Raw genomic sequence first — 117,127 nt, 5'->3', positions numbered from 1 at the left:
ATCAATATCCAATTCAGTATCCTAAGAGATATTTATTTGTTATGGGAACTATGAGGACTTTGTGACCCCGACAGATTTATCGTGCACCAGTCACCATTTAATAGTTGGGGATTTTTCGAGCAGCGGGATTCGAACTCCCGTTTTCACGAACACGAGCCCAACGTTCTACCAAGCAGGCTATCTCGGCCCGGATGTAACGTAGAAAATACGGTTCAGCCTTATTCTTAACTCTTTTTTCTTAGAATTTGGAAATTTTAATGGACATTCTATAAGCTACTCTTCTCCGTACTGGTATTTCCAATAAGGATGGTGATTTCAATGAAGGATAAACAAATTCCTGGAAACTCATCAAGAAAAGTTTCAGTTAGAAAGTCATCACTAGCTTTTTATGGCTTATCTTTCGCGGCGAAACAGAGAAAATAAATAAATTTTTCTATTGGGTGTACAAATTAGTTCGGTCCGTTTTTTTTGTGATAAAAAATGCATTTATTGCAGAATAAAATGAATGAACAGATTATTCAAAGTATTGTCCATTGCTGGCTACTACTTTTTCCCACCCTTTAGGCAATTTCCGAATTGCATCTCGAAAAAATGTCTCGTCTTTTGAGGCGATCCAAGTTGGGAGCTAATTTTCGATTTCTAAGAAAGAAGTGAACTGGTGATCAGCCAAATCATGCTGCATCGGTCGGAGCAACCAGTAATCAGAAGGAGCAATGTCCAGCGAATACAGCGGATGTGGTAAAATGTCCCACTTGAGCGTTTTCAAATAATTTTGTACGACTTTTGCGACAACAGGCTGACCGTTATTAGGCAGAAGAATAACTTTTTCATGTCTTTGCTCGTATTCTGGCCGTTTTTCTCGTAATGCACGGCTCAAACGAATCAATTGTAGCCTACACCGATCGCCCGTAATGGAATCCCCAGGTTGTAGCAGGTCATAGTATACAAAACTATTCACCACTCTTCATTCACCATTATTGTTGAAACGTCGAAACCATTCCCTACATGATTTATCAGTTGGAGCATTTTCACCATAAACTTCTACAAGAATTCTATGCTCTTCAGCTGCAATTTTCTTCCAATTAAAGCAGAAACATAAAACCTCCCGCAAATGGTGCTTCGTTACTACTAAGCTTGACACACTCATCAAAGTAAAAAACAGGGTTTTTGTATGAAACTCAAAGCGATATAAACTGAATAATATTGACCTCTCTGAAACCACCGAAACCAGCTGTCACTATGAAACATTCATAACAGCAGAGCCATCTCTTAAAAACGAACCGAACTAATTTGTACTCCCAATATTATTTCTATTAAATATTAATCCTATTCAATATTTTTAAAAAAAGAGACACGGTTGCCAAATTTTCAAAATAAATAAATAAATAATTTGGTAGCTTTATTTTTTTTTTGGCTCTACTTTTATTCCTGGTTGTTTTGTTATTACAAAGCTAGATAATTCTTATCGCACACGCGTTGTTTCAGCTTTTTAAGTCCTAATTTTGAATGCGTTATAAAAATTGGAATAAAGCTTATCCAGTACAAGATAATATAAGTTGCATTACTTATGCTCTTTTATATTTACTAAAATATTATTTTTTTAAGATCTAGTTTTCTTTTAAAAAATTTGGGAAAATCAAAGAAGTTTAGACGTTTTTAATTTCGCCGAAATTTTCAGGATATCATGTTTATATTTACATTACTTTATATTTCTATATATCTTATAAATAGTTTATATAAGTGAAATTATTAACATATCTTTTACCAGGAGCTAAATTATTATTTCTTTTCAAATCCATGGTAGAAATATTAGACTCAAAGAGCAAGTTCCTTAATGCACAAAATTGAAAAAGAGTTATGGAAGCAAAAACGAAAGGGAAAATGATAGTAGTAGAAAATGCTTAAGAAAAAGTAATAGAAAATATTAATATATACAAATAGGAAGGAATTTAATACTTATGTGCCTTGTATCCACTTTGTTAATTTACTCCTTTTTTGTGGTAATGAAATGGAATAACAGACTTGAAATATTAGGCATAAAGTTCAATTACATATTTATGCCAACTTGCTCCGCTATTAGGGAAAATGTTTTCTAATGATAGCAAAATTGTTGTACGATTATTGATTTATCTTATTTTTTAAGTATATTCCCCAACCAAGACTTATAAATAATCCAAACATGCATATCAACCTTGAGTTTTTTCCAGCTAAATTGTGGTAAAGCGTTAAAAGTGTTATTGATTTAAAAAAAAATATCTGCAAGATTAAGCTATTCTCTACTTAATTTTCTTCGTTTGCCTACCTGAAATTTTTGTAGGAAGCGGAACAGGTGGCATCCTGCAAAATTGTTGTACTATTATTAATTTATAATATTTTTAAGTGCATTTCTCAACCAAGACTTATAAGTAACCCAAACATGCATATCAACTGCCAGTTTTTTTAGCTAAATTGTGGTAAAGAGTTGAAAGTGTGAATGAATTTTTTTTTAAAAAATATCTGCAAGATAATCCAAACATGCATATCAACAGCCAGTTTTTTTAGCTAAATTGTGGTAAAGAGTTAAAAGTGTTAATGATTTTTGGAAAAAAAATATCTGCAAGATTTAAGCTTTGATTCTCTACTTAATTGCAGGAAACAGAGCAATTAGCATCCATGTATTTGGATTAATAAATTAGAGCTTTCGATCCAATATGAACTTACGTTTAAAAGTCAACAGGATCTAGATTTTTTATTAGTTTATCATTCAAGCAGATTTCATAAGAAAAAATAAATTTAAATTAGGTGTAAAAAATAAATTATTGTTTATAAAGGGAAATTTATGATTATTTTTAAAAAAATATATAATTGCAACAATGAAATCATAAACATACAAAATCCCCATTTTTAAAATGAAAAAATCGAAACCTCAATCAAGTATACAGTAATGAAAAGATAAAAACAAAGATCAGTTTAGTTTTAAAATGTTTTTATTAGTCAATAAATAATATCTATATCTCACATTTTATAACAAACAATGCTTACGAAATATACATCAAGCATTAAAATGTACAGAAACAACAAATCTAAAATTTATTGTTGAAAATATAACAAATTATAAAGTAAATTTTTATTTTGTACAATGTTCCTTATTATATAACATAATTAAAAGCGAAAAATGTAGTCAAAATAATGAATTTCTATCATAACAATTAATACAATGTTTCATTCAATTAAAAATCAAGGAATTGAATAGGAAATAGCATTTTTGTACTTTATTGTATCATACATGTATATGAAGAGTGAATAAACGCGGTAATTCTAATAATACGCGACGCATTGCTACATTTTTTTAAGCTTTTACCGAGTTGGGCTTGATGAGGTGTTAAGAAGCTCTATCTCATGTATAAAAAGCATTAAAATGCAATTTTAAAATTTTGTTTTAAAATGCTAAAATTGCTTGCTATTTATGTGTACATGAGACCCTAAAATATAATTTTATTTAGAATTGTAGAGGTTAAGAAGTAAAACCAATTAAGTTTTATAGGTTATCAAACCAATAAATCGATATACAAAGAACAGCTATTAATTTTCAAGACTGATATAATATCTTCTGAAAATTTTATGCGAATTATGTTGAGTAATCACCAGCTGATGCATTGTATAGCGCGGCTTTGAGGAGAACTCCTCCAGACTAAATGTCTGGGGATGTCTGCTGCTATGGTAACAAGCGAGAACACATTTCTAATGGGGGTGCAAAGGACGAATGAAGGTGTTAATTAGTTTACTCACACTGACCTATGCCAAGATCAAGACAAAACTATTCACCTTACACCCCTATTCGAAGCGACTTTTTCTCGTAGCCATGGTACCCGCCACGACGCGAGACTGATGTCTGGAGGAGTTCTCCTGAAAGCCGTACTATACTTCTGCACTCCGCAGTTTCAAATACAACTTTTAAAGTTTTCTACCGGAATGATCATTGATTATGACATTATTAATTTATAATAATATCTTTGAACCTTGTTCGTGGAGACGCAGCGTCTCAGGTGATAGAGCGTTCGTCTCCCGATGAGGTTTCCAGGTTCGAATCCCAGTGATGGCTGGTCGATTCAAATTCTGCTCCCGGCTCCCACTGACCATAGTGCTGACGTAAAAATATCCTCAAAGGTGGTCGGAGAGCTGCGGTGGTCAAGGGATAGGGCATTCACCTCCCAATGAGGTAACCAATGTTCGAATCCCAGCTGTGGCTGATTGATACGAATTCTGCTTTCATCTAAGTACTTTCAAGTTTATGGCATGATAATCACAATAGGTCGATGGAAACTGTTTTCTAAATTTTTAATAGTTTGTTCGGTAACTTTTCGTAAAGCATTGGCTATTGTTGAAATAATTCAGAGTTGTATGGAAACGATACACAATTATCGATTATCAGACTAATAAAATACAATTGGGTTTTTCTTAAATTTGACAAATATAAAATCTCGTTTGACAATTTATCATAGGTAAATTACTTTTTAACCCATTTATGTCCAGGACCCAAATTATTATCGATTTCGATATCAATATGAAAAATCATGAAATCAGTATGAAAATTACCAAAAATGATTTTGTTACAAATTGAAAAAAATTGAAGGGGGTGCACAATGAAAAGTTTACTCCCCTCCAAACTAATATGAGATTAAATATAGTTATATTTAGTGAAAAATTTGCTGATTACAAGATAATTACTAAATAAAAAAATTTCGTGAGAAAAAAAATATAAAATTACTCTTCGGCAGACGAAAAAAATTATAATGCATGCAAAATATAGCCATTTTGCACAATGCTGCCATTGCTAAGATTTAAAAGAAAAATAATACTTAAAACTAAATTTACGCAGAAATCATGCCAAAAAATATAATTTTAGTGATCTTATAATACAATTTTAGAACCGTCCCTTAAAAGGGACTGTGGGCAATAATGGGTTAATTTGGTTTTCTAACTACCCTAAAAATATATAATTCATTATTCTGTACAGGGAGATTTCGAACAAAAATTAATAAATCTAAATCAGATTTATCAATTTATATCCTTCATACTTCTAAAGTTTTAGTTTTAATTCAAAATTAAGGTGGAGGGAAATAATGATTAGTTTTGCTTTTAATATGTTTATAGAAAGCATAGCATTTTGCCCGATGTTAATGAAATTGCTTATACATGCATATGGTTTTCATTTAAAAAGATGAGTTTATTAATTAACCTTTGAGAAAAAATGTGACTGTAAAATTAAAAGTATTTTTTTTTAATTTTCTGTGTAACAACAAAGTAATTTTTTTATTCTATAAACGGTACTAATATTTTATACAGAAAATTAAAATTTTGTTATTGACTTCGGTGTTAACACTTATGATAACAATTTATAAATATTCAAAGTAAAAATAAGTAATGATATAGTAATGATTAATGAGTAATGATAACAATTAATGGATAACTTTAATTACAAAATTAGGGTTATTATGGCAAAATTTCATTTTAAGTATATGACAAAAGTAATGTTCTTTCTTTTTTTTCTTAATAAAAAACGACTTTCAGAAAAAGATTCGAGGAATGTCATAACGAACATTTTTAAAACAAAATGTTTTTCGACAAAACCAGCATTGTTCAGAGGAAATTGTTCCGACATCTATAACGTCATAAGCGTTTTGCTTGTTTTCGAAAATATCTCAAGACTTCGAGTACATTTTGCGTCTGTTAGAAATAACATGAGACGCATTGCTTGTTTAAAAACTTCACTTCGTGCTTATTTTTTGAAGCAAATGAAGTTTTTAAACAAGTAATATCTCTCCGCTTTAGTTTCTTGGGATCATTTATATGAGATGTGACGTAGTTTCCTTTTTAATGAAATATTATCTATCTGATAGATTTGAAAATGACAAAAATAGCTTTGAAATTGATCTAAATCATTCCGTAAGCGTGGTTTTCACTACATCAATGAAGGAAAATTAAAGGAGAATAACTTTGGCACTACATTTAATTTTTTTTTCACGAATTACTTTAGAATATTACATTAAACATTTACAGTTTATATATATATATATGGCATTTATAGAAAAAGATGAAGCACTATACTTGGGCGGAGCAACACTTTTTTTTAATCCATACCTTTGTTTGAAATAGGAACAATCAGGATGGATGTAAATATATAGTTTTTTCTATGTACAAATTATCTACACAATGGATGAGGATAAGGTGCTATGCATTCGAGCTCATATTCGCGACAAAAGGCGTGAAAAAATCGCTTTATTAAAAATAAAAACCACGATGGGATGTTGAAATGCAGAGAATTGGCTCACTTTGGCGATCATCGAAGCGACTATCGAATTTTGTCTGGATACATCTGAACCAGTTTCAGTCGTAATTCATCATGTATGAAACAAATTTAGGGTAAATTAACAGAACAAGTTGATATTTTCCTTGCATACGTTATGCAAAACGGGAAAGAATTTTTTTTGAAAAAAAAGTTGAGAAGCAATGACAGAACTGGAAATAGATTAAATTACCTACATTTCAAAATTGGCTCGCTTATACATTGTTTGAAATTTCTCGGAAAAAACGGTTAAATAGCAATTCGTTTAATTGCTATTTCACCGTATGCGAATGAAACAGTCGAATAACCATAAATAAGATGGTATTCTAACTGCTATCTACTGTGAGAAAAACAGTTTAATAACTGCTTTAACTTAATACGGTTAAACAACCATAATTTTATCGTACCAACTAGGCTCATCTAATGAAGTCACTTAATTCCTTGCAGATGGGTACATTATATAGCCGAGAGGGCTAATCTATCAATCTCATGATCATCAGGGTTCGAGTCCAAGAACATTGACAATAGAATATTTCCACAATTCCCTTCGACACCTGAAAAGTTGCCAACATTCTACTCTCCCCAATTTGTTACCCCGTGCTATTAAAATACGACGCTCTAATTCATGCTTAGAGGGCAGCATCATTAAGCTGCTAAACTATCTGCTAGGTCCAGTGTAAATTTCTTTACGGTATTGAAACCATGCTATTTGTAAATGATTAAAAAACCGTACAGTTTTATATCCATGCTTTTTTTTTTAAACCTTACAAGCTGTAAACGTTTTCAAAACCGTAAAGGCAAGAAATGTTCCTTACGGTTTATTGAATGGACAGACTGCTGCCGGTTAATTTATTGTAATTTTAGATTAAAAATTCTAACAGTGTAAAAGAAGCCAGCTGTAAAAAAACGAAAATAGCTTTTATTAAGTGCTAATACTTGTGAAGTTAAGTATTAGTAAAAAATATTTGTATAACTCCGTATGCAAACAAAAAATTTCTAGATTTTTTTAAATATCTAAGCAAAAGAGTTCAGCTGATACATGTACTTAATAGCCAATTTGGGCAATCCACATAATCTTTATTCTAATTATTGTTTTTCTTTTTTTAGTTGGACGTTCCGTAAATTTTACATTAATCAATACAACTATGGGAAAAGTGCTATTTGGAAAAAAATTTAGTACACAGTAAAAAATTCCGGTAAAAAGTTTCGGCACTTCACAGTAATTTTCACAGTAATTTCCATTTTTATCGAAACATGGTACGGAACAAAAAAACTGATATACCGTAATTTTTATGATAATAATTACAGCAAAAACATTAAATCACTCAAACTAAATAAATATTAAAGTAAAAATTACGGTACAATATTTTACGGTGAAAATGGATTTTGCAATAAAAAGGATTTTATATATGATGCATCTAAAGTGCCGGTATTTTATACAGTAATTTGATCAGGAATTTTTGATTGCGAATAGTTTTTACTCTTAATAAATGCATGTACCACCGGTTTTTATTGATTTATTTTTAAAAAAAACTCCGTCTTAAAGCAAAAACAATATGTATTAACGAGTTAGTTAGTTAACGCTATTTGGGAGGATAAACTATATGCGAAATAGTCTGAACTTTCGGTCGAAGCGCAAGGGAATGTCATTTTTTTTAAACAATTATTTTCAACTATTTCAGGTATTAGCTAATAATCAAGGGTTATAAGAAGAAACTGGTCTTAACTCATAAGACAAAATGTGGAAATGGCACAAGATGCACAACATGGGTGCACAAACGACAACACATTTCAGATGTATTGTTAAATCCATCCAGACAATATGAATTTCACAATATTCACCGACGTCAGACTCTTACCACCAAAATGATTCAAATGGACCCGGACATTAATACACTGATACATATCACAGATCGAAAACAAAATATTTATCTCTGGATACATCTGTATCAGTCGAGAGTGCTATCGAAACATTTTTGTACAGGTTATTTGAATGTCCAATGCTACTTGCAGATGTGAAGCTCCTCTGTAATTGTGGATGGCGGAAGGCCGCATCATTGCCTAAAACGACGCAGCTTAGTGATTTGGGTAAATAAAGAAAATTTCGGCCCAGTGTCTTCTCTCCCGTGTAGACAACGTGTGTGTTTAGCCTGCCACGTTTCCGTATCTCGTTGAACTGTCTGTGTCTCTTGTGGTCTGCTTTAAGCATTCTGGCTGCCATAACAATGAGCATAATCAGAATAAAACCACCGGCAATGGGTACTGCAATCACTGCCGCTTTGAACCACATTTGTTGGTGCATGGAGGTGCCGTTGTTCTTATTGTTGCCGCCATGCCTGTAGAAGTAATCTTCATTCGACAGAAAACCTGCAAACATAAAAAAATATATCATAAGACTTCTTCAAAGGAAAAAAAGCAACGATTATGCTAAACTAGTGGATTTCAGTTTTTTCGGCTTTGGAACACTAAAAGAATCCATTGTAGAGCGTCAGATTTTCCTAGTTGTTGTAATTTATTAATCGAGAGAATACCACACTTATTTAATATTTGCTTCAAGTTGAGCCATTTTGGTTGAAAGAAGCTGCCAGCATTCCTTAACAGGATACGCAGATCAAAATCAACTAAGAAGCGTTTGGGGGGCACGCCGGAAAGTTGTAGATTTCTCATCCGTCGAACGTTTCTGGGGTATACTACGAGGAGGTGGGTCTGTATCGTAAACCGAATTCGAAATAACGATCTATAAAAAATATTTATCCTGGAACTATACAAAATGTTTATTGTATTTTCGCAATTACTAAATTTGAAAAGTCTTTTGGAGCAATTGAACGTAATTTTATCTTTTAACTCCTTTTATTGATAATTTACTGCCATTTTCCGGCAACTGGATAGCTCTAAACTTTTAGAATTAAGTAAATAAATAAAAACAAATTATTTCTCAAATTTTTTTCTTTAGTTTAGCTGTTCCCAATTATTTCTACGGAACCCTAAGGGATGGAACTTCATTTAACGAAACCCTGACTTTTAAAAAACGTTCATTAGCAGATGGAGATATGATTAAAAAAGAAACATTTAATGTGAATGAAATTTTTTCATTCTTTCATCGGTGCATCTTAAAATTAGGCTTTATGTTAGGTAGTTGAATTCGCAAGTCTGCAGCGGCTACGTTCTTGCCGTATAAGTAGTTTTTGACGTATAGGTTCTAGCCTAGTAGTTTTTGACGTATAGGTTGGAATTGAATGAAATAAGATGAATTATTGTTTTTGAAAAAGAACTATTATAAACTGCGACAAGTGTTACCAATGAAAAACAATTCTTTATTCTTGAATTTGGTTACTTTATTTTAAATTTCTAAATTTAATGAGAAATATTGATGCAATCGTGTCTGAATGCATCTTCCTCTAGCACTTTATTCAATGCATTTTTAGAGGAAAAAAACATTATTTGAAATTTGCTATTTATCTTTTATAGTAATTTTGTATAAATATCCTTTAAAAATATAAAAATATATTTAATCTTAAATAAATTATGGATTATTGGTTGGCTACAAAACTATTGCGAGTTTCAAAAACCATTACTTTTTTTTGAAGTATTTACTTTTGGAATTTCCATTTAGCCATAGAATTTCGCGGAGCAGCATTTGGCAGCTGCTGTTCCAGTTAACGCTAAAATAAATAAATTTCATCGAATTACATACTTCAAATATACATAATCAAAAATGCTCAAGCAATGAAGAATTTTGTGAATAAAAAAAAATATTAATCGAAATCGAGAACTCTTTCAACTAAGTTTCCAAAATATAAAAAAAAAGTTATTATACGAATAAAATCTATCTGAATTTGTACGAGTGCTTTTATTAGATGGTGATTTTTATACTAGGGAGAGTTGCTGATCTTTACAGCGGGCGAATCTTCCCGGTTACTTTAGCTGGTTTGTTTTTCGAAGTCAGTTTTTCGAAGACTCACCTTCACATGATATAACGCTTTCTTACGAATTATTGCTGTTTTCATAACTGCTGTGAGTTTGCAACAGCGGGGTGCCGGCAGAATGCAGGGGTGCCGGCAGAATAATATAAAAGGGGGTGCAACCCTCTAACAAACTACCCCCCCCCCAAAAAAAAAAAAATTAAAATATCCTGTTATTGCATTTTGTTTTGTTATTACATATATTTTCCTCTGTTGATTTTTTTCAAGATGCATTTCTTCATTGTTAACAAGATATTTTAAAAAAAAGTACGAATTTCTTGTACTTACAAATTTTGCCACGAGAAACTGTACTGATGAGTCATGGCTACTGACTTTGAAACACAACTAACTATTAACAGTAGTTTCGTATACTAACGTGTTTGTGCACGCTTAACATTGGTATTTATTGTGTTTTGAAGTTTTATAGTTCTGAGAAGTCAGTTTGTGCTATACACCTTATTTAAACTAAATAATTAATAGAAAATATTATATTATTTATATTTTATTAAATAAAATTTAAAAACATAGCTTAGATATCTGCCAAATTTGTGCATGCTCAGTGTGCATAAGAAAAGAATCAAAATTGACTCAGAATTCATTGAAAAAGTTATTAACAGATTTGGACAGCAAACAAGGCGATTACAATTCTTGTTTGATTAAAAAAATTTTTAATTGTTATGTATCAATAATTGCTGAATTATTTGTTTTTGAATAAAAACATTTTTAATAAAAATTTTTTATAACAAAATTGTTTTTCTGTATCTCTTTAATTGTTTTAAAAAAAGCCAGGGGGTGCAAATGCATCCTCTTACACCCCGATGCCGGAGGCCTTGTACCTATAGCCAGCACACTCTTGGTCAATTCTGAAAATATGCCAATAGGACAATTTAATTAAAAGCCACAGATATATGATAATGAACAGTGTTTGCGCTCTATTTTTTTAATATCATACCAATAAAGTTATACCAATGTTATAATATCCTGGGCTAAAAAAAAATTGAGAATCATTTATTAATTTTAACAATTTTCATTTAGAACTTAAAATTATTCAGAATTAATAACATTAATATCTTATGAAACGCAATAGATTTGAATCCATACATTACAAACGTTAATAGCTGGAGATCTCAGGGGTGAAAGTCGATAATTCACACTTCATAAAAATTTCGCTTTCCTACTGTAATTAATTTAACACCTAGCTAGGTATATCTTTATCGAATCTGTTCCAGTAATGTTTACCAATGTTCAAACAACAAATTGATAGTTTTTCAATTTGAAATATGTAAAAGTTAATATATTTTATGAAAATGCTGCTTATACCTAAAACACAAAAATATCACTTTTACACCTGAGGTCTGTAATTATAAAATAAATATATTATTAGCAGTTAAATAATTAAATTGAAAGTATTATCAGAGGATAAACAAAAGAAAATGTATTATCATTTCGTACCAGTCATATAACTGTGGTTCAATCGATAAACTGATTCTTGTTTATCATTAGAATTTCTGAAGTAATTGCACATATCTTCTTTACAGCAAAAACGAATTGGGTACGTTATGCTGTCCAAATCTTCTGAAGGCTCTTTGCATTCTAGTGGCTCCATCTCTTGATCTGAATTAGAATTTAATTCCAGACAGGCATGTCTGGATTGCCAAATTTCATTATTGTATCCAAAATGATCCGATATACAGACACCCACAGATGATTTACACATGTATCCAGACGTCACACATGCAGGTAGATTGCAATAACACCGAACATCAGCTGTGGAAGAAAAAATTTCAAATTTTAATTGCAAATAACATTTTGATAAATTTGTCATACAAAGCGCAAAACGATTAAACAAAAAATCACAAATATTGAAAAATAGGTAGTTACTTTGCTTAAATTTAAAGTTAAAACCTTGAATTTTAAAATAACTTTAATTTATTTTGTCAATTACACTTAGCAGATTTCAAATAAATGAGGCATTTCAATGATATAGGTTTAGTTTCTTTTCAAAATTAACAGATGGCAGCACCACAAGAATTTAAAGCTTTTGAAAGTAGTGAGCTGCTGTTGCATTGGTAAACGTCAGTCAGACCGGCGTCCTCGGCATCAAACGGCGCCTAGTCCTCCTTATCCGGAGCAAGGGATGTTGATGCTCTATTTATACACACTCTGGCATTTCGCCATCGACTTTAACAACGGATAATAACAACAGACGGCGACAGGGCGGACGGGTACTTAAAAAGAAGAAGTCGTGATGTCCAATCGCTCTTTTGTTTGGGAGGAATCATCCTACATTGAAATATATTTTTTCCCCTCTTTCCATCTTTTTCATCTTGAGCTTCCTCCACGAATCTGTTTACAAGGAACGGAAAAATGTTTCTTTGGCGACAATTAGGTGCCGGGAAGTCGCCAAGTATCTCTGCCACAGTTGATGGAAAGAGGAGGGGTGTCGTTTTATTGCGTTCATTAGAGCGGGGGTCGAGAAAGTTATCGAAATCTATTGTGGATAGGGATTGGCGGGATAAAGGCTTACCACCAATTTGATCTGCCTCCCAATTCCCCCTTCCTTTCAAAATGTCGAGGAAAATAAAAGAAATGGGACAAACTGATGTCAAATGCATAAAAGCTTTTTCTAGATATATTTATTTTTCCTCATAAGATAAGGAGTACACATATTTTTTTTCGTCTTTCATGTATTTATTAATTTTTTAAAGTAATTTGATAAACAAAATTCAAGTCTTTCAGGTTAGCCGAAGCAAGTAAATTCAACTACTTTTTCTTTAATTTTATTTTATCATTATTACTTTATTTATAACGGCGTTGATCAGCGAACCAAATTTGGAGTTAACGACTATTTATGTTCAATTTCGCTGCTTTATAATTTTGAACAAAATTATAGTGCTATATAAGGAAGATTTTAAATTTTAAGGCCAGAATACGAAGGAACTTCTTAAACAAGCATTCTTGGTGGAACAAATCAGTATTTGTGGTAAGGAACGTAACAAAAGCCCTCCACGGTTAGCCTGACGGCAAAAAGATCCTTATCCATGATCCGCCTGAGGATGTTTTTACGTCAACACTCTTGCCGCCAGAATTCGTATCGACTAACTATAACTACGATTCAAACCTAAGTCACCTCACTGGGAAGCGAGCGTTCTAGCCCTTAACCCATCGTTATTATTATTTGCGGATGCCCATTTTTTTCTTTTTTGTATTCTAAAAAAAGGGTAGAATTTACTTACAACAAGTTTCCAAAATGAGTTCGGAACTTAAATTTACATTTAATTTTAAATATGTAGTGTCTTGTTAAAAAAGGATTGAAACTCTTTTTTTTTTTAAATTTCTATCTTTTAATATCTATTAACTCTTTTTTTCGTAAGATTTTTGGAAGTTTCAAAACTACAAGTATTGATTAAAATATGAGTCAATGAATGAAATAAATCTAATCATTATAATAATTAAAGCGCTTTGCCTCAAAAATTTCAAAATTACTTCCAATTTCGGAATAAATTGATCTCAGAAAAACACTGTTAAGAGTGGTAAAATTAAGATATTTGTAAATGCTCAATATTTTGTGAGAATATTCGGAAAAACATTAAAAATTGATAGAAAATAATAATAGGTACAGTATTAGGTTTTTATTAAAAATTATTAGGAGATAAATTTTGCTATCTGGTATATTAAATTTCTGACAAACTGTACAATATCTGCGATTAATATTTCTGATTGGTTTGTGCATTTATAGAGTTTTGATAAAATACCTTTCTTTTTGAGTAATTTACTCTAAAAGAAAGATTTTTTTTAATTTGCTCTAAAAGTAAAGATTTAATTTACTCTGAAGTAAAAAAAAAACTTAAGCGTCATTCGAATCGTTCTTGTATTACTCTGAACAATAATAAAAATAAATAAATGAATTTAAAAAAAATCTAAAAACGGACAAATATACAGTACTAAATTACCCATCTAAAATTATTATCTACATAATTTCATGGCTTCATGTTTTTAAGAAAAATCCATGGAAATTATAAAAATTATCTTGTTATATAATGAATTCTTATTATTAATTATATTAATTACTAGCCGCCTAAGGCGGCCAGCTGTCCGCCACGCTGAAGGTTTTCACAAATAAAGTTTTTTAAAACATAGCAGGAAATCTGAAGATTAGTGGACAATTAAAGTGTTCCTGTCCAGCAATTTTGTCTTCATATCCAGTTCTGCTGCAGATGTGTTATAGCTCTTGAGGATGTTTGAAATTATATAGCTACAACGCTTAAGAAAAAAAAAAAAAAACTAAAATGCTAAATACATGAAAAGAACACGAAACCAAATATTTTTTACGGTATCAATTTCTATTTCTATATAATTTTTTATGGTATCAAATTCTATTTCTATATCTGTTACGTCAAGCACTCAGGTATTATAATTTGATCTAGTTGTGCTTGTATAATTTTGATCTAGTTGCGCTTTCTACGTCATTTTGTTAACATTGTTTGGTTTGTTATTTAACATCGTTTGGTTTGTTATTTCTAAGTTAACTTTCAAAAAATTGGCTGGCATCATCATTTTTATTCTTTAAGTTGTTTATTTTTTCTTTTGGAATTCGTTCCTTTTTAGCGAAATGTTTTTCAACCTAATCGAATTCTTTGCCGACTGTTCTCTGTATATATAAAGAAAATAAAGTAAATATTTTTAAAGTGTTGTGAAAAGAATTTTTAGTTGTACAAAGTACTACAATATCGCTATAAAAATTATCGTCTTCGCTTAAGAAAAAAAAATAGAGCGTGGAAAGAAGAAGAAAAACTTATTATAACAATTGGGTATAATATGAAAAAAACACAACTACTTCGATTTAGTAGGAACAACATATGACGCAATGCTAGACGAATGGAATTTAGTTGTTGTTTATTTAGTTATTGTTATTAGTAGTTGTTGTTATTTGTTTTAGTTGTTGTTGTTTATTTAGTTGTATTTAGTTTCAATAACTTTTCTTTATAATGCAATAAAATCTGGCGAGCAGCTATTTAAACGATCGAACACTTCGTTTGTTTATTTGTGGCTTGAAGTTAGGCTCGCAGAAAATGCCGTTCATGGGTTAAATTTAGTAGGAACAACACAACCTGTGACGTAGGCTATATTATACCCAATTATGAACAGCGACAAATATATCAAAGCGAAGCGTTCTATTTACGTATCGAATATGTTGCCACATTTTTAATACAAAAGTTAAACTTTTCTCCACTTTAATAAATGTAAACTAATGCGAACTTTACAATTAAATTATTAATTCCTTCGTATATTATTGGTTTAAGTTGTCGAAAATTAATATTTCAATTGTGAGGTTCGCATTAGCATACATTTATAAGAGTGGGGAAAAGTATATGCATTTTTTAATAGTTTTTTGAATATGGCTCTTTGAAGACGAAAAAGCAGACGAAAAGCATAGACTTACAAAATGACTGATAACTAAATAACTAATCAAAATTTTTGAAAAAGAAAAAAAATACTTCTTCATTATGTCAAAACACAATTATGGGCCGAGTTTCGTGCCCGGGCGAGGCTTCTGGGGCGATATATTGTGATTACAGACACACACACACACACAGCCGCGTTTATTATTATGTATAGATTATTCTTATTATTAATTAATTATATAATGATCATTTCATTTTTGAACTTTTTTTAAAAGGTACAGGGCTATCAAATGGTAATCTATCGTAAGAAGTTAGCTAAAAACAAGAGATATTGAGATAACAAAACCAAATAATTTACTTAAATTCCAAGATGATATACAAATACAAGAATTCAGTTTTTATTTTTTTTAAAGAATTCTCACGTTTCCTATGAACATTTTAGGAAAAAGATGCGCAAATCAATATATATATAGCAAAAGAACGCTATCTGAAGTGATACAGATGGATTTGGGCTTATTTTTTTTCGAAAAAGTAATGGTCCGAAACGACCTAAGTATATTATCTCATTTTTGTCAATTATTGATCTGCTAAGATTTCAAAATATATACACACTGCATATTAAGAAAAAAATATAAATTCAAATTCCAAATTCTACAACGTCTTAGATCATGAAATTTCGTGGGAATAATAGATGAGACAGACAATATAAAAGACAACTGACTTCTAAAATAGGAGACAATTGTTAACTCGATTTTTTAGTTTGGGAATTATCATAGTGCTAAAAGTCATGTTTTAAAAACTTTTGAACTTTCAATCTAAGAAACTTTTGAGTTTTGAATAGAAAGATACAGGTTTGAAAAAAAAAACTAGATATCTAAATTTCGAACGGTAAAAAAATTGCATTTGCCATTTCAAAACTCTTGATTATTACCGATTCCAGATTTAAAGCGCATCTACAGATAAACTCCCTGCAAACAGAATTTTTTTTTTTTTGGAACAAAATCTAACCTTTTCATTCCTGTTGTTGTTGAAATAAAAATTTGGATTGGGGAATGTAAACGTAAAAAGTTTTATCGGAAGCCGATAATACAAATCTGAAAACAGAGATCTTCCCCAAGGACCTTTTCTATAACAACATGGATGCCCTAACAACTTCAATGGATTGAATACAGACACCGAAAGTTGCTCTGCTTTAACCATTTCTTTTTTGATTTTTCCTTCTTATTTCGGTTATTGTTATGATTGGTATGAATTTTGTTAAACTCAAACAATTCTATTCTTACCGAAGGAAAAAAACAACAACTTTTAATTGTATGTCTGACTTCTTTTATTTTAGATCTCTAACTCAATCTTGAAGCTTCGTTAGTTGAAGCTCACTATAATCTAAATTTTTTTTTCTGTAAGTCTTAAGGTATATGAAAAGCCAGTTTCAGATAGTTATTGAAAAGAAATTTTATTCCACTAAGTTTTTCAAGGGGAAGAATATGATGGAAACAAAGTTATGAACGTTTGTTCGAGAAGTTTTATTTATTGTTTTTTTGATTGCTATTGGAAGAAAACTAAAAGAAATAATTTAAGGCTAATAGGAGAATAAAATCGATAGACTCCAGTAAACGAAAATAATATTTGAAAGTATTGATCAAATTCAAAGATAAGAAAGCATTCTTTTTAATATATTTATTGAATATTAATATTATATTGTTTTTTTTATTTCAATATATATTTTATTTAAAACTTATTCCCGAAATTAATTAGGCAGCCTTGGAGTCAATAATAGCTTATAGGTTCTTTACACTTATCTTAAATTACTTGTCCTATTTTTCTTTTAAGTGCATAGCTTTGAATTTTGCTTTTTAGTGCATAACTTATTTTTTCTTAATTTCATGTAGTTCCAATTTATAGAAATTAATATAGCATCGCTGGCGTTATTTGATTTTCAGTACAAAACTTATTCAAAAAACCGTTATAACATTCCAAAAACCATCGATTTTAAATTATTATATTTTACAGAGTCACTTTTTTAAAGCATAACCATCAGCAAAAAAAAACACGTTGTTTTGTATAACTTTAGAGTTACTAATTTGGTGATGTAGTTTGCTTATGCCACGACATTCACGTTAATCAGTGAGTTTATCTGACGAAACGAATGAACATTATTTAAGAATGTGCAAAAAACTTTTCTTTTGTGAACGAAGGCTATAAGCTAGCTGATGTTTTCATTATAATATTTTTTTAAATAAAGGAATGGTCAGCATTTCAATTCATATCAATGGTAAATTCGGGGACAATGAAAAAATTCAATTTTTCATGTGTCTCTCAAGAATGACCAAACTGAAATTGTTGAATAATATTTAGGATCGGGGTCTAAAATTACCCCTTTTGCCCACTGTCCAAGTTTCAGAACCCTAGCATTAACGGTTTTGGAGTTCTAAAAGAGACAGACAATATCCTTTATTTTATTATTATAGATATTTATTTCTATTTGTTTATGTTATGTTCTGTTAATGCTTGAATAATCGACAGAAAATATTTTTTAATATTTTATTTAAATTTATAAGTATGTTATAAGTATTCAAGATAAATAATTTTTAAAATTTCAAGATTTTAATTTATGAAGAATTGTCATTGTTAGAAATTTTAATATGTGTCGAAACATCAAATCGTTGAAATGGGTTTCAATTTTATATGGGTTGAAATTGAACAATATTATTAAAATTGTTAACGTGATTACAAGATACTAAGGTTTAAGTTTAACTGAAAACTAATTCAATATCAATATATTATTAATGTACAAGGTTTAATTCTTTTTCTGATTATGTATTAGAAGAACGAAGGAAACAAAACATAAAAATAAGCCTATTATTTCCAGTCGCTTGGCTTATTTGATATTTCACAATGACAACACTGTAAAAAATAGATACTCTATTTCATTGCTTAAATTTCTTCATTATTGACAAAACTGCTTCCTGGTATAAGAACCGAGCAAAATTTGCGTCAAAGTTACGAAAAACCTATCGCTGCTTTTTCGAAGAAACGAATTTCATCAAAATTAAAGAAATATTTCGTCATTCTATTTATTTCCACGCCATTAAAAAATTGTTTCGTAGTGCTTAATATAACTAACTTTTCAAATAATCACTTTATCTTGGAGACGTGGCTTAATATTGCCCCACCAACATAAGAAGGATAGATAGAATAAAAAGACAAATTACACCTATGAGCGAAGTGGAATTCGAACCCGGTATCTTCCTAGTAAGAAGCTATATCCTTGACCACCAAACAGGCCGATCGGCTTATTTAGTCACTTTATTTTCGATCGTCTAGTCTTCATCATATTTTTCCATTCTAATTAACAGTCTCCCACAATGCACAACGATGAGTTTTCGAGTTGAGGAAACATTTTCGTTATATATTTGAAAGTTTGCGTTTTGTCACAAATCACGTGATTTCGTGACTAGGTGATTCCCAAAATTGACGAAATACAGATCAAAAACTACTGAATCGTCAAAAGTGAGAGTTTTATTTCTGAGAGTGAACAAAACACAAATTTCCAAAGAAAATTTGTAGAAAAACAATGACTCATTATGTAGCACAAACAGGTCCCTCAGTGGACTGATCGTTAAGACACGGTTCCCAGTAGAACACCGAAGTCAAGCATCACTGTCTGCGGTCAGTGTGCGGGTGGGTGGCCACTTGGATCAGTCTACGAAGGGATCGAGGGTGTGCGGTATTGATTCTCGCTAAACTGTTCTACCGTAAAGTGCTCGACTTCGCGCGCAGGTCGTCGGGCTACCGAAGAGGGGGTGCCATCCCCTCCGCAGAGGATCAAAATTGTGATGGCATGTCTTCGGATCATCCTCAGGGACGTTTCCCAGACCGTCGCCTATAGTCCATTGTGCAGCTCTAGTGCGACGTAAATAAAAACTACAACTACAACACGAACAGAACAATATTTTTCTACTTAGGTATACCTTTTCAGTTAAAAATTCTCCAATGTAAACTTCGTAACATTTTTTGCATGATATTTTTTTTTTTTAGTATTCAGAAATTTTTGTTTTATTATTATTATTATTATTAAGTTTTGCGTCTGTCAATAAGTTTACTTCAGAAAGTGGTCAAAACTTTTCGTGTAATGGGGTTTTGTTTTCGAATAAATACCCATCATTCGTAAGCAAAAAAGTTAAATAGGAATACACGATGCGTGAGAAAATAAATCAAGCAAATTTATGTTTTATGATTATGAACGCATCTTTCAAAACAGGGAAATTCAAATTTTTCCTTTTCCGTTCGTGAATGATATGTTCTTTTCTCAAGCCATTATCGCGGATCATAAATATTAAACTCAATCAACCAAACTATAGGGATGATAGCCCTGAAACTGCACCGTAAATTAATATGCCCCATTATGAAAGGCAAGCATCTGCTAAAATTCTAGATTTTCGAGGAAGGTTTGTTCTCGATTTCATTACACGGGAATGAGGTGAAAGCGGGCTCGCTGAATATTCATAGCTGAGATTTGGTGAAAGTTATTACTTTATTTCTACGGTAGGTTGGTTAAAATGTTTTGAAGGGACTTCACTAATTAAGTGATAGATCTTTGTTGAAAGGTTGGGTAAGAAGATGATTAAATATCAAGGTAGTGAAAGACAATATCAAACAATGAATTAAAAGGGACATTTGTGTAGAATTTCCACATTGTTTTTACCTTATGAAAAAGAATGAGAAAATAAAACAAAAAATTATTAAAACCTCAACTTTCTTCATTTTAGGTCTGAATAGTACAAAAATTTCTCCGTTTAGTTTACTTTAAAAGTTTTTTTTTTTTAAATTTATGTATTATTATTATTTTTAGTTTTGTATCTTTCAGTTTGTTTTCAGAAAGAGGTAAATATAATGAATTAATTAAATTAATTATAAATTAATTAATAATGAATTAATTAATAATGAATTAAATATTAATTAATTTTTATCTGTAAATAAATTTTGTTTGCATGACTTAGATGGCGATTTTGACTTACATTGTCAGCAGAAACAGGATTCAGTTGAAATTTTATCTCCCTAGTTCAGGGAATGGAATTTCAGTTCTTAAGTCACTAGCCAGACTAAAATTTTTGCTCGCCATTATTTACACAAAAAATGTCATAAATTTTCAGCATGTTAACTGGTTTAATGACCAAGAGACCAAATCCATAAGGAAAGAAATCAGAAAGTGAAAAAAAGAAATATATTTATTGAAATAATAATATTATTAACTTAAAAAATAGGGTAGGCTTCGGTATAAATCTTGTTCGAAAGGGTGTCATAAAGTATGTGAAGATTGTATCCCGATTATGGAAACTCTTCTCTGGGAAAAATATGGTAGTTTGGTTGGGAAAAACAATATTTTGCAAAGCTTACTCGCCAACTCAAAACTCTAAAGTTTCGGTTTCCAATGGTAAGCTGGTGAGCATGAATTTTGCACCCTGCTCTTGCTATTTGGAAAACGACAGAAATTTCAATCGATGGTGGATAGATAAAGTATAATATGGCAAGATTAGAAGCTATTAGAAAACGATTGAAACTTGATTGTCATACAGCGAAATTTGAAAAGTAAAAATTTGAGTATACCAGCAAGTTGGAAATTGTCAATATTCTGGTTGACCCTAAGGCAATAATAATATGGGTGGTAAACTAATCGAAACTTGCATTGTCAGCAGAGACGGAGCTCCAGTTTGAGAGACGTCAAAACTTCGCTTGCAAGATTTCACCTTTACAGATTCGAAAGCGAGTTGACAAACTTTGAAGTAAAAAAAAATGATTATGAGGTTACTACTGTAATTGCAGAGCATATTTCTGTTTAAAAATTAGATGACGTAATTAATACAAATTTATCATGATAATCACGTTAAATTTGTGAAAATTTTATCACGTTAAAGACATGGATTTTTTTGTAACGGGTTTTTTATGTTATTAAGGAATATTTATAAAATATATTTCCTGAATTTCTGAGTTAAACTTAAATTTCTTGGGGGAAAAAATATTTAATATTGTTTTTTTAATTCTTTGAATACATATGCATAAAGTGTTATTTACCCCCTTTTTTGTCCAATTATGCACGGCACTCATTTTGTTATTTTTAATTTATTAATATTACGTTAAAATATTTCAATTATTACTGTTTATTTTATTAAACATTTATTACATAATTTCTCAATCACTTCGATAAAAATCCCCTCCTAGAGATGAACAAGCTTCTCATATTCGTATTTTTTTCTGTTCAATTATTAAATAAAATTGTTGTCGCAAAAAAAATTATTTTTTATTTAGCCTGTGATTGAAATTTGAAAAAAAAGCCTGATATAATAAAAGAAGCAAACATTTATTTAAAAGATATTTTTAAACAATGATCAACTCTCATTCTATTAAAAATATAGTATTTAACTCTTATATGAATAATCTCAAAAAACTGAAGAGATAAGATATTACTAGATATTACTGCTATATATAAGCGTTATGATTAACAAAAGGGCAAATCTTGAAAGTGGATGACCATTTGAGAGCTTTAAACATGACTTGTTTCCAATTTGAATATTTTCGAATAGAATCAAGTTTTAAATCAAGTAACATACATGAACTATTCCAAAAATTATAAGCTTTTTAAAAAGGTCTCAAAGCATAAAGAATCTCAAAGCATAATAAACTTTTTAATCAAGTAAAGTTTGACTTCGTATTGTCACGAACTCATTATAAATTATTTAAATTTATTAATTTTATTAAAGATAAGTTTATTTTTTCGATAAAAGATCAACATTTCAAATAATAAGTAACATTCATTTAAGTAACACTTAAATATATTAGTTTAGAAATAATATAAAATAATTTACAAAAATATCACCCATTGTTTTCGGAACTCTGAAAAATTAATAACCTGTTGTATTATTATTTAAGAAGTCAATAGCATTAACTAAAACTTGATGAAAATAGAATTTTTTGTTTTAATCAAGTTTTTCAAAACTCTAACAAAAACTGAAATTGTTTGAATCTAAATCATGTATGAAATGTGTTGCAATGATCAAATATTAAAAACTTACTTTCATTTAAATTATTGTTTCTATTTTTATAAAAGTGAAATGCCACGAAAATGTAAATTATAAATTACGTTTCACTATATTATATTATAAATATATATATCACATTATAAACATAACTTTTATATTACTTTCAAATTATGTGATATTATAAATATATCACTTAATTTAAAAGTAATATAAAAGTTAAGATTAGTTTTATCTCAATTGTATTAGTAAATTGCAATGGACTATAATACAAATACTTTGCATAGTATTACAAAACTAGGTGCAATATGTTTCATAAAATGGTCCCCAAGAATTAAAATTAGAAGACATACTGATTTATTACTGGCTTATGCAAGTGAATTTAAAACATATTTCATTTTGTAGGTAAGTTAGTAGGTATGTTTTGTAAAATGGTTCTGAAAAAATTAAAGTTTATAGACATTGAATATGTTTGCAAACTTATACTGTTATATTTACAGTGTTTTATAAACTAATTCATAAAAATATTATAAAAAGTAGCTCCAGGTGAATCGAGAATGCTTGAAACTTTTGACTTTAAGATTCGTGTTAGTGTAGTTCTTTGCTCAGAATTTTAAGAATAAAAATGTACCAGAACTCGCGATCAAATGAACTGTCAAGGTGTATTTCACCACATGCATACATGAATTTTTAAAGCAAATGTTGCATCTTTCTCGCTGCATATCTCAAATTCTGTAGATTTTCACACCAGTCGAAATTTGGATATGAATGCTGAATGAAGTGGCAAGTACGACATTCAGTTTTCTTTTGCTCGTTGAACATAAGTATTGATATTAAAAGTATGTTAATTTAAAATTAACATACATTTACAGCAATTTAAAATTTATCTCAAATTTGTGTATGCATTTTTAAAGGAAAATTAGCATCTCTTACGCAGTTTCTCAATTTATGAAATAAGGAAATTAGCTTAACGTAAAAATTCTGACTATATCCAAACATTAAAGTAATTTTTCGAGAGCTTCTTTTCCATCGGTAGACATACATTTAATTTAAATTTTTTTATTAATTTTCTTCTCTTGTCATTATTTTTATTTTTTTCCATATTTTCTCAATATTTTAGCTTATTTTATGAGTTCTATATACTTTCAGCTTATGCGCAGTTAATAAAACTTATTAATTTTCTTCGTTTTTCTTGTGCTATATATATATATATATATATATATATATATATATATATATATATATATATATATATATATATATATATATATATATATATATATATATATATATATATATATATATATATATATATATATATATATATATTAGTAATGATTCTTTATATAACCATTAAAATAATATCTCACAACACACGTCATCATTATCTTATCTCATTATCTCTTACATCTCATAATATTTAATAAGAGTGTAAAGAGTTGTTAGTATACAAAACTAAGCTGTTTGAAGGATTTTATATTGAAAGTTTTATATTGCATGTTTTTGTGCATTCACATGCAATATGCGCAATATTTTCAAAATCAGCAACCAAATGAATCTTGTAACTGATTCTCTTCTGACGTTTAGAAACCCGAGGTTTTTAAAAGTACATATATATATATATATATATATATATATATATATATATATATATATATATATATATATATATATATATATATATATATATATATATATATATATATATATATATATATATATATATATATATATATATATATATATATATATATATATATATATATATATATATATGTTACGCTTTGAAAGCCTAAACATTGTAAGTTCGTAGTGTGGCCGGTGCTTCTTGAAAAGATACAGGAAAATGCAGGAATCATAATATAATTTTATTAAAGGGCCAGAGCCCCAGAATGACAACATTACATGCTGGTGGATAGGAATAGAATAGCACATTTGACCTTGGAAAGAGGGTTTTTATATCTTTCTGGACAATATATTTAAATGTTAATGGGTCTCAGTAGCGTGGGACTGATCAATTTCCCAAGCTGCTAAAGCCACATCATCACATTTTTTGAGATAATTAGATCAATATTATTACTTTCTTGTGGGAAAGGTTTTTAAACGTTTGCGCGTTGGATAAATACTCTATTTAAGAATTATATTTAATATATAATTGTTTTAACATTACATAATATTCCCCCCCTCTGAAGAAAGGTCTGATCAATATGCTAGCCTATTGGTCAGAACTTCCCCCTTCACGCGATTTCAAATTAAAATTTATTATTTTTGGTATATTGTCCAATATTATACATTTATAAGTAGAGTATTACAACATAAATACATTTATATAAAAGTAACTAAATATTTCTGCATAACTTTGAATAACAATAATTAATATCTTTATAATAATTAAAAATGATTATGTACATTTTTCCTTTTCCTGTTGAAAAGAATAAAAAATATCAAAACAACTTTAGAATATCTAAAACAAAATATACCATGACATATCTAAAATAAAAATAAATCAAACCAAAATTTCACCTTGTGAAAAGTTCTTTTCTTGAAATAAACTAGATCCATTGTTCAGGCCTAAATTTATTAAGTTATTCACCCATTTAAGAAGAAAAAAAAAAGTTTATGTTCTTAATCATCATTGTTTCATTTTCGAAACAATTATTATTCATGAAGTCATTAAAATTCACTTATCATTTACATGGTTTTTACTTATGATCCCATTAATGATTATGTGTTTTCACAAATATTGTGTAGAATTATTCACAACATATGACATACACTTGAAGAAATCAATACAAATAAAATAATACAAATAATATAAGTAATCTAATTTAAAATGTTTACTTTTCCACATGATAATTAAATTCTTCGAGAGCATAAAAATTTACATACAAAGTGCACAATAAATCTTTGTTGAAAATGATATGCTTTATTCCAAAATAATAAAAATATAAGCGTTATCCATTGATAACAATTGATAGTCTAAGTTGGGTAAAATATTCCAAACTAGACGGAAAAAAAATAGGGTTTAAGTTTGTTTACTCATACTTGATACTTAATTGAGGAGAAAACACCAGTAAAGAAACATTCTATGTGAGGAGTCCCACGGTTCAAAAAACCATTTCTATATATTTCATTTGCAAAATAAAATTTAGGAAATTTACCTAAATTTTCCGAAGTAACTCTCAACCATCATGTAATAAAAAAATTCAGACACAGATGCATTAAAAAAAATAACGGGACTCCAAAAATAGGGGCAGAAAATAAAAATGAAAAACATATGAAAATACGAGCATTGAAAAGCTATTGTGAATTTTTTACATACAATTGAAACTGTTGACTTGGATAAAATTTCCTTAATTTGCTTACATGTACTATTTCTGATTCTTTCTTAGTGAGAAAATTAGGTTTATTAATTTCAAATGACACCTCAGATAATTTCTTTAAAATTTTGTATGGACCAGAATATGGTGAACTTAATTTCCTTGTGTTAGGATAATGGAATTCTTCGTAAATTACTAAATCATTAACTTTAAAATTAGGTTCCAAAAAATGAGTGTCATAACGAATTTTGGTTTTCTTAAAAAATTCTTGGGTATTTTGAACAGCTATTTTTCTTGCTTCATCAACTGGAGGATAAATATTTTGATTTGCAAGAGACTCACAAGGTAATTTTCCATAATTTAAATAAGCAGGAGGAAATTGAGTTACAGAAGGAGGGGTGTCTATAAAGGCGCATGTTATTACTTTTGTAATGTTTCCTATTTTAACACTTACCTTTTGGAGGTTTCCTTTGATATTTCCTTGAAATTGCGAAATTAAAATCCTAGTAGAGTTCAAATGTTTTTTTGATTGTCCTATAAAATGTTTCGGAATTATAGTGATGTTGGATCCTGTGTCCAATATAGTTAGTAAATTCTTATTGTTCACTCGCGATGTCACACATAAATAGTCATTTGATGGTCAGCTGTTGTTATTGCTGGGCTGCGGAGGCTGGGAATCATGCTGAGGTACTCCATAGCGAAGAGAATTCACAAACCTTGGCTGCTGCATTCTGTACTGATTTTGGGGAATCCACTGCCTTGGCTGCTCCATTCTGTACCGCTGCTGGGGTATCCACTGCCTTGGTTGCTCATAGTATCTTGGACTATCATTCCAATTGTGTCGTTGGGGAGTAGGTCTATTGATGGCACTCTTTTCATTTTTTTCTAACTTTGAACACAACTTAATTAGTTCTTCAACAGTAGAAGGAGATGCTATACTCAGAAAATTACGAAATTTTTCTGGTACGTCAGCTTTGATGGATTCTAGCAACAGCTCCTCGTCTATGCTTAGATCCTTCGACGCTCTCCACTTCTCTGTAGCATATTCAGAAAATGTCTTTTTTGGAGATGGCCTCATAGATAGAAAAAGTTCATACTTATCTTCTCTAGAAAGAGAAAATTTTTCTTGTAGTTTTTCCTCGAGTTCGGTCCATTTTTCAATTTCTATGCATTCATTAATGTAGAAGGTAAATAAGTCTCTTTTCAGGTATTCAGATATGTTATTTATTTTCCAGTTTTCTTCCAAATGTAGGATTTCACATTTTTTATTGAAATACTTGATCCAGTTGGGGAAATTATTTTTATCCTCACACGGAGAAATATTAACGCGTGCTGGAGCATCCACCTGTTTTTCTTCTGAATCAGACATTATTCTTTTAATTTTTCTGTTTCTTAATTCCAAAGTCATCAAAATAAAGTTCTAATCGGTGATTAAAGCGAGAAGAAGACAAAACAAAGAGAGAAATAACAGTCCTCGTTCTTCTTAACCACACCCACGCATTCGAATTTCTAATCCAAGGTTACGAATCATTTAAGAAGCGAAAGTCGATTATCAAAAGATGTATTCCATTATTAAATTAAATAGCATTTTCAGTTTTCAATAATAATTTTTTGCGACAGGAAACTATCACTGCCGACTTATCTGTTACGCTTTGAAAGCCTAAACATTGTAAGTTCGTAGTGTGGCCGGTGCTTCTTGAAAAGATACAGGAAAATGCAGGAATCATAATATAATTTTATTAAAGGGCCAGAGCCCCAGAATGACAACATTACATGCTGGTGGATAGGAATAGAATAGCACATTTGACCTTGGAAAGAGGGTTTTTATATCTTTCTGGACAATATATTTAAATGTTAATGGGTCTCAGTAGCGTGGGACTGATCAATTTCCCAAGCTGCTAAAGCCACATCATCACATTTTTTGAGATAATTAGATCAATATTATTACTTTCTTGTGGGAAAGGTTTTTAAACGTTTGCGCGTTGGATAAATACTCTATTTAAGAATTATATTTAATATATAATTGTTTTAACATTACATATATATATATATATATATATATATATATATATATATATATATATATATATATATATATATATATATATATATATAAGCAAAATTCAAAATCCCTAGAAAATAGATCTCTAAAGTAAAAATTTCACTCTTAGAATTATCTCACACATTTTCAAGAATAATATACAAATTACAAGAAACCGCTAGATGACGAAAATATTACGTCACAATGACGAGAGTGTTAAAGATGGATATATAAGGAATGAAGGCAAAGAAGTAAGATTGTTCACTAGCTTTCTGTGAGCCGCTCAGGGCCATAAACGACTAGTCATGACACAGAGGACGCATGTGAATGATTTTTTATGTGGTCAAATTATCGGCCGCTTGGAATGAGTTTTCTCAGATGGAAGTATCCACAGAATTCGTAATTGTCTTAAGTTCATCTCTAGGCTTTGGCCTCAATTTGTGTTTATAGATGACAATACCCGTTATCACCGAGCAAATATCGTAAATGAATGCCTTCAATCTGAAGATATCACACATATGGTATGGCCTGCATTCTCACCCGACTTGAATCCGATGTGTAGAATTGCAGTCCGACAACATGCGTACCGAAACTTCATATCGAATTGCTTACCCAAGATCAGCTCCATAACTTGATACTGAGCATAACTCGGCGTTGTATAGACTGTATTTTATCACATTGGACACATACAATGTAATAACCATCATACAAACCAAGAAATATCTAGTTTTTGTAAAGGAGAAATTTTTTATAATTGCTTCTGGAGCAAAATTCGTAGCTTTTATGACGGCAATCATACATGCACCATCTTTACTTTCTGTTCCTTATCTTTTGTTTAATAAATGGGCTTTATAAATAAGTCGCGTTTATTTCCGGACCCTTTAATTGCTGGATTATTTTTATTCTTAATTTAAGGAAATGAGTGCATTATACTTATTTAATTTGACTTTATTTGTATATTTACTTTGATTATATTTATTTACTTTCATTATATATTGTGATATTACATTTATTCGATTCTTGTTTGGTCTTACTTGGAATTTCATTTTTATATTTCTGTTAGTACAACAGTGCCCTCTCCTGAGGTACGCTTTAATTAGTTAGCTAAAATCTAATAACTCCTGCTTACCAGTCATGGCTGCAAGTTTGTTAATGGAGCTTTCTATGGTGCGAGCTGTTTGTAAATACGTAAATATATTATTAATTAAAAATTTCATAGCCATTACTACATTTGTCGTTAATGTACCTTTGATAACCAGCGACCTAAGGATAAACAAAACACTTCTCTTATGTTATTTTTTTTAAAGTTCTGCAACAAAAATTAACTTTATTTAGAAATTCTCACCCTATCTAAACTTTAAAGTAGTTTACTGACAGTTTTTTTTTATTGCAAATTTGTTAACTTTTGAAATTCAAAATCGGTGTCGGAACATTGTCTATTAATATATTATATTTATTTACTTTGACTATATTTACGTTAATAATTTTCATTTGCTTTGAATAGATTAATTAATGTATTTCTTAAATTTGATTATATTTATTTGCTTCTTTGTTGTTCAAATTTTCTAATTTCTGAAACAAAAAAAATTTTCATAATTTAAAAATATTAACTCCATCCAAGCTTTAAAATAAATTATCAGGATCATTTTTTATTATATGTTGTTCACTTTATTGCAAAATGTCTTTTTAATTTAAAATGAATTTAACATTAATTTAATTAACTTTAATTTAAAATTAATGTCGGGATACTGCCTATAAACATATGTTATATTTTTTTATACTTTGACTTCATTGATGCATTTATTTTGATAATACTCAGTAATTTTGAAATTATTGATATATTTAGTTTGATTACATATATTTGCTTTTCTTATGCTCAGTTTCTTTAATTTCCAAAACATAAAAATTTGCCGAATTTGAAATTTTTTCCCTTATTTACATTTTAAAATAATTTATAGAGAGCTTTCTTTACGTTGGTTGTTAATTTTTAATATTCAAAATCGGCGCATAGTATTGTTTATTAATATTATATTATTATATTATATTATAGTTATTTATTGCTTATTAATACTTGTTTACCTGACTGAAATATTTAACTATTAATATGGCAGTAAATGTGTTGTACAGGTTATTTTCTTAACCTGAAAGACATTTTTTTAAAAATATAATTGCTTTAAATATAAAATGTTATAACGCGCCAGTCAAAATTGCAGAGTTCTCAAAAGTAGCCGAAACGATAGCTAGCTGTTCAAAAATGATTAGTACAATAAAAGCACTTGATTGAGATTCATATTTTCAAATGTAACTTAATGTAAAGTTTAAAATATTTTCTGGTAAATTGAACTTTAAATGAACCATTGTTATTTAAAAAAGAACTATACGCAATCTTAGATGTCTTTATGTAAACAACTAAGCAATAAAATAGGATCACGATCGTTTTTTTTTAAACACGCATAAAAACGGGAAAAAAGGAGGATAATGATTTACAGTAACACAAAAAGAAAGTTCCAGCTTTTTCAAATTCTTCCCTTAATCTTCTGTTTGAGTTCTCAAAATGCAATAAAACTCTGACAGAGAAAAGTTTTTTCGGAAACAGCACACAAGATTCGAACAGCAATAGTTGGACCATCTTCTAAGTCTACTTTAGGACAGATTACAATTGATAAAAAGAAAAAGGAAAGAAGTGGCATTCTTGTTCTGCTATGTTTGAGAAAGAAGTGTACTTTGAGAAGTTACGAAATCCCCAAACTGAATTTGGCGATGTTTGGCAAACACGCCAAGAGGAGATCTATGTCAGCATGCGGCTCTAATGTGTCACTTTGTAAAGAACAATACTCAGAGAAAAGAATTTTATTACTTTGGGTTTACTTAGAGACGATAATAGAAAAAATTTAATTATTACAGAAAACAAGGTATTATTAAATAAGAATGTAATAGGAAATTACGATAGCGGTCGTAATTATAAAAGAGAATGAGAATTTGATATTGAACTTTTTTATACAAAATAAAATAAAAAAACGGAATCATACGGATCAATCATGGTCAAAGATACAGTGCTTTTAAAACTTACACACAATAGAAGAGATCAAAATGGTCCTACTTTTAGAATTGAACCGATAGAAAAATAAATAAATAGCAAATAAAAATCCAAATCCCACCTGGGGAATGACCTTTAGTCAATACAGCATCTGAAGAGCAGATTTGCTGGCTACATTTTCAGGGGCATCATATTAGGTGGGCAACGTTGCTCCCACTGTAAAATACAGATAGTACAGAGAATGAAAGAGCATCCATGCCTTGCCCGGGATTCGAAACCAGAATCTTTCGAAATCTGATCGAAAGGTCAGTTCCCTGACCCCTACACAGCTCGGTCGGAAAAATAAATGAACGTAAATAAATTTTATTTTTCATCTAAGCATCTTGTTATTAAAATTCTCCGAAAAAAAAAGTGGCTAATATTCAAATTCGGAGTAATTTTAAATTTTTAACGCACTTTTAAAAAAGGAATCCAAGTTATTTTAAATTAACATAAATAAACAAAAACGAAATCTAAATTGAAAACGGATTCTACTCCTATTTTAAATTAATTTTTTAAACACGGTCACTATTTGCCAACTTGCTGTTCATGTCTAAGGCAACGCAATTTATTTTGCCATTTTAAAAGTATCTTTAAAGGAAGATCAGTGAAATTAATTTTGTGATTTCTTCATTTTGTCCTGTTTTTTAGTAGTTAATATTGATTTATTTTAATTCCATTTTAGACAGTTTTCTATCATGAATTTGTACGTATAATGTATTGCTATAAAACAACTTTTAACGCAATAATAGAGTTTCAAATGTATTGCTATATGATTTATTTTTGATAAATTGAAACAAATTGAAATTGAATCTTCATAAATTGAAACAAAATATGAAATAAATGCTCTTAAAATGTGCGATTTAAACCAAAAAAACTCAATTCTGTTTTTATTATGATATTTATTAAACAAAGGGTAACTTGAGCTTTCATTAATTTTAATAATATACTTTAATTTTATTCAAAAAAAAGATTAAATGTACAAAGTAAATGCATATTTCACACAAATTGATTCTTCTTTATAGAATTGATTCCCTTTCAAAACAGACCCTAATTACTTTTTATAAAAAGTTTTTACCAAATCAGTTTAGATAGAAATCAAACTCATTAATTTTTTTTCGTGACTTAAATAAAAGGTAAGAATTTAAATCACGACACGTGAGATAACAAAACTAGAAGAAATCGATCTCATTCAAAGAAACGCTTTAATGAAGAAAGTAGAAATAAATAACAAGTTAGACAAAAACCTCTAACCTTCACTTCAGACTTTTTAAAAGTAAAGAATAATAATTATTTTCGCATTGGTCAAGGAATACAGGAAAAACATAGAAAAAAATAAGCTAAATTTTTTTTGAGGAGGGGAAAACATTTTTTGCCAGTTTGCATATCTGAAAAATTACGTGTACAATGCGTCCCATATGTAGCCTGAAGATCAAAATTGCGATGGCATGTCTTCGATGGTCAAAATTGCGAAGATCAAAATTGTGATGGCATGTCTCCGAATTATCCTCAGGGATGTTTCCCAGGCCGTCGACGTAAATAAAGTAACTACCTACCTGCTTCAATTAGGGGAAATGCTAAACTTTCTTAATTTATAAAACCAAGTAGTTCTTGCTTCAATTAGGGGATAGGACATGCTAAACTTTCTTAATTTATAAAACCAAGTAGTTCTTATGTCAATTAGGGGATAGGACATGCTAAACTTTCTTAATTTATAAAACCAAGTAGTTCTTGCTTCAATTAGGGGATAGGACATGCTAAACTTTCTTAATTTATAAAACCAAGTAGTTCTTGCTTCAATTAGGGGATAGGACATGCTAAACTTTCTTAATTTATAAAACCAAGTAGTTCTTGCTTCAATTAGGGGATAGGACATGCTAAACTTTCTTAATTTATAAAACCAAGTAGTTCTTGCTTCAATTAGGGGCTAGGACATGCTAAACTTTCTTAATTTATAAAACCAAGTAGTTCTTGCTTCAATTAGGGGATAGGGCATGCTAAACTTTCTTAATTTATAAAACCAAGTAGTTCTTGCTTCAATTAGGGGATAGGACATGCTAAACTTTCTTAATTTATAAAACCAAGTAGTTCTTGCTTCAATTAGGGGATAGGACATGCTAAACTTTCTTAATTTATAAAACCAAGTAGTTCTTGCTTCAATTAGGGGATAGGACATGCTAAACTTTCTTAATTTATAAAACCAAGTAGTTCTTGCTTCAATTAGGGGATAGGACATGCTAAACTTTCTTAATTTATAAAACCAAGTAGTTCTTGCTTCAATTAGGGGATAGGACATGCTAAACTTTCTTAATTTATAAAACCAAGTAGTTCTTGCTTCAATTAGGGGATAGGATATGTTAAACTTTCTTAATTTATAAAACCAAGTAGTTCTTTGCTTCAACTAGGAGATATATTAAACTTTCTTAATTTATACAACCAAGGTGTTCTTGCTTCAATTAGGGGATATGCTAAACTTTATTATTTTATTAAACCAAGCAGTTTTAGTTTTAAGTAGAGGATGTGCTAAACTTTCTTATTTCATAATACCAAACTGTCTTAGCTTCAATTAGGGATTATTTGAAAATTTTTTGAAAGCAAACTGCTCTAATTTAAATGCGAGAATACCGAACATTTTCCTATTTCTTAAGCTCTAAAAGACAGAAGGATAAAAGAAATAAGGGTGTTTGCTTTCATATAAATACTAGAAGGTCAAAGTCTCATCTGAAATGCCATTTATCAAGCTATGAGAAAACGATTCATTTAAGTGCGGGAAACGAAAGAAGAAAACACTCTCGGATATTTTCTTTTTCGTTCTTTCTTAAGAAAGAGTATCTTAAAAAGCATGTTATCGAAGATGCAATGGCTATTTTTTATCATATAATACACGAATAAATTTATATAAAAATCTAATTTGTAAATAGAGTCATAATTTAGAATTCTATTTCAAACATTAAAAGACCAAATTGTTTTGCATCGTTTTTTATCTTAGTAAGTCATATAAAAAAGTTTCATGCGTAAAATTTTTTGTATAATTTTAGTATCTTAAAAATTGAGTCATTTAAAAAATTTTCTCGCATATCTAAATTTTTCCCCTACTAAAAAATAATATCTACTTAAGAAGTTTGTCACAAAAAATATTTTATAAAATATAATTCTAAGACTTTTTTTTAAAACTAGGTTTAAAACATCATAAGTATTATTTTTATAAAACCATATAACTTTTTTTAATCTCTATATTTATAAATCCTTGAATTATACTTTGTTTATTTAGAAATTATAGTTCCTGAACATGATTTCTTCATTTTTTTGTGGAAAATAATAATAATGAAAAGCATTTTAATGCGTAAAAACGTACGACTATCAAATAAAGTAAAGATTCAAGCGTTAACATAAGCAATGATATTAAAGCTCCTTGAGGCATTTTACTTATTTATCATACCTCATATATACAGGCATTTTAAAATTTCGAAACAGGTAATAAAATTAGTGAAAATTGAGATTAATATATAATGCTTTATTACACATTTATTTAATTAATATTTCAGTGTGCGATTTCGTTCGAATAAATGAGCGTTCTGGTATAATCGAATGATCACATGGAACACAAAGCAAGTAAAAATATATTTTCATTTCTTACTATTATAAACAATATGCTGAAAATATTAAGAGGAAGCAATAGCTTGTTTGATTAGCCTAATCCATTAATGCTGAAATCATAAATTTTCAATAACATTTTCAAAATAATATTAAATGTAAAACATTTTCATGCAAAATGTCAAAAAATATCGAAATATTAAGTTACGTAATATTTCAAATTGAAAAAAAAGGGATTTTCATAATTGTATTGGCCAAAATATTTACTGAGTACAAATTGTATTTTAATTGAATAAATTATATTAACTACTGTTATTTCAATTAATTTCTTTCAAACTCATTTCAAAAATTTTTTGTACTTTCATCTGCAATTATTTCTCTTCTTTTGGTGTTTTATTTTTAAATTATAACACTTGTTTATAACACCGAAGAGTTTTAACTTTTTTTTAAAACTATTTTAAAAGTAAAAAACTTTTGAGTGAAAAGTTTTTAACTTTTTATACATGACTGTAATATTACCTAATCAGTAGCTAGTGAGTATAATAACCCGTTGTCCAGAATATTACTTTATTTGTAATATTCTGGATTAAAAAATAATTATCTTAATAAATATAGAATAAATACTTAATGGTTTTAAATAATTTATTTTAAAACCGTGTGCTTATCAATAAAAGACGAACAACAAATTAATAGTAATTGACTGTTGATTTTTTTTCAACTGATATATCTTAAATTACTTTTAATGAGTAAAACATATAAAAGCCATTTACGTAAAATCAACATTTATTTTGAAAAAAAAAAAAAGAAAAAAAAGCCTGTTTATTTGAAATGTTAATGCATGCAAAGTATAAAAATAATAAGTTTTTTTATGATACCAAAATATGAATGAAAAAATAAATTTTTAAAAGCCGATGCATTTTTATTACGAAACATTTTTTTTAAAAATGCATAAAACATTGTTAAAAACATAAAATAGTTGTATGCTATCATATTTCCTACTTTGTTTTGTTACAGTTAAGTTTTAGCAATTAAAAACGTTTAAATTTTGATTTGAATAAAAGTAATAAAAATTACTCTAAAAGTTAAGAACAACTTTTCTTTCTGTGAAATTGATAATATCAATGTGATTTCGTTCCACGGTTCTGTGTGTAATAGAATAATTTATGTTCGGAAAAAACAAAATTAAAAGGAAAAAGAAATTAATAAATAAAATTGCACACATGTACAGAATAAATAACAAATGAGTTACATTACTTCTATTTCAATAAGAATTTTTTAACGGAATAGCGAGATTAAATTCGTAGTAAAAACTTTTAATATTTTTTCTGGAAAAGTAAGATTGAATTTGATATTTGAGCTTTCTAATTACAAGTACATCAAACAACAAAATCTTTTAGAAATATTAGATTCGACTCGAAATTTTTTAGATAGCACTAAAAAGTATGGTTTTAATGAAAGGAAAATCTAAATGCTTTTTTGAAATGTAACTAAAATAATATGTTTCAAATTATTTTGAAGAAAGTAATAAGATGGAGAAACTATATCTTAAATTTTTTTAAAAGCAATTTCGCTTTTATATTTTTGGCAATTTCAGTTTTTGTAAAACCTAGAATATCAGAGTAAATTTATTTATTGTTATTCGATCAATAAGTAAAGTTGATATGTAATAAGGGATTAATAAATAATAATTCGTATGTTTGTGTTCAAGTTTGTTTACTCTATTCCTTACGTTGCTTTGAGAAGCACGATTTTCACATATACGTGACTTAATTTTTATCTTTTGTTATTTTTCCACGCATGATTCAAATTTTTGTTATATTTGTAATTTTTCCACACAATTATTCCACAATTTTTTATTTTGACACACGCTTAATTTTTTCTTCATTTTTTTTGTCATTTTAAAATACATTATTCAGAATAATTTATTTTATATTTTTGTTACTTTGAGATGCACGATTTCGGTATACAAAATACTAAATTTTCATTTTTTTGTTACTTTTAAATGCGTGTATCGGAATTAGTTATTCAATATTTTTGTTATTTTGACAGTCATGTGAATTTTCGTTTTTGTGATTTCAATGAATGCATGTGAATCTGAATCAATACCTGCTTTTATCTTCTTATAATTTTAATTTCACTGCTTCCATAACTGGCAAATATTCCACAATATTTAAAAGGATTCAACCCGAGGGCGAACGCTATAATTCATATGTCTCAATTAAGTATCCGAATCATGCATCATTTGTTATAAAACCATTCTTATTTTGTGTCCAACTGCTTCGGGGCCTATAATCAACTTCAATTCCAGAGAAATATACTAAGTCCATTTGAAGAAAGTTCTAGATTGGAAACGAAAAAACATTCGGAGTGTTGATGCGGGTAAGCAAAGTTTTTGATTCCGAAGTCACATGGTTGAAAAATAAAATGCCAAACTAAGCACTCGAGAAATCAAAGTGTGATTAAAGCAGAAGTGTAGAAGGACTGTAAAATAAAGTAGATTGTTTGTGAAAAGGATAAATTCTTATTTGCCCTGGGGCAGAAAACGGCAAAGATCAGGCAATTCTATCTAAGCTCTTATAAGATTGCTTTAAATGAGAATATTCAAATTTGTTTCAGTTGCTTTCCAAGAAGATAGTATTTCCGCATGGATAATTTTGTTGAGGAATTTTCATGGAATGCAGTTTTCTCAGTGATATGCTCCGCATTATATTAGGGTCTTTCTTTTTAAAAGAAATTGCCGTTATTGATTTACGATAAAAGAAAAGAAATCCCCAAAAAATTTGCATTTTAATGAATAACAAATATGAATTAGAATCTAAAACCGATTGATTTTTTAGTGAAGTTTTTAGATTTGTAACAACTTTTATATCTGAACCTCTCGAATTTTAAAGTACATTTCCTTCCTTTAAATTTCCGACAAATAATTAACCTTAAATTATCAACTTGCATAAACCCTGCATTTTCATTATTGATTTACTAAAATAAAAAGAAAAAGAATCAATTGCATTTTAATGAATAATAAATTTGTGTTAGAATTTAAAACCGATAGATTTCTGAAAGAAGTTTCCAGATATTTAGCAAAGTTCATATCTGTACTTCTCTAATTTTAAAGTACTAAAAGCAAACGCTATACGTGTAATATTTCCCGCTTCCAAATTTCCGGCAGATTATTTACCCTGAATTAACAAACTGTGAAGTGAATAAAGTTAATAAAATCGTGAATGTAATATTACTGGGATAAAATATATATATATATTTCTGTAAAAATAAAAAAAACGGCAAATATTTGCAATTTATTTTTCTGCGCGATACAATTTATGCAATTTTGAAAACAGGCTTAGAGCTGTAAATATCACATTTTATAAATAAATAAAATAATTAAGTTTCATTGTTTCTAAAATTATTGACAAAAACCTAAAAACAATTTTTAGGAAATTTTACAAAATAATTTTAAACCTAAAAATAATTTTTAAAAACATGTTTGTTTGTTTTTAAGTATTTTTTTCATTCCCTCTATTTTATTTAGAAAGAACTCTTTTAGACAGTAAATAGCTACATTTAAACAACATACAACAAATCGAAAAACGTTAACAACAAATTCAAGAAAAGGTCCCTTGTTTACCACCGAAATCTTTTTTTCCCCACCCTGTTTCAAAACTCATTGCTAGTCATAAGAAGAGAAAAAATGGAAAAATAAATTTTCTTAACTAGCTCCACCTAAAGAAAAAAGAGAAAACACATTCTGAAATAAGAAAAGTGGATAGAGGCAGCCGAAGAAGGAACGATTTCTTCGCAGGGGTTGCGTGAACTCAAGCTTGACCCCCGACCAGGGGGTCATGGAGCTGTCTTTAGTGGATAAAATAAATAACTTCCGCGCACCTCCCATTTGATGCGTGTGGCTGTTCTCGCCATTTTACCAAAAAAAATTTTTTTCCATCTTTTTTTCTTAAAAAAATAAATAAACGTTGGGATGTTTCTTGTTCCAAAGTTGTGGGGCATCATCATGGTCGAGGTCGCAGAAATTCAATCTCTTAAAAGAAATTTAAGCTTTGTCAACTGCTCGGTGGTTCTATCGCCTGAGGTTGAATTTGTGTGGGCTGCGACAGGAGCATCACACTCCAAGTTAACAACTAGCTGCAGGAGTTTTGGAATTTCGAATTTAATCTCCTGCCGGGACGTTCATTTCAAAAAGAAATTTTTTCACTTTGTGTGGACTGAATTGACCAAGACCAGAGGGATAAAAATTTATATTTTCTTCAAACTTTAAAAAAAAAAAAGATGTTTGGTACAAACTAAAATTTAAAACCTGATTTCTTAAATTTCGGCAAATAGGGTGTATGTGACTTTGTATATAGTTTGTATCGTCTTATTACTAAACGCCTTGCACGCGAAGAAAAATAAGTAAAATAAAAGCAGATTTTTCATTTGGCAAATGCGGGAAAAGTTTTAGAGCAATTTCATTGACAGCACAGTAACACATACCTATTTTAAGAAATAAAACATACTAAATATAGAAATGTGATTATTGCACGATACCCAGATATAAGTCTGAATATCGTACACACCAAAATAATTGGACCGCCTTGATGCGGACTAAATTTCTCATTTAATTTTATAAAAATTATTTGTGTATTAATAACAGAAGAAAATGATACATATTTATCTCGCTATTAGTTGAACAATGTTTACTAATTAATATAATTTCTAAAATTGTCGTTATCATATGGTTTTTTGAACAGTTATATAACATATAGTATCGAACGAGTCACAATAGCATTGATATAAAATAAAAAATAGAGCAAAAAAAAAAGAGAAGAAAAGTTTTACTATAAAAAGATATAGGGAAATGAAAGCAATACGAAATGTTAATTTAAAAAAAAAAATTAGAAAATTTCCAAGCTTTTACTAAAATTTTGCATCAAAGACTAATTAAAATATGACGTTTAGTAAACTTATAGAAGAAAAGTTTAAACTTGATTATAACTTTTAGAATCATGAATTACGTTAACCTAGCAATACTCGAAATTATTATAAATTTTATCAGAATAGCTTGGAAGATTAGAACGAAATCTCTTATAAATGTTATCGATTGAAAATTTGTGTAAAGAATCAAGCTTCGCATTTTTTTTTCTTAAAAAATAGCAACAATGCAATGAATAAACATTTATTTTCATTATTAATAACAAAGTTTCTTACTTTCTAATTTATAATGTGTTAGCAAAAAGATACATTTATTTATCAATGTGACCATATTTCATTAAATTATCTTGAAAGAAAGAAGCAAAATAAATAAATGAAAATCTAATAAAATGAAAATGAAATGAAAATTTTAATAAAATATATCGCTTTTATCTCTTTAAAGGTAACCAAGTAAGTGCATTCACAGAAAAAAATAAGAAATAAAATTATTAATCTATTGCTACACAATTTACTTATGATACCGTGTTATTTGTAATAAGAATTTCATTAACTTAGACATATATAAGCTTTTGAATTCATCAAACAGATCAAGATAATTTTAAAGATAAAAAGAGCAGTTTTCTTACAGTGATATTTTTATTTTCAAAATTAAAATTATAATTTCTTTGTTTACAAAAATCTCAGAAATTTTCTCTATGACTATCGTTTACATTATCGATTTCTTTATTTCTGTTATAAAAATAAGATTGGCATATTATTAAATTCCACTTGTAAATCATTCCCTGTTTTATTAGAAAATATTCATTAATTCATATCGAAAAATACGTTGATCGAAAGTTTTCTCCAATTATCTCTGCGGCAGAGAATTCTTAGCCGCCGCTAGATTCTCAACCTTTTTATTTGTTTTCTACTCTAACCAAAAGATTCAGCCATCGATTATCCTTTATCGACTAATGAAACTCAATATGCATAAGTATGCCAAATTTTTGAGCCAAGCAAGATATGTGCACAAATGGGAAGTAATGTTTACTTCTGTAATTAGCCGCTGACTTTTCATTTGCGCTTTCGATAGATTCTTCGAAAAAGTTTCGTGATGAGTAGTATTTGGTAGACAAAAAAATTATTCTAATTAGAGCAGCATCTACGTTGATTATGACAGCTTCAAAAATAAATTAAAACAAGGTAATAAATCAAAGCATCGTAATTCATGTTTAGAAATGTATTAAAGAATTTATTCACTGTTTAGGGATTGTTTAAAAAGAACTGGATTCTTAATTTCGATTACTCTGTTCCATTCAATTATTTAACCAAATGATATCTGGTTTCGTTATTATAACAGACACTTCCTGAAACAAAGGTGATTTTTTGAATCATATTATATAGTTAATTAATTTTTTTTAATTAATAAATTTATTTTGATGATTAATTAATTTATATTTATAATTAATTAATTTAGAGAATCACTAAGTTGAATTTTTTGGTTAATGCTGTATTTTCAGTTAATTTATATCGACAGTTTTTTAGCAGTCCTTTCTTATGTATGTATTAGACTATCGTTCAAAAAACAATGTCTTTATAAGAAACTACAAAAAAAAAACAAAAAAAAAAAAAAAAAACTTTTATTAGAGTGTTGGAAATAAAACTTGACAGTTTTCAGATTTTCTTAAAATTTTTTTCAAACTTTTCAAGCAATAGAATTAAGCAGTCAGTAATTTTGCAATAATAACTTTATACTGCAAATTAGAAGGTTTTTAAAATTTATTAAAAGATAATTTACTTTATTGCTTAAACTGACGATAAGTGATGTTGAAAAGGAAAACTACTTTTTTCATTTAAACTACAAAAAACTTTAAGAAACAAGCAACGTTAGCTATCTATTTCTCATTTTAATAGATCAGAAGACTTAAATTTTCAGCCAGTAACCAGTAGCCGATTGACTCTTATAACTTATTAGCGACTTTTTCCCAAAACCTAATGAGTCTCTTTAATACCCACTTTTTGCAAACTTTTCTTTGTTTCGATTAAAGTATATTTTTGAAAGAAGTTTATATTAGAAACAATATACGACTATAAAAAGGTAATTCAACAATAAAAATAATATAAATTTGTAACAAAATTTAGTTAAACATCTGGATTTAAAGAACTTTATTTAAAAAAATATTTGGGAGGCGAAATACATTGCATGTATAGATTACAACTTTGAATTATGTGAATTGTTAAAAAAACTCTATTCACATGAATTTTTCTATTGCAAATTTATGGATTCTGAAAGATCAAAACTTGGAATGGAGGCATTGGACAGTTTAATGAAAATTCCGTTTTCCAGAGTATTTCTGTGTTGATGTATATTTAATATTAAACAATAAAAAATAAAAAAACGATGGAAACTGTAATAAGTTGTTTATTTAATTTTAGTCACCTTTGTTAACTCGCCTCGTGGCGAGTGGTTATTTTCTACTTTCTTACAGTCTACATTCTAAGGAGGCGACCTTGCATTTTACACGTTTCACTAATTATTTCAAGTAGAGTGAATAGTCATAATCAGTTTAGTTGCAAAAATTAAATACCGATGTTTAAAAACATTTTTATCACGATAATAGTAAGAGTTAAATGAATCAAAAAGGAAAAAAAGCACCCGAAAAAAAACCTAGTTAGAAAAAGCAAGGAAAAAAGGCTCTGGAAAAAAAAATTGCTTTAACAATTATCTAAATTTAATGACCGAATTGATTAGTCCCGTTGAACACGATTTTAATAAAATTAAATATTTATTCTAATGCAATTAGATGCTTTTTAAAAAAAATAATTAATTTATACAGTTTCATTTAAAGTCTTTTAACTTAAGATTTTTAACTGCATGTAATACAATTATAAATTTAATAGTATTATTATAAGTATTAATTTACAACAGTCTTTCCAGATAAGTAAACTTCAAACTGGTTCAATTATTTAACTAAATGATATTTGGTTCCACTTCTGATAAGTAAAATATTTTTACAAAATTGTGAAGTGTTTCAATTTAATACGATTTTTAAAAAAATCATAATTGCGAAAGCATTCTTTGTATATAATTATGTACAAGTACAATAAGTGTATAAAAATTTTAGATCTGCTAAAGAGTTCGAATCATATTGTTAAATATTATGAAGTACAAATATTTTCTTTAGATGAACTCTAAAGTAATCTTTGTCAGTTAATTTTTTAAAAAAAATGTATCTAATTTCGCTGGAATAAATATCTAATTTCGTTAGAATAAATATAATTGCATTGAATTTGAGCTGAATGATCTGAATCGAATAAGAAGCTTAATTCATATTATTTTCGTGCTTTTGTCTGAGTTTTTCTTCCAGTGCTTATTCTTTCCTGGTGTTTCTTCTGTTGTTCATTTTTAGTAAACCAAGTTACATTCAAAATGAAAGCTTATGTAATAATTTTCATATTTTAAAGCGTCAAGACTAATATTTGAAAGTAAACAAAAAAAGTTTTTACAAAATGTTTGTCAAACCTAAAAAAACTTATCATTTATTGCTTATCATTGACATATTCAATTTCCTTTTTATCAAAGTTATTGTGGGTAACATTTGGCTTGCAGATCATGAGATTAACATGTCTGTTTTGAAATGTTTGACCTTTTGAAGCTGTTGAAATGGTTGAGCAGAAGCCAAAATATAGTTATACGAATTCCGCACCCGGCTCGCAACGACCACAGTGCTGACGTAAAATATCCTCCGTGGTAGGCGGATCATGGGTTAGAGTCCCCAAGCCGTCAAGCTGAGGGTGGGAGGTTATCGTGGTTTTCCTCTCTATGTAACGCAAATGCGGGTTAGTTCCACCAAAAAAGTCCTCCACGAAGGCGAATTTCTTCCCAAACTTTGAGCAAGAGTTTCCCTGTTTTCTGGAATGGGTTCAAAATTACAAGTCTACCGAGTTGAATATACCGAGTTGAATTATATACAATAAAATGAAATATTTTTCTTATTTTTAAATGCTTAATTTACAATTCTATTATATATTCTACTCAAGCTATCAATTTTATTTAGATATTATGTATATTCCTTAATCTTTATTTCTATATTTTTAAAAAAAATTTTGTTTAAGTTTTTGTGCACTTTGTACGGTACAATATAACTTTATCATGTCTTTGCTGGAGAATACACTACTTATGCATCTAGTTATTCTAATTCAGCTCATTTAACCCTAAATAACCTTAGATACATTAACTTCATTTAACCTTAGATACATAAATTAATAGTTTTAAAAGTAATAGTGTGAGTCAAGGTAAAAACATTCTATCGAGATTGTTATAGGTAAAAAGGATACTAGGCTTACACTAGATTGTTAGAAGTAACCCAAAACAAATCCTTCATCCAAGTTGAACACTTATTAGCATTCTAAATGTCTTCGAAAAAACGCAAGGATGGAATAAAACCGAAAAGAATCAAGGGTCAGCTTATATCCTTCAAATTCTCCATGGAAACATATACATCTTCATTCCTAGTCCATAAATCCTATTGTTATATACCACAAGTGTACATACAAGCCTCTCTTTAAGCTTGTGGGTATTTGTCAAACGGACGTCTATAGTACAGCTGTAAGCTTTTGTCAAAATGGTCACGGCTGCTTTGTGTAGAGTTTGAAGAACTTTCAACCAAAGAAAAGAGCCACACTACATCTTTAACATAAAAAAATAAGAAATAAAAAAAAACCCTCCTTGCGGAAGATTTGGGGGAGGGGGTGTCACGGTCTGGGAAAAAGCGAAGGTGAATTTTTACAAGGGATGAATTATGCAGAGAGGGGCACGAAGATTCTCAAGGACACGGATTTTGAGATGTGGGTTGAACGGCTCTCTAAATGTGTAGAACTTGTATTGCGAGGGATTTCCATTGAGTAGTTAGAATATATAGGTTGCAACTCTTTTAACTACAATTTTATTGTTACTCAGTTTATCAGTTAAATTCTAACATTTTTATTTTAGATAAATAAATAAATAAAACAGTTTTTTGATTAAAGTTTTATTTATAGACGAATGCTTTTCTAAATAAAGTATTTCTTTATCATTTTAGTAGGGGATGAATGTTCTTTTCTACATAGGACATTTGTTGTTTTATTTAGAGAAATTTGCTTAAAGAAGCACTTTGCTTACGAGTCCTTTGCTTAAAGAAATTAATTTTTAATTATTGTTTAATTTAGAGAAGAGTGGTCCTTTCAAAATGAATTTTTTTTTAATTTTAAACAAAATTATTTGCTTAGCTAGCAAAACAGCTACTGTAAAAATATTTTTATAATAACGTAATTTGGCTTATTCGACATTGTTTTTATAGGTGAAAGACTAACAAGAAAAATTCCAGATTTTTCTTTAAAAAGATAACCAAAACTCAATAAGACAATCTATCTAAAAACAAATTGGAATATTTAAAATTATTAAGACAGTTTTAATTAGGACAGCAAAAAGGTATTAATAAAATTAATTTTATAAAAATAAGATACAAAAAAAAAAGAAATTACTCATATGTAAATATTTAAGAAGTCGTTTTGCTGCTATAAATAAATTGAAATGTAAACAAATTGTAGAATTTCTACAAATTCAAAAATACTTCAACAAAAAAAGAAAATGTGTGTGTAAAATCAGGCGTGAAAAAGTGAAGCTTTTTTTTTCGTACCATCCATTCATTTCCATTTGAGTAAGTTTTTATTTATTAATTATTATTATTTTTCTTAATTTGCACATTTTAACTATACGACTCTTTTTCCAAGCAGTTGTTGGTTCTTTTAAGCATATAACATAATGATCTTCCAAACAACAAAATTTTAAATACATTTGAAAAAAAAAAGTATTCTAACTTTATTCTATGATCATGTTTAGTAAACAATAAACAACCTTAGAAAGTTAGAAATACATTTTGTCAGTGGTGTCTGATTCTAGATAGCGAGGCTAGAACTATATTTGCTAAAATAATCATGTAAAAAAAAAAAAAAACAGTTTTAAAATACGCTTTATAAAATTTAATCAAATTAAGTATCATTCCCTTTTTTATGAAGTTGGATTTAGTTTATTTTTGTTTTCATTCATATGACAATTCAAATGCTTAATGAGAATTCTTGTAGAGTCAATATAAGTATCTTAAGACCGGGTGAAATGAATTAAGATAATTAATTTACAATGGAGGTAAAATTTAGTTTATTTGTAACAGTCTAAAGCAGATATTCGTCTTAATTTGCATCGTCATTGACCAAATGATGGCATTTTTCGATAATTAATAATTTAGTGCACTTTCATGAAAAAGTTTCGTCATTTGATCAATGATGAATTACTGTTGAATGAAGAATTTCGCAAATGAATGTGTTCAGATGAAAGAGCTTAATTATGCTTACATTAAAGTGCATTTTCAAAAAAAGTTATATAGTATCTATTAAACTTCGATTTAAGTATTTTATGTATCATGTATTATGTTACCGTTTCATATAATGTTTTTATTAATTATTTTTATGTATTTTATACATGAGGTATTATATTTTCGTTTTATAGTATATTAACTCATTTTATAGTATATTACTATTTTATATGATAAATTATGCTATCGTTTCATTTATAATATTAATTCATTTTATTTCATATTAAATGTATAATATTACCGTTTCGTGAATAAGGCATTAATTCATTTTCAGGTATACATTTTATTTAAATAAAAAGGCAATAATTACTGAATTAGAGGGTTCGAGGTCATAGCATAAGACAAAGAAAATAACCCCTTTTTTCTTAATTTCACTGCATTTTTGACCGGACACTATAACAGGTTTTGGTCACGAAATAATCAGTCCTCTTCTGTGAGGCATATAGTATAGGCAAAAGAATATAAAATTGGTGACTTTTTAATTTGTATTTGTGAATTACAACAATTTGTGAATCTGGACCTATGTTGTCCAGATTCACAAATTGTTGATACAAGTGCATGAATTTAAACTCTAAAATGAATTAGAAGGGAGTATAATAGTAGACATCACATTCCTACAGCAATAACTTGTAATTTTTTGCTCAAATATATCTTGACTTTTAAAATTAAACTTAGCCCTCTCAGAAATAAATTTCTCCCTTTTGAAGATTCAGCAATCCCTGAGTTATATTTCCTTAATTTTGAGAATCATTTCGTCGCAAAATCACATGATTTGTGGCAAAACGCGAACTATAAATGACGAAAATGTTTCTTCAACCCGAGCATTGTTGAAATTGTTAACTAGAATGACGAATCTGAAACGGAGAATAGAAGATCAAAAATTAAGTGACAGGAAAAGCCTAACTGCTGAATGGTGGTCACGGAGTTGGCCTTGCGCGTGGATGATCACGGGTTCGAATCCGCTTCGAGCATGGGTGCAATTTTCTCTCTGTTCTGTTTTTCTTGTGCTGTTTGGGCGACATTGATCCATCTATTTGTTGTCGACGATAAAGTGATTATTTGAAGAGTAAGGTACTTAAAGCGCTAATAAGTTTCTTTCTTTCTTTCTTTCCTTTATTTTTTATTTATTTTTTTTTTTTTTTGAAAAAAAAAACGACGAAATATTTTTTTAATTTTGACAAAATTTATTTCATTGAAGAAGTTACGACAGTTATTTCGTCTCTTTAACGAAATTTTTACTTGGAGCACATACCGGGAAACGGTTTCGTCAAAAACAAAGAAAGTTTCGTGAAATTAGAGTGTATAATTTTTTTACAGTTGGCGATTAGAAAAAATGTAAAAGTCAAAACTATAACTAAAATCGCAATTTATTTCTTTTAACATTGTATTGTTATACTTTTCAAATAGTCCACTAACGAACTACTATAAGGAAAAAATATTCATAATGAATTCCCTCGAAATCCCAATCAATTATTAACATTGTTTAGACATTAATTCACTAATTGTATCAAGTCAGTTTGTTTTGATGAAGCGTGGAAGAGCTTCTGGTTTACAAATGATATCTGCCAACGGTTTCTGGATTCAACCGTTGCTTATGCACAAATCAGCTTAATCCAGAGAGAAACCCTTCAAAATCCCCTTAAGTCACTCAGTACAAGCTATAGCAACCAAATTGGATCAGCAAAGTGATTAGAGTCCTATTGAACAATTCTCCTTCCTCAGTTCACTTTCAGATAGTTCCAACGGAGACTTATTGGAAGATTCCTCCTGCTGCACATGTTGACTTAGTTGGAGGGAAATTTGCAAGTTTGGTCTACGAAAGCAAACTTATTTGATTAGATTATAGAGAAAACCTATAGAGAACTATACTTTGAGCATAAGTCAATAATATTGAGGGGATTTATTTATTCTCAGGCATGGCGGAGGAATAAATTATAACATGTATAAAACAACTGTAAATCAGTGATTAAATAAATAATTTGCTGATTCTTAAGGTATTAAACAGTTGATAAAGTAAGTAAATTAATCTTTCACTTTTTCCGGATATGAATTGAGATAAAAAATAAAACTAAAATAACTAATAAACATGAATAAATTTACATTAGTCAAAATATAGAAATAAAAAATTCGGAAATAAATGTATATCATAATGCATAAGTTATTATTAAAAAATAAAGAATTATAGTTAAAAAAATAAGTAAAGTAAATTTTTACCACTTTCGAGTGTGAATTAAGACAAAAAATAAGTAAAATAACTCATAAACATAAATAAATTTAAATTAGTGAAAATATTGAAACAAGAAAATAGGAAATAAATGTATAACATATTAAAAAAGTTATTATAATTGTATGTATAATGAAAAAATTCAAAGGTATTAATAATTTAGACTACTAAAAAAATTATGGAAACTTTTGGAAAAAGGGAATATTTTTTAAAAATATTTGTTTCATAAAAACAATTTTGTCTCTAAAGTCATACTTTTTTCCTTGAAATTTTTGTAATATTTATTTAAATTATTTAGTGTTAAAAATTTGAATATTTTTATGAGTTTCACATAATGGTTAGAGTTATTAAGATTAATTTTACTGTATCTTATCTTACCCTTCCCGTTCAGCATCCACTTCATGTTAAAAATTTGTATTGTATTAATCTCTCAATTTCAATAAATTTAAATACAATAACTCAATTTATCATACAATAATCTTGCATTATAAAATACCACAAATATGTGAAAACACATTTTGATTTGAAAAAAACTTAGCTCAAAATAGCACGACGTTATTTTCTTCAAAATATTCACGTGGTTTAAGTACCACCGTTAAAGATTGGTTTAATTACATAGTTGTAAAATCAATATAAGGCACTGAATGCTTTCGAGTAATAGCAGAGATTAAAGATTCTCGGAACTTTGAAACGCATTATCCTAAATTTCTAGGATTATGCAGATTTACTACACAGGTTAATCTATTACTGGATTAACCTGGTACATAGCCACTTTAATTTAAACAAATTTAAAAATAGGCGAGAAAATCTAGTGAAAGTTAAATTTATATCAATAAGTAAAATATTATTGTTTATACAATTAGGCAAATTTTTAATTATCTACTGTTTAATTTTTGGTGTTTATTGGAGAACAAAATGTTATACTATAAAATAATGTTACACTATAAAAAAATTTTGGTAAAGAGAGTATCGGCACTCTGTTCACTTGGGGTGCGGGCGGAAACTTTTTACCATGAAATCCAATTTTAAGAGAACATGTAACCGAACAAAAAATCTGATATACCGTAATTTTTACAATAATTATTTCATTAGAGTGATTCAGTGATTTTACGGTCATTATTATTGCAAAAATGACGCTATAATATTTAATGGTAAAAATTGATTTTACGGATGATAATGCTTCCTAATACTTTATAGTGTAATTTGATCCAGAATTGTTTACAGTGTTGTCCAGCGTTAGTAAACAAAGGAGGGCGGGGGAGTTAGATTCGAAATATTGAAGTCCATTTCCTCTTACTTTTCAAATAAACAGCAATTCTACCACTTAAGAGTGTCGTATTTGTAGAATTAACCACACAAGGCTCATTTAAAAAAATTCGAACCGTTCTAGTAATTTTAGTGAAAATAAATCTTGGTTTCATGTACACTTACCCCGATTTTTAGTAATTTTCATAAATTAAAAAAACTTTTTAAAAATTAAAAGCTACGTGTTATGAACGTAACACAATATATTACGCCCGTAATAACAAGAGTTTTTAAAAAAAATTAAAATTTCGAGCAGTTTTTACAAATTAAGCTAAGTTTAAATGACTTCAAGACTTATTTTCACATGAATTGTTAGAACTGTTGGAATTTTCTTTTAACTGAGTTACATGCTTTTAAAGTTTAAAAATACAACATTCGTAAATGGTGGAATGTCCCTAAACTGAAAAATTTAAAACTTAAGTGTTTTCATGAAAAAAATTACGTATAGTTTTAAAAAATTTAAGCAAATTCACAAATTAATGTTAATTTTCTAAATTAAAAAATAACATTAAATAAAATATCATCTGAATTTTTTCTAACGTTAAAAATTATTTTTTACATTGCTGCCTTAAAAATAGATTTATTTAAACGATTGAAAACTATCAAAATTCTAAATGGGAGTAACATGACATAAAAATAAACAAGCATTTAAATGTCTTTGTGAAGTTACAAATTAGTGTACCAACATAACAAGTACCAGATCTTTCGAAATTGACTGTTAAATTTTGAAAATCATTAAAAAACGAAATGGAATGTGATAAAAATGTTTGGCTTGCGGCATTATGGTTAGGAAGATAGAAAATTTTAACCCATTGACTTTCACAGTTAGTTAAACTTTCTGCCAATAAGTGGCACTGCAGAAAAAGAATAACTACGTATCGAAGTCATTAAAATTTGTTCAAAATGATAACTGGAAAATATTTTAAAAATAATTTTAAAAAAAATATAAAAAATTTAGAACAGCATCTGAACTGTATTCATCTGAACTAATTTCACACCGAAAGAAAAATTAGAAAATTAAGAAAGTATAATCGACGAAGAGTCATTATACCTTCATTTAAAACGAAAAAAAATTTTTGATAATTTTATTATTAATAAGATAATAATAGATAATTTAGCAATGCCGTAATCTTTATTTAAAATTTTTAAAAATACTCCCTATTAAGCAGACAAAAATATCAAATTCACAGAAAAAATTTAAAGAGCGGGTATTTTTTGTAAAAACTAAAGGACAAGACCTATGTTTTTCAAGTCTTGCGCATAATTATATTTGTTTCAAATCGATTACACAGATGATGAAAGCTGTTTAAGTTTTACACATAAACGGCGACATCTTTCTTAACGATCTTTTCTTTTTACATACTCTACATTTAATGCATCTGCTTTTGCTTGCATGAAAAATAAACCAATTTACTTTTGTGAAAAAAATACTGCAACTTTCAGACATCTGTTTTTAGCATTATTTTAACGCACTGACAACAATACATATTTTACGTATTATCTATTACATCATTTTAGTGATGCTTGGGAGGTTTATAAAGATGTGGAAAATTTGTTTACAGTAAATCCACAAAACAGACAACAGCTGTTGATGTCTCAAAAGAACAGGGGGATCAGTGAGGAGGAGGAGGGTTGAGATGGAACGGGCATTATCTCCCTAAAATCAGCTGAGTTTGGCATTTAAAGAATAAGCCTTCATTCTTTCCAATAAAGAAAAGGGTCTTTGAACCATAACCGTAGCTATTGTCAAATCCAAGGAATCAAAGATCTCAGAGATTTTGGAATATTTTTTTTGCAGTTCATCTTATGTTGCTTATGGAGCAAAAATTTAAAAGTAATCGATTTTAGAAAAACCGGTGTCTTTGCTGGATACGTCAAATTATTTAAAATGTTTTTAAACAGTTTATAAATAAGAAAACTCAGCAAGAATCAAATTGATTTTTAAAATCTCTTCCAATGAATAATTTTTTTAGTTAATTTTGTAAAAGAAAACACAATAAATATAATTTATGTGATTTAAATGAATTTACCCTGGAATTTTAAAGCCAGTTTTATTAAGAATTAGAAAAGGTTGGATGCTTGACGTTTTTTATTTTGCTAAAATTTTAAGAAAATGTTCTTTATGTGAAACTATTATACTATTCAGAAGAGGCAAAACTTTCTTTTGCCAAAATTGAATAATGACATTGACACCTATTTTATGTTTTAATACATCTATAGTAACTATTAGAGGAGTTTTGGAGCAAATGTCAAGGGTCATTCAAAATAATGTTTCTTTCTTAGATACGACAGTCAAAATCTACTAGCTGCAACATAGGTACATATTTCAGTAAACTAATGGGCTGGGAAGGGGAAAAAAACGAGAAATGTGTGTTGCACAGTAAGTGCGGCATTACAAATTTATCTTTAAGTTGTGAAAATTTAAAATTTAACATAATTTTAATGGTTATAAGCTGCTGTTTCCAAATGTGGAAAAGTATGAAATTTGCCGGAAAAGAAACCTTAAATATAACAGAAACAAAATAAATTCCCAGATCTATGGTAAAAATTCAATTTTATACTATAAGGTTCTAAGCTTTAAAATACATTACTGAGAAGAAATTATGGTAAATTTGGATTTTTTTTATAAAATGTAGTTCAGGCATACTCTGGATTTTGGATAACTGATCCTCGCCTTCGCGTTGAAGATAGCTTTTGACGCCATCTTGAATTAACTTATGGAGAGGAGGTCAAAGAGGTGGTCTAAGTCAAAATTACTTGCTTCAATCTATAGAAATGAAACATCGTTTCCGATGTATCGAATAAAACTAAATCCAAGACGGTAGGTTACAGGAGTTTTGATGTATTAGACCTGTGTACTTAGACCTATTTACAAGCCTGACAAGCGATATATTGGATTCTTTAGGTGGGCAGAAGAATCGACGCGAGCTTTTCAAATGAAAAAAAAAAAAGTTTTCGGGAAAGTCTGAAAGCTCGAATAGACCCCGGTCTTTAAAAAGGGTTGGGATCTCATTTCAATCGGCTTGGTAGCAAGGGTGAGTAGTCTATAAACAACCTATCATGAGCAATGAAACTTACGTTTTCTTAAATCTTACCACTGACTTATAAGAATAATAGCTGGCCTATTGCTTGTCCCACTTAGTCATAACACTTTTTTCGTCAGAAAGTTTTTGGAGAGACTACGTAAGAAACAACAAAAATATCAATATTCCAAATGTGTAAAAGATGAAACCTCTACTTCCAACTGCAACGTCTGCCTACTTGAAGTACCAGAAATCACCTTAACTAATTATTTCACATGCATATTAGCTCCAGGACATTTCACTGAATAGTGGGGTTTCTTGAACTCGAGTTTAAGGTACATGAACATTTACTCTACAGTTTTGCTGCTGTAAATAATTCCCCCCTTTCATAAATGAAAATCAATGTTGCAAAATCTAGTAAAAAAATTATCTGATTAATGTGACAAAATAAAAAATTTAAATTCCAAGCGTTAAATATAATAATATTACGTATTCATGGAAACTTCTATCATAATTGAATACGAAAATAAAATATTCTAAAAAATCAACAGTATAAAAAAAATATTAGGAGCAGCCTTTTATTTCCAAGTTTGTCATCTGATTAAGAAATGGTGACATTTTCTCGCCGAACTTTTGACGCTAAAACCCACTAATCTCTGAGTTACGAAAAAGACATCACTGAACATTTTTTCTCTTTTCCCCCTTAATAATAAGCTCTGAAAACCTAACCAGTTTCTTTAGTAAGTGAATATTTTCTACTTTACCTCAGTTTAAATAGCATATTTTCTTGTAGAAAATATTTAACCTTATTCACGCATCATGCTTTTCTCTCCGTAGCGAATCAGTGGTTTTAGAAAGAGATATTTTATCGGTTAATTAAATAAGCAGAATACTCAGTGGAATAGCGAAGCATTAATTGCCAAGAAAGTACTTAATTTTATGGTTTTTCTAAATTATAAAAGACTAGTTAAGTTAGATACTAAAGATAGTGAACAGAAGGTATTCTCTACTTAAATTCCTTTAAATGGTCTCTTTCCTTATGACTTCAGACATGACTTGGGCTATTAATTTCAATTGATTGTTGAATTTTTCAGAAAAAAACAGATTAATTAATACATTTTATTCAATTTTCGATAATCTTTCCCTTTAATGTTCGTATGAAATAGAAGCCAATAATTTATTTTTCCGAGAGAAAAATCGTTTAATACTTTGACGAATACTAAAATAAAGTGTTTACGTAAAAAAATTTAAAGCATAATAAATAATTTGCATTATAAATTACGAGAACAGTCACAAATTACGATGAAAGGGTTGGAAAGGGGAAAAAATTTTATTATTGCAAAATGCGATATTGTAATAAATATTTAATTTGTTACGATTACAAACATAATTTTACTGTTGTTGTCTAAAAGCATCGAAACTAGTTTTCGATACTTTTGGAAGCTTGTACTTTCGTCTTAATATAAGAAGGGAAATGGCTACAAGCATTTGCTGTATGTTTTATTTACTGTAGAATCATTACATCATTTGCACAGGGAAAACAAACTATTTTCGTGAAAAAAGAGATTAACTTATTAATCTAATTTACAGGATGGTATGGAATGCGATTCTGCTGAAAGCCAAGGTCCACCCGGGTTAGATGATATTTTAAATTAAGGACGAAGTTACAGTTTTTGATTAAGTCACGATTATCTAGAGTTAAAGGTATTGAACTGGGATTTGGAAGACCGAGGGTTCGATCCCCAGCTGCGACTCGAGGCCCACCTAGCTTCAGATAGATACCAGCTTGTCTAGAAAGTAAAAGCCGCCTGAGCGCAATGCTGACTACACTGCGACATTTATGCCGCTGTTCACGAAATTGTAAAGCCTTGTAGAGTATCTACCACTACAAAATTACAATTCACTAGTATATAGGACATGTTAACTCGATTCTATGATGAGGTACCTTTTCACAGAGGAAGGTTGACATTGTCGATAGCTACTATTCCCACATTGATGACCCGGACGTGATGTGAACATGCCTTCCTTGGCAGAAACGCCCACTTCGATATGAGCACGCCTACCTAGACACGAACGCCTACTTCGATGGATGGACCGCATTGAACAGTTGACTTGCTACTTGTGACTGCGACATTATCCACCTCCTCGCACTGTTGCTACTCAGTCTCGTCACGATCACGCACAGCGTCTGCTTGCATACACTGGACTGCTAAAGGCAACACAGGAGTGACTACGACCGTGAACTTAATACAGCTCTCACATTCAGCATGCAAAAGTACTGTGATCTTAATACAGCTCTCCCGGCTTCGCACAAAAACAGCAGTGACTCAACTAGTGGCATCCATGTATCGAATTCTATCACCGTTATAATTCTGGTGGGGGAGTACTGTAGAGTATCTACCACTACAAAATTACAATTCACTAGTATATAAAACATGCTAACTTGATTCTATTGACATTGTCGATAGCTACTATCCCCACTCTCTGGTTGGCAACGGGCTACTGTGGGAATGCTTTTTTTTAAAGTTTTTTGTTTTAAAGATGAAGCCATATATTTCATAGACTTTTTCACAATGCTTAATTTATTTCCGTATGGGATTCCTTTTAAAGTGCTTAAAAATATTCATCTGAGTAACAAATGCTCCCCATAAAACCGAAATATTCACCCCAACTCTAAAAGTGGATACTAAAGCGAAGAGCGAAAAGCGATTGATTTTGTGGTTAATTTATTTCGTGAGGAGTCCCGGAGTCATTATTCATTAGGAGTGAATATGGCACAAATATTCGCCGGAGAAAAGGATTACGGGAGTGATTGAGTGGAGAGAATTCCAGGAAAAGGGAAAATATGGAACAAATCGGATAGGGAAATGACAAAAAGATATGCTCTACACAAAGAGTCTCTTGAAATCTGATAGAATCGTCGAAATACGAGGCCGGTGTGATTTCACAAATAAAGACTGTGTTTGCGAAGGGAGCTGTTTGCAATTAAAATTAGTTAATGACTACAGCTAAAACTAGAGATACTTTGTTTTTTTAATGTTTTACAATAAAATGTCAACTCACACAGCAGTTTATTTATTTAAGCAAGATAAAAATTGACGCAAATTGCTAATGATGGACAAAATCATTACCTATAAGCTTCATAATTTGTAAATAGTTTTCAAAATATCCAATAATTATTTACAGCTACTTTAAAAAAACCTTAACAGCAATGTTTAATAAGAAGTTTTTACCAACAATTTTAAAATAATTTTATTATCAAAAACGTAAGTTTTTACAAAAGATTTTGCCTAAAAAGATTGAAACTAATCTTTTCATAGATGTGCGACCTTATATACGCACAATACAAACAAGAGCATTATTAAGAATTTATAATTCAAATATTTTTTTTGGTTGCAAAATAATGAATCAATTAAATTTCTAATATTCTAATTAAATATATTACCAGGGGTCTGTCCAGACATTTGGTGAAAGGTCCGTTTTTCGTGAAATTGTGAAACAATTACTCACATTCTTTCAACCAGGGTCCGCTTTTATGAATTTGTGCAAATAGGGTCAGTTATTGCAAAAAATAATTTTTTTTTCAAGGATTTTTTAAATTGTAAAGACATACAAGATTACGCTCAATACTGTAAAATTATAATTAAAAAAATTAAATTTTAAAAAATAAACAACAATTGCTGCTTCTAAATTAGAGATGCAACATACAAATATTTGGTATTTAGCCTATACTGCTGAACGCAGAATATTAATTTCGGACGAATAATGGAAGAATCGTCTGCCGAAGTCAAAACTTAATTCGTTTGCATCCATCTTTCTTGTTTTCTGCCCTTGAAAGGGTTTATTCGATTAACAAAATAATAATGAAGATAAGCAAATTTGTGAAGGGTTCGATTAAAAGAAAAATCATTTTGTGAAGGGTCCGTTTTTAAGTTAAAATATTTTGTGAAGGGTCCGTTTTTATGAAAATATATTTTGTGAAGGGTTCGTTAACGGACCCAAATTTCTTCTAAACAGACCCCTGATTACCCAAATATAACATTTTTTGTTAGAAAAAGATGAAGGAATAAGAAATCAAGAAACTATCTCCAATTTATTTGCTTTCGATGAATTTTTTTCTGAACATCGTTTTTCTTCAACTTTCTGAAGTTTTATGGACTAAATTGAGAACATTTCGGGAATCAGAAACAACGAAATAGAGTATTAAGGCGATTCCAAGTACAGTGTAAAAAATTTCCGGATCAAATTACGGTAAAAAGTACTGGCACTCTTTGTGACGGTACTTTTTATCATAAAATCCATTTTTATTGATCTTTACAGCTCATTTTTACATGTTAAGAAACAAAAAAAACTGATGTATCGTAATTTTTACTGTAAAATCACTGAATAATTCTTATTAAATAAAAATTACTGAAAAAGTACAGTACACTATTTTAAGGTAAGAATGGATTTTATGCATAATGCTCCCAAAGTACTGGTACTTTATACCATAATTTTATTCAGAATTAATTTACGATGTTGGAGGGGGGGAGGGCAATGTGTATGCAGGTTTTCTTAAGCACATGCAGTAATCATTATAGGAGAAATTTGGGGGCTCTGATGGACCATTCACAAAATTTTTTATTGTTAAAACAAACCCTTCCAAAATACTTCATCGTAAAAATGGGTCGCTCACAAACTATTTTATCCGAAAATTGGAACTTTGTAATATTTTGTTTTCTATTATAGAAATGAAATACATTCTTATGTAACACAGAATTGATAAAGCTTAAAATTCATAATTTCAAGACTACAACTCCCTATAAGACATGGTTTCTGTGAGTTCTTTCCTCAAAAACAGGACTTTACTTTCTCATATATACCAAATTAGAACCTTAAAAAGAACCCGATTCTAATTTTAGATTCATAAAATTTCCAGTACATCTTTAGCAAATTTACAAGAGCAAGAGATACCACAAAAAATCTAAACAAATGATTTATTTTTAAGATTTTTCCTAAATCAGGACCCAGTTTTCATAAATTCACTAAAATATGTGTAGATTTACCACAACTTAAGAAAATTTAGAATAACACCAAATTTTATTGGAATTTTTATGTATTTTACTTTTGGCACTGTGTCAATCCAAGCATAGACACATTTTATTTACAATTTTTTTGGACAAATATAAAAATGATTATATTACGTGTGGCACAAAAAGGTGGAATTGTCCACTAACTTTCAGAAACATTGCAAAGTGATGTTAAAAAACTTATTGTCGCATATATTTCAGCTACTGAAATTAAACTTTATACGACTTAAAAAGTTTTTACATTTAATTAAGGTGCTTTTTCATACGCAAATCTTTAAAAATATTTTTATTAACATTTTAAATTCGTATAATACGAAATATACAGCTCGTAAATTTCTATAACATTTTTAATAATCGTGATCCATTACGAAGTGTTATTTTAATTATTAACACCTTGTTATTTGTATCCCGGTTTAATTACTTTTTATGACCGTTTTAAAATACGCACTGGAAAAAAAATGTAAAGCTCAAAAATATGTAAAAAAGTTTTCTATATTAATTGAAAAGAGATTTAATTCTTCGCTGTACAAAAAGTTGAAAAAATTCTTTTATGACTTTTTAAACCTATTTAAAATTGAATCTGAATCGGAACATTTTTTCTTTCTTTCGCGAAATCCTCTTTTGATAAAATGTTTTCATTTCTAATTAGTTTTACAATAATTTTTATTTTCATCAAAAAGTTGTGAAAACTTAGTTCAAGTTCTTTAAATGAATTCTTCTTAAAAAGTATAATTGTTTTCTAAGAAAATGAAACACTTTTTAATATTTCCATTATAAAACTAGTTCACAATGTTAAATGCAATCAAAATATGCAAAGGTGACGTTGCATTTTCAAAAAAAATAAAATAGATTTTTTTAATCTTTTTAGTAAAATTTTCTTTTTTTTCCTAACTTTTCCTATTTAAGTTTTAATGGCTTTACCATTTTATAATTTAGTTATTTTATATGATATTTTTGTTTAGTTGGTACTGAGTTTATTGAAATCTCTTGGGAAACAATCGGTAATTCTAAAACAGCAGATTAATGACATTTACGTTTCATGTCATTGCTTTACGCTGAGGCAGGATGCTCAGAATTATTTATCAGCATAAACGACTTTTTTAAATTTAAACTGATGTTTTTTTAACACAGTCTGGCCAAATTATAATTTGCCTTCTTTCTCTGGTGAATTCATTTAGCTTTTTGAACAGCAGATCTGATGATTACCCAAATGCTTCGTATTTCAAACAATTAGAATGCATTATTGCGTTTGCTTAAGATACACAGGGCGCCAAAGCGGAAAAAAAAGAAAAGAAAACGGACTACCTTGAATATCTTTTGATTTAATGATCGGATTTTCGCGTTTTAGAACTCAATCTTAATAGCTCAAGGACGTGACCTCAAAAATGCTAATTAATAAATACAGACGATATTTTAAGTTACGAAATCAGACACAAAAACGTTCTTTCTTTAAATAAACATTCCATTTCTTCGACAGATTCGGATTTCTGACCAAAATATAGGTGGTAGCCGCAATCTGGGCATTATGCTCCCAATAGTTTGGTCAGGAGAGAGATCTAAAGCTTGGACCCCTTAATTTTAATTTTACTTTTTGCGTATTTCACCACATCTCGAGAACTTTTTAAACGAATTGAAAAAAAATTTTTCTCAATTATATAATTCGTTTACTCAAAGACAATACCGGGCAAAAAACTATTAGAAAATATTTCTTATTTCTTATTATTTCCTTTAAGAATGGTCGAAAATTTTTGAATACTAAAGGCGTACAATTTTAAATAGTAAAATTTTTGTGTTGCTTTAAAGAATGTATTGTATATGGAAAAATACAAAATTTGAACGAAATCGAACGAATAGTTGCTAAGAAATTGAATTTTAAAGAAGTTAGACTCTTAAAATTGATTTTTCATGAACTTTTCGACCGATTTCGATCAAATTTCGTATTTTGCTATATAAAATTACATTCCTTAAATTGATGCTAATTTTCTTAAACCTTACTATTAAATTTTTCTATCATTCTTAAATAAAATAATAAAAAATAATAGTAATTTGCATGGAATTATCTTTTTACAAACAAATTTTATAATTGTGTGAAAAATGCTTTTAATTCGCTTAAAAATTTCTTGAGATATGGCTAAATACGCAAAAAGTAAAATTAACATTAAAGGACCCATACTTTAGTTCGCTCTCCTAACTAACTAACCCCCATATTTTACGGGTCAAAAATTTTAATCCATCGAAAAAAGGTATGCTTAATTAGAGATAGTACGCTTTTGTGCCGTAACTTAAAATATCGTCTGCGCTTATTAAGAAGCATATTTAAGGTCACCCCATCGAGCCATTAAGATTGAGTCCAAAAACGTGAAAATCCGATCATTAGATCAAACGTTATTAGGCTGGTCCGTTTTTTTTGCACACTGTACAATGCGTAATTGAACGAAAATCTTATTAATTTTTGGTCTTCTGTTGAATTTTTACGTGCTAGATACAATCTTAATGGTTCGAAGGCTTAATAAACATGCTAATTTAGTGCCCACGGCATTTCTACATTCTACTAAAAAAAGTGCCTTCACTAAAAAAGCAAACACTAAATATTTTCCGGTACGGTATAAATTACGGAATAAGTACCGACACATCATCCATAAAATCCCTTTTTACTGTGAAATTTTTGCCGAAATTTTTACAGGCATATTTATTCCTTTAGGATAATTCAGTGATTTTATTGTAATTATACTGTGAAAATTACGGTATATCAGATATTTTGTTCTGTAACATATTCAAGCAAAAATGGAGTTTACGATAAAGAGTACCGGAACCTGTGGGTCGGTACTTTTTACCGTAATTTGTTCCGGAACTTCTTATGATATGCCTGATTTCGAGGGATTGTTAATCCTCAAAATTTAATGGGACAAACTAAAAAACATAGTCTGGGTGATATAGGTAGAAGAGCAGTCAAGCATTTGTTTCTCATATTTTTATTTTCACTTATTGCATATGTCATCAACTCACGTAATTCGTATTTTAAACTATTTGTTTTATAATAATTATTTCACGGATTCCCTTAAAGTTTTGAAATTTATCTTTTAAAATCATGCAGATTAGTGCAAAAATTTGTATACATTCATATCTAAGTATTTTGGACCATTTATAAATTAAATGACTAAAAATAATAAATAACAGTATAAAGTAATTTTTTACTTGCACTTATTTTTATAGAAACAAATTTAATGATTCTGTGTAAAACTACCTTCATTTGCTTCATTGATTTTAGAGATATAAAAAAATACACGAAAAGTGAAATAAACATTAAGGTGCCCAAATTCTCAATCACTCTCCTGCTTAAATTAGTGAGACCATTTTCACCACAGATTGGCTTCCTCCGGAATTTCGTAGATGAAAGAAGATAAAATGTTCTTTTATTTGGTGTATGTTCCTGTGATAAATTTCGTAACTTAAAATACCGTCTGATATTGTATATCACTGGTTTTTAAACAAATTGGGGTTTTTTTTAAAAGAAAAAAACCATCCACTACTTCTTTACATTTAGTGCAATTATAAAATAAAAAAAGATTAACAGTGGTGATTTTCTTAAAAGAAAATAAAAAAAATTATGAAAATAAAAGAAAATCATTTATTAACATTGAAATTAACTAAATAAAAAAATATATATAGAAAGCAAGATATTTTTATGATAAATATTATGTTAAAAAAATTTAGTCTGCCAATTTTTTTTGAAAAGAATATCAGCAATTTCAAAATCTTTTATTTCTTTATATTTAGTATTCGACCTTAAAAGCCATACTTAAGTATTCATAAATATCAAAAAAATCTTTTTTAATAATTATTATTAAAAATTTCTGTTGACAAACAAAAATTACCTTGTTTTTAGATACTTCTTTATTTAAGCAGATTAATTTACAATATAATGCTTATTTTAGGGTAAAAATAATGAATTGTTTTTAATGGAAATTAAAAAAAATATTATATTTTAATGAGTTTTATTCGGAATTAAATAAATTACAATTACTAATTCTACAATTTAAATTAAGTAACGAGAATTCTTTTTCTTGTAACAGGCTAACACTTGGAATGACAAATAAATTTTATCACATCTTTTTGTTAAATATATTGATGTACTGTCATTTATTAAATTGGTCTCCTGTCCAATAAAAACTGTAGTTTAAAATGAATTTTCAGGAAGTCTAATGACCAATCTAAGTCTAATAACGAGCAAAATAATGAGTCTAATATTTTTAAAAATCAAAATACTTAAAGACACTGGAGAGTCACTTCTATATCAGTCCTGTTTTTTTTTTGCAATAACATGATATACTGCTAAAAATATAAAATTTCGGCTTTAATTTTTTTTTAATTACAGAAAAAAAAGAAACTCACCCTTAACAGTGGATATCCCTGTATGAAATGTGGACATCAAAAGTAAAATTGTAAATAAACATCTGGACAAAAACTTAGTAGTCTCAAAATAACTATTTTTATCGCTATTCATACTCAATTCTATAGTACAAATTACTACAGGTAAATATTCTGCAAAATTTTAGCACGCGAAGCCAAGCACGTCACATTGCCAGCTATAGCTGGAGAACCTCATTGCCTACCCAAACTGAATTTCACTGCCGATTTCGGGCATCTGAAAACTTCGCGCGCTTCCCAAATATCTACAGGACAAAATTCTTCACATAAGGTTGCCAAGCTCGATGGCTTCGCCAACTTACGCGCGCCAAAAGATTACTGAACTTTCAGAGAATCGCCGATCCTTTCTGATATATCTTTATTACCGCTATTCTTCTAAAAATTATTTTTAATACCTTTTCAAAAACTCAATCAATTTTTGATTTTTCTAATCCATTTTTACAAGGCATGATATATATTTTCTTTCCTTTTTTCTCTTTTATATTTTTCCTTTACCAAAGAAACAGAAATGTAATTAACGTTTTCGTACGGAACTAGAGATTTAAATGAATATTTAAATTAATAACAATTTCTAATTAATCAACAACAATAAATAGTTTGCGTATTACTCTCTTATAGTGCCAGAACCGTTTGTGTTAGGTTTCAGAAATTGGAACAGCTGTTGCAAGGTGTAGTTTTTGCCACGATCTTAAGATCGTTCAAAAATTTCAATTAATTCGTTCGGAAAATGAATTTTTGGGATAGATTTAGCATTAGTCATTAACAAGAGTCAATTAGTCATTAATGTAATCAACGTTTTTGTATAGAACTAGAAATTTATATGAATATATAAATTAATGACAATTTATAATTAATCAACAGCAATAATAGTTTGCGTATTACTCTCTTATAGTACTAGAACCGTTTGTGTTCTGTTTCAGAAATTGGAACAGCGGTTGCAAGGTGTAGTTTTTGCCACGATCTTAAGATCATTCATAAATTTCAATTAATTCGTTCGGATAATGAATTTTTTGAGTAGATTTAGCATTCGCCATTATTAAAAATTAAACTACAAAAAAATCTACTTTTAATTGTTTAAAAGATAAAATATTAGATGTTTGCAAACAATCCAATAAACAACGAGTTTTAGAAGGAGTTTCTGTCACGTTCTTTAATAATTATGTATCTTTTATAATTATGTCAAAGAAGAATGAAATTAATTAACTAGTTATTCATTTATGTCATGAACTAGTCGCGAGCTTTACTCTTTTGAAGCTTGTTTCTAAAATATAAATAGTTTAGAATTAAAGGCTCTAGAAATAATAAATAAATAAATAAAACATGTCAGTTAAGGGCGAATTCATCAGGAAAATTGCCTGATTGTAGAAAATCTTGACTGTCTTGTGTTAGCGACTATACCATGAGTACAGAGTTCTGGAGAAAATGTACTTTCCCTTCAAATCTATGCCCAAATTAAAGAAGTAGCCTCAAAAATGATTGGTGCCGCCATCTATACACGGGGTTCTCAGCCAAGACGTACTTTCACCCTTGGAGGTGCTCTCTTGTGAAACGAAACCTTTTTCTTACTTAATTTACAAAAACCAATGACTGGCTAGCTTGGATCGTCCGAGTGACATTGGAAACAACAACAACTAAAATTATTATTTACGCGTTTGGAAAAAGTTACTGCATCTTTCTAAAAACTGCTGAAAATGAGTATATTAAGTTCCCAATATACTCATTTCCCAACGAAACGATTTTCAATTACGATCAACTATGGGGAGATTTCTCTGCTATTTGTAAATAACTGGTCAGAAATCGAAGCCATCGGAAAAGAAATATAAAGGCATTTCGGGGTTGGGAAGCTATATCTCCTAAGTAACTTTTTTTATTTAAGACACAAATGGAATCCCAAATTTGTAAAAAAAGTTTCGAAAGCAGTTGCCCATTTTACAATATAAATTTTTAAAATAATTATTATTTCACTTATTAAATAGAATTTGATTTTCTTTTATAATGCAGTTTGACAAATCATTATTTAGTGTCAGCTGAGAGACAGTGGCATTAAATGAATTTCGAAAGACCGCATTTCACAGACGCTAATAAAATTCCACAAATAATAAAAATTTTGAATACCCAAAACTTAAATTAAAAAATCAATCAAAAGTAGAGAAAAAAAACAGCCAAAAGATATAATCGTCTCAACAGTTCACACAGTTATATCAGCAAAAATAGTGCATACTAATACTGTAATAATACAGACAAAGTAAAACATATCAGTGCAATAGTGTAAGAAGCACCAAAGGGAAAAAATGATTCTAAAATTAAAGTTTTAACAAGTAAAAATCACAAAAATGCAAAACAAATAGGTACATACAAGAACATATGAACCGAGAAGGTAGAATCGGAAGGATATTAAAAAAGTATATATATATATATATATATATATATATAAGTAACCTCTGAAATATTTAAGAAAGTATTGAAGAAACGCTTTTTAATACAGGTAATGTGATAGGTGGTCAAAAATTGAAAAAAAAAGGAAAGAAGATAAGCCGTTTAAATCTTTTTCAACAATTCTATAAAAGATTTTGTCCTTTTTTATTCTTTGTTTAAAGAGTTTACTACTTTCTTATTTTTATTACTTTCTCATAAGATAAGATGTTTTATAACGTAGTCTAAGAAGTTTACATCGTTTAATCCTTTTCTATTTTATATTTGTTACCTAGATTTACTAAATCAGTTTTAGAGTCTTTGAATATTTGTTTCCTTTTTTTTCTTTAAATATTTATTTGCTTACCTTTCCTTATCCTTTTTTTCATTTTTAAATTCGTCTTTTTCATTGCAGTTGTTTACATTTAGAAAGTTAGGTATTAAATCTTACTAAGCTTAAAATACTATTTCTCAAAGAAATATAATATCTCGTTACAGTACATAAAAATAACATTTACTTAAAAAAGAGAGTATAAGCCGATGAACATTGTAGTATAAATAAATAATTTGTAATTAATGATAAATTACGCACAAAAAAGAATTAAAAAAATAATGTATTTTAACTTTCAAAAGTATTTTCCGTTTTGTCTCAAAGGGGATAAATATTACTTAAATAAAAGATTAATTTATCTCGCAAACCTTTTTTTTAAAAAATATATTTGAGAAGAAATATATTTCAAAAGTAAGAGTAATTCAAAAGTAATTGCTTATCTATTTCATATGAATAATATATTATTCTATTAGGGACCGATTTTTTTGTTGCAGAACTAGACTGGTTTTTTAAATAATTTGTGATTTTTTTAAATGGAAGTTATAACACAGAGATGTAAATAATGAAACAGTCAACTAACATTAATATAAAAAATAGTTATGGTTGATTTTAAAGTAAACGTTTTAACTTTGAAAAATATTCTTTATCGCAAATGCACCAATTATGTTTCCTAATAAAAGTAATTTTTTTTTCAAAGAATGTTGGAATAACTGCTTTCTATAAAAAAATTCATTTGATTTAAATACTGTAAAATTAAACTTGTTTAAGTTACTAATAAATTACGCAATGTTTCTCTTCTGTATAGAGATTCTTAGATTTCATGAAGTGATACTCCTGCACACTGTTAAAAGGTTCAATCTAAAATTATGGTAAAATAACTGGCAGCTGTCTGTCCATCCGATTAACCCTAAAGTTTACGGTAAAGAACATATTTTTCCTTTATGGTTTTGAAACCATTTACAAAAGTATGATTATAAAACCATGAATACTATACGGTTTTTTAACCATTTACAACTAGCATTTTTCAAGAACGTAAAAAAAATACTTATTTAACTAGATATAGGAGCTCGACTTTTCGTAAGGTAATGGGCATTGGAAAATGCCGGATGTTGGTAATTCTTCATATGTTGAAGGGAATGGAGAAAACATAGTGGTGTCAACACTAGGACTCGAACTCCAGATCTGCCGGTCATGACATTAACAGATTAGCCCGCTCGGCTAGGTAGTTTTGAATATACTTTTTTCTCACTGTACTTTATAGATTAATCTATATGAATTTATATGGAAAATCTGCATTTAAAAAAATAATTTACAATTTATTAAATTAGTTAAAAACACATTATTAAAACATTTAGAAAAGGGATTATTAGATTTTTTTCATTAATTATAGTAGGAGTCATTTTTTAGTTTGTTGATACAGACAAAATGAATTTCACCATGACCATGAAAACAATTACATTGCTCAGCAAAACTATTTATTTTTGTTGGTAAATCTATGTTCTAAATATAACATGGAAATATACAACCTGGTTGAAGTTTGCTGAAAGTACCTAACAAATTTATCACTACAAGTCCAGGAAAACTATTCTCAAGGAAAGTCAGAAAAAAATAGATTTTTATTGATTCTCATCATTTTGATTGAGGAAACCATGATTCTTTTGAGAAGACATTTTTACATTTTCCACACCATGCAGTCAAAAACAGGTGCCAAGATGGGAAGGTATCCTCATACTATAAGCAGGAAAGATCAAGGAATGGACAAGTGGATCCCTGTTCGCACCTCAAATTTCATCAGTTTTCGAAAAGAAATCAACAGATGTTAATAGGAAGATTTGGCAGGATTCGGCAGAAGTTCAATGAAAAACAGGCAAGCTTATGCCCCTTTTTGGATGATTACGTTTTCATCACGCTGATGGAGGATATACATATTTTTTATTTTATTTTATAGCCGTTCGTGAACAGCCATCCGAATTTTCAGTTTGCGACTACCAATATTCAACTCCGTATCCTTGTAATTTCGAACCCAATCCAGATGACAAGGAAATTCATGGATCAATCATTGGGAGAAATTTGTCTTCGTGGAGGACTTTATGGTGGAACTAACTAGCATTTGCTTTACATAGAGAGGAAAACCACGAAAACCTCCCATGGTTAGTCTGACGGCAAGGGGACTCTAATCATGATCCGTCTACCACTGTGGATATTTTGCATCACCACTGGTTACTATATATATATATATATATATATATATATATATATATATATATATATATATATATATATATATATATATATATATATATATATATATATATATATATATATATATATATATATATATATATATATATATATATATATATAATACTATGGGCTATTAAATAAATTGCATTTTCATTATTTTTGTTTTGCTTTCATAAGATGAATATTTTTACAAATATTACTTTTTATTGTTTAAATTGGAAGTAATCAAAGTACTTTCTATTGTCGTAAGGGATGACGCATTGTTTTTCTTTAAGAAAATATTAAATGTCTGAGATGCTGACACGATCTCATTAAATGTATTCAAATGAAAAACTACTTAAGTGGGCGTGAATAATTACGTAGGATATGTCAATAAATCATTTCCCTTAATTATGCTATTCTTTGGTTCAATTATTCCAAAAATGGTGAAAAAAGTATTTATCAACATTGTTTGCACTTCTTAGAAATTATTTGTTACGTATCTGCATTCAACATATTTGCCATGCAATATTTGACGTGAAAAATAATTATTTTCTTAATTATTGACAATTAGAAAAATGAATGGATTTTTTTTCTGATAAAAAAGAACAAATGATTAAGATCTTGCTTAAATAATATGATTTTTTAAATTTTTTTTTCTTTTCAAAGTAATTATCGATATAAAAAATTTTATTTAATGGTTGCTCTCGTTTTTATTATATCTTGCTTTATTCATTTTCATTTTTTAAATGACCCTTAATTTTCGAATCTATCGAAACGTAAGGGTCTTCTACTGTGGAGAAACTAATATTGAAAAAATAGGTTTGTATTTAAGATAAGTGCAAAGATCCATATCCATCTATAACTTTTATAATTATATTTTTCGAATCAAAACCGTGGCATAACTATAGCTGTTATTACATTTTCCTACAGTGGATTTCATAGAAAATTAGTTTTAATCTCTGAAATGTCACAGGCAGAATTGCAGAATTGTAATTTTTCCCAATGATGATTAATTTAAATTAGTAATGGTTTAGATGACTCGGTACTTTTATAAATTCATATTTTGAGATCAATTCTCATTATCATAAATTGTCATTATCAAGATGCAACTTAGTCTTTTTTGACGATCATTTCATCGAATCAAGATCGAATCATTTTTCTATATTTGCTAGTAAATTACTGCAGAAATGTGCTTAAATTTGCTCTGGAAAGTAAAAGTAAAAGTTGTTTTTAAGATTTAAAATTTGATTAATTGTAAAGATTCCGTACAGATTGTAAAGATTCTGTACAGATTGTAAAGATTCTGCATAGATTGCAAAGTTTCTGTACAGATTGTAAAGACTCATCACAGATCGTAAATATTTTGTTGATACTGTCAAGATTCTGTACTTGTAAAAATTCTTCAAAAATTTTTACTACTGCAAATTATACACTTTAAAATTCTTTGTGTTGGCTAAAATCATTAGCACATGCCATAATAAAAAATTCATAGTATGATTTAAATTGACTGGGCGGCTATTTCATTATGGGTTCCTATTTTAATATTTATTATTTTATTTTGTAATCTATTATATATAATTCTCTTACGTGGCTCACAAATTTTGGCTGTATTTCTTTTCCGCCGGTGGCAACGTTTGTTTTGTTTTGTTTACGTTTTGAAAACACCAAAGCATTCTGCCTTTTAATGATGTGTTTCTGATCTAATATATATAATTCTCTTACGTGGCTCCCAAATTTTGGCTGACGTACTTTGTACAACCAAATAAGATTCTTTTCACAACACTTAAATATTTACTTTATTTTCTTCATTTATAGAGAAAACAGTCGGCAAAGAATTCTGTTAGGTTAAAAAACATTTCGCTAAAAAAATAACGAGTTCTAAAAGAAATAAAAATAAACAACTTATAAAATAAAAATGCTGGTGCCAGTCATAGAATTTTTTGAAAGTTAACTTAGCAACATAAATCAAAATGACTTACAAGCGCAACTAGATCAAAATTATGATTGACGTAACAAATCCTTCAATTCTATAAGTGTTGTATCGCCAAATGCCCAAATTAACAATTGAGTTTTTAAAGAAATTCTATAAACAGTTTCAAATGAACAACCTACTTCTACAACTGCTTCTTGAAGAACTTGACTCATTGATTAAAAATATTGTTTTAATTTTACAGTACTAACTTTACTTCGACTTTCATTATTGCTATGATTCTCTTTCATTACATTTTACAACTTCATGCTAAATTTGAGGACTTTAAGTTGTTTTGTGGTTGAAAACTAACATTTAGAAATGTGTACATAAAAAAAATAATATTTAGAGGTTAAGAGTTGCCTCAGAAAAATTTGAATTGTTGACATTGAATTTAACAATGGAAACAATCGTTTTTGTGAAAAATTGAATTGTATTGTTGACATCAAAACTGAAAATATTGTGTTTCAGCTACCTAAATTTATACTTTAGAATTGCCTCGGAGAAATTTGAATTGTTAGCAATGACTTATACAAAAAGTTTTAATTTAACTGACAAATACTATACTATAATTTTAACTTTTTCTATGACTATACTTCTTTTCTTTGTTTTTTATACATTTTATATTTTTGTGATAAAATAAAAAACTTATAGTTGTTCTGCTTCTGAACTCTAATGAAAACACAAAATGATGGGCTTCATCAACAATCAAAAATTATACATTTATTTTACAAATTCCATATTATTAGGGTGGCGCCCTTCAGAGAATTAAAAATACAAAATTATCTTAATCGAAGCCGATGCTATACATCCGGCTTTCAGTGGCAGACTACTATTTCATATTGTTTTACAACACATGGCTTTAGCCCTCTGGTGTGAAAGACTTTAGAATGATTTACTTTAGGAAGACTTTAGAATTTAGAATAGTGTGATTAAGAAAAATATGTGAACTGTTTGCAATTTCAAATTAATATTGAAATGCACAGGTTTAGAATTTTCTACAGTGAAAAGTTTTCGGAACTTCAGTATTCAAAAAAGTATACAAAAGCTAGACGTTAAGAACGTATCCAATGAGCAAGCAAAGCGAGCATTGGATTGCGAAGCAATCCGAAATGAACTGCGAAGTTCCGGGGGTTGGCGAGCGCCAGCGAGCAAGGGGCGAAGCCTCCTAGTTCATTTCTAATTTATTTAATAATTTTTTTCTATTTTAATATTGTATATTTTATTTTATCGTTGAACAGCTGATCCAAATTTGAGTTCACAACTACCAATGTTCAACTCCATAGACTTGCAATTTTGAACCGAATTCAGAAGACAAGGTTACTCCTCTATCAGTACTCCGTGGTATTTTGTTATTAAAGAAACTTGAAGGATTTTATGACCAGTTAATACACGGGGATTCTTCGGCCGGAAATTCCTTCGGGGAGATCAGTCACCATTTGAAACAATGGAATTTTTTGGTAGGCTTGATTTGAACTCCCGCTCTCATGAACACAAGTCCAACGCCCTACCAACCAGGCTAACCCTGTTTTAATATAGTCTTTATTCTTGATACGGGCATTATGAATGGTCAACAGGCATGCCATCTGTCTTTTCTATCACTTATCAATAGTACGTATGAGACTGGATGGATGTAGATTTAGAAGTCGAAACGCTTGTGGGCGGGGGGGGGGGGAGTAACGAAATGAAGTCTCAAACTATTTCATAACAGTAACCAGAAGTGTGGTATAATGCATTATCCAGATAAAATTACTCTTCTACATTGGAATAAAATATTGGCATTAAGGGATTTGCTTAGATAAAAACAATATTTGGGTGTAATTTCTTATTTAGAATATCAGGAATACAGAATAAAGTCCCAAAATAAGTCAATGAAACATTTTCTTTAATGCAATATTAATTCTATTGTGGAAAAATCGGGATATTAATTTTCATAGAACTGTAAGACAGTCATAACAAACGATCGCATATTGTATCGAATTTCATCTATCGCCGTTATTAATGTCATCTTAGAAAAATGTACATTTAACATGAAACGAACTGTTTCTGAGATTTAATAACAAAATATGCTATGTCAGATTTAAATCTATTATTATTTTAGGATTTGGTAGCGTAACTTTATCAAGGATAAAAGGTGACTCTGAATTATCGAAATTTCAACTTAATTATATGCTTTCGAATATAAATTTATAAAAATTGCAGCTGAATTTGTTCAGTACTATATTTTTAATCGTAATTTAATCACAAGCTTTGCAATATCCTCCGCAATATATATATATATATATATATATATATATATATATATATATATATATATATATATATATATATATATATATATATATATATATATATATATATATATATATATATATATATATATATATATATATATATATATATATTTAAAGCACTTTGACTTTGATTAGCATACGCACTTATGCAGTAGCTGCCGAATATCATAGTAGTAAGGGATGACGTTTGATGGTGTAGTATATGTTTTCGACGATCTGGATTGTATTTGTGTGTAATATGAGCTCATAGTATGCTCTTTTTTTTCAGTAAGTAGTGTCGGGTCCGGCCAACATGGCCTACAGCCTTTACTTCTATTAATGCTAAGTTTAGAAAAAGACATAAATAACTACGATAATGTGACTATGCATTTTTGTCTAAAACTGCTTATCGCATATAATTAGGACTATTTGTGTTGCGTGGTTTAACGAATTAATTCTTTAACTAGCTAAAACAAATGAAAACTCTTTATGAATGCATCTTAAATGAAACAGATTCAGATAATAAGGAATTTTCCAAAACATAAGCGTCTGTTCTCTTAAATTGAATATAATAGTAATGTACAAGCGAAAAATTCTATTAAATATAAATTAGAAAAAAAAATTGCTTTCAAAAGCTGCAAGGAGTTCGTGTAAGATACTTCAAATCTTGAATCACTCAGCTGTAGATGACTAAAAGTGTGTCTTCCAATTTCACGGCCCGTCAGGGACCAAGAACGATGGGGAAAGAAGCAAATGAAATATATGCAAAGAACGAATATAAAAGTAGAAAAACTTGCAGGTAACATCCATTTTGTAGCACTTTGATTCGACAAAATATCATTTTTCTTTCGAGATTTTTCTTAAATTGATAATACTCATCTTTGGCGAGATTAAAGAGAAACAATTTTTTCCCTTCTTTATGTTTGCTTTAGTGATATTATTTGAATCGGAATATTTATTGAAAGTCTGAAAGCTTGTTTAGACAAGTCTTTATTTTCTTAAATGAATCAAATATTCTGGCTGTCGGGAAAAGCTGCATAACGAAAGAAACTTTTTATTGAACCAAATTATTTATTGGTTGAAGGAATAGTTATTTATGGAAATATGTTTTCTTATCATTTAAAATATTGGTATTTTTCTAGGTATTATTTTCTTAGGAATAAGCAAAATACTGATTGATTAGGTTAATCTTTATAGGATGATTTTTTTTGATTAAGTTTGTATTTTTTTATAGTTTCTTATGACAAATTTTTACGCAAATTAAAGTTTCTTCGCGTCGCTCTAATCTCTTATTCTAAGTTTTAGGAGCTTTTTTTTAATTTTTAACTCTTGCCCCATTTTTTGACTAATTTTTTCATTTTTAACACTTGCATTACTTCATCTTCTCATCAAGATTTTGACGGAATCCATCTTCTCTTTATGTTTCTGACACATTAATATACTCGAAGCACACTTACTTCATGTAAGCAAACCACCACCTTGGCTGCCATATTGGCACAATCTCGAAATTGCATAATAATTTAACTTTAAATTTATAATAATTGTCAAAAGTCATTTGTTATACGTTTAAAGCATGTCCTGCACGTTCACGTAAGAATTTAGTTAAACATTTTATTATTCACCGAGTTTACAGAGCTTTGAAAAACATCACCTTCTTGATCAACGAGCTGCAGATTGCTATAAGCTTTATTAGTTATTGGTGTTAAGATTCAACTACAACTACACTCTTTTGAAGTAAGTAAGAACGCTCTATTCGACATTAATTTGAAATAAAATAATCATTTACACAATTTTTAGAATTTTTCAACACTACAGTTCTTTTATGAAACTAATAACTTTTAATTTTAAGAAAAAAAGTTTGACAAAAAGACAAAATAAGTGATTATTCGTCTGTTATGAACCTGCAATTCTAGAGATAAATATGTAAAGAGTGGAATTATTAAAATGTTCAAAACTACTATTAAGGTACCTGTTTTCATTAAATAAAGCTAAACATTATTAAAAAAAAACTTTGTAATTTAATACGACGAATATGTGTCTGATACTGCAATTTAAAAAATTATTTGCGTTTAATTAACGCGTTCAATTCATTATTTGAACCATTTGAATTGTCCTTAAGTTCCTGAAAATACAATTATTAGATCCAGAGTTAGTCAGTTGTTTTGTTTCTCAATTCTTTTACATTCAAAGATTAATTGATGAAAATTGAAGAATAATTCCAAATACTAATTCTTAAATACATATTTCACATTGGGGAAGCATGCAACATGGAACAGCATTATTGATTCTACATTTTGTGTTCCTAATTCCAGCTATTTTTTATTTGCTTTTGATGAATGGAATTCTTAATGCTGATTTTTGCTATTTTTCGTTACATTTTTCAAATTTTTAATTTCAAATATCGGTTATCTCCGTGTATAAGCCGACTGCTGAAAAAAATTTTAAATTTTAAAATTAAAAAAAAATATACGATATTAGGCAGGTATACCAGTTTTTTTGGCTCTTCAGTGTATGTAATTTTGGTTGAATTATTTGCTGTCTTTTAATATATAGTATTGATATTTATTCATTTTTAAGTTTTTATAAGCTTGAATTTTAAAGATTTGTTGCAATTAAAAAAGGGTGTTCAGAGTGTAGTATTTTCATGGAATTTTTGGTTGCTATTCTCGTTTTAACAGTTTTCTAAATTTTAGTGGATTTTTTTTGTTTTTTTACTAATGGTATATATTTATAGAAGTAAGAATTGTTTGTATTTTTCCTATTTAGAATTTTATCTGACTTTTAAGCTTTCAAAAACCCGTTTTCAACGCAGTCTTGTTTTTTCCATCAAACATGATTATTTTGTTCATAAGAACGTTCTTGGAATATTCATTCAAATCGTAAAAATAAAACTGAAAATACTTTTGAGAAAAATATTTTGCTTAGATTGAGTTTATTAAAATCATTCGAAATTTTAAATGATTTGCTTTGTTTGCTGCCACATGCTTTATTGAAATATTTCAGAAACCTTATACATTTTTAAGCATTAACAAGCATTTAAATTTATTCGAAACTTAATAAGAATTTCTAGCAAAATAAGCATTAAGAATTTAAAACATATTATGGTACCATAGAAAAACACGCAAATACTTTAAATGCTGCAACTTACAGAAACCGAAACTTCAATAAGAGTAGAATAAATGAAGCAATCGTGTAATAAAATGCTTTGAGTGCAACAATTCAATTGGTTAATTGACTTCCCCTTTAAAGTTGCGGATTTCATTTATACATTTCGAACAAAAGATTAAACCGACCAATAAAACTGAACTGGATTAGATAAAAGGATTTTAATTTGCTTAGGGGGAATAAAATGAAATGCATCTCTGCTCTCGGCTAACTATCATGTTGTAGGAGCCTGAGAAGTAGGAGCCTGAATAGAAGACTTTGTTCGGAAAATTAGTATTCTTCATGAATATTCTTGGACTCTTCAAGAAACACAACATCGTAATCAAATTATGTGAAGCACCACCGGAATGAAAACAGTTCCCCGAAGATCACTTTGTATTTGTAGATTCGGGAAGAGTCGAAAATTATTTAGATAATCTTTTTTATAGCTATTAAACTATTTATTTCAGTTCTGGTTTTTTTTCTTCTTAAATAAAGATATATGGTTAAACTGTGGACGAGAAAATTTATTTGGAAAAAGTTAAAGTTTTTTTTATGAAAAATATTTGCTGATATGCAAAAGTGAGCAATAATGTCAAAAAACTTAAAATTAACGTTTTTAACGTTAACGTTTTTAACGTTGACGTTTTTAACGTTAGCGTTTTTAACGTTAACGTTTTTAGCGTTAACGTTTTTAAAGTTAACTTTTTTAACGTTCACGTTTCTACATTAACATTTACGTTACGATAACGTTACGATTGATTAACGTTACGATAACGTTGCTATTGTTACGATGATTACGTTACAGTACGTTACGTTACGATAACGTTAACAATTTTTGAACTCGAAAACGTAAAACAAATTAATTTTTGCTTATTTGTTTTTGGAAATTAGTCGTAGTTTAGGATAGGTAACCAATAAAACCAATTAAGCAATTCTTATGAGCAATATTGTACTGTTAAGTGAAAATAAGTAATTAGATTCAATTTTGCAAACAATTTACGTTTTTTAGCTATTAAACTATTTATTTCAGTTCTGGTTTTTTATTTCTTAAATAAAGATATATGGTTAAACTGTGGACGAGAAAATTTATTTGGAAAAAGTTAAAGTTTTTTTTATGAAAAATATTTGCTGATATGCTAAAGTGAGCAATAATGTAAAGAACTTAAAAACTTAAAATCAACTTTTTTAACGTTCACGTTTCTACATTAACGTTTACGTTACGATAACGTTACGATTGATTAACGTTACGATAACGTTGCTATTGTTACGATGATTACGTTACAGTACGTTACGTTACGATAACGTTAACAATTTTTGAACTCGAAAACGTAAAACAAATTAATTTTTGCTTATTTGTTTTTGGAAATTAGTCGTAGTTTAAGATAAGTAACCAATAAAACCAATTAAGCAATTCTTATGAGCAATATTGTACTGTTAAGTGAAAATAAATAATTAGATTCAATTTTGCAAACAATTTACGTTTTATAGCTATTAAACTATTTATTTCAGTTCTGTTTTTTTTTCATAAGTAAAGATATATGGTTAATCTGTGGACGAGAAAATTTATTTGGAAAAAGTTAAAGCTTTTTTTATGAAAAATATTTGCTGATATGCTAAAGTGAGCAATAATGTAAATAACTTAAAAACTTAAAATTAACTTTTTTATCGTTAACGTTTTTACATTAACGTTTACATTACGATAACGTTACGATTGATTAACTTTGCGATTACGTTGCTATTGTTACTATGATTACGTTACAGTACGTTACGTTACGATAACGTTAACAATTTTTGAACTCGAAAACGTAAAACAAATTAATTTTTGCTTATTTGTTTTTGGAAATTAGTCGTAGTTTAGGATAGGTAACCAATAAAACCAATTAAGCAATTCTTATGAGCAATATTGTACTGTTAAGTGAAAATAAATAATTAGATTCAATTTTGCAAACAATTTACGTTTTATAGCTATTAAACTATTTATTTCAGTTCTGTTTTTTTTCTTAAGTAAAGATATATGGTTAAACTGTGGACGAGAAAATTTATTTGGAAAAAGTTAAAGCTTTTTTTATGAAAAATATTTGCTGATATGCTAAAGTGAGCAATAATGTAAATAACTTAAAAACTTAAAATTAACTTTTTTATCGCTAGCGTTTTTACATTAACGTTTACATTAAGATAACGTTACGATTGATTAACTTTGCGATTACGTTACTATTGTTACGATGATTGCGTTACAATACGCTACGTTACGATAATGTTAACGCTTTCAGAACTTGAAAAAGTAAAATAAATAAATTTTTGCTTACTTGTTTTTGAAATTAGTCGCAGTTTAGGATAGGTGACCAATAAAACGAATTAAGCAATTCTTATGAGAAATACTGTACTATTAAGTGAAAATAAATAATTAGATTCAATTTTGTAAACAATTTGAAATGCAATAAATAATCTAAATAACGCTTAATCAGTAACGATTCAACTGAAAATAATTAAAACTGTAAGTATATTTAGTTTATTACAATATGTTTCAACTATGCTGTTTTAAATTATGCTGTTTAGAAAATTAATTTTTTTATATTAATTGATTAGAGCATTTATCAAATTTTTTATTTGCTATTTCTTCAAATTTAAAACGTTTTTTAAACGTGCCATTAATGTATAAACAGAAAAAGCTAAAGAAATTGCAAATTCATCACAAATGTGGGGAATTTGATTCAATTTCGTTTGAATAATGTATTTTTTAATTTCTCCCTTTAATTCCTAATAAACAACATCGAGTATTCCTCTGAATACCTAGAAAAAAAAACAGAGGGTTTTGGAATTAAAATGAAATGTTTGTACATTTATTTGCTAAAATGTTTTATTATGTAATGCTTCAATTATATCATTTATTATTTTAATTACTTATTAATAAGTCATTACATTTAATAAAATATTTCAGAGTAAGATTCGTTTAAATATTATTTTAATACTTCATCTATAAATTTTTTAATAAAATTTTTTTTAATCAATGCTTGCATTTTGTAATAAAAATGATTTTTATCACTATGCAAAGCTAGGAACTAATTTAAAAAGCTTCAAAATCCGTTATTTAATTTATTAATTAAATTAGACAAACTTCAACAAAAACACAATATGTGGCTATAATTAATCTTATTTTCATCAAATATAATTAATGTACAATACTTTTTATCGAAATATTAATTAGATTTTTTTATGTTTTCACCCATGTTTGTTCTTCATTGTGATCAAACAGTTTAATTAATTACTAAAGATTAGTGTCACCAGCAAATGTTTCCTACGTTTGCTTACATTTAATCGAGTTTTTTTTTTAAATATCCTGTTGAGTTGAAAATTCATTAATATTTTTAATAATCTCATAAATGACGATAAAACTACTTTTTAAACATAAATCTTTTAATAATCTGATATAGTTTGTATCAAACTCTTTAAAATTATTCAAATAAATAATTGAACGCGTTCATTAAATATATCAAGAGAAACTTAAAAGAAATTTACAATTTCATTCCTTGCAAATACCATAATAATATACCATATCATAATAATTGTACATACTAATAATAATGATAACTACTAAGTAACGAAGATTTAAAAATTAAAATAATTTTCAACGCATTAATTGACTACTCAGAGGGGTTTCATTGGCATAATTCAAGTGTTAAATAATATCCTCTAATTTATTTTTGCAACTAAATAGAAAACTTATTTGTTCAATTATTCTTTAAAATCGTAATTGTTAAAGCTTTTTTCAATTAGCAAAAATATTGCACCAATGTTTTTGTTATCATTGCCGTAATTTTCTGTTCTGCACAAAAATTTTACACTATTCATAATGCATTGGACTTTTTTATCGTTTATATTAAAATCAATTTTCTTCATTAATGAATTATTTTTAAAGAAGAAAACTTGGTCAAAATATATTCGAGGGTGCCCCCTTAGCGAAATTGGCGACTTTTGTTAGGCGCCATTCCTGTTAGCGCAGAACACCGTGCAAACAGGAATGGTGACCAAAACATAATGAAATTTCAATAAAACATAGGAGTCCTGTCTCGGACGTTGTCCATTTACTTTTGAGCCACGATGGCTGAGGGGATAGAGCGCTCGCCTTCCAATGAGGTGAACCGGGGTTTGATTGGCCGATGCGAATTCCGAATCCGGCTTGCACCGCCCACAGAGCTGACGTGAAATATCCTCAGTGGTAGACGGATAATGGGTTAGAGTCCACTTGCTGTCAGGCTAACCGTGATAGGCTCTCGTGGTCTTCCTCTCCATGAAACGCAAATGCGGGTTAGTTCCATCAAAAAGTCCTCCACGAAAGCAAATTTCTCTCAATACTTGATCCAGGAGTTCCCTTGTCTTCTGGATTTGGTTCAAAACTACAAGGCTACGGAGTTGAACATTGGTAGTCGTAGACCCAAAATTTAGGTCGGCTGTTCAACGACTGTTATAAAATAAAACATCGGCCGAAACTTGGTAAAATTGCAATGAATACAACATAAGCAAAGTTAATAAACGCATCAAAATGCATTTTGAATCCAAACAAAAATTAATGGAGTAAGCATAATAAAAAAATTTAAAAAAATAAAAAAAATGGACTCAATTTATTTTGCTTGAATAGCCTCACTTTTAGGTACACAGGATTCTCAAATAGCAGTTAGATCAGTGATTCTCAACCTTTTTTTTGTTGCGGCACACTTTTAACGATTTCGAAATTTGACGGCACACAATGAAAAAAATTAGATTAAAAATTGTTTGATTACCTATTTTACACTGTGTTAAATAGTTTGTGATAATAATTTTGAATGTGATATAAAATAATGTGTACTACAAATGCACATTTATTAAGGGATTAATTATTTCTTTCGATCAATTTTTTATTAGTTAGTAACAGTTATTTATTTATTTTCTAGTTATTAATTGTTAGCTTGCTTTCTATAGTTATTAACTGTTAGTTTTTTTACATTAACTGTTATTTTTTTGTGATTTCTTGTTAACTAGTTTTTTTGCTAATTATTAATTGTTAGCTTAATTTTTGTTAGTTATCCTTTGTTAATTTGCTTATTAATTGCATAGCTTACTTTAATGATTAGCTCTTACAACATTTTTTAAAATTGTGTGTCATATACAATTTAAACACTTCCATCTTATTTTAAAATTGTCAGAGACAAGACAATCGCGGACAAAGATGTTCACGCGGTTAAAGCGTGTAAAAATTATAAAAAGTATGTATATATAATATTATATACACTTTTCTTTAATTTAAACTTTACTCATAATTAAAAAATGCATTATAATTTTTATTGTATAATTTCTAATATTTGGCGGCACATTTTAAGAATTTGGCGCCACACAAGGGTGCCGCGGCACATTGGTTGAGAATCACTGAGTTAGATATTGCTTAATTACATATACCGTTGAACATTAAAAAATAAGGCTAAAATCTAAACCAATCAGAATCACGATTGGATTTCCAAAAAAGAAAAAACTATAGACGTTCCCATAAATAAAACAACATCGCCCAGCTTGGTGATTAACCGCAATCACAACTTGGCAGGAATCAAGGGGCACCCTCAGATATAGTCTAACCGAAAACTTTTTTGAAAATAAGTTTTTCACTATCAATATTTGAAAATCAGTTTGTATAAAAAATTTCGGTTTAAATTACGGTAAAAAAGTACCGGCACTCTGATTGACAATATTTTTTACTATATGGTTCATTTGTACAATGTTTTACGGAGCAAAAAATATGATATGCCGTAATTTTACGATAAAAATGGATTTTATGGATGCTGTACACTACTTTTTTCATAATTAGATCTAGAATTTTTTACAGTGTACCTTAGTTATTGGATAGATAATCTAATTCCTGCTTTCAAAAATACTTTATTTTATGTTTTAGATTCCTTATAAAATGCAGAAATTATATATGAAGAAGTTACAGGTGCTTATAAATTAACATAAACTGACCACTGACTGACAACTTTTATGTGTTTATGTTCTTCAAATTTAAGATACCCCCATTTCTAGCTTTCATTAGTTTCTTATAATTTTCAATTAATACAAATTGTATTCGTATTGTTGGCTTCTTATGTAGTTAATATAATAATAATAAATTCTTTATAGAAAACAAAAACGAATACATATTGGTAGTATAAGTGCACTCATAAATTACTACATACACGTGCATTTCATATCGAGGTTCTGCAAGTTCTTATATCACAAAACAAACGAAAGATAACCGCTATTGCCATTCTTAATTTACAATATATATGCGCTTATTTGTTGATTATATAAGTGCACTCGTAACATACTTCATTCACGTACATTTCATATCAACGTTCTGCTAGTTTTTATATCGCAAAACAAACTAAATATAACAGCTGTTGCCTTTCTTAATTTACAATATATATGTGCTTATTTGTTGATTATATAAGTGCACTCGTAACATACTTCATTCACGTACATTTCATATCAACGTTCTGCTAGTTTTTATATCGCAAAACAAACTAAATATAACAGCTGTTGCCTTTCTTAATTTACAATATATATGTGCTTATTTGTTGATTATATAAGTGCACTCGTAACATACTTCATTCACGTACATTTCATATCAACGTTCTGCTAGTTTTTATATCGCAAAACAAACTAAATATAACAGCTGTTGCCTTTCTTAATTTAAAATATATATGCGCTTATTTGTTGATTATATAAGTGCACTCGTAACATACTTCATTCACGTACATTTCATATCAACGTTCTGCTAGTTTTTATATCGCAAAACAAACTAAATATAACAGCTGTTACCTTTCTTAATTTACAATATATATGCGCTTATTTGTTGATTATATAAGTACACTCGTAACATACTTCATTCACGTACATTTCATATCAACGTTCTGCTAGTTTTTATATCGCAAAACAAACTAAATATAACAGCTGTTGCCTTTCTTAATTTACAATATATATGCGCTTATTTGTTGATTATATAAGTGCACTCGTAACATACTTCATTCACGTACATTTCATATCAACGTTCTGCTAGTTTTTATATCGCAAAACAAACTAAATATAACAGCTGTTGCCTTTCTTAATTTACAATATATATGCGCTTATTTGTTGACTATATAAGTGCACTCGTAACATACTTCATTCACGTACATTTCATATCAATGTTCTACAAGTTTTTAGATCCCAAAACAAACTAAATATAACAGCTGTTGCCATTCTTAATTTACAATATATGCAGTATATAAAGAATTATTATTTTCTTTTCAGGATATAAATTTACCGTACCATTTTAATATTTCCGAGAAGTCTCAAGTACAAGGATTGTTTTGAATAACAATCGAAATAATACATTTACTTCATTAGACCCAGTGAAATGTCCAAAAAACGCATATATTCCTTTTGGCTTTCATTCATAGTTCATTTGTTGGGTTCAGAATTTACCCAGATAGCAAATAACCTTACGGCAATCGTTGTATTTGTGGTTTCCTTTGATTGACAATAATCATTATAACTAATGCAGAGCAATCATTATTCCTACAAAGCAGAAATGTTGCTGTGCCAATAATCTTTTTCTAAAGATCAAATAAAGGTGCGCATAAGTCTTTATAAAAAAATTTCTAATTTCTTATTCTATAGAATGGTTTTATACTTCCAATTATGAACAAAAACAACAAAAAAAACATGAAAGTTTTTATTTTAATGTGAGAATTTTTGGAATTGCTTTTTTTTCGCAAGCATTCCTTATTTAACGTTTTTTAGTTTCTAAATAATGATTTTTATTGAAACTTAAAATTTTCTGATGAAATTTGCTGTCAAGAAACTTCTTTTACAAAATTAAATTCTATACAATTATGAGGCTTATGTATACTTTTTGCTTATTTTAATGTTTGAAGTAATATGATTCTTAAAACTTTGGAATGTAAAGTTTAAATCAGTCTTTCATGTTACATCATTAAATTTAGTAAAATTATTTCTCAACATTTGGTTTCATATCTAATAAGAAGATACATATTTTTTTCTCTTTATTACAAATATTTTTCCGATGTGTTTTGAATGCTCCTTCTCTAAAAAAAAAAGAGACACCATTTTGGTTTCGTTTGCGTAAGAAAGAAAATCAAAAATTTTTCGTTCTTAAATTTAATAAGCCACAATAAAGAAGGAACGTTACAACGCTACACGTTACATTAAAGACGTCTCCAGAGTAACTGAATGACTGTTCATATAGAATTCGCAGTTATTCGTCTCATACAACAACGCCCCCTATTGCAATCGCGAATAATAAAATCTTTATACATTATTATTGTAATTCATTGAAAAAGTGAGCATTAGTTGCACTGTTAAGCTTTTTAAATATAATGAAGAAAGCGTGCTCGAAGAGAAGAAAAAAGTGTTGATGATAATTTTGAAAGTGATATAACATTGAAAGTATGCGCAGGATACCTGCCGTTTTGTTTTAAAGTATGATTATTATTTTGTTGCTGCAAAAATTTTTATTGCATTTTATTTATTTCAATTTCAAATTTTTTATTTCAATAACTTATTGTTGACTGTAAATTTTAGATTTTCTTAAAGAGGAATTAGTTTTAAGATTTTTCATAATTAATGTGAATTCCTAAGAATTTACACTAGAATACATTTCAAATGCATTGAACTTAGTAGTGAGTAAACCATGGTTTGTTATGAAAACCATATAAGAATGCATGGCAATTTTTGGGGATAAGGGATCGTCTGCAAAGCGTACAAGGGATGGATCCCACTAGTTTAATTTGAATCATTTTAAGTAATACGATAAATATTTTACTAACATTTTTATATACTTTGTATTTAATTAATAATTATACGCATCACTTTATGTTTTCAACTTATATTTTTAAGTAATGTTTTACATATTTCGATCATTATTTTACTAATATTTATTTGTATGTATACGTCTCAGTTTACAGTTTGTTGCCTTTTTTAGTTACCCGGAGGAGTTAAACAACAAGCTTCATAGCGTAAAGAGCGTCCTCCATTTATTCCCTTTAATTTGTATAAATATATATATATATATATATATATATATATATATATATATATATATATATATATATATATATATATATATATATATATATATATATATATATATATATATATATATATATATATATATATATATATATATATATATATATATATATAATAAGTATAAAAGTAATTTTCTATTAAACTGCTGGATGGTCATATGCGTAACAACATTACATAAGAAGGTGATAAGAGAGATTTTATCCTTAAAAGAATATCATTCTAGAATTTTTCAAGTATCTGAGCACAACGTTTAGTAACATTCTTGCAAATTGAAAAATATCTCCTAAGCTCAATGTAATTTCATTGAGCTTAGGAGATATTGAAAACATCTGTTTCATTGAGATAAATGAAACAGATGTTTTGTCTTCGATTTTAATTTTCAATTGTTTTGTTTTCAATTTCCCGATGTGTGTGTGTGCTATATTCTTTACCAATAATATTAAGTCTAAAACTAAGAATGATGTTTCGTTATCGAAACAGTTATTTTGACGACAAATTTCTATCAATTTATTCAATTTTCAATTTATTTATGCGTCGATATAAACGACGTTTGACTTTTTTTAATATATTAGAAAATTTTTACGAACTTTTCGAAGTTAAAACTAAATTTATTTACGCAAAGCGTTTTGTAATACTATTTAAAAATGTTCGTGAAACCAAATCCATTATGAGTACAGAAAAGGAATTTAAAACCATACATTGTTTGTCTTAATAAACAAGAAACTGATATGCTTATTAACATATATTTTTTTAAAGAATCGGGTGATTACGACACTGTGTGATTTAAAAAAAGTCTTTTCTTTTACCTATGAAAATGAAGAAAAAAAATTCAACCTGAGAATGTAAACATAAAGGGTCGGGATTTGATTAAAAAGATGTTTCTTCACCTTTTCCCCGGCTAAATACTCCTGTAAAGAAGGAAAGAGCAAACAAAATGTTAAAATCTCGTTTGTTGAGTTTTCCTAATTCATTAAAATAAGGCGTTAAAGATTTTAGTCCAAAAATAATAAGTTTTCATCGATTTATCATGTACTTTCAAAGTTTCTGTGTAACTAGTGATGTTAGTATTACATAGTATATACATTATGGAGTCTTTCCTTAGAAATATTAATTTTCTTTTTAAGTTAAAAACATTTTTCCATTAAATAGATTACTTTTAATACAAAATATGTTAAATTATCCCTTGATTATAATAGTAAAGTACAATTATTCAAATACAGAGGTTATACATCAAAGGCATGCAGCACGGCATTATACCATTTTATATATAACCTACATGCACATAGTTTCAATGATTGCGAATTTATAACAAAATTATTCCCTTCTTAGGTTTAAAATTTTTTAAAATAGAAAAAATGGTTATTTTATTTAAATGAGACGATTAAGTGTAGATATTTATATTTAATTTAAAACTACCGGCGGACCAAGTGGCCGAGTTGTTAGCGTGCCTGACTGAGGGGCCGATGGTTGCGGGTTCGAATCCTGCTCAGGGCATGGATGTCTCTTTCTCTCTGTGTTCTAGTCCTTTCTCCTTTGTGTGATTGTGTGAATGTGACCCGCCCTATAAAACGTGTTTGTGGTTGTGTGACGTGGGCGACACTGCTCCACGGCCGCGGCTTCGCCACAGGTGCCCACCGGGTAACGAGAAGAGAGTAGCAGTTCTGGCATTAAGAGGTCAATGGGACAATACATCCCAAGTGCCCGCCATTAAAAAAATAATAATAATGTTTTATTTTTGCCTTAAAACTGTCGTTCAACAGCAGAACATTTCTGTGCTTACGACTGTAAATTTTCAACTTCGTAGCCTTGTAATTTTGCACCCAACTCAAAAGACATGGGAACCTAGGTCAAGCATTTGATTCTATGTTTTATAACAGTCATTGAACAGAAAACGAAATTTTGAATTTACGACTACCAATGTTCAACACCGTAGTTTCGTAATTTTGAACCCAATCCAGAAGACTAGGGAACTCCTGGATCAAGCATTGGGAGAAATTTTACCTTCGTGGGGACTTAAATTTTTGATGGAACTAACCCGCATTGTCGTTACGTGGAGAGGAAAACCACAAAACCTCCCATGGTTAGTCTGACGGCAAGGGGACTTTAATCCATTATCCATTTACCACTGAGGATATTTTGCAGCAGCACTGTGGTCTGTGTGAGCTGGGTGCGGAATTCGTATCGACCAGCCATCGATGGAATTCGAACACGGTTCACCTCATATTAAAGCGCCAGCAACCACGGCCCTGGATCAATCATTGGGACAAACTATCTTTTGTAGAGGACCGTCATTTAGGTTATATGACTTGGAAAGCTACAAAAACCTGTGTCACAGTTAACCCCACAGCAGGAAGATTCTAACCCTTGATCCGTCTGCCAATGAGGATGTTTTACGCGAGCACTGTTACGAGCCGGTTGAATTTGAAACGACCAGCTATGACTGGGGTTCGAACCTAGGCTTTTCAATGGGAAGAGAGTGTCATATCCTCAGAACCACGGCCGCGCATGTTTGTGTCAATGCTCCCAATAATTTATGCGTTTGTATTTACGTATATTATATTAATATTAAACGCCTTCCAGAAAAGTTATTGAAGGTTTAATACCACAAGAATGTAAATTTATGTTAAAATCAATCATTATAAGACACTTTGTATGATTACCAATTTTAAAGCATTTGTACTGAAGAAGCACCATATATCGGATTGTAAGCTATTTGCAGCATCCCGTTTCTGTGCAGTATGTTTGAGTTTAGTTTAAAAGGTCAAAATTTATTGTAATGATTTGTGCTTAACTCAATATGGATTAGAGACTAAGAACTATCTTTATTCACAGATTTCGCCGAGTTATCGCAAGATAATTAGCCAAAAGTAGCGCTCAAAATTTTTAAGTTCTACTAAAATTATTAGCACTATAAATACTACTATATAATAATTTTGTTATACTGAGGAGAAAAATACTGTCCAAAATAACCAGAATATTCTACAATTTACCGTGTTTCTGTCTCCGTAATTACACCAAAAACACTCGTTAATATTTAACGGATTACTTTAGTAATGGTTTTGGTATAATTAATAATAAAATATGGTTTTATAATATGTGATAAAATTTGGTAAATGTGGTAAAATTTGGTAGTTTTATCAGGATACTTTAAAGCATGGTATAAAAACCATATATTTGTTTAAATATTCTGTTCAGTTCTGCATTTTTAAAAAAAAATGTGTGGTAACTATCATTTGGAAAACAAGAATTTCCGGTAAACACTTTCCATATGAATCAAATAAACGGTTAAAATAACGTATATTTTAGTTTTATATCCATAATCATGTTTTTCATACCAGCAATGTCATTACCATACAGCACGGTAGTTTAACGAAAATTTTTTGTCCATGCATCATAATTCTTATTTTAATCCGTTATAGCACTATTTTCTTATAATCCTCAAGGTGAATACCTAATTTTAAGCAGAATTTCAAAGCCTTAACTTTATTTTCTCTATTTACTATTCCATATTAATGTGTCGAATATTAATATATGGTAATTTATCATTATAATATCTGCGTTCGATAAAGACCTCGTGCTGAATTCATAACTACAAATGTATTTCATTGTCACATTTCTGTGACATGAAATAAAGTTTTTTTCTAATTAAATTAAGAACAAGATGATCTCAATTTAAAATTTCCTCTTTAAATGCCGGGCATATCCATCAATTGAAGCGTAAGCCTAAATGCGATCACTTAACTCATCGAGGTTTCCAGTAATCCTGCAAATATCAACTTAGCAGAAGTATCCTCTAGGGTAACTACCCTCGGTGACGTCAGAAATGAAGCTCCTTCCGGTTCGTTAAGTTCTATCATATGGGTATTACTTTCACTGCCAATCAAACACATCTTAATATCTCCGGAATTCAGGAAACGCGTACTTTAAATGAAAAGAGGGGACTGCATTTTCGGTGACAATTTATAGAGAATCTGAAATCATGAGAAATCTTACATAAAATTGGATAGACAAAACTAGTCTCGATTTAATTGGTTTAACTTCTAAAAAGATAGAAGGAATTTGTGAGTAACTGTTTAAGCTCTAATGGATTCGATGTTTTCTTTCTTTTTTTTAATTCGACAAATAAAATAAAAAGCAATAAAATAAGTTTGGGAAGAAATATTACGTTAGTTTTAGATTGTTTTAATTTAATTTTATCACAATATCTTATGTACTGAGGAGTTGATTAATGTAGCAATAATTTTCGCTTTCAATTCTTTCGCGTGCACCACATACCTTGAATCCGGATGAATCATGGATCAAAAGAAAACTTCCTTGCTGGATGCGATTACTGAGATCTATCTCAAATGTCTCAAGGTTCACCGCCATTCAGTTACCGTACTGAATGGTGATAACATTTTTGGTAAAAAGAAATTATAATTCTGGCTGTAAGAACCAAAGTAGGGTAAAATAACCAGTGAAGGAACACTTAAGCTTCGCTTGCCTTTTAAAAAATCATATTAATTTCAAAATTCGTAATTATACTTAAATGACAGTGTCAACATATTTGTTACTAATTGCAAACTATGTAAAAAATTTTTTAGAAAACTTACATAATATTGTTTTAAAGTTTTGGAGGTTCAAATAGCAAGTAGTAAGAAGACCAAGTGAAGGAACAGCTCTTACTAGTGAATGAACACCCAGTAAAGACACACTTAATTTTGGTTATTTTTTAATGCTCTTTATGAATTTATAAGCCATACAAATTTTTAAAAGCAAGCCTATTCTTGAAATTATTACATATAAATACTTGGAAAATGTAAACTTTTTTTTATAATCATGAATTGAAAATTAAAGTGTTAACATATCAACACATACTGTTCATTCACTGGGAAATCTATGCCCAGTAAAGGAACAAGCCTTTTCCCTCACTGGTTAGAAGTTGTTTTTCGTATTTTTAACATATTTTTGATGCAGAACATCACTAAAGGTACAAGAAAATTAAAGTTTATCTTTTATTTTCATTAACTTAGAAAAAAACCCAGCAAAGGAACACTTGTTCTTTCACTGGTTTTTCATCGTTTGGTGATCCAGAGAATAAACACCCCCTTATCTCAGTACTTTATTATGCTATAATGCTTAAAAAAAATAAAGCGTAATTTCAATAACTATATTTTGAATTCTCTTTTTCGCATTGAGAAAAATAAAACTATTACGTACAATTAATTCCACTTCAAACATATAAATACAAACACTCACCTTATAATTTTTTCAAAGAAACAAGGTGTTGCAGAGATGATAACAAATTCAAACATTTTTCCAGAGAAGTCTATTTGACCAGGTAATCCAAAACATTGCTAGATGACTTCCTATTGTTTGGCAGTAAGCTATTGTTACCAATCAATCTAAAGAAAAAATTTCAAATTCTTATTTTTAATCAATATATATGAAATGTTCCTTCACTGGGTAGTGTTCCTTCACTGGTTGGTTTTCCCAATATGGTAAATAAAACCATTCATTTGGCAGTTTTTCCATTAATTATAATAACGGCTTGCACGAAATTCTGGTTTTCAAAATTACATTTCGTATTTCCACACATTTGGTTGAAGGTATACAACTAAAAAGTAGATTTAACTGAATAAATGTTTTTCATGCCTGCTCAAAAGTATCATGATAAAATCATAAAATTTTACCATATTTACCAAATTTTATCACATATTACAAATCCATATTCTATTGTTAATTTACCGCTTCGGTAAAAATTATAGAGCTTTTTGGTGTTTCCATAGAGCAAGAAAAGCGGTAAATAATACCATAGTCTGGTAAGTTTGACCTAATTTATTTCTCACTGTAGTAAAAATGTCACTCGAACATCCTCATGCATAGCTCAACCATTCGAATTAACGGAAAACTTGCATTATTTGTAATTTCTCATACAGTTGATACAGTTTGACGTTTATAACATCTCGTTTTCCAGTTTTTCCGATCCTTTATGGATTAAAGATTTTACACCAAATTTTCATTTTAAATATATCAGTAAAAGCTTGGTTCAAAGTCCACATCTCCCACAATCATTTCTTAAAAAATAGAATATCAATGCTAATAACGGCAAGTTTTGAAACGAGAAATAATTTTGTAAAATATAATTTTCGGTGCTTTGGCAAGTTGATATGCAAAGCAGCAAAAGATAAATTTGTTTTATTAGTATAATTAAGGAAACTATTGGATTATCTACTGTTTGGTCAATTATCTGATCGAAGTCCCGAAAATAATTATTTTAAAACTTTGGAAAATTGTCTCTGTTTATATGTACTAGATTAGTGAGGAGTTTAATCTCACTTTTCAAGCGGAATTGTTATCCGAGATTTTTTGAGTTCGATAATTTTTAGTAATGAGTACAGGATAAAATTTAAAATTACCGGTAGTCAATCTATACCAATCAAGACCGAACGTACCCGACTTCATATCGATCTATAGCTCAAGCTGAACCTGTTTCATCTCCAAAACGACAATATAAGAAAGGAGCAAATAGCGTCTTCAATTATCTTGCCTACTCAGCTTATTTTTCTTATTAATAAAAAGCAATAAATTTAAAAAAAGTCATGTTTTGCAATCTGTTTATATGAATTTTTTAATGAAAAAAATTTAAAGAAATGCTATCACCATTGTAAAAACGTAGAAACGAAGTATAAAAACAAAAAATGAAAAGAAATTAAACTAAGTTAAATTTAACTGTATTTTAACAAGAAAACTTGATTAATCATAAGCCTCATATACGAGTCCATATCGATCTTTAACTCATGCTGAACCTGTTTCATCTTTAAAATGAGGATGTAAAAAATGGGTTAATAACGCCTCCAGTTATCTCGCTTATTTAACTCTTATTTTTTCTTTGTTTTATTAATACGTAGCACTTAAATTTAAAAAAAACCATGTTTTGAAAATGAATACATTTTTTCAATTACCACCCTTCTAATCAATAAAAGACTTCAAAAAATATTAAATTTATAAATTAATTACTTTATTACGTATTTTAAAATTAAAATTTTTAAGCTTTGTTACCTATAAATTAAAAGTTGTAGTAAAAATTACAAAACACAAAATAATAAATTAGTGTTCAATTAAGAAATATTTTATTTGAAAATGTGGGGGAACTTGAGTTATTTTTTTAATTTTTCAAACCGTAAAAGTAGTTACCGAATTCATAGAACATACTTCAAATTCATAAAAGTATATTTTTAAATATGCAGTTAGTTGCGTGCCGGCTGAAAGTAGTATAATTAACTTTTCTTTTTCATTTAAACTCTTTGTTCTTAGAACACAAGAACAAGCCCACGTATAATTTAAAAGTTCTATTCCTACTAAGTAAACGAATTTCAGAATAAAAATGACAATTTTAAAGAGATAAATTTTCTTTCAGCCACATTATTAAAGTTAGATGAAATAGAAAGGAAGTATTTTATTTCATTTCTGAAGTTCATTTGTTCAAACATATACTCAGGAAATTAATTTTACACATTAACAGGCTTTATTGGTAGTTATTCAAAACAAAATAAAATTATTCCTCATTTAATTGACGCTCTAGAGACTAATGAATTCATAAGAATTCTTAAAACAATTAAAATGGTACTTAAACAAAACAAATGAATATTTCCGAAAAGTTTTATGCATCTTCCGAATTAATTAGTTGCAAAAATTTAAGAAATAATTACTTTGGTTTTCTGTTTTTATGGCTTTAGATTTAAAAGTTAAATAAATATTGCTCTTGGACTCGTGTTCAAGTTGTATTTTTAAATTGTAACATTTATGAAATACATTTTATTCAATCAATAACTTTGTTCAATATGTAAATATTTCCAGTGCAAATACATTTTGGAAATAATAACAAATCGATTGAGTGTTTGCTTTGGTAATCCTTGTTGAAAGGTTTAATTGATTGTTAATCATCATAACATGGAAAATCTTTTCAATTTCAAATTCCAGAAATAAAGATATAATTTAAAGCACATTTTATGTCATAGTGTAAGAAATTCCGGATCAAATTACTGTAAAAAGTTACCGGCACTTTTACCATGAAATTAATTTTTACCGAAACAAAAAATCTGATTTACTGTAATTTACCGTAAAACCACTAACTAAATAAATTTTACTGTAAAAACTACGGTACATTATTTTACGGGAAAAATGGATTTTACGGATGATACACCAAAATACCGATTCTTTATACCGTAATAATTTGATCTGGAATGTTTTACAGTAAAGTTGAAAATTATTGTGTTCATTTCCTAGAACTATAGGACACTTGGGGAAATTATGTGCCGATATCCTATGTAGTTGGGAAATATTTTGCTACAGACAACGTGCGTGGAACTGTGAGAAACTTTATACTAAAGACACGACCACAATTTTATAGCAGCATCTATAGGATATATATATATATGGGATGGGTAACCTTTTGTCCAATGCATGCTATAACTGTCATATGCATAACATGAATGCTGAGAATCTTATGTGCCCGGGTTTAAATCAATTCTTACATTGAGAAATAAATTCTGGTAAAATTTCCGTACAGTATGGTAACACTTCTGGTAAAAAAAATATACTTTTAGTTAATAAAACCAAAATATTAAAATTATTCAGTTGATAATTTTTCTGTTCATATTGTAACGGTTTACTGGAAGTCCTATATTTTACAACATTATAGCTCATATTACTACACACTTTGTAAAAATACTGAGCAAAACTGAGCAACATTACAAAACTGAAAAGTAAATCTAACCAAATAAATGATTTTCATGCCATGCTGTAAGGTATGATGATAAAATTACCAAATTTAACCACATTAACGAAATTTTAACACATACGGTAAAACAATATTTAAGTGTAAATTTTACAAAAATAATTACTAAACTGCATTGGTACATATTGTCAATCTTTCTGTTGTTACCATAGAGCTAAAAACATGGTAATAACACGGAAGCAAAATAAAGGGTTATATTAGAATGAAAAAAGAAGAAACCCTTGGATTTGTGGTCTCTGCTTCCTCCCCTTACCAACTTTCATAATTGCTCCGTAATAATCTTTCTTTTCGGTTTCTGCCAGAAATTTCATTCAAAGAAAATCGTCTCCAAGCGACACACGAGCAACAAAAGAGAGGAAACCTGCAATCGTTTTTCGGCCTGATGCTGATGAAAATTTTTCTAACAAGAACTTGGATAACCCAACACTAGCAACTGACGCTTTAGCCCTTGGAATGCCGCTGGTCGATTACTACTAGCGCTGGTTCCATGATACGTTTAAAAATTTTAAGTTTCGATGATACATGTAGTATATATAAAAGTACGCAAAATACAGAAAAATTGTCTTGAAAAGACATCTGATTGTTTAAAGACCAAAACTTTTCATGAAAATTTGCTGAATGACGAGAAATTTTGTCTGAATTCAACAGTTATTTAATAACCAGCTGAATACCCGTTTTTTGCAGAAAGGAAAAAGTAAATAATCAATAAATTGGTATTAATCAACGCAATGAAATCGAGCACAAACTGAAAGGCATATACCGATAAATTTATAGGTTTTGAAATAGATCTATTTATTTATTATTTGTTACATTTTCCGGTTATATTTTAAGTTATAAATTTAATCAAAACACGTATTTATAAGCTCATCCAATCAAAGTAAGGATTAACGATATTCATTTTGATTTGGCTTGATGCTATTGCGCAAGACCAAATCATGATGGTCAAAATTTACCACAATAAAGTTACCACAATTTATCCATTACTTATTCTTACCGGGAGTCATAGAAAACCGATTTTTACAGGACCTTTATTTATTTATATTTGTATATTTGGCATCTATTAACACAGTAGCAATAGAAATTAAATACCAAACATAAGCACCTCTGGCGTTAATAATAGTTAAACGATTTTCTAGGTTTCCTGAAATGAATAATTAATTACCTTTTCCCGTTAATTTTCCCTCTTGCACATAACTTCTTTTTAACTCTTGCTTTAATTACAGTTCATTTTAAATTCTTTAGTTTTACATAAATGCTTTTCAAAACCCGCAAACTAAATAAATAAGTGATTTCAAATGTCTCTTGCTTTCGTTGATATTATATGTTGTTCATGTTTATTAGTTATCTTACCTGATAAAAATAATAAATAGTAAAGACTGGACAATGGACTCGTTTTAAAATTAAATATACTTATGAGCAAGCACATATAACTGGTATTATTTCTTAAATATTTGGAAAAAAATATTCATCTGCAAGTTTAATTTATATCAATGGCTATGGCTAAACCAATTAGAAAATTTAACTTGTTTCCAGTGCCTTATCCGAATAATCCAATTAAAATTTTTGAACGATTTTTCGAATCAGGAGCAAAAATTACCACTTGCGAACATAGCACAACTTTCAGAAAGCTTGCACAAATGGTTCTTCAGTTAGAAGAGAATCACAAGAACACACACACTATTTCTTATTTTTTATTATGGATTTGAATGATTATATGTTTGAAAGATGAGAAAGTGTCTCCAATTCCTTTTTTTTCCACTTAATACGACAATTTCAGAAAAGTCAGTTCACCCTTTAACTATAATATTTGTATCTTGAAACCAAAATCTGGATTAAATTCGCTATAGTGTTTCATTGAACCATGCTTCTGTCCCTTGTGTTTTTTATAATAAAGTCCGTAAGGTAAAATAATAATGTGGCACAACTCATTACATGATTAAAAACTTCATTCGCTTCAAAAATATAAAAATGTGAAATAACTATCAACCAAGTTTCAAGTGCTGAAATATCGGAGCCCATTTTCAAGATTTACCAGAAGTCTATGAGAAGAAACAAAAGTGTTTTGAAATATAAAACGCCAACGAAGAAGAAGTTTGAAAAGAAAAATGGAAATGAAGGTGAGAAACAAAACTAGAAAAGTCACAGTGACCGTTAGAGAAAAAAGATGAAAAAAAGAATAAGAAAAACCACAGTGCATATCCATCTCATTCGCGTAGGGCTAGTCTTGAAAATGGGCGTCTACTTTTGAGCGCTTGAAGCATGTCAACTGTTATTTCCAATTTGTATTTCTTTTAAAGTGAATGAAGTTTTTAATCAAGTCTGACCACTTCCTTTTCTTGGCATTATTTATTTAAATTACTTGGTATTAGATAATATCGCTACAAATACGAACAATATTATTTATCAACAGGGTAAAAATTTTAACATTCCAAATCTTTGTCTTTTTTTCGTATTTTCTACGTATTAAGTTTCTTTCCAAGTAGCCTTATTATGAAAATATGAAGTTACTTATTCATTTATCAGAAAAGGTATTAAACATCCCAAAAAATCTACATAAATATCTATTCAAATTTCATTAAGAATCATAAAGTGTCTTTCTACTATTAAATAATGAGCACTTCGGAAATAATTATTTAAAAAAATGTCTAGGTGATAAATGATTGTATGGTACTGTATTTGGCTCTCCTTGTTATTTTTGGAAAAATATACGAAATGCATAGTTTAAATTGACATTTTATTAATCTCAGAGAAAAAATGAGGTTTGTGGGTGTATGAAGTTATTTAGGAACACGAGAATTTAAACATTCATGAAGTTTAAATGTCATATGCGTTTAAAAACAGTATCTTTTCATCGAGAACTAAAACATAAAACGGGAGGCATTCATTAGAATTAATTAAATATGAATACTCACACCGATAAGGAAATGGTACATAAGACTGAATAAAAAAAATTACAAAATGACAAATGAGTGCTGCATATCATTTAGAAAGGAATATGCTTATAAAAATAATATGTTTTAAATATTTGTAACGATCTTTTAGGTAATGATATCTTTAACAGTATTATCTTATGAATATATTCATGAAAATCATCAGATTCTAGTGACATTTAACATTTTATGAGCATTCTTAATTTTATTAACATACTGTAGTATAATTTTATAAACTCTCTATAGTCTTATTAATTTACAGACATACTGTAGTATAATTTTATAAATACTCTATAGTCGACTTTATTAACATTGTTATGTAAAATCTACGATATTGCTATGCTTACAAATACATGACTTTTTTTTATTTCAAATGAGAGCATATTTTGATTGAATGATTGATTTTTTGTTCGCGAAACCGAGCACAGAGCATCATAATAGGGGTGATTTTAGATATTATGGGGTGGTATTTAAAAAAAAATAAGTTTGACTACATTTGTCAAATTACTTTTAAATATGTTAACAATATTTTCTCTGGACTCTTAAACTATTGGGGTTTTATTTCAACTAAATTAGAACTAGGCAAATTTTATTGTAGGTGAAAGTTATTTATGTGTTTCATTCTATTTTCATGATCAACTTAAGTCTTGTTTTTCTCAGAAATATTTGGTTGAAAATTTGCTAAAAAAACTGCAGAGAAAGCGATTTGAAAATTTCACTATAATAAATTAAATAATTAAAAAAAATTTGAAATGATATTTTCAATAATTTTTCCAAAATCCAAAACACGTCAGAGTTCATTATTTTCGCCTGAACTGGTATAAAACTTTAAATAACTCTACAACTATAGATAATGGTTAATTTTTAATCATTAAATATTTTTTTGCACTACAAGCGATTTTAAGCTTTTTTATCGATTCAAATTATTAGTTTCAAACCTACATTTAAAGAAAAAAAATTTAAACTGATAGTTTTTCTATTTTTACAGAAGAAAAAAAAAGATTTCTTTCCCCCTTTTTAGAGAGATTCTTAGCATGCAAAACAAATTCGAAAATAATTTAGTAAGATTACGAACTTAATTCGAAAATAACTTGAATAACTTGAATAACTAGATGTAAGAGTTCGTAAATAACTTGAAATGAGTATAGCTAAAGATAAGAATTGTTCAAATTGCTTCCTTCCCTAAAACACAAGTTGGTTTCCTGAAAAAAATTACTTTTAGGTATTTGACTTCCTTAAAAACAAATTGCAATTCAGGGAAGGTTTTTTCAAATAACATTAACCGTCATTCTTGTCCAAGTTTTTTGAATTGATTTTTAATGAGTAGAACCAAACAGAAATGATAAATCAGTTGATTACTTTCCATTAAAATGTTGTATTTGTTACAAAAAATTTGTTAGTGTTAAAAATTCTTGTTTAAATTGTGTTTAATGTGTTGTAACTTTAACAGGGTATCGAGCTGAATTATACTACATTTTATTCTCACGTCTTTTACTTAGAAAATTCTGATCTTTAATAAGAAATCTGATCTTTAGTACTTTTAACTTTAATCAATGCTTTTTCTGCTCAATTTTACTATGGTATTAAGTGGCTACAAAATTTTTATACATATGTTCTAAAACTTTAGTCCCATTGAATTATGACTTTGTTAAAATTTGTTTCAACGTTATTAAGATGACGGCATGGATTATATTGCTAAGGCTTGTATGCACTGTAATTTAATGCATTGTTAAAACTTAACATTGTTTAAAATTGATGTCAATTTAAAACAGTTAGTATCAATTTAAACAATGTTATTTTAAATTAAAATGATGTTACGCTTAGTTAATACTATGCTATTTTTTTATTTAAAAGTCATTATGAATTAAATTAATGTTATTTACAATTAAAACAATGTTGCGGTTAATTAAAGCAACTTAATTGTTTACTTTTATGCTTTTTGAAGTGAAATATAGTTTAAGTATGCTCAATTTTATTGTGGCATTGATTTGAAACAAAATATTCTACAAATTATCTTAAACTTTTGTCGCTTTTAATTTTAATAGTGTTAGCATTTGCCTTAACATCATTAAAATGGCAACACGAATTATCATATTGTTAAAACTTGAACACATTTTACTTTTATGCAGTGTCATAAAATTTCAGTGTTTAAATATGATGCTGACTTAAAAAAGTTAGCATCATTTTAAATGATGTGAGGCTTAAAGTAAAATTTATTTTTCAAATTTACAACCAAACAATCTTGTTATGGTGCTGATATTATGATAATACGTTGTTACACTGGTATGGTGTTGAGCTATTCAAATGTTATTAAACATAAGAAAGTTGGGATAGCGTAAAAGCGTGCTGAGATCTTTAAATTTGCTGCAATGTTAATAAGATATTAAGTTCACTCAAAATATTGCTTAAATATTGTTGTCTTATGCCACTGTTAATACTAACAATCCTATTTTAACTCAGGGTGGTGCGTTTCTTCTTCATTTGCTTTTAATTTTGAATCAAACTAAAAAAAAAAAAAAAAAAATATATGTGTATATTTTCTCTTTCAATTATTTACAAGCTCTAATTACTCAAGGCAGCTTACAGGTTGATATAAAGTAAGGTTATAGGAGGAAATGCACTATCTAATTGTTCTGACTGTTTTGGAAATTGACTTCCGGGTTATATTAATCTTTACATTAAAATTTGATTAAAATTCAAAAAGGCAGCAGGCGGTCATACTGTCTGTTCATCTCTAATTAAATGGAAAGATTTGGATAAAGCATTCTGAGACAAATCTCAATTAACCAAATAATGCAAGTTAAAAGCATTTTGAAATGCATCTTAATCTCTCGTAGAAGATCTTGCATATTTTACTCATGATATTTGGACATCTAAGCCCATGGGAATTATCGAAGTTGATCCAAATTCTCAATTTTCGACTCCCTACAAGGAATAAGCTTAATGGACTGCAAAAATGAACCAAGAAGCCTTTAAAATAATTCGTAATTTTTTATTCTTTTGTTTTTGTTAAATCCGTAACTGCATTCCAATGTTCCACTGTTTATTGTTTTTTTTTTAAATTTTAGAATATCGTCAGATATTAAATTGAATCCGTGTTGTTTTTTATCAATAATTAAAATAAAAGATAAAAATCGTTTGTAAAATCAACACAAGAATCAAACATTATAAGTAAAAGCTTAGTAAGAAAAATGCTACGATCAGCTTTGTTCCGAAAATACATTTTGAAAAGATAGAGAATGAGTGAAAGGGTGGAAGAAAAAAAAAGATTTCACAAATGCTTTCGGGGTTAGAGGGATTTATTTCATTTTCTTACTTTTTCCCTCTTTTTTTTCTATTCTTCTTCCTTGCCACATTTCAGAAAAGTACCAGAAGTTAAAGAAAATATAAAAAACAAGGAATATAAAGAATACCCACAGCTGTAGCCATTATAAAGCGAGAAATTGCGACAAGATGGGACAGAATACATTTTAGAAGTAGGAGAGAAATTTTCCCCTGTAGGGTTCGAAATTCCCTAGCAAGTATCTTGAAGTTCCCTTTCTCAATTGGCTTACAGAAATGGGAAACTTCTTGTAGGCGCCATTTTTAGGTAGCCGCAGGCATTTTTAACTGCGAGTTTTCGTTCCGTTGCGTTTTCTTTTTAATTCAGTATGCATGTTTGATTTATAATATAAAAGAGGCACTTTCAGTATTTTAAAAAAAAATTTTTTTTTTTTTTGAAATTTAAAACATATTCCTTTTTTTAGAAGTAGGACATTTTTATGCAATATGAAGGTTTCATGAATTTATATACTGCATGTATATAGTAAGTTTCAGTATACGGCACTTTGAGTATATATATATATATATATATATATATATATATATATATTTCAAATTTGTTTCTTTTTTTTTAGAAATATTATATTTTTATGCTGATGACGAAATTTTAAGTCATTATGTTGCCATTTTCAGCCTAATGTGAATTTATATTATCTTGATAATTTTATTTCAAATCGATCCATATTAAATTTGCTGCTATTACAAAACTCAACACGTTAACCTTATAATTTTGAACCCAACTCAAAAGACTAGGAAACAAAATCTAACTAACTAAGACTAACTTCTTGAAACAATCTTGTTTTTATGGGAGGTTTTTTGATAGAAACTAACCCACATTTTCATTACATACAAACGAAAATTAGGAAAAGCTTCCCATGGTTAACCCAACGGCAAGAGGTTTCTTATTGAGGATTTGTCTACTCTTGGAGATATATTTTCGTCAGCATTGTGGTCGCCTCGAGCCTTGAACAGTGTACAATCTGACCTAGTATCACCAGGATTGGAACCTGGATCGTATCATAGGGAGGCAAAAGTTTTATCCCTTCAACCATCTCGGAAGTTTATTTCATTTGTTTATTTCTTAATTATTTATTTATTTATTCTTGGGTTAATTTACTTATTTATACTTTACTCCTATCACCCAACTTTGGAAACTCGTACTTGGTACAAGGATTTCAGACAGCTCCTTTTTATAAAATGTTTTTTCTTCACATCTGTAATTTTCAAATAACTAACACTAACGAAACGAAAGTTTTATTCGTTTCCTTAATTTTGGACAATTCAAATTAATTTCATTATCGTTGAGATTAATTCCGATATAATGGCTTTTACTAATGTATTAATAACTTAATTGAATGTTATTTGACATTTTTCCAAAACACTCTAGCAAAATTTCAGTTTTAATTTCTTATTGAATTTCAAGCAATTGCAGTTTCAATAAAAATAAATTAAACAATTCTTAGTACAATATTAAAAAAATTACTAATTTCAATTAAAATAAATATAAATGCATGAGAAATCTGCAGTAATGATGGCCGGTTCGTGCACTCTCATTGGAAAGACAAATCGCATGGTATGAGTTAGTTTTCTCACACCAAAACTCAGATTTTTTCATGAACATAAAATTAATAAGAATTATAACGGTATTGTTTTCCTGTAAATTTTTTTTATTCCCTAACTTAATGTATTCTCCTGCAATATTTATTTATCCTCTTTTCTTTGCATTCTCTGTTTTTATTACGTTATTGATTTTGATTATTATTACATATTAAAGGATTAAAACAAGCTGTGTTACTTTGTTACAAAATAATCCTATATAAGTTTATTAAAATTTTTTTTTATGATATATATACAGGGTTATTCATAATTCCCTCCGGGGTTTCGAAGCGTTATAGTAAAAAAACGAAGACGAATATGGCAAAAAAAGAACATATGAGATTATTCCGAAAATATTCAAGTTCAAAGAAATTAATATTTCGAACTATTAATAACACTGAGAAACAATTTTTTACTGCATTTATGCATGTACTCGATCCTTCCTAATTCGGATGTGAAGATTCAAAATCTGAAATTAGTATTGTTCGGAGAGCTATAGATTTTTTTCAAAAGGATATCTTTAATTTATTTTTTCATTTCAATATTCAAATCTATAAAGAACGTATAGGTTTATGAAGATCCTTGTTTCGAAATTAGTAACTCTAGGGTAATACATACATGATTTCCAAAGTGTGATGCATGAAATCATAGATTTTAGGCTTTATTCTTTAGAAACGCGTAGTAAACGTGGCGTAGGCAGAGAACTAATTTGACAGAAACTGTGCAAATATTTAACTCGTAATGGCCTTGACATGCAGCAGAAAAACTTTGAGTTATCTAGTTTTCCACATCATCTAAATGAAAATAAAAATAGTTGTAACCGAGTTTCAAACATAATGAGGAAAACATTCTAGTTTCCGGAGCATAACGCAGCAAACCCAACATTTTTATTTTTGTTCCTTTTTTCTTAATTGAATTTTCAAATCATCAGTCTTTTTTGAGAAACTTGATGATTCTGACGTCTAAAGGGATAAGGGGAAAAACATTTTATTTTATACTGATAGTCAAGGGAATATGATTATTTTATTAATTAAAAAGAATAGGTATTTTTTTACTAAAATTGATTTAGAAGAATTTAAAAGTTGCATTAGAAAATCATTAAAGCATGATATCTTGATACTAATTTTGATTTCAACGCTCGGCAAAATTATTACCTGAGTACAGTATGGGCATTTTTATAACAATTATAAATAATGAAGAAAACCTTAAATTATAATATAAAATAGAAAGTGGTGAGAATTAGTTAAGTAATTATTGAGAAATGTATTAAATATTGAAATTAATGCACGTATAAAGCTACAATAATTAATGAAGTTTGCAAAGGATTACTGACAGTTATGGAACAAATAGAAATAAATGTGAAATCAGCAAATGTCCAAAATGAAGAAGACCGCAGAATTTCAGACGTTACCCTGAAATCATATAAGGCGTCCTGCATAAGGGTAGATGGACAAAAAAAATTAAGTACCATGTATTCCGCACTATTACATAATAATTACTTGTCATTCGTTGTTTACTGATAAGCCATGCAAATCAAATACATTTCTCATTAAAAATAGTTTCTTATTTAAAAGATATTTAGCTGCTAGCAACTCAAGATTAAGTCATGACGTATTAAGAATGTGTGCCTTAGAGGACAAAAAACAAGACTGCACTTCAGTAATATCAAATAAAAAATTCAAATTTATTAAATGTTTAGAAATAAACCCTAGAAAACATTACATAATAAATTAATATGAGTAGTTTAAAGTTTTGATTTATATATTTCTTTATGTAGATCCAGAAAATGCACAATATTTTACGAATATTCCATATTTTGAAACAGAGTAAAATTTTTCACTGTTACATTCGCTTTGAGTTCAAAAAATTCGAAGAAAGTTATTATAATTAAAAAAAATACTTTTTTTTGTTATAACTTTTTTAACGTTTTAAATGTTTATTTAATCAAAAATTATTAAAAGTATTTTAGTTTCACTTCACCTATACATATTTCATCAAGTAAAGTGGCACGGAGTTATAATTTCAAGTTCAGAATTATTTTCAACCCATATAGCTACATTAGATGTAACCGTAAGTTACTATATTTTTTTCAAAATTCTGGCTAAAATGATCTTGGTGTTTTTAATTAAAAAAATAAGTTCAAAGTAATAAACTGTTATTACTTCAATAAATTAAAACTTTCTAAATGTTTATTAAGTAAAAAATTGTTTAACGTAAACTTGTTTTACTTCTTATATGGATAATTCATCGTGAAATGGCATGAATTTACAATTTCACGCTTCCAATTATTATCGATTCAAATGGCTATATCACACATAATGACAAAGTCCTTTATTTTTTTTATAAGTTTGAATAAAAAGACCTTAATGTTTTAAATACTATTACTAAGAAAAAAATAGCGTAATATATTGAAACACTTTTCTTAACTCATACAGTAAACTTTTGTTTCTCTTCAATTTAATTGGAAAATTTTAAAGAAAAAATACGTAGAAAAGAAATATAAATAATTCCAAACTGTATATCAGAGGTCAAGGACTTCAAGTCCATTTATTTCTAAAATTGAGTTGATACCACGTCCATGTTGTAAATTTCTCATTTGATATTTTGGTACAGGAAACTATGTCTCATTATACTACATGGCAAAATTATGCAGTTTTAAAAAACATCAGGTCAAGCTTCTTTTGGACATAAGTGATTCTAAAATCTGCTCTCCCCCAAAAATTAAATTTTTCTGACATGGTGACCTTTAACTCTGAAGTACATGTATATATTTTTCTTACAGTACATGTATATATTTTTTAGTACTGAAGTACATGTATATATTTTCCTTAACTGTATATATTTTTCTTACTCGGCAATAACTTATTGTTGGATAAAATTTTAATTTTTTAAAGTAAAATTTGTTTTAAAGATTTCAAATAATTGGTCTAAATTCTTAAGATTTTAAACTAGGACACATTTCAAGAGGGTTTAACTTAGTAGAGAACATTGTTTACAAAGTAAACCATATAAGATTACATAGTTTAAATGGTTAGGGAGTGTCAGCGAATAGGACGTGGAGGCCACTAGTTTTAATAATTTTCAAAATTTACCAAAAAATTAATTAAATTAAACCACATCACTTCTCAAGACTCATGATTTATCTACATGCTCTTACCTGATATATTTTAGTCACCATTAAAGGTACTTTAATTTCATTTCTGTTCATAATAATTTTGTTTAAATTACTTACAGTGAAGTCTAAATAGAGTGAATTTTCCTAAAATTTTCCTCTACAACTTAACCATTATCCGATCTTCTATTATCCAAAAATAGTAATAAATTTAAAACTTGCATAATAAACATTTATGTAATGATCAAAAAATAATTAAGCAAAGATCAAATAATTTATTAATTAAGTGCCAAAGTATAAATTACACTTCATTTTACAAACGTTTATAGCTTTCAAATTGCATTTTTAATTTTCAGTTTATGTATTTAACATCGCTACTCTTTGTAGTTAGAACTTGCTATGTTGTTTTTGATACTGTGTACTGTTACTTTATTAATCTCTATATCGGAAAAGGATTTGGAACGTGTGAATAATTAAAGAAGATGATTTTGTTAATTATTATTCACGGAGAAGATTTCGTAAAAATAATATATGATTCTAGGCTAATTAAAAAATATATTAATGAAAAATTATATTTATTCTTCCCTGTTTTGAAGGGCAACGGAGGATCATATCCTGAAAAAAAAGTATGGTCTGAACTGCAAGAATACCGTATAATTTACCCTATTTTTGGCTCTATGGAATACAAAAAAGCTCAGTAATTTCTACTGAAGCGCTTTGGTTAAGATTTTTGAAAAATTAACAATAAAATATAGTTGTATATTATGCGATTAAATATGATAAATGTGGCAAAATATGGAAATTTTATCCTGATATATTAGAGCATATTATAAAAACCATTTAATCGGTTAGATGTACTTTGCACTTTTGTTTTCTTCTTAAATGAGAATCATAATTTTGAAAACCAGAATGGTAAACCATAACCATCTGAACGGAAAATTGCCAAATTACCAGATGAAGGGTTTAAATTCAGAATTATGTTTTCTTTTCTCCAGAAATGTCATTATCATACAGTACGGTACCGGAATTTTTTTCTCAGTGTGTATCAAATATAAATTAATTTCGTGTAAAATACGTTAAAAAAAACATTCATGAAATGAGGCATTAATGAAGATAAAGCTTTTATTTCTTGAAGAATTAGTCAAAAGGTTCTTGATCGGAAAACAAATTAATGCCAATAAAAGCTTCCGAAATACAAATTTAGAAAATAATGGTGCAAGTGGGAATGAATTTCTAACATAGCGCATCCTTCAGCTGTAAAATCATAAATGTTAGTGTTGTAAACAGTTAGATTATTTATCGCCAAGAAAAGTTAAGAAATCCATGCATTGGTTATGAATCTTTATAAATTATTGTCAAGGTCCTTGTTTAGTCGATTTTCTCCGTTTCTTGCCATTAAGATTTAAAATACGTAGGCGATGAAGAAATTGGGAGAAATAATATCGAGATTTAATAAAAACAATTCGTTGTAGCAACCATGTAACACATTAGTAGCCGTAAACTCAAAATTCAGTCAGTAAAATAAAATTTATTAGGCAAGTAGTCGTAAACTCAAAATTGGGTCGGCTGTTCAACGACTGTTATAAAATAAAATAAAATAAATTAGGCAGGGCCTAACTAAGATCAGGGAATAGAGCATTCGACTACAAATGAGGGGACCCCGGTTCGATTCCCAGCGGTGGCTGGTAGATACGAATTCTGCTCCCGGTTCGCACCGACCAACGTACTGACTCAAAATATCCTCAGTAGTAGACGGATCATAAAGGTTCTAATCTAGGGGTCTCAACTGTAGAAGGTTTTCGTGGTTTTCCTCTCCACGTAAATCAAATGAGAGTTAGTTCGATCAATAAGACCTCCATGAAAACTGGTTTGTCTCAATGCTTGATTCAGGAGTTTAATTGTCTTCTGGGTGGAGTTCAAAATTATTAGATCACATTAACTAAATTATTAGTACTCGTAAACTCAGGTAGGCTGTTCAACACCAGTTATAACATGAAATTAAATGTATTAGGCAGAGCCTTGGAGGTTCAGGTAATAAAGCACTTGTCTGCCAAAGACCCAGGACTTTGTATGACGAGATCAGGTTCAAAACCCAGTGATTACAGGTCGATACGATTTCTTCCTCGAGGTTTGATGCAAAATATTCTGAGTGGTAGATTTGGGGTTTTAATTTCCTTGCAGTCGGGCTAATCATTGGAAGTTTAAGTATATCTTTCAGATTAATTTTCTTGTTTTTATTAATTTAAAACTGTATTTTTTGTGTCATATTCGGCTGTATTTTAATAACTTAAAATACGCAATTAAATTCCTTTTTACCGATAAAAATATGTGGTTCAATATATCATACATAATACTAATTTGTATTTCAATGTTCGCATTTTAAAATTAAAAAATAAGATAAAACAATAATATTTATCCAAACTTTTCAATGATAAAACTTTTTGAAGTTATCGAATTATTTAATTCATTAAATAGATAAAAGCTAGTGGTTAAAGATGGCGGACACATGAGTTTTATGTTTTCAGGCTGTTTTAATACCTAGTTTAGAGATTTTTTTTTTTAGCTTTGAAATTTTATATCATTTCTTTTCGTTTGAGATTTTTTTTCTGGAAGAAAACGGGAAACAAGTACTCATTCCAAACATATAAAAGATGGAGAGAGAAACGTAAGCGCATTTACTCATATCTCAGCAGTGGAACTTTTAATATTGACAGAGTTGCTTCAACTAAAAGACAAGAACAAATTGAGCTCAAATAATCAACAAAATCTGACACATTTTTCTACTCTAAGCATATTTTTATCTTGATCTCAAACATAAGGCTCAATATCTTTCTCATATTTTTTTTTTTTTTAAAAATTTGATATGCAATTTAAAACTGAGTAAAGTCTGTTATTTTGCTTACTGTACTTGAACCTAACAATTAAAAAAAATGCTATGCTAAATGACATTGAACAAACAGAACTGATAGAAAGTAAAAATCTTCTTTGCTTAAGGTACCCCTGTTCAATATCGGCTTAAGAAATTCCAATATTTTATTTATAAGTCTGAAAGAGAAATATTGTTTAAAAAAGATTAATTTTTTATTGATCTTGTAATGCTATTCATTTGACTTAAAAACTAACTGCAAATAAATAGTTTTTTTATCCGTTGAGGTAAATCTGGTTGATTAGTAAATCCTTTTTTATTTAATTTTTTGAATCCTGCTCTTTTATTATTATTTCATAACCGCCGTTGAACAGCCGACCCAATTTTGAGTTTACAACTACTAGTGTTCAACTTCGCAGCCTTGTAATTTTGAACCCAATCTAGAAGACAAGGTTACTTCTGCAATGGAAGTAATTTGGCTTTGTGGAGGACTTTTTGATGGAACAAACCCGAATTTGCGTTACATGGAGAGGAAAACCATGGAAACCTTCCACGGTTAGCCTGACGGCTAAGGGACTCTAACCCCTGATCCGTCTACCACTGAGGGAGTCAGTTACGTTAGTACTGTGGTCGGTGCAAGCCGGATGCGGAATTCGTATCGACCAGCCATCGCCGGGATTCGAACCCGGTTCATGTCATTGGAAGGCGAATGCTCTATCATCTGCGCCATCATGGCTCTTGATTGATTCAAACAACAGTAATCTAAATTTCACTTTTTCTGTCAATCGCGGATTGGCTCACCAGGAAACTCACCGGGTCTAATTTTAGTGAGCTTGTCGATCTGACTCCCTGTCGCATTTTTATTCTTATCAATATTTTTTTTAATTTGTTATTTATTTTACAGATTAATGAAAAAGCATTCTTCTACATTTATTCGAAAAATTGGGATGTACAAACTTTTTTCAATGAAAATTTCTTCTATTTTCTTTCGATTCTAGACACCTCAGTTTCCTCAATTTGCACCCATTCAGTACATTTGCCATTAAAAAATGTGTCTTACATAAAGTTTAATCTTGTAAGCAGAAATTTTCGGTATTCGTGCCCTTTTTTCCTTTTCAGACATATGTCACTCTTTCAGTAGTTTACTTTATAGTTTTTATACAATTTTCTATCTATCGGAATTAACAATTGATGGTAAATTTAATTATATGATTTCGGATAGTATTGCTGATAAAATGTTTACTCAAATTACTCATAACTTTAAAAAAAACTACAATGATTGAGACAGTATACTCTTTGCAAATAGAATAGTAGTCTCAAAATTGCATAATTTCCCATTGCTCCACATTTTTCCCCTCTCCTTTATAAATTAGATAATGATGACAGGTCCGAGCATTCTCGTTGAATTGATGATAAATGGATAATAGTGAAAATAATTGTATTGGAAAGATTAATGGATGATTGATGGATAATAGTTAGTTGGATTATTAGTTAAAATGAAATGATTTAGCTTTCCCACATGAAAAACGATATTTCTTTGGCTATAATCTGCATAAAACTATAAAATTTCTAAGGATGTTGCTTATTTTAAAAATATTTTTTATTCCTAATTTAAAGAAATATTCCATGATGTAATTTCATAAGAGGTATAAGTGCATTTTTATAAAGCAATAAGATTAAAAACTGATCGTTAGACTATTTAAAGATATTTACCTGAAATTTTTATTTATTAATCTATCTTAGTGTGTTTTTTTAATTTTCATTATCATTCTAAATTAAAGGCTAAAAACGGAAAGTGATGTTTTTTTATTAGAAAGCAATCTTAAGAAAATTCATTATTAAACAGTATGATCAGCATATGTCAATCGGCATCTAAATTTATTAAACTTTTACAATCCTTATGCACTAAATAATTTATTTTTATTATTTCATAGAACTAATGTATAACATTATTAGAAATTAGTTTTGTTCTCTCTAATAAAACGATAATTAAGACAAAAACACTTAACGAGTTTTTATAAAAACTAAAATTTAAATAGAGATGTGAAAAATAAATTTGAAGTTGCATTGCTAACCGAGGACATTTATTAGGTTGAAATTTTATCTTAATAGAATTGTGAGCTAAATTTCAGATAACAAATATGTGCTAATATAATATATAATCTTGAAATCTTTCAATTGATTATTTTAAAAAAATAAGTAAATAAAAATCATACGGGCTGTGGGAATATATTCTATTTATAATTTATAAATCAAACATATCGTTCTCCGGCATGCAACAAAAAAAAAATAATAATTGTAGTTTGGGTTTGCGAAGTTGAGCGAATCTAGAAAAGGGTAAAGAACGAATAAGTGTTTTGAAAAGTGTTAGAAAACAGTTATCTTACGTTTATACTTACTCTTTTAAAACTCTTTCTACAAACTTAAAATATATAAAGTCAACAAAAATTAATAAAATAAATTAACTTTTTATACTGTTTACAATTTAATTAAAGTAACAGTAAAAAAATAACGTCGTTTTTAAAAAACATGGGTGGAATAATACTATGTGCAGATAACTTCTCTTTCAGTAAGTTGAATTTTTAAAACGTTTGTTTACATATTTATTTCATATTATGGTTGTTCTCCTTTTTTATATTCAGGATCCTGCTCAAAAATCAAACAAAAAACTTCTTTGACCGAAAGCAAATCGGAGACAGAAAAGCAGATAAGCAGCTAGTAATAAGCTGGCAGATAAGTTAGTAAGATAGTGTAAGCTGTAATTGCTGATAAGCTAGTTAAATTTGTTAAATCCACTCGTAAAGAGCCTATAAAAAATTCATGACCGAAACTGATTTTGGTTCAAAAATCGTGCATTTTAGTGGGTGTTGTATTATTTTTTGTATGTAAATTTATATAATACTTAGAAAAAAAACTTATAATATCCCTATAAAAAAACTTTTTAAAAAGTTGAAAAAGCCGCCTACCTCAAAAACTATTATCCAAATAAGAAAGAAATCATACATGTTGCTTTGCAATGAAAAAAAATATCACAAATTTCTATTAATTTAAAAAAAAATGAAAATGAAGGACTGAAAGAGCAATGATATCCGGGAATGCGAACAAATCCTTCATATAAATAATTTCTGATGCTTTAAAATATATGCTCTCTTGATTTAAGTTCCAAACCTATAATAGGTTGAGGTTGGTGCTCTTCTTAATTTCTCATAGAAAAACTTTTAACCCCTCACATTGTTAGAATTGACATTCCAAATTAAGGCAAGATAATCTCTAGCAGTCTGTCCATATTTAATCGTTAAGTTTTTGGTAAATAAATGTTTTACTTTTAAGATTTTGAAACCGTTTACAACTAGTATGGTTGAAAACCCAGGAATACAAAACTAAACGTTTTTTTTAACCATTTGCAACTAGCCTGGTTGTTAAAACCGTAGAAAAGAAATTTGACTGGACACAGGAGATATGCTTTTTATTAGGTAATGGGCCTTAAAATTAGGCTATGATTGAGTTAGTGTTTTATCAAATGAATCGTGGAATATCGTTTAACAAGTTTATCTGGTTGCCTCAACTGTTGTAAGAGATGGGAAATACTAAATTTTTGTATGTTAAGCAGCGCTATGGTGGTGCCATCTATGCGTGAATGAGAGTATCGTATTCTATTAGTCCAGGGTCACAAATTGGACAGTGAAGGATCCTGGAAATTCTTCACGTGTGGAGGGGAATGGAGGAAATATTGAGCTGTCAACGATGGGAATCGAAACCCGTTCTGTCAGTCATAAGATTGAGAGATTAAATCATCTTCTCTCGGCTCAATTATGTGCCCGGCATCAAAGAACTAATTTAAAAAGTGGCTTCAGTAGGCGTAGTTGGTGCGATAAAATTCTAGTTGTTTAACTGAATTAGGTGAAAGCAATCAATAAACGGTTTTTCACATAGTTAACAGCTTGAATACTGTCTTATTTGTGGTTATTGACTGTTTTGTTTGAATATGGTAAAATAATAATCAAATAATTTATAATTTAAGTTATTTAACCATTTTTTCCGAAAAATATATAACTGCGCACAAAAGAAAATTATTATAAATATTATTCGAATAAACACCTTACCATAAACAAATTAATTTCCGGCAATGAAAAGGCTTTTAATAAAGATTCAATAACAGGCATCTAAGAGTAAGCGATACTCTAAATGTTTGTGGCTTTTCATTATTCTGTATTTTTATAACAACTTTATAATTTAATAACTCTCTCAGGAAACAACAAAATGGCAAATAATGTAAGTTACTATGTAAAATTTCTTCTAGTTCGCTTTCTTTCTTTAGACAATACAGTCGATTATTGTCGAATATTCAAGTTTAGAATTTTTAAGAATTTTCCATTCCAATATTTTATTTGAATTTTTGATAGCTGTAATCGTTATACAGAATAGTTAGTAATGTAAAACAAATATTTACCAGTACGCACTTTATGAAAAAAATAAAACTAACAAATGAATAAATTCCGTTATATTGAAAGTGTTACACGAAATAAAAAGTATTAAACTAGAAAACAGATTCAATAATTCGACTAAATGACACAAGGAAGGAGATGATCGAATTAGTTGACATTTTATTTTGTCATTTACATGGCGTTGCTAAGATTTTTAAGAAATGGGAAATTTTCATTTTTGGAAAAATACTGAACTTTTAACAATGTACATAATATTAATGTCATTACCTTCGGCGATTAATCAAAATGTTTAGGGAAATAAGTAACTTTTTAATTTGTATACTTAATTATGGAGTAATTGCATTTGCAATTAAAATATATTTAAAAAAATGTCTCTTCCAAAGCTACTGCTCAATACTGATCAATTAAATGGCAGCAGCTGCGCATGAATTGCTCTTTTCAGAAATTTACGTACGAATAATAATAATAATGAAAAAAACTGAGGAAACTTTCGAACGGCGGCAAACAATCTAAATAGATTATTTTATAGTTGAAGAAGATTTTTCTTAAACTTCATCGTGGTAGGGAAAAATGAATGAAATTTCCATACTATTTAAATAAACTCGGTGAAATGAGGTTCGAGAAGTTGACGTGATAAATGGATTTCGTGTGAACGGAGACCTCTGTTTAAGATGGAAACACAACGCAGTTTTAACTTTTTTTTTAGTCATTTTTTATCCCTATTTTTCTTCTTCCGGTTTTTTAATGAAGTTTTTAAATTTACTTTTAGTTAAACAATATATTTCGGCAGTCTTCCTGATCAATGCATGGAAATTTAACGAAGGAATGGAACATGGAAGAAATCGGGTTTCATTTATATTTCTCAGGTGATTGGAATTCAGAAAAGAATTATGTTAAAATGTGTTTACATTTAATAATAAACTTTTATCATATACTGTTTAGTATTAACTATGTTTGAATCCAATAATAAAAATAGAAAAAAAATTCATACTGGCGTACACTTACAGAATTAGACTTAACTATACCAATTAATTAGCGCTAGTTTTTTTTCCCATTATTCACCATGCCTCTGGAACTATTCTTACTAATCAAAAATTTTCTCATAATTTGATCTTAGATAATAAAAACATTTGAAGATCAAGGGTAGAGAATGGTTTTTGTCCACGAATGCTGTTTTTTTTTGGGGGGGGGGAATTGTGCGAAGACAGAAAATGCTTTTGCACAGCACTGTATAAATAGTTCTCGGAAAGGATCAATTTTTTACGTCATTTATTTGATTCAATTGAGAAATCTGCAAATTTAAACAATGCAATATTAATTTTTGTGCGAAACAACCATATGCCGTTCTCTCCTTCAATTTGCATTTTTACTATTATTTGGTTGCTTTTTTTTGGTACTTAGTTAAATGGTTAAAAAGCTTGCGAACTGTAAGGCGTCTCCATTAGTATGTTATTTTTAACTATTTAAATTTTAATGACAAAACTAAGAACTTATTGGTCATGTGGTTTACGAGCAATTATTTTTTTTTTACTAAATCGTATCTCTAAATTATCTTCTTCTTGTAAGGCACTACAGCCAGTTACCTTCCAAGGCCGTCTCAGTCAGTTTCCCATTCGATGATTTCTAAATTATTACTTCTAAAAAGTTATCGACCTATTTTATTGAAATATCTGATTCTCTAATTTAAAATCGCTTAGTTTAAATTTTTGTTAAAAAAATATTAATACATTTCTAATCAATCACCCAATAAAAATATTATTTGCTATAAATTATAAGATTTTCTAGCTCATTTACATTGTGTCTCTGTAAGTGAAAATATGATCATTAAATTAAAAGTTTATTGAGATATATTTTGTGGATTTTGGAGTGATTAAGACATTCATTACCTTAACAATTTAATAATCAATTAATGTGCTTAACGATATAATTCTGGTACATTTGTAGGTACGAAAGATAAAATAAAGTTTTCTTTTGTCACTGTAGCAATTTATAGTTTGTAGCATTGATAAATATTTCATTTTAATTCAAATAATTTAACAGAATACAAAAGAGATGATTTCGAACTTGATTTTGGCATAAAGTAACTCACTGCACAATATTTCTATGTAAATTTTATTCAAAATTGCAAAGCATTTTCTGAAAGTTTCATATAATTTAATATGAAACAAAAATAAATCAGTAAATTTTGAACTGAAATATAAAAAAATAATAATAGTAATATACTCGTGAATATATCGCTTGAAGGAAATAATCATTTATCAATTCCTATTTTGGGTAAAGTAAGATTACTTTTATTGACTTACTATGCGAGCACCTTTTTGGTGACAAAGCAATCAAAACTTAATCATTCGACTTGACACGATTTTATTGGATTAGGTTCCCAGCGAATGAGAAATAAATGGATTCTGTAGATGATAAAGAGCAAGACAACTACTAAAAAGAACATTTCTTTGTACAATGTAATTTTCCAAAATTCATACCATATTATTAAAATTTCTTGTCTGTCACTTAACTTTTTGAAATTTGATATGAGCAGAAATGAAAAGTATATGGAGGTATATTGATCTATTAAAATACTGAATACAGTTGTTAATTTTAAAAATTATATTTTTAAGTAAACTATCGGCATATTAAGTTATCAAAAAAGCGCTAAAAATATTTGTTTCAAAATGTATTGAAAATTGTAAGAAACATGGCTTTTGTGAGTAAAACATTTCTTATTTTATTTATTTTTTATTATTAATTTATTGTAACTAATATCCTTGATTGTTAATTGTAGTTAATCTGAAAATCTACAATGATTAAAATTGATTAACCTCTGAATAGGTTTTAAAATTAACTTGAAATCCTAAAATCTATATTATATATCCTGACATTAGAAAATAAAATAATAATATTTGTTCCTTCTATGTTTATTCCCTTTTATCACTTAATGGTGACAATAATCTTTTTATCCGAATAAGCATAAACATATTTTTTGTTATATTTTAACTAACTTTTTAAACTTTTTATTCATATCTGTTACACAAATTTATTATTATAGCCACCTAAGACGATCAGCTGGTTCACCTACATTGGCGTCGCCGTTTGTCTCCCGTCTTCATGAAGTCAACGCGTCGCGCCCTCACACTGAATCCGCTGCTTTCAGAACTCAACGCTTCATGGCTCCTCATTGACCCTGCTGCCTTCGGGAGCATTTACATTTGCATTTGAATTGATATATTTATATGAAAAGAAAGTAGTGCTAGTTTTGTTTTAAAAGAATTCTGATTTCTACATAATTGTTCTTTGCCTTAATACTTGTATTTATATGAAATTAGTGAGGATGCATAATGAGACCTATTCTCTGAAACACACTTTCCGCCTAAAAGATCAAAATAATTCTCCATTTAATCTGAATAGCAGAAAACTATAATATCCAAAAAGTTATCAAATGATAATATCAAAAAATAGCAACAAATGATGATATCATGAGAAACATCCCTTCCGTGCAAGGATATTGGAGACTAAGCAGTTCTCTGCTTTGCTTCGCCCTACTTGGGGACGATGACAGTAAAATACGAGTACTGGCTCATATATCTATTTCGAAATAGTTAAACCAAAATAAAGAAAATCGTTCATGAGTGTTTGAAAATGAACTAACGAAAAAAAGAAAACCCACCAGTTGGTATCAAAATCTGCGGCGAAAAGAAAAATTTTGCAGTATTTTGGATTACCTGCTGATGGTAAAGGAAAGATTAAAACGAAATTTTGTCCATTATAAAAAAAAGGTAAATTAGTAACATCAAAAATATTGAGTATTGCAGTATATCGCAAAATATTGACATTGTCCGATGATATATAGCAGTATTAATAATTCCAATATCGCCCAGCACTAGTGATCGCTCCCTTTTTCGATCCTATACGCATGCATTGCCCGAGAGATGAAATAATCTGGCGTCAACGGTACAGATGGTTTTAGAGGGAATCAGAAATTTTTCCTTTTCTATATGTTTAAAAATTAATTAAAAGTCGTCAAAATTAATAAAAAGTAATTATTTGCGTTTCTTCTTTTGGGTCTCAAATGAAAGGGGAAAGTTTGCTGCATAAGTTTATCAAAATTCGATCTTAATATCGACTATATAGATTTTAAAGATATCACAATTAAAAAAAATCAGGGAAAAATATGTTGAATAACAAGTGTTTCTCAAATTATGCATAATTTTCTTTAAATAGAAAAAGTTTTCCTAAGGTAAAATAAGATTTTTATTCTGAAGAAAAAAGTCTGAAATTTGAGATGAAAAAATAAAATAGAGTTCTAGGATGTTCGTTTGAAGTTGATAGGTTTCAAAGAGCAGAATTATCGAAAAATAACAAAAATGAAATTAAAAAACGTGTGGAAAAATGTATAATTTAAAAAAAAATCGAAAATAATTTTTTTATATTTACAATTTATGCCACATTTTAAGTACCTACGTACCTTTAATAAAATGAAAAATTTGTATGTTTCGTAGGTACACACAAATTCTTCATTTTATTATCTATATAGATTATTTATCATATGTTCACTAATTATTCATTAGTTATGTGTCAAACATTAAATTACTGTATGTTTAGTTTTATATAATGAAACATATACCTAAAAAACTATTTTAAAGATAAAACAAATATACTTTATATAAATTATTCTCAAAGCTTAAAAGATTAAAAGTGTTTATCAATGTTATAATTTTTTTTAAATATTTCCTTTCGAGTATTTAGGTTTTCCGCAATTTTAAATGCAATATTTATCGTAAATAAAATTTAAAAACAGTTTAAATGAAGCAAACCATTAAAAAATCTTATTATTATCAACAAGCTTCCATTTCTACCTGACAGAGCCACTTAGCGTAATCTTCCTTTAAGATCTGTTAGTTTCGCAAAATGGGCGATTTAAAAGCGAATCTTTCGAATGTCTCAGCACGATAGGAGAGGGTCACATTAAAAGGATGAATACTCTTCAAAAGATGAAGGGTGGGGTTTATTCCAAAAAGTATTTTCTGGCTTTTATTGTAGAAATTTTGTCGATCTAAGCAAAGTTTTTAATAATCAATTCGTCGAGAAAGAGTCGTGTGAACGTATATTTTATTTATTTCCTTATCTCAGCGCAATTTTTTTTTATACAGAATAAGTAAAATACCTTTTCAGATATTGAATTTATATGGAAAATTTTATTATTATTTTGGTAAATATATAAGCTTGTTGTGTAATTAAAACTTTTAATAGATAATTTATTTGTATCTGTAAAAAAAGAAAAAAATCTTTTTATTGTTTTCAGACTTTTTAATTCCTTGTTTATTCCATTAATTGTGAAATTGTGTGTTAATATTTAATTTATATATTTTGAAAATTATTCTGTACATTGAAAACTAATCATATCGAAGATATCTGCTAATTTGACACAGATTTGGTATAAAGATGCATTTTTCAAAATTTCATCTTTTGCCTACTTTGGTTTCAGTTTTTCCCAACAACAAGAAATCTTCATTTATCGTGACGAAATAATAAACCAATGATCAGAGGTTATCTTCTATAGAAAAGAACACAACCTATAAAGGCACTTATGCACTTATGCACAACCTTAAAGGCACTTAATTGCCATATTATATAAAAGCAATGATTATTATAGGGACTTTTTATAGCATAACATGCAATACTTGTAAGTATACTTGTTATAATATTTTCAATACTTGTTATGTTATACTTGTTATAATATAATATTTTCAATACTTGTTATATTATACTTGTTATAATATAATATTTTCAATACTTGTTATATTATACTTGCTATAATATAATATTTTCAATACTTGCTACACTATACTTGTTATAATATAATATTTTCAATACTTGTTATAATATCAGAAGTATTACACGTTAAAGTATACTTGTTGTAGCATAACAAATAATGTTGGATTACCGATACCATTGTCGATTTTTCTTATCTTTATCATTTGTGCTTTTATGCATTTTCTTTTCTTTTAATAAGTTAAAAAATTGTTGAAAATTCTAGCAACTTTGTCAACACCGTGTCTACGGTAATGTCTGAAAGCCTCCATAAGTAGTGACTTTACAGAATTGTTGGGAACAGTTCCAATTTTTTATTAATTTCCTTAATAAACTTTGACAAATATCTTCCTCCAACTTTCATAGAAACTTTGTATACCTTTATCTAGAATTCATGGGCCACGGGGGTAAGTAATAACACATGATAATCCTTAAAAATAATATTAAAAAAAATTGGATATTTCCTCGTCCGAAAAGAGGAGGTGCATCATCCATTTATAATTATATTAATTTTTGGTTTAAAGCAAAATGACTCTTAAGATACAATCAATACCAATCATTAAAGCTTCAAACCAATTAAACAAAAAGCACTCCAATTATTGAAACTCCTTAAAAGTTTTATAATTTAAAATCCTAAAAATACTTAAAAGTAGTACGAAATGTCTTTTATCTAAGCTTGAAATTTAAACTTTTTTAAAAATGAAACC

General features: G+C 28.6%; 1 protein-coding gene across 1 annotated transcript; it reads right to left on the bottom strand.

Moving 5' to 3' along the window:
- Nucleotides 1-5,516: 5,516 nt before the first annotated feature.
- LOC107445428 (BMP and activin membrane-bound inhibitor homolog) lies at nucleotides 5,517-62,364 on the bottom strand. Its single transcript, XM_016059813.4, has 3 exons — nucleotides 62,080-62,364; nucleotides 11,740-12,054; nucleotides 5,517-8,692 (listed from the first exon to the last, which is right to left on the bottom strand). Exons 1-3 carry the CDS (start codon nucleotides 62,189-62,191, stop codon nucleotides 8,232-8,234), a joined length of 888 nt encoding a protein of 295 aa, XP_015915299.2. The 5' UTR covers nucleotides 62,192-62,364; the 3' UTR covers nucleotides 5,517-8,231.
- Nucleotides 62,365-117,127: the final 54,763 nt, after the last annotated feature.

This window comes from Parasteatoda tepidariorum, chromosome 7 (assembly GCF_982258835.1).
Source record: "Parasteatoda tepidariorum strain Cologne lab strain chromosome 7, Ptep-v5.0, whole genome shotgun sequence".
NCBI classification, from domain to species: domain Eukaryota; kingdom Metazoa; phylum Arthropoda; class Arachnida; order Araneae; family Theridiidae; genus Parasteatoda; species Parasteatoda tepidariorum.
This window is presented reverse-complemented; position numbering and strand designations above follow the sequence as displayed.

Bases quoted from the DNA above. Each gene is read 5' to 3' on its own strand.
- LOC107445428 (XM_016059813.4), bottom strand. From the start codon at position 62,191: ATGAATAGCGATAAAAATAGTTATTTTGAGACTACTAAGTTTTTGTCC. The intron at 12,055-62,079 runs GTGAGTTTCTTT...TTTCTTCCACAG, and splicing joins AGGGATATCCACTGTTAAGG to CTGATGTTCGGTGTTATTGC. The intron at 8,693-11,739 runs GTACGAAATGAT...TTATGTTTGCAG, and splicing joins GAACCACAGTTATATGACTG to GTTTTCTGTCGAATGAAGAT.